Genomic DNA, 136,061 nt, shown 5'->3' with positions numbered 1-136,061 from the left:
AATCACTTACAAAACAGGAAGCTCTTCCTTGTTCCGCTCAATTTCTTGGACTTATTTGCCATGAAATGTCACCTTCTCAGATGAAAGAATGGGATTTATCACAATTAAGGGATGCCTTGACATGTCCCTTTAAGTGAACCAAAGGTGCCTTTACTTCTGAATCTGTGCAGGATTTTGTTGATGCAACACGGGTCCCTTGCAATTTATAACACTCATAAAACATGCACGTTCTCGGGAGTGGTTGCACAATTTCTGTTGCTTCCAGCAGTGCTCGCTGCCGAGATCCGGTGAGCCCTTAGCCTGTGGAAGCTAACGAAGCGTGTTTACGGTGAGTGACTGTGCACACGCTGACATCGCACTGCATACGCTGGTGGCTGGGCATCGTGTATGAGCGTGGCAGAATTGCTGGGAGGGCACGCAGTAAACTGGGGCAATAGCAAACAAGTGCGTGACAGGGTGTGTTGCTGAGTGAGTTAACCTCTGCTGGAGAGAATAAAGGGTACTGCAAGGTGCCTGGCTGCTGGCTTGTCCCTGTTCCTCCTTGGTGCTCCCCGAGAAACCCTGGTGCATGTTGATTTGAGCTGGGCTCCCGGGGTCATGCCGGCACTGCCGGCCGTTAGCTGGTCATTGCTCTCCTCAGTTCGTGCTTACATTTGGCTTCCCAGCCTGTGCTAGCTGTTTGGTAGATGTTGTTTCTCAAAATGAAAAACCAAAGCTAGCATGAGAATAAACAAAGCGTACCCACTCCGGGTGACTGTAAACTTCTGCTAGCACCCAAGGTAACAGTGACAAGCGGAGATAACATCCCTGCAGGCTGTTCCTTCAGCCTGAAATCCCTTTTTGAGGGGCTACAGGTCCACAGAGGGGCCTCGAGTAACTCCCTCGCGTTGCTGGGGCTGAGGCAGAGCGCAGTCACTGCAAAGCACCCTGGCTTGGCTCCTGCAGAACACAGTCCCCTCCCGTACCTCGCAGCGGGGAGCGAGCTTGGCTGCGCTGTGCCCTGGCGAGGATGTGGGGGGTGAAGCCTTTGGAAGGGCGTCGGGACTCGTCCCTGGGCTGTCGCTGCCTCTAGATGTGTGTTGCTGGTTGATAGTTGCATTGCTATCATATATATTTTAGAAAAAATCAAAAGGACTATTAGGAAAGAAATGGTCTGTGTCTTTCCTTAGGAATGCAGAGAGAGAACTCCTGTGCTGGCTTATTGACTGATTGAGTGTTTTCTGATGTATTTTGGTTTTTTATATTCACAACGTATAAAACATCCCCTCTATGTCCCTGGCCTCGCAGTCACCCGCTTTGCTAGAGAGCTTTTTTTGGCTGTTACGTGAGCTGCAGAGGAGGTGGGTCTGTGAAACGCAGGTTTAGCTCCCAAGCTGCTGGCCGCAGCAGTTGCAGAGCCCGGGCCCAGTGCTGGGGGTGGGCGTGGAGGTGGGCTCCCAGCTCCCCTCCACGCGGCCGCTCTGCTGCCCGTGACTAACGCCCGCGCTGCCCTGCCCTCCAGCCGTTCTCGCTCTGCAGCTCAAAGCTGCCTCGCCGGTGCCGGAGCCTCGGATCGACGCCCGAGGTGCGGCAGCAGCGTGTGTACCTGCATCTCACCGGCTGCTCTGCAGTGGTTGGTGTGCCCGTACGTTGTTCCACAGCCCGTGTCTGTGCCTGTGGCTCTGGCTGTGATGCTTTTTCTGCGCCATGCCCGGTCTCTTCAGCGATCTGAGTTGCTTCAGCAAAGGGTTATTGTATGAAACACCCTGCAAAAGTCTGTTGCGTTTGCTGTTGCCATAGCACAAGTAGGAAACCCGGAACGTGTTGCGGAAGCTGGTGAGTCACTGGGGTGAAGCGTTTGTCCCAAATCCCCCGGTCCTGGAAACCTTTCAGCGTGTGTGAGCGTCACAGAGCCAGTAGCCCTTGGTGGGAGCCAGTGGCACCAGTAAGCGTGCCTGGGCTAGGCATGCCCACCGTACTCTGGTGTTATCTGGCTCAATGTAATTTGGAAATCATCAGTGCTATGAGCAGATACGTTTTTTTATGAAATTAGAGTAGCTTGTGATTAATGGTGAACCCGTTGCTCGCTTGCTGCTGAGCCTGGCAGGGTCTGGCACCTCGCAAGGCGCAGGGCTACGCAGCAGCAGGCTTTAATGGACTGAGAATAGCTGCTTCCACTCGCCTCTGCAGGCAAACTGTTATTCCAGCACCAAGTGCAGATATCTCAGAGCTTTCCTCCTGAGGACATGGCTGTGTTTCTCAAACATTGGTTGCAAGTGCAGCTGGTGCCTTTGCTAGGCAGACACGCTGCGGTGGGGAGCAGAGGAATTTCCCTCACCCCTCAGTCCTGCCTGCACCTTTGGTGCAAGCCCCGCGGCCAGGAGGAGGGTTGGCCTGCCGGGAGATGCCTCCTGCGGGCTGTGCGTTCCCCGGGGAGCTGGGGGTGCTCAGCCCCGCCTGGTCAGCATGGTGCACGGCTCATCCCCAGCGTTCCCTTTGCAGAAGTTGTTTAATTCATATTTCCTTCGATCCTGCCCAGCAAAGGCGTTGTGTGTCTGCTTGGACTGCCAGCGCCCGCTGGTGAGGGAGCAGCGCTGGGCTCGGCACCACAGCCCTGGGCTCGGCAGCGCTGGGCTCGGCACCGAGCTTTCGCGTGGTCGCTGGGATCCTTCCCACTCGGAGGGGAGGAGTGGGGCAGCGTCAGCGTGCGAGGCCGAGGCCTCACAGCTCACCGGCGTGCTGGCTGCCGTCTGCATCCGACGCAGCCTGGAGATGTGCTGTTCATGGGACTTGTTAAATTAAGGTTTGTTTCTACTTGAGCATAAATTCCACTGTGGCAATAAAGAACCACAGCAGTGAGTAAATCCCCTGGGAGGGTGAGGTGTGTCGGTAGCCCAGCAGCGCGTGTCCCACCAGCGTACCCCTTCTCTCGGCGCTGTCTCCACCCTCTGCAGCAGCATCACGTTGCTGAGCTACAAGATCATAACAACAACCGCGGACAGACCCGCTTTGGCTTATAAGCCTCTCTCCCTCCTTACTGCTGAGCTGCTGTGGCTTCAGACGCCGAGCTGAAGCCTTTAGCGCTGCCAGACCAAAGGCAAGGCAGTAACTGCAGTAACTGCAGGTTTTAGTTAGCTGGTTATGTGATTTTTGAGCTGTTTCCACTCCAACTCGAGCAGTTCTCCAGCCACAGGAGGGCGGCACGGCCGCGGGCTCTTCCAACGCTGATCAGCTCACCCCAGCGCCTGGGTTTGTCGGAAAATAACACTGCTGGACAGGCAGAAAGGGGGGGGCCTCAGACCCCCGCCCACAGCACTCGGGATGCAGGCACAGGCTGCTCCACATGGGCCACGCTTCTGCAAGGCATCACCCAGCCCAGCTGATCCCTTCTGGCCCCACTCCCCGGCTTCGGCTGCCGCGTTCGGGGCTGCGCCGGAGCGTTTCACGGCACGGAGCCCGGTGCTGGTGCCAGGCCGGTGGCATAGGTGCTTCTCAGGTGATGCGACCATGCTCAGCTGCCTTTGGGCTGCTGCGGGGCTGTTGGTGCAGCGGCAGGGGAGCCTGCAGGGAGGGACTTAAGGGTATTCATGCACAGTGCTCCTGCTTTACGTAAAGGATATAAACGATATGAAAGCGCGCAATTGCTGGCCAGGTGCTGCTGTGCCCTGCAGCTCTCGGTACTCAGCTGATGGTTAACCTGAATTCCGGCTCAGGTGAATGGGACTTTGCCTGTGTAAGGGGTGTGTAAGGGTAAGTCCAGGCCAGTACAGATTCAGTGATGTTTTCCTCAGCTAAAGATAACTTTGGTTTGCTTAGGCAAAGCTCAGTCAGCAACAGAGCAAGGGCATTATCTTCCAAGAGGTCTTGTTTGGTTGGTTGAAATCAGAAGTTTCTGAGAAAGATCCCTGCAATATTTCAGTCATGAGGGTTACAGCAGCGTGGTGAAGAACGACCGTGCCCGTGGGAGTGTGGCCGTTGCACGAGGACAGCACCAGAGCCCCAACTGCCTCTCCCAGGGCCGGGGGCTCGCACGGGAGGCGTCTGCAGGGCCTGGGGGCTCGAGCCCATCCCTCTCTGTCCTCCATGCCCCCATGGCATAAAGCATTTGGGACTTAATAAACTGATCTAGCCAACCCTGAAAAAACAAGTACAAAATTGGAATTATTGTATTAGCTTTCCCCTGGTACTGATATCTGCGGACTTTTATCTGCAGCTGCATGGGAAGAGAGCATGCTGCAGCTATGATTCCCATAGCATGGTACTTCGAGTCGCCAGTCTAAAGGCCTGGGTTTGAACCGTTTGTGAAGAAGGACCCAAACGTGCTAATTACACAACTGATTGCAGAGAACAGTGTTGCAACAAAGATTAACATGATTAGAGAAGTGAGAGGAGCACTTGACCTAAAATAGTGCACAAAAGGATGAAATTTTTGATTTCGTAGTAAGCAAAGCCTGCTGTGCATCGCTGAAAGCAGAAGCGAGGTTAAGCCCAGCCTGTAAGGCAGCCTTCGCAGGCAGGCAACGATTTGGCACCAGGAAGCTAGTAAAATATATCAGGACACTGGTTCAAGTTCAAGTACTTTATTTTTTATAAGATATTAAAGCTGCTTATATTATTGAAAATGAAAGGGTCTCAAAAGTAACAGCGACGCTAAATTGCAATTGGTAGCGGCCGACCTCAGATCACCCCCGGGTTTTGTGCCAAAATACCCGGGGTTTCTGCGAGGCGACTCTGGACTCTGCTCTGTGGCGTGGCGGCTGCGTGTGGCTCTGGGCTTGGATTGCAGGCAAAGGGCAATAATTCCCCCTTAAAGCGAGGAAGAGGGGCTTCCTCCCCTCCCACCGGGGGACTGGGGGTCAGGCAGGAGGTGGTGGAAGGTCTCGCACGCCGGTGCTGCCGCACGCTGCCCGCCGCAGCCGGCACCCGGAGCCACTCCTCGCTGCCAGGAGTTAATGGGGCTCTTCATTTAGCTCAATTACTGGGCATCCACCTGAGAAGCTGTAAAGAATAGAACAGTAAATCTTGCAATCAAATATTAAATTATACCTAATTTATTTACTTACAGCAGACTGTAAGCCCTGCAATCAAGCGTGTAAAGGTTTCTAGCACAAGCACTCCTGGGAGCGAGGGGACGTGCCTGGCAGCACGCCGCGAGGGGTTCAGTGAGGCTGGGCCCGAGGGGGGCACGGACAGGGACGAGCTGCTGCGAGCCCGGGGTCTCCCAGCTGCAGAGACCGACACGGAGCAGCCCCTCGGCGCAGCCCGGGCAGCACTGCAGCCCCAGCCGGGCACACCGGTGGGCAGCTTGCCCCCCACTGATGCGTGCGGGAGAGATTTGCTGCCTGGGGCTTACCTGCTGCCAAGGTGGGACGGAGAGGAAGGAGCTTGTCGAGCCTCCCCTCAGCCCTCCAAAGCCGTCCCCGCGCTCGTCCCTGGCTGCTAACGGCCTGCCTACAAACCCGAGGCACTGCTATCTCTGATCGGCGGCCAGCGAAGCCGGCTGTCACCCTGCGAGAGCTCCGAGAGCCGAGTCCCGGGGCTGCGTGGTGCATGGCCACGCAAGCCTGGCCGCAGGCATGGACTCTCTGAGGCAGAATAAACCTCCTGCAGCCCGTCACCCGCACCGTGCAGGCTCCCGCATCTGCAGTGCGGCTGCTGCGCACCCGAAAGGCAGCGTGGGCTGGAGTTCCACTCCGTTCCATGCTTGCTCTTCTGTATCACGTACGTGGTTTTGCAGGGCATGTCATCTGGCTGAACATAGACCGATATGAATTGCTATAAGAAAAATATATGGGGGAAAAAATGGAAAAGGTTTAGCTTTAATGGACAAGAAATAAATGTCTCTCAGTTCATGCAGCCAGATGGAAACCAGCTGTTAAAATGTCCCAGTCTGAGTATTAATTGCTGTGATGCGTCGTGCTTCAGGAGGACACCCTTTCTGGCAGGGACGGAGGCAGTGACACACCGTGTTGCTGCAAGCGAGCGTGGTTGGGAAGGGCTGTTGGTGGGTGGTAACCAGCAACAACCGGTGAGACAGGGAGGGGGCCTGCAACGCTGCGGCGAGCAGAACTGGATCTGTGTGGGTCTGGCTGTAAGGATCTTGGGGGGGGTGGTTCAAGGTAACACAGGTCATTTTTTTTCTATCTGATCTGCAGATAATTAATTTCAGAAGCCATACAATGTTTTATCCACTTCTTTTAAAAAAGCTAGTTTATTTTTTGGCCCGTTAGCCAGGGAAAACCTGGCCCTTGACTTTGATAAATGGCTCTCCACCATTGTAAGGCATTTTTGCATACGTATTGCAGCTAAAATACCCGCTGTTTGGGAAAAGGCTTACTGTTTGAATCAGGGTGAAACCAGCATATGTTTGGCAGCACCTTCTGCAGAATATATTCAAGGTTTTTAATTCTGTACATAATCCTTCAAGTCGCCTGGATTTTTTCCATGGACTTCACTCGGGTCAAGATTTCGATATGCCTTTGAATTGTAGGTTTGTCCTTGAACTCTCTGGCAGCCCTGCAGTCATTCTGCAAATGGGCTCAGAAAGTGACACTCGAGCGAGGGTGGCTGGATGTAAATCAGCACCTCCCCAAAATTTTGGCAGAGGCAAAGGGTCTGATGGCTCACTAGCACATTTGAGAAATGACAAATTGTGTCTCGTACTTTACAGTTCAGAGAGAGGGAGAGAAAAAATGCGTCTGGTTTAGAACTTTTTTTACCATTCAGGATGGCAGGTGAATATTAAATAGAAACCCAGTTGGAGAATATGTCCAATCTGGGAAGCATAATTTGACAATTTTCTTTTTCCTTTTGATTATGCAATGTCAAAGAAGAAACGACAGCAGGTGGGGAAAGTACCTTGAACTGTGTCAAGATATGGTGAGGTGTTTATACGCCAGGTTTTTTCTACTTCCTTGAGGCGTAAAAGCACCTTTACTTTGCAAAGACAATGGAAATCCGCCTTGTCTTCTTCATGGGCATTTAAAAAAATTGAATTGTTCTCCAGTGTGGTGGAGAGCCAGAGAAACTGGGGCAGCTGCCTGGTCTGCTGACCCCCCACCCTCGGGGCAGCTCCTGGGCAGGGCTCTGCCTTGGGGGGGGCCGGCCAGGGGACCTCTCAGGCCCCACGTTCTCCCTGGAAAGCTTTGCTGCTGCATCCTCTCAGCCCCTTCCGAACACTCACACAGCTTCTTGATGCCGCGGGGAGCATTTTCCCCCCGGAGCGACGCGGGCCGGTGGGAGGCAGGCAGGAAGCCAGCAGGGCTCGGCAGGACCAGCGCCGGGGAGCTGCTCTGTGGTGTTTCCAGCCGGGTGCTTTGGGAACCGGTGGCTTCAGCGTGAGTCAGTGAGCCCCCCCGGCCCTGGGCCCGTGCCTGGTCATCCCAAGGACGCAGGTTTTCCGTGGAGGAGGATGCGGTGCTGCGTCCCATCTGTTGCTCGGTTACTGGAGCCTCTGGTCCCGCAGTGATGCTCTCTGTGCGTGGGCACCCGGAGGAGCCGAGGCCGGGAGGTGACGGCTGACTGGCTCAGCTCTGATTCACCGGCCGGACCCCCCTCCTGCCCGCCATGGGGATCATGAAAACCCCTTGGCAAGCAAGGGAGCCCACCGGCTCCGAACACCCCAGTGCCGGGAGAGCCCTCGCGAGCTCCCAGTGCAGAGCAGATAAATATCACGAAGTCACTAACCCTGTAAGAGATGGCATTTAAGTTTTGACGCTTTAGAAATGCCTCGGTACCTTGACATGCCTTGTAAGCGGTGGCTTCTGAAGTGCTCACTGTTGGATAGGGATGACTTCACCGCTTACCGACGCAGAGAACATCGTCATGCCGTGCCATGTGCACCGATTCGGTGAACAGCTCGACGGAAATATAGGTTATTTTCAGGGCTGTGTATTAAGATTCTGGTCATAGCCTGACTTTTATTCTTTAGCAAAGATATACGGCAGCTGTGCCGTCTCCTGTTGGCTGCAGTATTTTGGAGACTTTTCTTCTCATAAATAGCCTTGTCTGTCACTTCAAAGTGACAATGTAGCATCATTTTGCTGTATGAGAGGCGTTTGTGCTTTGAAACCCCAGACCACCTCTTTTCCATGAAAACCACACTAACCCAGCCATAAATCTCAGCACTTTATAGCTCTTCACTCCCATTTAGCATGCTTTGTAGCGAAGGTTTTCCTTTCGCAGCCACAGATGAAATACGCTTCATCTGTGCCTCTTCTCACGGGCCGTGGCCCTGCCCTGTGCCCCGTGACGCCGAGCCGGGTTTGCCCGCCCGGGCACCGCTGCGCTCGCACTACTCCTCGTCGGGGGGCTGGATGCTGGGGAGGCTGGACCACCTCCATCCCAGCCGCTGCGCTCCCCATGCCCTTCCAGGCTCCCCTGGGAGCGAGGGCGGGCGGTGTGCCGTGGTACCGCGCCGCAGCCGTCGGGTCCAGCACCGGCTAGGCGTCCTTCCCGCTGGCGTTTAGCTGTGTGAGAAGAAAAGTCTTTTTTCTGCCTGCTCCCCGCCTGTCGCTCCCGAGCAGAGCTGCTGCCAGCCTCGTGCGGTCGGGGCGAGTGGGCAGGCCAAGGAGGGGGCGGCTTTGCCTTGCCCTGGCCAGCAGATGCCTCGTGCTTGGGTGCTCGCCCATGGGTGCCGGCTTCCCCAGGTGCACCCAGGGCGCTGGACTGGCTGTGTGCCACGGTGAGTCTGTACCTCCGGGCGAAAGAAATGTGCAGTTCAGCTGAACGGTCAGTTTTTAACTTGCCCCGTTGCTCAACAGTGTGGAAGGGAAACTTGCCCAGAGTTGCTGCTGTTGGCTGGAGCACCCTGTCCCTCCGCACACAAACGCGCCATGCGAGGTCTGGCCCAGCTCCGCTTTGGACTCTGCTCATGCCGTGTGTACCTGATTTCACCAGAAACTGGAAGGTCACAGTACTGGGTGTTCAGATGCTGGGGAACGTCCCCACCTCCCTCTGAACACAGCGGACAGGCTGAGCTGGGCTGTTGACTCGTTCCAACCCCATCTTCCCATCACCAGGACGGCTGCAAGAGCAGCGTTTTGGAGAGATGGGGATGGCTCTTTGATGGGGATTACAGACTGCGGGACCCCTGCGCTGCCTGCTGTAACTGACCCTCCCTTTGCTCTGGGCTGTTTCTTTCTGGCACCCTTCAAGCTGCTCCCCACCTTCCCCAGTCTGTCAAACCAGAGCTCGTGTGAAAAAGGCATCTGCTGGTTTTCTGTCCCAGCTTTCCATGGCTTCTCGCCAGCTGCCTGCGATGGGGAGCCCTCCGGCACCCTCCTGGCCATGGCTCCTCGAGCTGGGGGTGCAGCCACCCCCTTCCCCTGTACTCCTACCTATGGCAAAGCATTAGAAAAGCTAGATAAAATTAGCTGTTCGGCCGCATGTTCCTCAGGATGCCGGGACAGAGGGACACCCAGTACAGCCAGTTTGACTCATGGAGAAGAATTAATGGAAACGCCCGGCTCCTGGAGGGAGGAAATACCTTGAACAGCCTTTTCCTCTGTTTGTTGGGTGGGGACGCTGACAATGGCCCTGCGTCTGGCAGGAGCGCGGCCGGGCTGTCTCATCGATGCGGCACACACACGCCGACAGACACCGAGTCTGCGGCACTGAGCGCTCAGGAAGGGCCCGGCACAATGCGGGCGACCTGCCCTCTGCGCCTCGTCGGCGCGGACCGCGGAGCACTGGGGTGTGGGGTTTGGTACCGGGGGCCAAGAGGGTGGCAAGGCTGGGACCAGCCCGCAGCTGGCCCTGGCACAGGAGGTGTCTTGTGGAAGGCTCGATGGTCCAGGGCAGGGGACAGCAGGGCGAGCAAAGCCCCGGCAGCAGAGTCAGGGAAGGCAGAAGCAGCAGGACAGCATAAAGCTCCTTTGGTACCCATGGGGGGTTCCGAGAGCATCCCCTTGCAGCAGGGTTGTCGGGGTCCTATCCCATCACATGTGCCAGAGGCAGAGGGACTTTGGCGGCTGCATCACCCCCCTGGTTTCTATTTTGAGTCTTTGTCACACAAGAAATGGCTCTGATGGGAAAACCTGCTGGAGTGGGAGGCAGACGCTGCATCCCAGCTGCCTGGGGGCAGCGCGAGGGGCGGTGCGGCGGCGTCCCGGGCTGCGGGCGGATGCTCGAGGGCCCCGCTTGGCCTTTTTTGGAAATAACCCATTTGAGGCAGTTTGTGTCACTATGGGTGGCTTTGTGGGGATGTGTCATGAGTGGGTGACACAGCTGCGGCTGAGCGTGGGACACTGCACTGGAACAGGTCGAATGCTGGAAAACTGGCAAGTACCTCTGGAGCAAATCCCGGGCGGAGGCAGATTTTTCTGAGTAAGGGCAGTTCTGAAAAGCCTTTGGAGGCCCTTTAGGAAGGCCCATCCCGCACCAGGGATGACCCCAGCTCCCTCAAGTCCTCCGGGGAGCAGGGACCACCATGCCTCCCTGCTGCCCTCCCCAGCGCGGTCTCCACAGCTGATGCTGAGCGTGGGAGTGATGGGAGCGCAGGGCCGGTGCCCGGCGGCTCTCCTGCCGCTGGCCCAGCCACTCGCCCGCCGGGCTGCAGGAAGCCTGCAGGCGCCTCTCCCACCTCCCGCTTTCGGGACGCTGGTGCTGCGGCTCATGGCCCCGCGGATGCTCGGGGGAGCGGTGCTGCTCTGAATGCCACACGTTGCATTCCCTGATCTGGCACCCCCAGGGAATGCCGGGATATGCTTCATCACGCTATAAATAATTACAATTTTCCATTCTATTAAGTAATTTAAAGGATTATTTCTAGTGTCCCTGATTTATAGGCAATTCGGATTTTTTACTGTGGCAAAAAAAAACTGTAGCTGGTCTATCATTCTTCTGAATTGTTTTATGTTTGTTGCTCTAAGCAGTCATGGAATGTTATTTTCTAAACCAGGAGGTTATTAGAGGACATACTTATAAATAACTAGTCTTGGCTATTTTTAAGTATTTTCAGCATAGTCTATCATGACAGTGTGACATAACATGCAGAAAAACTGAGTCCAGTTCCGTTGCCAAAGTGTTCATAACTCGATTCTGTTTCTTTGGGTGATGCAGAGCTAAGTCCGAGTTCTTAATCTGCTTTGCAGGAATTCCAAGAGCTCGACAAACCGCACCGCTTGCTGTGGCTCAGAACCAGTCATTTTCTAAACTGATTTTTCTGTAACACTATTGCAAAAGGTATAATTCTCTTTTATTATACGGAGGACACTAACAGCGCAGTCTGATTTACAGTTACATCTGGTGCAGGCTTTCTAGGGATGCCAGAGTCACCAGAGCGACCATGGGTCAAAGCCTGGTGCTGCTGGGCTGGTGGAGCCATGCAGGGAAGCCGGAGCTGCTGCCGGCTCTGACGACAGGCTGCCAGATCCGCACTTGGGGAATCAGGGAGAGGTGCAGCTCTGCTCTGAAAACTGAGTCAGTATGAAATGACCAAAAAAGCATAACCACCCTCCTCTAGGAGAATTGAGCATTTCAGACAAGAGAATTTATATTTACTTCATAATTTATTAAATTTCAGATTGCCATATGCAATAAATTATAGTCGATATAATAATAATAATATTGTCATAAAATATTACCATGAAGTACTTGTCTAATAGCTATTGTAATCTATACAAATAGAACTGTAGTTCGGTTATTTAGATTTTTAGTGTTAATGGGAAGTGAACAAAATATTAAGGAACTTCACAGTAAATTCAGGGAAATATGTCATTATTATTGCTTCTGTGCAAACAATTTACACTGCACACATACAGCTTCAGAAAGAAAAGGTACAGTTGCATAGTGTGTCTCTAGAGCAAATGCATTCCCTGAAGGCTGAACTTACTGCACCCATACGGTGCACTTACATGCATTTTAACAAATGCAAAGTGGTCCATGACCAGGAGCTGATCAGTCCCTAGGACCTCCCTCCCAGCCCACAGCAGCGAGGCTTCGCGAGGGCTCAGACTTTAAGGAAACAAGTTTGGAAAGGCAGAGCACGCAGGCGAAGTCAGTGAACGCCGAGGCTGTCAGCAGCTCTCGAGTCGTGCCCAGGCGTGGGGTCTCGCTGCAGCTCGGTCCCATGGCTGCCCCGAGGAGCCCGGCTGCGTCCAGCCCGGAGCTGCCCTGCCACTGCGAGCCTCTGGCTGCCACGCTGCCGTCCGCGCCGATGCTGCCGTCCGCGCCGATGCCGCCGTCGGCACCATGGTTTGGTGTGCGCGTGGTGGGGCTGGACCCTGCGGGCGGTCTGTCCGGTCCCCCGTCCCGCCAGCAGCTCCCAGGCAGCGGAGCGTGCCGTGTGTGGTAGGAGGTCACAAACAGTCCCGTCCCGAAATGTTCTCCTCCATTTCTGCTCCCTTCGCCAGTTCAGTGAACTTTGATGGAGTATTTCCGAAAGGTCAGGAACTGGAGCAGCTTGTCTTTTCGCCTCTGCTTAAGTGCCATTAGCGCTCTCGTTTTCTCCTCCACGTCCTGGTCGGTGGCGAGGATTATCTTGGCTCTTTCCTCTGCCTTCTTGTCCCCGGAGTTTCTGAAGAGTTTCTGCAGGGACTCTTCGTTGATGCTTTCGAAGATGTTGGCCACGGCTTTCTTGCGCAGGGCTGTGTCAAAGCGGTAGCCGTGGACCGAGGGGCTCACTCGCAGGGACGTGGACATGGCTGGGCTTCTGTCGCTTCTCTTTGCTTTCATCTACGTGGGGTGCTGCCGGCTCTGCCCTGGGGTCCAGTCAGAGGGGTCCGTGCTGTGCTGCTCCCAGGACCGGTATTTAAAGGCGGGCTGGAGAAAAAAACGGAGAGCTCAAGTTACAGCGATGAGATCACGCTGATGTCAGCACCGAACAGTCCCAGGCGAGTTTAACAGTGAAGTTGCCAACTTTCCTCTGCTGTGCAGCCGAGAAAAAAAGTTTTCTGTTTCTGCAGTGGGGACGGTTTTTCTCTGACCCGCTGCAGAACAGGCTTCTTGCAGCTTCGGACACCGCTGTGGGACTTTGAGCTAGCACAGCTCAGACTCTGCTCCTGGCCTCTTGTTGCATGAGGAAAAGCTCTGCATTCAGAGCACGTAGTACAGCGAACAGGTAAAACTCTGGGAGCGAGCTATGGCAATACTAGCAAGGGTGCGAGCTGCCAGCCTGTGCCTGCAGACGTGCCGTGTCTATGCTACTTCTGGGTCAGACAGAACTACAACGACTCAGGTCTGGGCGTAGGATGCTTTCTGCTGCTTCCCAGGTGAGACAGGTCATGTTTAGCACTCACAAAGCTGTGCTTTATAAGTGGCAAGTGGTTTAGCAAAGGCAGCGGGTCCGTAACGTCCCCTGATGTGACTTCCGCGGGACGTCGCAGCCCGCAGCTGCGCACAAGGCAGCGCTGGCAGCAGGCACAGTCCCTCTGCCCCTCTGTGCACGCTGCGCTGCAGCAGCAGCAGCCAGCACTTCGCTGCCCTGCTTCTGCCTCCAGTGTCCTTTTTCTTTTATTTGCAGCTCACCAGTGTGGTTCCTCTGCTCCGGCAGAGTTTGTGCTCTCCACCCCACCCTCGGCCAACGGCAGGCCCTTGGGCTGGGAGGACTCGCTCTTAGTCATAGGGATTAGTCGTAGGTAGTCCTGTGAGGAGCAGGGAGTGGGACTCGACGATCTTTATGCGTCCCTTCCAGCTCAAGATATTCCATGATTCTGTGACTCCCTCTCGCTGAGGAGGGGGGCTGGGCAGGGCTGCCCGCGAGGGGCCGGCTCTGACCACTGGAGTGTCCTGCTGGGCTGACAGATCTGGTATTATCGAGGACTACTGAATCTGGCCCAGAATGGCAGTGGGTTCAAAAGTCCCCTGAGGCCAGGGAGCCAGAGATAAGTGTATTTTGGTTAATGGCTTAAAAGCTGCCGGATGCTGCAGAGGCAGGGTTTGGAAAATTAGCGGCTTGTTTACTGGTTTGCTGCTGACCCCAGTTACTCATCCTTACTGAAGAAGTCCAGAAACAGCCTCTGTCCCCATGCTGGTTTGGCCAGTGGCCCCAGGGGGTTTTCCTTATTTACTGGAGAGCTGTGGAGTTGATCTCTGAGCACAGTGATGAGCAGATCCAAAGTGAAGTCACCCAGTTACTTGTGATTTCCCATTCCCTTTTAAAATTACTGTTCCTTCGGGCAGAGTGGAGGGATGTGCCTGAGCACAGCCCTTGCAAAGCTCCTCTCCTGTGGCCAGTGGAGCCGTGGGAGAGGTAAGGGCACCCAAAGCCCATGTGCCAGGCGTTTGTGCCGGCACAGAGCAGAGACCAGGATTAACTGTGAGCTGTTGCTCACCAGGCGATGCGCAGAGCCGGGCAGGCTGCTGCCTGGCCCCGGAGCCGCTGGCATTCCGAGCTCTATCCAGGCTCTCGTGAGCTTCCAGCCAGCTGGGGCTTTTATATTTTGTGAGGGAGTGGGCTGCATTTCAGTGTTTGAACGCTTTCCTGTCTGGGATGTAGGGAATCGTCCATCAGTGCTGGGCATGCCATGGCACAGCCCGGTGCCCGGCGTTTGCCCGCATCCCACCCGAGGAAGGGCTTCCCCATGGCTGCCCGGACTTTGCTCTGCTCCGTTGTTACCGGCACGAGCTCTCGCTGCACGTGCCTGCCTTTTTTTTCTGACAGTCCGGCATCGCTGTCGTCGTGCGCGTTACTTTTTACGAGTTTGTCGGAATTTCTCTTGTGTGTGCTAGCTGTTACGTGCTTTAGTGTGTGAACAGCTACTTCACAAAAGCTTGTGCTTCCTCTTCTGCCAGAAAGACTTAAAAACCTCTCGCTTTGCTGTAGTCTTGCGAATTTGTGAGAATTACACATCAGCCACTGTTTGCTCAACATTTGCAGGGCTGGTAAATCCACCCTGAAAACAGGATCTTTTGATGTGGCCGGCTCCTGGGTCTCTGCCTGTGAAAGAGCCTCGTGTTTGATGGGCTCCGTTAACACGAAGGCGAGGGGGGAGCAGCAGGCTGGGTACCACGCTCATCGCTGGTCCCCTCCGGCGCGGGTGGAAGAGCTGCGTGAGGGGAGAACCTGCCTGCAGGGAACACCTGCCCAGTGTTGAATGTGCTTTGCTTCCCTGGGCAGGTAATACAGTTTCAGAGCACTTTGGGCAAAAAATAGTGCCATAAGACCAGCTGTGATCTTGTAACGGTAGAAAACGCGCCCTTCTTGTGTTTCCCCTGGTCGAAAACAAAAGCGGAGGCATGTTGACATATGCCTGTTTTTCACCACTCTTCTTGCCCATGGAATCATTCTGCAGGTATTTGCAGAGACATGGCTGAGAGAATAAATTAGCAATATTTGTGGAAGATCCAAGATCAGAAAAGTATCTGCCATGGAAACCGAGAATAAAGCTGATGCTTTAGGAATAAGACATCAGAAAGCTGCCAAGATGAAGCACACGTTTTCTTGTGAGCTCATCTCGCACTGAGAAGTAACAAATGTCTTTGCCCCTTCAAGCGTCTCTGCCCACTTTGTATAAATTTAGTTACATTCAATTCTGACTGAGAGATGAAGTATGCCTCATCTGTTTTTTCCAGTAATTTTTGTTTATATTGGTCTTTTAATACTGCTTTCCCAGTAATGCCTAGGAGGAATTATTCATGTGTTGGACTGGAGTGAAACTTCAGACACGATGTGATTTCTATCACAGCTCTCCTGCTATTATTGTATAATTGCTTGGTGAAATGCAAATGCTCCGTTTCACACATTAATGGGAGGATTAACTCCTGTCCCCAATGTCTCTGCAGACCAGCTCAGCTGCACCCCTAACTGGGCTCTGCTTCTCATGACGTGAGGGGCCGGGAGCCGCGGGGGCTCTTATCCCGGGGGGGTGGGCGGGTTTGTGCCCAGCTTTAGGGTGTGGGGGGGCCTTCTGCAGAGTCTTGCCAGGTGCCCCACAGCCATCTAATCCCTGGTATTGGCCAAGAAGCTTTCGAAGCTGAAGTGCTTATGATTTATTATCGGCTAAACCGAGCCTCTGGGTCTCACAATCGGAGCGAATGGTTGCTGGAGGGAAAGGCTTGGGGAGGATAGAGACTCAGCGGCCAGGTCTGCACGGTGCCGGCAGTGCAAAGCGTGGTCAAATAGACCCGGAGGCATCTCCGGCTCGGAGCTGCGAATTGCCCAAGGATCCCACCTACCCCGGCTGCAGGGTTGTAGGAGAGGGGCAGGGGAAAGGGGAAAGCCCCCCGCCCCTGCAAAGAGCCGGCAGCCCGAGGGCAGGCGGTGGGGGGAGGCCAGGGCTGCCCATGGTGGAAGGGGTAGCTGGAGCAGCCAGTGCCTTTCCTGCAAAGTCTTGTAGAGAACTTAGTCTGCCTTTATGTAGCTGTCCCGACTCACTCCAAAGAAGGTAATCTGGGATGCCTTTGCATCGTGCTGGTGCATGTTTTGCATAGCTTTCCTTTCACTAGCCTGCTGAAGCCTGCAAGGCTTGTAGCACCGTGTTGGCGTTGCAAGATGCAGCAGTCCCCCAGGAGAGCATCGCTGCTGCAGGGGCCTTCCCAGCTGTGCATGAAATATTCAGAGATGGAGTCTTTAGAAGGGCATCCAGAAGGCTTTTGGACAGGAGAGGAAAGTGAAATTGTTGCCTTAATACGTATATATATATATATATGTGCTTTGTCCATAGCTCATTCAGCGGAAAATCTAAGAATCTGAAATGCCCAGGAGCCTCAGGTCATCTCTTCTCTTCCCAGCCTTTCCCTTGCTATGTGTGCTTGACCTCTGGCTCACAGCCTTCGCTGCTTCTGCTGGAGAAGAGTTGGAGAATCCCTGCCCTTCTTAGGAGCCAGAAATGCTGCTCCGTATGTTTGCTCTCTGCTGGGAAATGTATCTGGAGATGTAGTGCTCCGCAGCAGGCACAGCTGCGGGATGGCTGTAAGGTCAAAGAGGAACCAGTTCGTCATGTTCCTCATGGAATGCAGATTCCTGGGAATTTGTCAGACATCCAGCTCGTGCAAACAGCAGCTCCTGCCCCAGCTCTCCAACCTGCCTACAACTGCTTCCCACTGTGGCTCATGTGCCTCTCTGTACAGCACAGGCTCCACCTGGGTTTTCCTGTTTGTTTGGTCGCTGGTTGGGTTTTTCAGTGGTTGTTGCTTCTTTAACAGAGCATCTGGGAACACTTGGCCCAGATCTCAAGGCAGGACGCTGTGCCCATTGCTTACAAAACCCAAGAGCTTTACTTGGCCATGCGTGTTCCCGGGGACTTGTCCTGTGGTCCCCAGTTCAGATGTGCAGTACAGCGGGATGTATTTGAACAGCAGTTCTGCTGCAGCTCAGCTGCAGGAAAGTAAAGACATAGCTCAGCTCGGGTCCAGAGACAATCCTGCTCACACAGCCACCTGCCTAAAAAGCTGAATAAAAGCTATTGGTTTTCAGACAGGACAGTTAAGCTGGTTAAATTCCATTGGAGAAGTTTTTAATAGGGAAAAAAATTTGCATCATGTCTATTTAATACTTTTCTTTATCCTACCTATGAAAACTAAATTAGGTGCTGGCTCCTGGGCTGCGAAGACGGGCGTTGTTATGTCAGGCGTAGCCTGCGTGGCATTAGTTCTGCGCTCCAGCGGGAGTACGTTTTATTAACGCCTGTCACCCAGCTGCAGCCGGTGGCTGTCGGCAGCTCGGCGCAGGGCTCCCTCCGCCCCGTGCCTGGTCTCCTTCGCTGATAACCTGCGCATCCACCCTGTGGCACGTGGGCAAACCAGCGACAGCCGAGCCGGTCCTGCAGCTGGTGGGAGCTCGTCGTTCTGAGGGCAGCACAGGCTGCGGACGAGCAGGAGGAAAGAGCAGCGTCCGTGCTGTCGGTGAGGTAAGAGGTGGTGTGAGCTGTCAGGGGTGCAGAGTGAGCGCTCAGCCTTGCCCCTGGCTGGTCCTGCTGTGGTGTGCTGGCAGCAGTGTCCCTGCGGCACGGCCGTCCCTGGACGGTGACACCGTGGGGCTGGACCGGCTCGAGCAAGGGGACTGCGGCCTTTGGGCAGGGGCAGAGGGGCTCTCCAGGCAGGAGGAACGTGGCGAAGCTGCCTGGCTGCATGCACGCTGCCGCTCAGCCGCGGGAGCCCGGCATCGCTCTGCGCGCGGAGACCATATAAGAGTAAAGTTTGTGGTATTACTGATAATGAATTCCTCCTCATTTCTCATAAATTCTCTGCTAAGTGTACGATCACCGAGTTAATAATGCAGTGCAGGACATAATGAATAGCCAGTTACAGTAAGTAAATCATGCCTGTTAAGAAACAGAACAGAAACAGAAACTTCTGGCACTTGTAAAAGCCAGCACCCTGTTAAAGAAACCCTGCATTCAGCAAAGCTGAGCTGAGGACACATCGACTTCTGGCGTGAAACCCTTGCTGTGGCAGGGGCTGGGTGGGGAGGGGAGGCTGGCTGTGTGTGGAGGCCACGGTGGCTGCTCCCCGAGCTTCCCGAAGCCGTCTGGCAAAGGGAAACTCAAGCTGTGGTGCTCCCCACTTGTAGTGGGAGATAATTACTAGAGAGGCTGGTGGCAGATTGCCAGCCGGAGCACGGGTACAGCTGGAAGCCTTGTTAAAAAAGGAAAAGCCATGTCTAGCGGGGATGCAGGCAGGAGCAGGCAGGCGATGTGCTCGGAGCACGGGGCTGGGTAGGAGCGAGTGGGTTTGGGGGGGGCCCAGCCGGTCGCTGGAGGGGGCTGGGGTGACCCCACAGCTTCTGCAGTGGACAGCAGGGCTGGAGGTGAGGGGGTGCTGCGTGCCGGCAGGACCTGCGTCCTGAAATGGCACCTACCCATCGCGCTTGGGGCCCAGCTCCCCACCTCCTGCTATTTGCATGGGAGCCAGGGAAGTATTTTAGTGTCCTGACTCCAGCATCTTCCTCCCAGGTCAGCAAGACTGAGCGTGGCAATGAAAGTTTGCACTGTCAAGCACGAACAGCCTTTTCTTTCTCTGCTGAATTTCCTGTTTGATCTTCCTGAAGGTCCCCGAGTACCCCTGGCTAGATCAGGGTGAAGGCAGAGCCGTCTCCAGCCCGCAGACAGCTCATTGTCTGGTGCCGAGGGGACGGGCCCACGGGAAATCCTGCCCCGGGGCTGGGACGCGGAGCTGCCCCGGGTCATTGTCGCAGCCCAGCCCGCGGGCGACAGGACCAGACACACGTACGGGCGACCGAGTGCCCCCCTCATCAGGGCTGCGATCTCTGCCGGGCCGCTTCCTCCGCGGCGAAAGGGGTGGCAGACAGGATGCGTGCCTTCGTGCTGCGCCGGCTCCTGGGGGCCTGCAGAGCCCCCCACCCCGCCTGCCGCCGCGGAGCCACATCTGGAGCCAGATGTGCCAAGTGGCATGCGCAGCCTCCACGGGGCTCGGGATGCGAAAGCGGCCGGGGTGGAGGCAGAAGGGGGGCGATGCGCGGTCACCAGGCAGCGCGGGGGTCTAGGGGACGTGACACTGCTGCTCTGCGGTACCCAGTAAGGGCTGTGACGGTGCAGAGGGGCTGCTGGGCTCGGCAGTGGTCCACCGAAGGCTCGGGGCTGGTGGTCTGCCGGACGCTGTAACACGGGGGAGAGCCTGGGTGACTTCGGTGCAAGCGGAGCCAGGTCCCGGTCCAGCAAAACGGGCTGTGGTTCGAGGAAGACCCACATATGTCTGGAAGCAGCGTGCGGCCGAGGCCTGGGGACAGGCCGCTGGGTGACTCTGAGAGAAGAAAACTGATCATCAGAGCCGAGGGAAACACCCGGTCTGCGCCTGTGGAGGTTTATCAGGAAATCAAGCGATACGTAAATTGTGTGGGAGATTAGCTTGAAATTGCGGTGTTGTCAGCCTTGTAGTTCATTCCTCCAGTAACAAAAGAGTTCCTGGGAGAAAACAGATGGTGTTTGCCTCCCATCGCCCTCCTTTGTGGCCCGACAGCTTTAGCTTGGTAGCTGCTAGGAAAGCAATTTCTGCAACCCTCCTCCCGTCCCCGCTGCCATTGCCGGGGCAGCTCTGCAGCCTTCACCCTGCCCGCGGCAGCCGTGGCAGCACCCGGCTGAGTCGCAGGGGCTGGTGGCTGCAGACGGGTTCTGGGGGTGGGTTGAGCCCCGCGCAGCCTCCAGAGCCGGGCTCGGGCTGTCCCCAGGACCATTGCGGCCGTCCGTGGGGTTACGGCAGGTTGCTGAACCGCCGCCAGCAAACCGCAGTCAGCAGCACACGTCAGCTCCCGCTCGAAAGCAATAGCGGGGCTGTAAAGCGTATCTGCGGGACAGAGGTGCTCCGTGCCGGGCAGAGCCGCAGCGCGGAGACTCCTGCGATCCCTGAGTCACGGAGAGCGCAGTGGGGCACAGCCCTGCTCCCGGCGGCCGCGGGCTGGGACCCCCCCGGCTTTCTGAGCAGCAGCCCGCTGGAAGTCTCTGCTCTCAGACTTGCTTAGCTCTTCCAGTGATGCCTCCTAGATGTTTCCCAACAGTCACATTGCCTAATTGTTATAATCTAAGTGACTGATGCCTTGTTTACCAGGGAGCCTTGTCTTTGTTCTCGAGGTCTGCCCTGGAGTCCTTGTCAAGTGTCAGCGCTGGTTTATGGGTATTTCGGGCCATCTGCATCAGGTTATTTATGCAGGCAGTTCTAACAAAAAAGAACAGTTTTAGAACTGCAAGCTTATTTCAGCTCTGTGTAGGAGGGGAGGGAAGGGGAGGAAGATGATGCTGTGTGGATGTGTATAGGTATGGTAAAAAGTGCTTTGCAGCCCCTCTGACAGAAACCCGGCTGATCAGCAAACTGCTAATTGAGTGTAGGAGCTGTGACTGCTCCCATTTCGGCGCTGATCCATCAGGGGTTCGGTGTCAAGCCAGAACCCAGCCTGGTTTGCAGTTTGTGCTTTGACGTGGTCAGCATCTGCCTAGGTGAAGTCGATCAGATTTGTCTTCATGCCTGCCTTCGGGAGAGAAATCCAGCCATCTCGAGGGTCTGTCTGAGACTCACTGAGCGAAGCGGGAGCTGCCCCTCGGGCTTGGGGATGGCGTCTGGGGAGAGAAGGACCTCCGAGATGCCTGTTAGGTCTTACAAGCCTGGCCGCTTAGCTACAAATCTTCATGTAGGTTGTGCTCAATATTTAATAGGTGACATTATTGTACCTGCACTGCAGAGACGTTCCTGCAGGTCACAGAGCTGCAAAACCTGGTCCGAATCACGCAGACAAGCGCGGTGGCTGGCTTCTGGCCGGGCTGGGTGCCGGGGCTGCTCACACGGCAGCACCGGGCGCAGCCGGGGCTGCGAACTTCTCTGCGTTCAGAGCTGCTGCTTCGTGGCCTCGGCGCGTGCCGAATCAGCACACCGGGCAGGCTGCTCAGCACACAGAGTGTTTCAGGGGTGGGTGGGAGAGCCCTGGTGCTGCTTCCAGCCACGTCCCCTTTACCTCTTTTCTCTCTTACATAAGAAACCCCGAAAGGCAAATGGGTCAGAACAAGGATTTTTCAGTCTTGCTGACGTCCTGGCATCGGAGCTGTGTGTGACAGCCTTCCACAGCCCCCGCCACGGCGTCCGACAGCTACGGCGCGTAATTAATGTGCTGAAACGCCAGTGTGGAGCTGCGTGCTTTTTCCATAATACACAGAAGGGCCATTTAGATGGAGGGTGCTGGGTCAAACAGCTCTCGTGTGGGCTGTCCGCTGCTGGTCTGGATGCGCTTGAGTGCCTGCCTTGCTCCGAGCTGCTCGCTTTGCTCTGCAAAAGCATCGGGGAGGAGAAGCTGAGCAAGGCCCTGTGAGGGCGGAGGCTGGAAGGACAGTGCGCGGTGCGGCTCCGCAGGGAAAAGGGGAAAGGGAAACCCAGCGCTTCAAGGTTTGGGTGTCGCTGTGTGTGGGCGGTCGCTGCTGCTCCTGCAGACACGAGCTGCTGTACGAGTGGGGGGTGCTGACCCCGCGAGCGGCCGAGCTTCCTGCAGCTTCCCGCAGGACGGGCTGGGGAAGCCGGGGTTGCTGCGGGGCCAGGGGGGGATGAGTCAGGAGATCCGTGCATGCTGCTCTGATGTGAGGCACAAATGAAAATAAAATGCCTTGTCCATGAGTAAACAGTGCCGAGCATGACGTCAAGTTAACGAGGCCGGAGAGTTCTTCTCCAGAACCCACTCCGTGCAGAAAGCTGAGTCAGTTCCGACCACGATGAGGTTCGTGGAAGGAGCGTTTCCCAATGCTGCTTAGGGGAAACTTATGGAGAAAGTAAACAAAATCCAGCAGATATCTGGCCCCCAAGCCCTGCCCTTCCACAGGCCTCTCTCCTCACAGCGGCAGCAGCTGGGGACGAGAGGATCCCAGTGCAGCAGAGGGGAGGGGGCTTGTCCCATCGGCAAACCTCGGGGCAGCCACCTGTGGGGGACGGGAAGGGGCGGGTGGGAGCTGCCCCAAGGAAGGATGCTCGGGGGGGACCTGTGCCCTCGTGTGCCCCACCGCCCATTGCCCACGCGATGCCGTCCACCCCCGGAGCTCCCGGGTCTCATCCCCGTGAGCCAGCGTGCCCAGCCCCGGCATCGCTGCCGCCGCCGGCACGCAGCAGCAACGGCCTCGAGACACGCTCAGGCGCTGTGTTCGGCCAGCACGCGGGCAAACACCAAGTCTCTTGTTCAGCAAATTAATTGGGAAGAAAACGGATTAATAGCCTTGCTAACCGCTCCTGGCCTTGCGGGGCTCGTGTCCTGACTCGGCCCGTCTGCTCGCAGGGTGTCCCACTGCGAGCGAGCTGTGCCCCGCGGCTCCTTGGTGAAATAGTTTCCTTCTTCTCTCCCCAAGGCCATGGGGCTCCGCTCTGTTGAGGAAACTTCTTTGATCAGTAGAAATTAAACCAGGAAAATATTTTCCATTTCTGCTAGGATAAAAATGGCTCGAGCCAGGCGTGATTGATTGCCGAAAAAATTGGAGCAACCCCGGTGCTGTTTCGGAAGGCTTCCTACTGTTCTTGCGTACAGTAAACACAGAATATATTTAGCAGCAGAGCCCAGCATGAGACAGCCTCTTACTGCAAGAATAGCAGTGTCTTGTCTTTTTTTCCTTTTTTTTTCTTATTTCTAAGAAATCGGTTTGACAGAGCTCTTGGGAAGCTGCGTAGCGGTTGCTTCACGGGCTCACCGTGCCTGCCTGGAATGCCAGTGCCTTTGTTTGCCCTTGTTTACCGGGTCTAGCAACCGCCGGCCGCGGTGACTAACTCCGCAAACAGGCGCTGGGGCGGACGCGGCGCTTCCTCGGCACGGCACCAGTGACGTGCCACCACGCAGGCGGTGGCCAAACCCTGGCTCCTGGAGCAAAGGGCCACTCTAAGTGTTAGAGACATCGTTCCCAGCCCTTCGCCTGCTTTCCCCTAGATAGAGCCAGCGTGTGCTCCGCGGCCAGGGCTTGGGCCAGGCCCTTGGGGACGGCAGCTCTGCACCGCTGCCCAGCAGACATGGCAGCTTTCCACGCGGGGAAAGGTTTGCAGAAATGGGGTCTGCCCCGACAGCGTCACCCCCTCGAATCCTAAAATGCAAACCAGCGGAGCTGAAGTAAGAGGCAAGCTAAAGGCAGGGGATGTTGGTTTGTTGCAAATCTTCACGCCAGACACTCCAACCGGCATCATCACTCTCTTGATATTATGCATGCAAATAATGGCCATGATTTATTTATTGGAAAAACCCATATTTTGTAATAATGCACTTTCTTCATGGTATTTATTATTCAAATTACTCTAACTCATCATCATAAACCAGGAACCTGCTGTGCTCGTCTTCAGGTACCTACAGAAAGAGCCAGCCCCGGCCTCAGAGAGCTTGTGCTCGCAGCCTGGGGGTTTTGCCACCTCCCTCTCGCTGAGGGCTACCGGGGCTGCAGCAGCGGTGTGTGGTTACTGCGATGGTCCTGATCCTGAAAGGAGGTCAGAGACCTTTGTCAAGACCTGTCTTTGCCTTGTTTCCAAAGTGTGTTTGCTCCATACAAAGCTATTTTCATCCTAGTGCTAATGTTTCGGTCTTTGGTTCCTTTTATTTCCAAACAGCATGAACAGTGCAATGGGCTATAAACACTGGCCGTACATCAGGGACTTCAGAGCTTGAAATAAAGCCCTTTCCCAAAGGTCCCTCTGGGTATCCTTCCATCTGGCGACTCGCTTTACACCGGTGCTGTTTCCCAGCACCATCCGTCCATGGGAAAACATGACCAGTGTTTGTCTGGCGTGGGCCACGCTGTCCTCTGAGCTTCCCAGCAGGCAGAACCATAAGGTGCCAGGAGCTGCAGCCGAGTGAGCGTGTGGCTCTGTGTGACAGCCCCAGTGCCCCTGCAGCACTCACGCTGCCGCTGTAGGGATCGCACGCTGCAGCGGTGAGCCAGCCAAAGAGAGGAAAGTGTTCGGGTTCAGCGGTGGAGGCAGGTGCAGGGAGTGACGGAGAGCGTGAATGCAGCCTGCACGGATGGAGCAGAGCAGAGCGGGAGAGGGATCCTCGCGCTGCTAGCAGATGGGGTAGAGACGTTTGCCTGCCTTGTCTAAAACAGATCTAAAGCTGGTCTAAAGCGAAACCACAGGAGAAACACTGAGATTTGCTGAAGGTCTCACAGGGAGCATAAACAAATCCATCCCTTCCCTGACAGAGGGATCCTCTGAGGCTTGGGGTGGCAGGTTCCAGGGACGTCTGGGCAAAGAGCATGATAAATTGCGTGATGTAGCCGGTAGAACAGGATGATGCAAACAGCAGAACAAAAACAATGTTGGCAAGACATCTGTGGCTGTGTCTGGTGTGTCCCCAGCACAGCAGTGCCAGTGGCCCGGGGCTGGGACAGCCCCGTGTTCATCGTCTCTGCAGCGATGGCTTTTCGATCTTCCTAAGTCCCCTTCCATACTAGGGGTAATTTGGCAGCTCCTTTCTCCTCCTTCTGTGCTGTAATTAGCACTTTTTGGCTTGAGTCACATCCTTTAATCATATCTAGACTGCAGTCCCTCCCGCCAAGGTGAGTAATTCCCTGGGCAGAGATAAAGCCTTCTGCGTTTCTTGTGCTGCTGCCAGATGGAGTGTACAGAGGGGTACAGTGCTCAGGGCACGGACCCCGTGCAACTTCAGGGCTCAGGCAAGTGGCAGCGCCAGAAAGAAGGTGAAGGCAATTATTTTCTGTGCCCTCCCGTCCCTCCCAAGGGGGAACTGCAAAGCAAACTTGGTTGTTATTAATAAATTGCTTTGAGACCTGTGGCCGAGCTGTGCAGGAGAGGAGATCCCACCTGGGAGACGAGTACTGTCTGTAGCAGTACTACGTGGCGGCGGGGGGGGGGGGGGAATGACAGGACAGTGCTCTGCGAAAAGCATGCCAGCAGATAGAGAAACACGGGGATAAAAATGAGCAATCCTGGCACAGAGTGGGAACACGTGGAGAGGAATGGCAGTCATGCTTCGGGCTGGAGCTGGCGGTGGTTGCGACGGGACCTTCAGGGTTGTGACAGCAGCCAGGGGATCCTGGGATGGGGCTGCAGACCTCCCAGGCGCTTAAGGAAGGTTGATCATGAAGCATTTTATAGCTTATGAGGAGCTCGTAAGGCAGCCAGGACCCAGATAATGGCAGATTTTAATTACTTGGATATTGACGGACGTAATAAGTGTGGAGCAAACCACAAAGGGAAACCTGTGGCTAGAGGGGAGAGTGAGATTGATCTATGCACAGCATGTTAAATAACTTAAATCGTTCAGAGCCTCTCCTGGCCCCAGTTCCAGGAGCAGAGCCAAGTATGATAAATAAGGTCGGGGTTGGGAAGTGTCTAGAATCCAAATGTTTGTATTCTTGTTCGATTTCAAATATTCACGAGGACAAAAGCAGTAGCAGGAGTCGCAGCAAAGCACTTGGCTGCGTCTGCCTGGGGGCTGCGAGGGGCCCTGGGGAGCGGGGCCGGCAGCCCGGATGCCGGGGAAGCGGCTGCTGGTGCCCAGAGGCATCTCAGGAACTGCTGCACAGTGGTGGAAGGTGACCTGGGAGAGACCCGGGAAGGCGAGGAGGGAGCCAGGGGCTGAAGCAATCGAGGAGCAGGACGGAAAGTCTGAGCAAGCAGCGTGGGTGGGATGGCGGCGGCCGGGCTGGGCACGGCACGGGGAGCGACAGCCGGGTGCGGGCAGGCTGGGGACCGCGCCGGGGTGGGGAGGGGTGGCAGCGGGCGGTGTGGGGTGATGGGTGCTGCTGGGGAGTCTGCAGCGAGGGGCCCTTCCTTGGGTGCTGTTGAGAGCTCCAGCCGAGAGCTGGGAAACACCGCATGCACCAACAGGCCCCGCACTGCCCGCCCCGGGGCCACGGAAGGTTCTGGCTGCGAGGGCAGGGCAGAAGCTGAGCTGGGTCTGGGGGCAGCCCAGGACCATGCAGAGGTTGCTGCTGATATCTCCCCTTGCCCCGGGGAGGCAACCGGGCTGGGGAGTGTTTGCCATGCGTGCCCTGAAACGGGGTGGTGGGCACCCGGCAGACCTCGCTGCAGGGCAGCCAGGCGCCCTTCCTCCTTTCACCCTGCCACTGAGCTGCCACGGGGCTCTCAGAAAGGAAAGCGGCGTCCTCTCAGGCGGAGTAGGAAGAGGATTTTGTGATAAGGTGTGAGTGAGGCCCCGGCTTGCCTGGGCTGCAGAGGAAAGGGATGCGGCGCTCGGACGGGTCTTTGTGTTGATGCATCAGCAGCCGGGTGCAGCCGACCAGGGCTCTCCTGAGAGTTGGTGGCATCGAAAGTGTGCCCAGGCAGGGTCTCCTCCCACCCCCTCCAGCCTGCGCTGGGCTCCCTTCTCCATCACATGTGTTGGACCATCAGATTCCATGGAGAAAATGTTATAAAAGGGGTAATGAGGTGTCAAGAAGGTGGACACCCTGGAACAGGGCTGGGAGTGCCGTGCCGGGGCTGGCAGGCAGCTCCCGAGCTGCAGATTCGCAATGGAAATGTGTGCATCAGCGCTGCAGGGGCAGGGCTCTGTTTGCAGTGATAACACAGTTTTCTGTGTGGGTGGTGCTAATTTGGGTCTGTAGCTGCTGTTCGGGTGGTGGCCGGGGGCTGCGGCAACCCTCGGTTTTGCATCAGCTCCCTGGTCGGACCCAGCAGACGCTGCCGGCTTCGGGGAGGTGATGCCAAAATCCCATCCTCGTTCGTGTGGAGCCCGGGCAGAAATGAGCTGAACTCTGCCCATCCCACCGCAGGCAGCCTTGCAGGGTGTCCCAGGGGTCTGGGCTCTGACTGGCGCACAGCTCTCTTTCCGAATTCCCTTTGCTCTTCGTGGCCCTCGGTGGCAGAAGGGCCATCCCCCCCATGCGTCCCTGGCTCCCCCCATGCCTGCCGAGTCCAAGCTTTCAGGGCAGAGCAAGACCCCCGGTCTGCAGCCCCGTCTTGCTGCGTGGCTGCGGGCAGCGCGTCGCAGTGTGGTTCCTGACGGTGGCACGCGAAACGAATGCCAAGCACCGTGTTACTCTCAAATATTGTGGCATTTTTAGATGTAGGAGTAAATTATTGAAATGCCATGTGCTTCCAGTTGTAATGCACCTGAGACCTCAGATGTCTGCGTCTTGTGATCAATATTAGACAGCAGTGGTTTGGAAACAGAGAGAAATCAAAGCTCTCGTGAAGCAGCTGTCCCAGCCTGCCAAGGGAACAGACGGGAAGGGTCTGTGCCTCGTGGTGCGTCACTGTCTGGGTGCTGCGAGTGCGGCAGCATCCTCCCTGGATCCGACTGTGCGGGAGCTGAACTGACTAATGCGTGTGCTGGCGCTGGATGCGTCTCTCACAAAGCATTTGGCAAAGTGAACTCAAACGTGGGGAGCCCTTGCTACGCAGTTTGCCGACCTGGGTACGCCATGGTCTGACTCTGTTTCTGTGCAGTTTTTAGGCACCTTCCTCATCCCCCAAAGTCCTGTGTTGAAGGTGAGCGTGCCCACTGGTGCAGGTCACCCCTGGGTTCTCCAGAGCCCTTCGGCAGCTCTCCTCTGGTTTCCCAGCTCCCCTTGTCTCTCCCAAGGAGCCACGAATCCGCCCTCCTTCCCCCTGATGTAGAGCGTTGCTGTGATCCTGCCGGCCCAGGGCACGGCAGCGGCTGCAGGGAAGGGCCCCGGGGCTTCGCGGGGGTTTGCAGCAGGGACAAAATCCCTTTGCCCCTTCATCGCTGCTGACCAGCGTGGGTTCGGGCAGGTCACAGCGTGCATGGAGCCCAGGCATCTCCCCTGCAGTGCCAGTCTGCATCGGCTCCCTGCCAGTCCTGACGGTATTTTTCATTTACCCGGAGTGATTTTTTTTTTTCCCCTCTAAGTTTGCTGTTTTCCTGAAATGGTCTGAAATGTAATAGACCAAGACAATCATCAGAATGAAATATCTCCTTCATAAAATATGCAGCAGCTATCCAGAAATGAAGATCGAGTGGAATGAGGGCTGCCAGGCAAAGATTTAAAGGTGCTGACATGTTCCCATAGGTTGTTTACTGAAGATATCTTCTCCTAAGCCCCAGTTTTAAGGCTGCCTTTCAAAAGAAGGCACAAAATAAAATTTAGCAAGGAGGTTTAATAATTCAAGCTGCCATGTGCTGAGCTTTTTGTTGCCCTTATGGGAACAAAGCCTCATTTCAAAGGACCTTGACTCTGTTCTGATAGTGCAGGAGCAGTGGCACTGCCAGAGCTATTTTTGCACCGAGACACTGATTGGGAGTGAAACCTGTCTCCGGTGGCTGTGCCAGCAAAACCTGGACAGGCACAACACGCAGGCATATGGCCCGATTTTCCGAAAGGTGCCAATTCCAAGGAATATGGGGGTGCTCTCTCGCTATAAAAGGGCACCTTGGGCACCTGGCATTAGGAAAAAGCTTTAGCACTGCTCATGGCACGAAGATCTGCCCACCCATGGCAGCACGGCAGGGCGAGGGGAGCCCAGCCCTGCAGCCTCAGGCCAGTGACGTGGGAGGACGAGGCGAAGCCCTGGCAGCTCTGCCAAGCTGCAGGGTTGTTCCCTGGTCTTGCTTCATCTGCTGCGATCTCTGTATTGCAGGAGGCTCTGTATTAGGTCCTGGGCTGAACCCGGCATCAGGCTGGGTGTTGGTGTGCTGCAGATACCTGGTGAGGACTGTGGGTTGGTCTGAGGCGTTTTTCCCTTGCCGGCCCCTCGAGCAAACCGTATGTCCCCGGATCCCCTGCCACAGCGCAATGTTGCTCATGGAGACTTCAACAAGTGAATCCTGTGTGTACCCAGACACTGCAGGCTTGCCCCTGTGTCATCAGGAACTGCAATGAAGTTGGCAATGGAGAGTAAAACCTTATGTCCTAATGCAGCATCTCCAAGCGAACACCGGCCTCGTTGACACGCCCGGCTTTCCCGACACGCTCTGCTCACTTCTCTCCTCCGCTTTCCCCTCTCCGGTGGGTTTGAGTGACCTCAGCATCCTTCCCATGACTGGAGAGTGGTGTTCGTCAGCAGAATTCCCCTGTGAGTGGTTGTGGTCCCGCTGCAGACGCAGCTGTGTGAGATCTCTGCCTGCTGTTCAGACCGGGAGCAGGCATTTCAGCAGACAGGACTTGTACAGAACGCAGTCCCGGTGAAATGCTGGGCAACCGGGTCCGACTTCCAGGCTGGACTGCTGCTGGTTGGTCTGGGTGCCAAAGGCAGCGGGACCCAGCGGGAAGCCCCGACCTACGACCCGCAGCCCCCCGCAGCCCCCAGCCCTCACCGCAGCCCCCCAAATCCCGACCGGCCCCCGCCTGTCCCGCTGTTGCCGGGGAGCCAAACGCGGGTTTCTGCCGCCACCTCGCGATGGAGCAGCGCCGGCATGTCGCGATGGGCCGGCAGGCACCCGGCTTCGCGACGGACGCGGGGCCCGGCTGGGTCTGAGAACTGCTGCTTTGTTCGTCCGTGCAGTCCCCCCCTCGGGGGGTCGCGGGGATCGAGCCTGGGGGCATGCAGCGAGCGGGGCTGGGATCCCACGGCTCGTCCCGGTGCCGTGGAAGGATGCTGTGCCCATCCTGGTGCCGTGGAAGGATGCTGTGCCTGTCCCAGTGCCGTGGAAGGATGCTGTGCCCATCCCGGTGCCGTGGAAGGACGCTGTGCCTGTCCCAGTGCCGTGGAAGGATGCTGTGCCCATCCCAGTGCCGTGGAAGGATGCTGCACTCATCCTGCTGCCGTGGAAGGATGCTGTGCTCACTGCATGCCTTTCGAGGGTATAGCAGCAACAGTGCTCTTCTCCCTCGACGGCCTGGAGCAAGCCAGCACGGTCCTTGTGTCCCAGACGTGCACGAGTGGGAAGGGGCTGCTGGGAGGAGGTTTTGGGTGAAGAGTGCTGGGGTGGGATTTTGGCTCGTGCGCTGCAGACACCCCCGCGCCGTTGGGTCTCCTGCACCCGCTCTCAGCACTGCAAACCCTCAGGCAAGTCAGGCGCGGATCAGCCCTTCCCTGGTGGTGTCCCTGACGCTCTTCAGGAAGCTGAAGATGTGGGACCCGCCGGTCCCTTTGGCCTCCAGCGTGGACGGGGGCTTCCCCACGGAGGGGCCAGCCCTGTCGCCCAGCCCTGCGCCCCTGGCCTTGGCTTTGGCTGCTGCGGTGGTGATGTACTTGGTGACGATGGTGATGTGGCAGGACCTGAAGTCTGCCAGCGCGGAGACGCACTCGTTGAAAGCTGCGCGGAGCCGCGCGTCTCCGGAGGAGAGCACGTGCTGCTTCAGGGAGGGGGCACGGCGGATCTCCTCCACGAAGGCTCTGTGGGGCGGGGGCATGTAGTCCCTCATCCTGCGCAGGAAGGCAGCTGCGAGACACCAGCAAAGGACGAAATAAGCTGGGGGCCAGTGGGTTAAAGCACCCTGATGCCATCAGGGAGCGGCCGGACTGGAGCACCGGTGCTGGTGTGGTCCCTGGGGACCACTGTGCTGGGTGGTACCCAACACCCTGCGCAGCCTCCTGCTCTCCTCCGTCCTGTCTCGGTCCCTCCAATTAATTGAGGAAGAAAACCCATATTAGATCAGTGCTCCATTAGGTTTGAGCTTCACCCGAAAAGGCAGGTTTTAGCCCTTGCTCTCAACCTGTTGGTTTTGGGTTGTTTGGGGTTCGTGGGGGTTTTTTTTGCTATTAGAGTGGTTTTGCTAATTTCTGATAAATATATTCTGTTGTGGGCCAGACTAATGTGAAGCTGTGTGACTGGATGAGCTAAATTACTGGCAGGATGCTGTCACGCTCTGCTCCCTCATCTTTGTACCCATATATAACCTCAGTAACAAGTTGACACACAAAAAGCAGTCTGTCCATCTGGGAATTTATAGCAGCGAGGAAGTGCCTGCCAGAGCCTCGTTTATAGACTTCCTCCCTAACGAGCTGGGCAGAGCCTCGTGCCAGCCGGGCTCTGCGAGGGTTTTGCAAGGGCAAGATGGGTGCGTCCCGCCGACCGGCAGATCTGGGCACAGCCGAGGGAATCGCTCTGGCTCGGTTCTTCCCCTGCCCCTTATTTGCTTAGGGAAAAGGAGAAGCGTGTGACTTACTGCTCTCCTGGCTGTGCCGAATCCCCAGGAGCTCGTCAAAAGCGTGAAGGACGGTGCTCTGTGCCGCGCTCCCTCCGGAGTACGCCATGGGCTCGTCAGACACTCCTTCGTATATCAGCCCCTCCGGCATGGCCGGGTTGTCTTTCCAGCTGTGGGGAGGACAGGGCAGTCAGGCAGGGAGCCCCGTGGGGCGGCCAATAACTGGGGGGCTGCGAGAAGGGACCCTGGCCTGGCAAGATTGAGCAAAACCTTCCTGACCCAGCCCATGGATCTCCTCCTCCTCGCTCAGCCTTGCCAGCTGTCCTCAAACGCGAGGTAAACTCAGAAATCAAACGCTGTGTCGAGGGGCACAACAAGGTCATGGGTGTAGGGACAAATCCTGAACTATCCTTCGCCCAGGAGCTAGGGATCGTTCTATGGGATTGCTGGCGCTGGCAAGCGCCGTGGCTGCTGCTCCATCTCCAGCTCGGGTCCTGGCTCCTGCATGTGCAGAGCTGCACCGGGTGTGCGAGAGGGGAGGGGTCCCCTGTCTGGGCAAAGCAAAGTACGGGCATCTAACCTGCCAGTTCCCAGTTCCCCGCGATCCCGGTGGCCCTTAGCTGGAGCTGGGCTGCCTCTGCAGTGGACAGAGTGGCCCAGATGCTCTTCTGAGCTCTTGAAGTTTGTGCTTCAGGTTCTCCTCTGTTCTCATTACTCTTGGGGTGATATCTTTAAAGACCACGCATGACAGCCTGCCTTTATTTATTTCAGCAGAGAACAAGCCTGTAATGTGATTTCCTCCCTCTCATAAAGCTGCTCGTGCTCGGCGAGCCCGGGAACCGGGCAGCGTCGGTGCCTCCCCCTGCACACCGTTAACTCACAGCCCCTGTCATCCGGCTTTGTGCGCCTGTTGTGCAAAAATGGATAAACGCTCGCTCACAAATGGGAAGAGGAGTTATAATTTCAGAGTGATAATGTGCCTGGCACAAAAACATCTCTTGACCTTCTGAAGAATGCACCATTTCATGAGGCTTTCGGTGCTGGCTGCTAAGGCTGTTTGACTGCTGGAGCAGATTTTGCACAAAATGCAGAGAAAATAGATTCATTATCAAATACCGCAGTATTTTTAGCTCTCCCAGGGATGTATTTATAGTAACCTTTACTAGTGGGAAGTTCTTAAAAGCAGAGGGAATTTAAAAGGCATGTTTTTCCAGGCTGATGACCATCAAGACAAGGTCAGCTTGGATAAAAAATGGGAGAAACCTAATCAGGATGCATGTGGCCTTTTGACTTAGAAATGCTGAGATATGCTGAAGAGAAACAAAAATAGAACCCCCCCTGAGAAGGCTGGGAGCGGAGCAGCTGGGGATGCTCGCAGCGCCGCAGGGAAGATGAGGGATGGCAAACCCGCGGTGCTGAGCTCTCTGGGCCGTGTTTCTGCCTTGCCCAACGGACTTTTTTCAGTATTTGGGGGTGACTGTTTTTTTTAATCAGTGGAACTGTAATACAGCAACAGCAAGAGCCTTGTTATAGATGTTTGCTTAACACTCAGGGGAAGAGACCCCACTGCTTTGTAGCTTTGCATGTACAGCGTGTGAAGTAAAGAGAAATCCATCTGCTCCTGTCAAAACTGTTCGGGCCAAGAGCAGGAATGATTCATTTCTGCACAGTTATGGCTCTTGCGGCGCCGAGACCATGCCAGGGGCTAAGCTGAAGTCTGGGGTGGAGAGAAGCGGGTTGGGGGCAGACTCCAGCCCTCTGCCGTGGTCCTTGCCCCATGGTTCCAGCTCTGCACGGGCGGATCAAGCGCCTGGGATCTCCCTCGCTTGAGGGGGGCAGGACCACGTTGCCCTCGGGGCCACCGCTGCCAGGCACAGTGCCGGTCCCTTCCCCACCCTGGGGGACCCCGTGCCCCGTCTGAGCTGCCCCTTCCCTGCGCATCCCCTGCTCCCCCCGGCCCCGGGAGCCGCCAACATGGTGGCTTTGGAGGGAAAGTCACTGTACTTACCCAGAGAGGAAGATCCGGATCACACCATAAAATACTGCTGGATCCACGTAGTCTAGGAGGAAATCAGATCATAGATGTTACTGCGGGCAGTTAGTTCCCTCTGCACCAGCATTTCCCATGTAGCAGTGCTCCTCGTGCCGCAGCCGAAGCGACCCGAATCCGTGCTCAGAGAAGGAGCCGGTGCTTTGCATGATGCTGGTGCCCGCTCATCATGGTGGGCTTCCTCCAGCCGGGCTCCTTGGGGCACCGCCGTGCGTGGCACAGCATCAGTGCACAGAGCTGCTCATCCTCATATCACCCCACGCTTTTACCCCGAGCCTGTTTGGGTGCTCAGACCCCACGTGTCATCCTGGGAGCACCGAGCTCCCGCCACGCTGCTCCTGCCTCCTCCTGCTCTGTCCCTCCGAGATGCTCCATGGGCCAAGCGCGAGCACGTTTACGCTAGTGCATCCGACGAGCTGAAGCGTGCACAGCGGTGTGAGGACGCGAGCTGCCCTCCGGCTGCCGTTACCGTGCATCCGTTTCAAAGCCTTGCTCATGTCCCCGATGGCCTCTGCCAGCTCCTGCAGGGCGTTGTGCAGGGCCTCCTCGTCCAGCTGCAAGACGGCACGGATGGCCTGAACGATTGCCTGCGAGAGGAGAGGAGAGGAGAGGAGAGGAGAGGAGAGGAGAGGAGAGGAGAGGAGAGGAGAGGAGAGGAGAGGAGAGGAGAGGAGAGCAGAGGAGAGGAGAGGAGAGGAGAGCAGAGGAGAGGAGAGGAGAGGAGAGGAGAGGAGAGACGGAGCACAGTGTTGAGGGGGCTGGGATGCCTGTGCACTGTGGCTCCAGACACCCGCTGCCACCCGTGCCAGCCCACCAGCAGGTGTGCAGGGGATGGGTGCACCTGGTTGCTGCACGCCTGCGGGCGCTTTCTGGGAGAGCAAAGAGCTACGGGGCACAGCAGGAGGGAAGGCACACGCACCCCTCACGCAGGCTCACGCAGCGGTACCCTACCTTAATCCCAGGCACAGCTGCCTTCTCAACCAGGAGGGTGACGAGGATGAAGCCTCGCAGGCTCTCTCCCCCGGGCAGCGAGATGATGGTGTCCAGGTTCCTGCAGGAGTGACCAGCCGAGTGTGTGGGGGCTCGGAGAGTGCTTGCTCGGGCTTTCCCCGCACACCCAAGGACATGGTGAGCCCTTGGGGCAAAACCCTCCCGGCTGCACAGCCTCTTACCTGCACCCTGGGCAGAGACGAGCTGGCACAGAGCAAAAGGAGATGGGGGCTGCTCTGGTTTAGAGGCATCTGCACCCCTCCCCACGCACTCGCTGGGCTAAAAGTCTGGCCCGTGACTAGAGCAGCCCACGGCTCAGCCACGGCCGTGGCACTCTGCTGTTACCGCAGGGGCAGCTGCGTGCCAAAGACTGAGCTGGGTTTGTTGTGCTCGTATATCAAGAGATAGGCTCAACCTAAGCAGAGCCCCGCAGTGTCGGAGTGCTGAGCCAATTCAAACAGAACTAGTACTGTTAGAAAACAAATACGCATCTTAAATACTTACTCCATTTCCAGAGGCCTGAAGGCATTTCGGGTATTGCCAACAAATGCACAAGAAAAGGAGAGAAAAGGAGAGATGGTATAAATGGTTCAGCAAGGGACTGTGGTCCATGGAAGACAAACGAGCTGCTGGCCCGTGGAAAGCCCCGTCCCCCAAGAAGATGATCCCAGAGACCCCCGGTCCCCCACCCCAGGCACCCATGGCTACAGCCCAGCAGCCCCAGAGAATGCTGCTGCTCCCTCCTGCCCGGAAAGACCCTTCCCCAGACCGTCTCCGTGAGACAGGACCCCAGTGATGGTTTTTCAATGTTTTTGGCAGAACAAAAGTGATTTGGGAACAATTTGTCCCCGTTGTGCTGGACAGGACCTGCTGGTGCTCGTCACTGCGCCCCGACCACGGAAGGAGCCGCGCTCCGTCTGCCAGCATTTGCCCATTTACCCACTGGTGTTCTTCCTCCTCCAGTTGGCCAACACGAAGTCCGCATGGCTGAGGATAGGTGGGAGGCCAAGGGCCTGCGAGACCTCCCAGAAGGGGACGGCGAGATTTCGGGGCAGGACCTGAAGGGCACAAAGCACAGAAGACTGGGACACTGTCAGGCTGGTGAAGGTGCTGGCCATGCTCCTGCTGTGGCCTCAGGAAGGGGGCTTTGCTCCCGCGGGATGGGTCCCAGGGACCAACATCAGCCCCTGGATCCCAAGGAGCGGGTGAATCTCCTCTGCATTGCTCTTACCTTCACGGTGCCCTCCTCGCCCTCCTGCCAGAGGTAGCCCATCGTGACGAAGCTGAGCACCAGGTGGGCCAAGTGCAGCTCCTCGTGCCCTCGGAGGTGCCGGGCGCTCAGCTGCGGCATCTGCCAGGGAGACCCTTGGGAGCAAGGGGCACCACAGGCGATGCCGAGAGCCCCCGCGGTGGGGGATTCCCCACCAGCCCGGGAAGACCCTGCCAGTGCCTCACCCTGCCTTCGCTGTCACCCTGCCAGCCTCCATCCCCCCCGCCCCTGTGGGATTTGCTACTGATTTGCTGTTGCTGGTTTGTGAGCATTGGCAGCAAACTGCAGGATTTTACTCAAAAAGGTGTCCCTCTCCCTTGCGCAGGGATGGACGCGAGAGCAGCTGATCCCCTGTGCTGGAGGGGTCCGAGTCCTTGCTGAGGACGCGGCTCTGCTGTTGGTTTGCTTTTTGGGGCGTCCACCAGATGCTGCTGTGTCAGAGCAAGGTTGGAGAGCGCCCAGACCAGGCGAGAGAAGACAGGTACCTGGTGAACTCGAGAGCGGAGCCGATGGCTCGCGATGAGCTGAGGGAGGTCGTGGGCAATCTCCATCCAGGGAGCATAGGGCGCCGGCAGCTCTGTCTTGGTAGAGAGAGGTGGGAGGGAGGGCTGTTGATGCCCGAGACCAGCAGCACACGGCGCAGCAAGGCTGTGCCTGCTCTGCCCCCAGTTCCCGAGCGGCTCAGGACCGAGACAGGGGGAGAGGTGCCCAGGGGTCAAACCCGGGCTCAGCAGAGCTGGCCATGGAGCCATGCGAGAAGCAGGGACAGGCGCGGGGCAGAGCGCAGCCCCCTCCCCGAAAGAGGAGGCTTCAGGCTGTGGTGGGCGGCGGGGACACGCTGCCGCTGCCATCCTCTACGAAATAGCCAGAGGTTGTGGGAAAGGGGACCCGGAGCATCCCAGCGCCGGCGGGTGGCAGCTGAGGGGGGGACAGCTCGCAGCAGCCGTGGCACTGCCAGCACCAAGACTGGGAAGAAGTCACAGGGCTTCGAGGCAGTGGGTCGGGGGAGTGCTGGGTTTGGGGGGCAGTGGGGTGGGCACATCCCCTGCACGCCCACGGGTTGGGTGCTGCGGGATGGCCACAGCGGTCCTGCACTGGGGCAGCTCTGGGGACCTCAGCAAGTCACTGAAAGGCAGACGGAGCCTGTCCGTCCTGGGGTGGGGAGGGTGCTGGGATGGGAGCAGAGGGCTCAGAGATAAGCCCAGCCCTGGGTAAACTCTTCGGAGTCGAGGCCGGCTGAAAGACATTGTCCAAACTCTGCTGCTCCGGACCCGGCTCCGGCTGCAATGCAGAAGAGCCGTAGGGTCTGGGGAGCAAAGGGGATCGGGGGACCAGTGGCAGCCGGGGGATGCACGGGGGTCCGTGACTTGCTGCTGGGGCTGGGCAGCCCCGGGACGGCTGTGCCGGACATTGCCCGGCCGGGGGCCTGGGCTCCCTTCGCCGTCCCGCTGCGCTGCGTTTGCAGGGCTTTTCCTGGGAATCTGGCGGGGCTGCGCTCGCGCCTGCGGGGAGGGGAGGGAGCGGACACCCCCCCTGCCCGGGCCCCCAGCGTCCATCCAGCCTTGCACATCCCAGCTAATGGTTTGTGTCTGGTTGCCCTCTTGTAATACCAGCCTGCACGATCACGAATTAATGGGCGACAACAAGTATCTGCCTGTCCCTGAGCGCTCCCACTGTGAAGTGAGCCCAGGCATAAATGGCATTGCTTTTCGGCACGGAGACCTGCAGCCTGGCCGCTCGCCTCCTGCTCCCTGAAACCCTGTAAAGCCAAGGCCAAAGTGTGAATCGCAAAGCTCCTTCTCCTCTCCCCTGTGCCACTCGCTGCAGCTAGCTTAATCATGTTTAAAGTGAGGGGTTTGTCCTATGAAACTGTCTGAGTCAACACAACACGTGCCTTCCTCACTGCCTTTTATAGAATCACAGAAAGTTTTGGGTTGGAAGGGACCTCCAGAGGTCATCTAGTCCAACCCCCCAGCAGCGAGCAGGGACACTGCTAACTAGATCAGGGTGCTCAGAGCCCTGTCCAACCTGGTCTTGAATGTTATAAACTGCTAGAGAGTAGCGTTACATTGCAACCCAGCCAGAAAGCCGCTCACCAACCCCTCTATTTTTCTGCTCTCTGTCTCTTGTGGCACGCAGATGCGGTGGCACAGCCGTCTCCTACCAGAGGATGGGGAAGAAGGAAGCCATACTCCTCGGAGAGCTGGAACCTGGTCAGTGCCAGAGGCAGCGGGGTCTCCTCTGTGCCGTCGCCAGCCTCCATCACTGGGCGCTGGCCGCAGGGTCCGGACGCGCTCTGGCTTGGCGGGACGCGCCGGTGCCCGCTCCCGGTATGTGCTGAGCCAGCACCGTCCGCCCGGCCGCAGCCGCGTACCTTGGCCCGGGGGGAGGCGGGGCCCGGCCGCCAGTGGCCAGAGGGTCCGAGCAAACACGGGTAAAGGTTGCGGATAAGGCATTGTCCCAGAGCAAACATCGATCCCCAGGGTGCTCGCGGCTCCCATGGGAGGCTGCCACGAGGCGGCCCAGGGTGCTTTAGGCTGGCGGCAGCGCGGGGATGCCGTCTCCGCAGCTGGGGTTCCCCAGCATCCCAGCAACACCAAACACGTCCTGTGCGCTGCGCTCAGCCTGCAGGAACCCTGCAAGAGCCCGGGACCGTCCGTCCACACCTCGCTGGAGGCTGCAGAGCCCGGGCATGCTGTGAACGCGGCATGGACCCCGCACCGCGGCACGACCCCAGCAGGGCAGACGGGTGCTGGTGGCCCTGGGAGGGCCAGGGGATACACGCAGCAGCGATACACGAGGCACGAACGGTATCCCCAGCGCCGGGCTCACGTGAGCGGCTGCTGACGTGTGCGCTAACAATCTGCCCAGCACAGCTGAAATAAATCAGCGGGAGCCACATCCAGAGCAGCTGCCGCAGAAGTGAGAGCTGCATGGCAGGGAGTGAAACTCCGTCATCCGCCTTTTGTGTCTCTTCAGGGTTTATCTGCATTTCCAGGGAACTGCCTAATCGCTGAACGTGAGCTGACGTTGCTGTTAAATCCCCAGTGCCAAACAAAGTGCGAGACCCCAGCGATGGCTCTAACTGGCAGTAGTGAACGGGGTGCTGGTGGCAGGCCGGCACCGGAGCCCCCGCCGTGCTCTGCCCGCCGCTGCAGGCACCCACTCCCAGGGAGGCAGAGCGGACAGTGATGCGCAGAGGGCAATTAGTCCTCTTCACGATGAGGGTCCGCGGGCTGCTGACTGCATAGCGGTGCACAGGAGCAGAACTCCCTGCCTGCGGGTGGTCAGTGCTGGCGAGGCTCGTGCTGCCGTCTGGCTGGAGAAGAGACGGGGCTGAACGGGACCTCGTGGCAGAGGCTGCTGCTGCCCTGCGTTTCAGCGCGGTGCTGCCTTCGTGCCCCCGGCAGCCCGGTCCCCTCCCTGCGACAGCTGCCGCCGCCATCGCGGCACGGGGAAGCGCAGGGCCGCAGCGACGCGGTGCTGGCGCCGATTGCTCTCCGCACCTCGGAGACCAAGAGGCCCCAGGGTGGGGGCACAACCGTGCGGGTCTCTCTCGTGGAAAGGCTGGAGGGGCATCGTTTCCTGGGGTGTGCTGGAGCTGGGCAGGGCACCCCGAGCCCACCCAAGGGCGAGTGCCACCGTCCGCCTGTCCGGGGCTGCAACCGGAGCGGGGAGGGGGCCATCGGCACGGGGGGATTTCCTGGCATGGCGCCGGCTCTGATGAGCCCGGCTTCCTCTGCCGCCCCAGCCCACCCTCCCGCCGGCCCCACGCCAGTGGGAAGGAGCCTGCGGCCACGGCGAGGACCGAGCATCCGCCCCGCGCTCTTCCTGTGCGTCGGCAGCAATGGCGTCGCCGAGAGCCGCCCCAGCCGGCGCCTGGCAGGGCAGGGTCCCAGGGCTGGGGGTCACTGGAGCAGCCTGGTGGGTGCCCCCATCCGAGGGGGCTTCGCGGGACGCTCTGAGCGGGACCTGCCAAAACAGGGGTTTCCTGGGGGAAAACCGGCACCGTGAGTGCTGCCTGCGCAGAAAGCTGCCCGTGCCGAGAGCCAGCGCTGGAGGTGCCGTGGGTGCGTGGGAAGGGAAGGCTGGGGGGGCACGGACAGCAAGACGGGCATCTCTGTGGGGTGCAGGTCTGGGGGGAGAACGGGGCCTTGCAGAGCACTGCTGCAGAGGGGACGTGACCGCACGTCTCCCCCGGAGCACTGCCACAGCGGCTCTGTCCCCAGAGGTGCCGGCACGGCACGCAGGGCTGCGTGTTACCTCCACCTCTGCCAGCTCGGCCTCTGCCAGCCCCCCTCGGCCATCGGTGTAGAACCAGACAGCCTCTGGCACAAACTATGCACAGAACGGCGATGCCACCCTTGCCGTTGGCACCGCGGCCACACGCGGTGGTCACCGCACGAGGCAGTGGCCCTCCCCGCACAGCCCTGGGGTCTGCCGAGGGGCTGTGCTGCCCGCCGCCCCCCACTTACTGCTGCCACCGGCGCATGGTGGGGGGGGTCCCCTCGATGGGGGTGATGCAGGTCCGGGCGCGCTGCCCGCGGGGAGAGGGGCATTAGGGTCCGGTGGGAGCGGGAGTGGGGCTGGGCTCCCCAACCTACCTGCGGCACAGCACACGTCGCCGCCCTGCCCGGCCGCCAGCCCAGTGTGGCCAGCAGCCCCAGCACTGCCCGCAGCACCGGTAACGGCCCCGCCGGCCCCGCACACGGCGCGGACACATGGCTGCACCCAACGCCTTTATTAGTGCCCGCGGCGCAGCCCTGGCTCCATGTCTGTATCCGTTTATGGCTCCGTGTCCGGCTCCAGGTCCGGCTCTGGCTCCGTGTCCCGGCCGTCGCTCCCCTCCGGGTCCCCGCGCAGCTCCACCGCCGAGGAGTGCTGCCTCAGCCCCGCTGCCCCCGCGCTCTCCTCCCGCGCGGGCAGCGCCAGCCGCCGCTCTCCAGCCTTGCGGGGCCCGCAGCTTCTCCCACTCCTACTTCTCCCCTTTTACAGTTTGCTTTCCCCGGGAATTAGCAAATGGAAAACCGAATTCCTCTGGCTCTTGCACACAGACAATGCTCTTGCTGCCAGGAAATCCACCCTTGGTTTTGCTTCTCCTACGTTTGTGTATTTTAGACGCCTGTTTGTTAGTTTCTTCCCCTGAAGACCAACAAACAGTTCCCAGTTTACCAACAAACAGTTCCCAGTTTACCAGCAAACAGTTACTGTTTCCCAAGTGCCACTTTCCCTGCCCTGCCCAGGCTGTAAACCCCCCTCGCCAGCTCCTGGAGCAATTCCACGCTCCCTGCCCATCTCCCGCACGCAGGGCGTGGGATTTGCATTCGGTAACCAACACCAACTTACCCATCCGCCCGCGATCCCCTCCTTGCGCAGAACCTTCTCAGCCGTCTCCACTTCATCGTCACGATGGTGCCACAGACCAGGGTGAGGAGGAGGATGCCGAAGCTCAGCAGCTGCCAGTTCTTCAGCACGGCCAGGGCAGAGCCTTTGGCATTGTGATCTAGGGAGAGAACCAAAAGCCCAGCTCCGGGCATGAGCCAGGCGACGCCACGGGCCGTCCGCTCCGCTGCGAGCCCAGCGCGGCCGCCGGCGGGGCCGTGGGAGCTGCCGCTGGTACGGCCGCGGGGCAGCAGCCGCGGCGGCGGCACTCACCGGGGCCCAGCGCGCTGTCGATGCTGCCGCCCACGGCGGAGCCCCGCGCCTCGCACCGCGGGGGGCTCCAGCCCGGGGCGCAGTGGCAGTTCTTGTTGCTGTTGCACACCTGCCCGCCAACACGTTCCTCACTGTGACAGCCCTGCTGAGGAACACTGCTCCCCATCTCTCCCCATCTCTCGCTGGTAGCTGGACACTGACTAGAAAAAAAAATCTTCACTGTTAAAAATTCATTTCACTAATTCAGTCATGAGGTGTAAGAAATGCTGACTTCTCGAGTCACTAAACCCTCTGCAAGGCATCGTCATCTGCTGATGCTGTTTTCAGGGCAGAAAGCAAAAGCTGTGTATTAACACCTAGGAGAAGGCTGCAGCCTCCTGCTGACAACATCGCCTCTGGGCTGCGACCAACACTGGGGCCTTGGGACACTCACACGGGCCCGTGGCCGAAGCAGCCAGCACAGCACTGCCAACCGCCTGCACACGGGAGGAAGAAACACCCCCGCTTTCACAAATCCATCATTAAATCTTGTAGCCGTTCGCTGGTGACGCCTCTCATTAGGCACGAGGTGAGTAACGAGCCACGCGACGCCCCATCGCAAGCACTGGCACTCCTCAACGTCCCCCTTCCCCCATCTCTGTCCGTCCGGACGATGCCGGACAAAGCTTCCCGCGGGATCGCGCCCTCCTCGCGTGACGGGGACATCGGCACCGCCGCGAGAACAGGCACCGCTCACTTGGTCTCCCTGCGCCGCGTCCGCCATCTCCTCCGCTGCCGGCGCGCCTGGCCCGCTCTCGGGGGGGCCATCAGCCAAGAGGGACCCCGCCGCCTCCTCGCCGCTCACTCGGTACACAACGTGCTCGAAGGCAGGAGCATAGCCCAGGGGCTCGATCCTGTAGCTGACGTTCTCAAACTGCAGCAGGCCCCTGCCGCGGGGACAGCACCGGCCATCGGCCACCGCCATCTGCCGCCGCGGAGGCTGCCCCAGCCCCAGCCGCCCGCGGGCCAGGCTGCCGGGCACCGACGGGCACGGCGGCGCGGGGAGGGGCCCGTGGGGTACCTGAGGCCCGTGCAGGTGCTGAGGGTCACTGCCGAGCCGGGGAAGCCCTCGACGTAGCCCCGGTAGTGGCAGCCTGCCTGCATCACGACAGTGGGGAAGGAGCCCTTCCGTGGCCGGAAGGCAGCTCCCCAGCCCGGACGGGACAGCAGTGGCTCGCTGCGACGCACACCGACAGGAACCCCAACGCAGCCCGAGGTTACCTTGACACGGGGCGAACCAGAGCGCGAGGATCCCATCTCATTAGACAGGTAAACGGTGAAATCATCTGATAAAAAGACACTGCAAAAGAAAGGTGTACAGTGACGCGCTTCAAAGAAATGGTATCTCTTACCCCGTTTCTCGAGCTTATTCGAGGTGCCGCAGCCAGCCCCGCTGCCCCGGCAGATGCCGCACCCGCTGCCCTCAGGACTCACAGGCACCAGCGTCCCCCAAAGCCTCCTCCAGCCCCCGGCCACCCTTCGGCACGCAGCACACGCCACGGCTCTGGGACGCGCTGATCCCAGCATCCGCGGAGGCTGGGCAGAGCCCAAGGAGCCGCGCCAGCCACCACCCGCAGCCGAGGATGGCCCCGCAGCCCAGCACCGGCTCCCAGCCCAGCACCGTCCCCGCGCCACCGTCGGCCAGGGCCGGCCAGGCCCAACTCACTGCTGGCGCAGGCGGAGGGTGTGTGGCCTCCCCGCGATGCTGAGGACGTAGGACACGGTGTCCTGGGGCAGCCGAGAGCAGAAAGAGGGAGAGTCAGGAACAGCAGCTCCAGACACAAGCGCTGCAGGGCCGGGAGCTCGGCAGTTCCTCGCGCAGCCGGGGCCCTGCTGCCCACACCTCTCCCCCTGCCCGCAGACCCCCGGCGCCAGGTACCGGCTCTGCTGTCGCGCCGGCGGGCAGCCGCACCGGGACCGTGAGCTGGGACAGGGCCTGCCAGCCTGGGAGGGAGAGAGACCCGCATGGTGCTGAGCCCGGCCCGAGCCGGTGCTGCGGGGCAGCCCCAGGGCAGGGGCGCGGGGGTGAGGGGGTCCCGGCCCAGACTCACGCAGCAGCAGCAACGGCAGCAGCGCCCGGCCCAGCGCCATCTCCGCAGCCGGTAACGGCCACCCTACTCCCAGTAACGGCCACCCTGCCCCCAGTAACGGCCCCACCACGCCCATTGGGCCCCGCCAGCCCCCCGGGAAAGCAGAGGCGGACGCCAGCGCCTTGTACAAAACCGGCTCTTTATTGCTCGTTTGCTCTTACAAAGGGGCCGGAGCAGCCCTTTCGCGGGACCCGACAGCACCGGAGCGACGCGCGGGGACGGTTCTGCGGCGAAGGTCTGATGGCGCGTCGGGCACGGGCACCGCCGCCGCCTCCAGACCTGCTCGGGGACAGGGACCAGCGTGCGCTTTGAGAAAGAGCCAGCAGTCATTTCCACCGTTCGACACCCGCACGGTTCGAGCCATTTCCTTTGCCCAGGATCGCGTCTAAAAACCAATGCTCACGGCCCTGCACCACCCCCTGCAAATATTGCCAATGCGCGTGCTGGAAGTATAAAAACTCCGTATCTATTAAAAGGCACCGTTTTCAGCATAGTTTTAGTTCACACATACAGCTTCAAACACAGTTAATTACACCCCTCCCCCGATTCCCTCCTCTCGTCCCCCCCGGCCGCGAGCTGCCCGGAGCGGCGGTGGCGCGGGCATCGGCCTCAGTCGGCTGCACAGCTCATCCTCACGGACAGCCCAAACGGAGCAGAAGACAACAAACATTAGGAAGTGAGTAACTTGGAACAAACAGAAAACCCCCACCAATACGTCTGCTGATATTCTAGGTGACGTTTTACACATTTTAATAGTGTTATAAATCTTAGTCTAAGTTTATGGGAAACCACAGGAGTTCAAGTATTTTATTACTGCAAATGCAAACACTATATATATTCATATATATGTATTTACAGAGGAAAATATATTTTTTTGGCAATATTATTGGGGGTTTTACAGAGTTTGTACTCAGTGGCTAGCACAAAGTGAGAAAGCCAAGCACTCCTTTCAGTACTTGCTTCACTTTTAGCAAGTTTGTGCAACAGATATCCACTGGTGCCCAGCAGGATCCAGCTTCCACCCACGGCACAACAGCATCACGATTAACAGATCTCCTCGGCCAGCACACCAAGTGCAAAACACTCCTCTTCAGAAAGACTTTTAAAATCTAGTCTAGTCAGTGGTGTAGAAACGGAGAGCAGCCCAGTCTAGCGCATGGTAGCCTGTAAGCATCCTGACTGACACCAAAAAGGTTTGAGGACGGGGTGAAAAGGTTGCATTAGCCAACAGGTTCCTGTTTAAAGTGCTCAGAGAAGCTCCGGCGGTCTAGGCAGACCACCCTTGCTTGCTTCTCAGTGTTCTGCAGGGACTGCTACTCAGTCTTCAGATACAAATCAAAACCTAAGAGCACCCCCAGTTTTTAAAACCAAAATATGGCCATGTCTTTTCGTACCTTTATTTTCATTACCCATTCATGGTATTAGTGGAAATTAGTACAGGATTCTCATTTAGCAACTCACAATTACTAATTTGAAACCATCAAACTTAGTGCTCATATAGCACAGCTTAGTGTCAGTCAGCATGAAAGTAAGAATTTAAGTGCATTATTACACATCAATACACATATATACATGCATAAACATGTTTACAATGTATTTCTCTTCCTCTGAAAAAGCACACTGATAACCTTACTTCTCTTGTGCCATTAGTGTGTGAATGGGTAACATTTTCCAGTCCATGCAAAAGAATCTTAAATTGATTGGCCAGATTTCCTTGTTTTGAAAACAGTATGGGTTACTTCAATTCTTCGTTAAAGACGACAACCAATCCGACAATTTCATTATGAGGGCTCACCACAGAAACGGGGAAACCAAAAGCAACTCCCAAGTGCTGTACTTCAGAGATTATTCGACCACAGGCTGCTCCACTGCCCTGCTGCAGTTCACAAAGCCACAATGCTCGGACAGATCTAAGAACGGGTTCGATGTTTTCAGTCCCTGTAGCTTTGGTAGAGATATTTAGTTTGAAGTTTTACATTCCTCATTTCGCTATCTCATTTGCCTTACCCCAGGCTGCAGAAGGAGGGCTTTCCGGGATTACCACGGGCCACGCAAGCAAGAAGGGTAACTGCAATTTCAGCTTTGTCTCAGTGAACAGGTCAAGCTCACGTGAAGGCCCCAAAGAAGCCAAAAGCTATTTGGGAGGCAAAGGTGCCGGTCGAGAAGGAAAATACTGTCCCTGAGGTAAACACTTCTGCTGCGGCGGCGGAGGTCCCTGAGGTACACACTTCTGCTGCGGCGGCGGCGGCCTGCGGGAGGACAGAGAAGCTGCCGTCAGCCCGGTGCCTGCGTCCGACACGCACCTCCCGCTCCCCCTCGCCTGGCACCGGTGCTGCGGCCACCGCAGGGACCCCCCGGCCAGCCGTGCTGCTTCCCCACTCCCAGCTCCCCTGACCAAGACCCATTTCGCACACGCCATGGCCAGACGCTGCTTTCTGCTGCTCGAAATCCTCAGCGAACCCCAGTCTGTTAACACACCGTTTTTCCCAAAATAGTTTAAAGACCACCCCAGGCGTTTCTCACCAACACAAACGATTCTAAAGCACTCCCTCTCAATCCCTTGCACTTTCTGGATGTTTTATGGCATAGGCATTACATCTTAGAAATACAATTAAAAAGTAAAATGAAAGATAAAGGAAAACTTTCTGTTCAAAGCCAATGAGGAATGATCCTGTACTTGGCAGTAACATTCATGAATCAGCGAAATGGCAATTTTTGAGTAATTTTTTTTAAACTGCTATTTTGAGAGGCATTTTATTCACCTGTATGCAGGACTAATCTGTCCCCAGAAAAGCATTCTGAAACCTGTTAATCAAAATGTAGCCATGACAGCGTGTAAAATGAGCGCTACAGGTAACAGCACTTCAGTTCCCCAGTGTGAAATGAAGAAGAGACTTCTTTCAGTGCAAGGTCAGTCCCGCTTCCGCACAGTATGTGATGAAACGCCCTAATGCCGACAGAGATGCAGGCAATGACAATCTATGTACATCAGTGCAACTGTCAATAGTCATTTGCAGTAACTCAACTAACCTTGTCGGCAGCTTCTGCGGTTGTGGTGCCTGGTATGGCGGAGATGGGTAGTAAGACTGGTGGTAAGCCTGCTGAGGATGCTGGTTAACTGGGTAAGATGGAACAGGAAAGGTATTTGGTTCCATATCCTACGAAGAAAACAGAACGAGAACATTCACAAATTTGCACTTAGGGAACTGAAATACTTCTTTCATTAGCTGAGTGACGTTTAAGACCACTTGCAAACAAACTTGGAAACGCCAGAGTTGCTCTTTCCTTCTGAGAAACTCAGCAGAAAGAAGCAATGGCAGTCTGGACAGTACTGTACTTGGGGAAAAAACAGAAAAGCTGATCACAACAAGCGTTTGATTTGTTCTGCAAGTGTGCTTTGGCCTTATTGCCTTCAGACAGATAACTGCTCTGCAGAGTAGGGGGGCTAGGGAGCTGGCAAGGATTGCTCCCCTCCTGGGGTGGGCAGGGGGTTCCAGCGTAAGAGAAAGGGGGTAGGCGAAGCAGCTAGACTGCTTCCCAAGCCAAGCACAGCCCATAAAAAAGCTTAAACAGTGGGAACTGAGGAGTTCCCTCCTATCCCCCTTAGGAATTAATTATTCTCTTTGCCTCCTAGTAAAGAGAAAACCTAGGTTTCAGAAATGAAAAAATAAAGTAACTCTGAAGCTTTTATTAGGGCAAAAATCATATAAACTGCCTTTATCTGTTACTTCAGAGTAACAGACACTGCAAATGCAGTAATGAAAAGTGGAGCATTCCTACCATGGGAACACCTCTTGGGGCATAAGGCATGCCGTGTGAAAAGCCCCTGTGGTGGCAGTCTCTCAGTTCGGCTTCTGTCCTAGGAGGTGGTGACTGAAGTGACCTGAAAACCAATTGATACGGACTGAGTGAGCATATAACCCTGACAGAATGACTGTGCAGGCTACGAATCCAAGCACTTCGAACCCGTTAGGTGGATTTATGCTACCTTAGGACATATCAAGTGTCAGGAAGATACTATTTGCCACTTATCTAATAAACAGCATAACCCTTTTTCTGTGTAGGGCTATGACAGCTTCATTTTGCCACTTTATACCAAAGATGGGACCCCAAAATACAAAACCCATCATCAATGCACAACAACTAACATAATGGTAAAAAGAAAGTTCTCTGCTCCCTCAGTTTAAGATAAATTCATCTTTTCTGTCATTGCCCGGGGCAACCTACATGTGTCATTTGATGCAGGGGCCTTTGCCTGACATCTTGGAACTGGAACACACCTCCGTACTTTGGCATTGGCTCGTGTAAACAAATGTTTATGGACTACTTCAAAAGGGCAGAGGAGAGGTAAAAAGGAGACTATACTTACGAATGGCAGCGTGACATTAATCTTCTAGAGCATCGCTTCAGCCTGTCCCTTTTTGCAAATGCCAGAGCAGCAGCTATAAGGAGTGGGAGGACCAGGAAGAAAAATACCAGCAGCCCATCCCTCAGTGAGGTGTCTTTGATGGGGACAAAAGAACGGAGAAGGAAATAGTATTACATGGCGTTACCACCACTTGACTCATTGTAGCAGTGAATGTTTGGTAAGATTGGTTCCACAACTATTTTCCATTTTTCATAGAAGAAAAAAAAAATCTAGTAAGACAGCAAGACACATGCCCACATACATTATTTTCTGATTATCTTTTCACAGGGATTGCCTGGTCAGAGATGAAAGAACGGTGCATGCCATGATACCCTGGGCTATAACAGCATATTGAAGTACTAGATCAATACCTAATTTTTCTTCCTCTGCATTACTGTGCAGATCTTATGAGTTCAACAGAACGAGGAAAACAGAGCTTCTGCCCTTCAGTCTGATCCTAAATCTTCCCCTTCTCCTACCATTGTTTGCTGTAGGCAAAGGACTCGGGTTCTCAACAATCTCCACATTTTTACATGCAAGTTTCTCCACGACAGGCTGTACAAAAAAAGCCTTTCTCTTTTTTTGCCTGATGATTTGAGGGATCTGTCCATGCTCCGACACGATTCTCCAGTCTGTTATTGCATCAACATAGTGTCTAGCTTCCCCCCAAACACACACGATCTTACGAAAAAGTCTTCAAGATCATTCTGGCGGCTCATAGAAGGAACTACATCAATCCCCTCTGTATATACTCCATAGGGGCACTGCACAAATTTTCTCCAATTTATAGCTTCGATTTGGCTTCCTATTTCGTCTTCAAACTGTCAGTGAGGAAAGCAAGCTACACAGCCTCTTCCAGTTTGCTTTCTCACGTGCCTGAACTGTGCTCCCCTGCCCCAGGCACCGCTTCCCCACTCTTCATGTTCAAACATACATACATATATCTGCCAAGTACACAGACACATCCTCTTGCCACCTGAAACACTGACCTAGTACCTTTACTAGGGGAAAAACTGAATGAAAAAACCCACCAAATTCCCTCCCCAACCCACTTTTTCCCTCCACAAAAAAAAAGCGAACTGAAAGTCTGCCAACAATACAGTGTCACAAACCTCCCTGTTTCTTTATCCCGTACCTCTCTTCTATACTGTACGTTGTCTGGGGCAGGGACTACATTTGTATTCACTACCAAACAAAGCATGCTATCTGCACTCCAGTAACAAATATTAATAAAGCCATGGCTTCTCAACGTGCGCTGCCCTAGCCCACCTCGGCCAGACGTCAGTCCTGCCTGTGCTGCAGGTGCACATGCAGCCACCTGCACCTACCAAAACAGGGCAGCTACTCATCTCTGCCACCACTGCTAGAAGCAGTGTGACCTCTGGAGAGGCACGTTCACATCCGTGGGTTGGAACCCACATCCTCAGCCAAATTTCATGTTGTTTGGATCTAAGACTGGAAAGAGCTTCATTTCCCAGCTTGGATACAGAGAAGTCCAAGAGGATCTTGGTCCAAGGTGGCAGACATCTCCTGAAAGCACTTACAGCAGTCCAGTTTCTTTACAGATCGCCAGCATCTCAAAAGAGAGAATCACAACGCCTTGATCCCAAAGCCTTAACCAGAACTGTTTGCAAACAAAACCTGGTGAAGAGCCAAGGCCCAGCACCCCAGCCCCCAGCAGAGAGCTGCTCCAGGACAGGCCCACGGCGCTGCAGACGCCTTACGACGACTTGCCGTTGTAAGGAGGTCCGCTGTCCAGGCTTCCTCCGTAGCCCTTGGTGTCACAGTAAGGAGGGGCCCAGCCTGCTTCACAGTGACAGTTCCTGTTATTATTGCACACCTGTATTTAAACAGCACAAACGTCACAATTAAGGCTGATTTAGTAACTTAAGTTTCCATATATTTAAAAGCTGCATGCAGTAGACATGACTGTCTAATCTGTCCCTTCCGTAACACTCAGCCTGGAGAACTTTAACCAGCAAGTCCCACATCAATTCTAAATAGTCCTTGGCCACGCATCTCAAGATTTCACATGACTCAACAAGCACAGCATTGCTCAGGATGAGCTTCCAAAATACTCGCTATCCCAACGGCTTAAAGAGCACAGCTTTTACTTATGCTTTTTTTTTTTTTTGAGAGAGAGAGAGATGCAGAGTTTCAAATTACATTAGTAATACCGGAATTGGGAATTCTTATTGCCTTGCAAAAAATACCTTCTTAAGAGGTTTTGTCAAAGATTTTTTTGACACTATTATAGGCTGTCTTGTCCAGAGACATTTTATAGAGTTTTACAGTTAATTAAACAGAAAAAATAAGTTACTATCCACCATTTTAAAACTTGCTCAATCATAGAATCACAGAATGGTTTGGGTTGGAAGGGACCTTATAGACCATCTCGTTCCACCCCCCTGCCATGGGCAGGGACAGCTTCCACCAGCCCAGGGTGCTCCCAGCCCCGTCCAGCCTGGCCTTGAGCACTGCCAGGGAGGGGGCAGCCACAGCTCCTCTGGGCAGCCTGGGCCAGGGCCTCACCACCCTCATAGCAAAGAACTTCTTTCTTATGTCTAATCTCTTCCTTCTTTCAGCCACGACCCCTTGTCCTGTCAATACAGGCCCTTGTAAAAAGTCCCTCCCGCAGCTTTCTTGTAGGCCTCTTCAGGTGCTGGAGATAACTTACATAACTTTCGCCCATTTTTTGCTGTTAAAGGCTCTTTTCTCATTAGCAGTATCAAAAAGCAGCTTTTTATAGCAAAAACTATCCTCTAGAACCCCACAGAATATTTTTAATTACTGCATCTAGCATGATGCTTACTTTATTCCACATTAGTTATAGCTTTAAACATAGAAGGGTAAAAGACTTCCTAAGTGGAAAAAGTACGAGCATATAAACACTACCGATCCAGCAGAATTACAGCATACCTGGCTCAAACCGGGACCTTTCATAAAAAGAGTCTGTTTATATATTTGCACGGTCATTGGCTCTAAGAATCTAGCGTTCTGGTAACAAAGCTGGCAGAGGACCTCACGCAGAAATACTGCCCGTTACAGCAAAACTTACAGACTTCGCACTCCTTGCGAGCAGAGGCTGCTGCTCTACTCACCCCGTGCCCGTGGCACTGCCTCTCCACGTCACAGTCGTAGTTCAGAACAGAGGCACTCACGCACTGGAAGTGCCTGCAGATCTGGGGAATTAAGAGACGCACACCAATGAAGCAAGCGGGCATTTCACCGACCTACCCCTTCTTCCCCCGCCGCGTGCCCCGGCTGCCGGCTCCACCACACGGCTCCGCAGCCACCCCGGGCTCACCGACCACAAAGCAAGGCTCATGCTCATGCATGACAAGCCCTAACTCCACAGAAACACGTCTGTTCTACAAAAGGGTTCTCAGTATGGGGTCTAAACTGTCACTGGAAGTCTTTTGTCTATAGTCTGAAAGTAAGGAATCACAATGAAATGGTGCACAGCAAGGATACGTGGAATGCACATTCCTTTGCTCAGGCTAAGCTTCTAGGCTTTTTAGTTTAGTTGGATTTTAATTGAAAATTGTTTTAAAGGCATTTGTGTGCGCCTAGCTCTCCCTGCTCATAGACAGAGCAAAGATTCTGGCTCTCTACAAGCTTAATTTCTTTTGCTTCATCTATAAATGAAAGGCTGATTACATTTTTTATGCACATGCACTGCAGTACTAGGCAGTACGGGGAACCAGTGGACTTACTCAGTTTTGCATTAACTACAGGCATCAAAACAATTAACGGTCATAAATGTTCACGAAACAATGCAGCTGAAAATTTTATTCACATGAAGCCTGCTAATTATTACTTAAAGAAATCACTTTTTAATTGTTAATTACCTTTCCAGTATCACACTTGGTGCCTTCATTCACCATTCCTGGGTCTGGGACATCAGAGCCTAGCTGGAAATCTACACCCCAGCACATGGTGCCTCCAATGGGAGTAAGGATAATAGCAGGCTTAATTCCAAAAACAGGCATAGTTTTCACGTTTTCACATTGCAGCTTCCCACACATGGCATTACTACAACATCAACATATGAATACTGTAGTGACACTTGAATTTATTCTGATAAAAAGACTATCACACATTTGATATGATCTTTTCTTTCTACTGGAAGACACTACTTGAAAATAAAATTGAGACAACTCGCCAAACAAAATTGAGCAGAGCCTGATTTCAGTGCTGCAAGAGTATGGATTGCTCCCTTCTTTCTGTAAGCCGCTGGGATCTTTAACGAAAACATGACGATTTGCTACTCATTTATCTGCAGGTGAACACCTTAGGTTAAGAGCAATCAATGATGGGAGACGTGGAACATGCTCTCCTTGACATAGCCCCATGTCTCAATGTGTGATGCACAGATCCTCCAAGGCCACAGGACACGGCACACGTGGGAAACTGCAGCACCAGCCCGACAGCTTCAAGCCCAGCTACGGAAGGATTACCCGAACATTCACACTCCTTTCAACTAATACGTGCAAGAGCTTAAGCCAGACAATCCAAACCAAAAGTCAGCAAAACTTACAACTGCCTAAATGTGGGGGCTCCAAGTGCTAGTAACAGCTCCAGAAATTAGGATAAAACACATCTTTTCTAAGCTATCTCACTGTGGTTTCAGGTTATGAGATAACCTGTCTCCCCCCCGGCGCACCTGCTAGAACACCCCAAACTAATACCACAGCACCCAAATCAGGACTCTCAATGACATATTTGGGAACTTTGTGACGCACGGGGCTCAACTCACCCGCTGGAACATTTCTTGTAGTCATGGCCATGGAAACCACAGTTGCCAAATCTGTCACCCTTGGAGTTCACTTCAGTAAAACAAATGTTGGGAGCTGCTTTGGCTTCTGCAAACAACAGCCCATCCCCCAGACAGAGGAACCAAGTTAAATAGGGACGGGGACATCTCGCATCATCAGGTCTCCTGTACCCAGAGCAATTCTCCTGCTACACCTAGTATTTCCCATGCAGCACGAATAGCTTCAGAACAATCACAGCAAGAGAGGTGAAAATGTCAGCACTACCAGGTTCCGTGTTTAAAAAGCGAGAGAATAGAAGAGTCACTTAACACTGAGTCATTTATAGCATTTGATATTTCTTCATGGCCTCTTTACAGCCCTATACACCAGAAGCCCCACTGTAATAGGAATGACCAGTGCAAGAAAATTACTGCTTGAATCACCAGCACAGTGTTAAATGTAGCAAAGGAAGAATGCGTGAAGGCTAAGCCATGAACACCACTATTTCAAAACCTTTGCCAAAGTCAGCTGGTCTGTGTTACAGGAAAACACGTAAATATATATAAGCAAGCTTAGCTCATTCTTTTAGCTATGTCTCCTAGAGAAATCACTAACACCATGCTCTTCCTTACTTGAGCCAAAGATGTCCTGACACTGGGCATCGTAGTACTGGCAAATGCCATTGTAACAGTAGGCTTCCTCGTTGTGGCACGGGTGACCGTTCTGAACGGTGAAGTCTGGCTGGCAGAACTGGGATGTGCCATTGCAGTACTCTGGAAGGTCACACTCGTTGCTACTCGCCCGACACTCAGTTCCTTTAGGAAGGAGCTAAAGAGAGAGAAGAGGAGGAAACTGCATCAGAAAATAGAATCCTTACAGCAGAGACGAACACTGCACCCAAAAAATGCAATATGCCCCCCAAAATAGGGCACTGATCTGAAGCCCTTGGTGGGTGCTGTACACACGCATGACAATTCCCTCTCACAGGTGCACTGGCTAGGCTAACGCTCTCCTCTTCTCAAACACTACAGAACACTTACAAGTATCATGTTTGAGTCTCTTACCCGGCAGTTTTTACAGCAGTCGCCATAAGCACATTCAGCACCAGATCGGAGCCTGCAAGTACCTGGTTCACAGCAAGGATCGCTTTCACATTCCTGGAAACAGAAGTGCTGTGAACACCAAGAAATCACCCCCTCCGCCTTGTGCAGTCCCCTCTCCAGCGAGCAGCATGCAGGGCTACCCCGCCAGCATTTCTCAAACGCACAAGCTGCTGACCTTCGGCGAGCCGCAGTCACACTCCTCCCCGGCATCCACCAGCCTGTTCCCACAGTACGGGACGCTATAGGTTTCATCAGGCCTGGGCACGTTGAGCAGGCAGCTCCCACCTTTGTTCAGAGTTAGCTTCTCAAAGTCTTCTGCACTGCAGCTGCTGAAGTTCCTCGATCCCCTGCAACAGAGAAAACGAGCTTTTCTTTAAGTCAACTCACAAGCTTTCCCTCAGTTTGTAGAACAAGAGTAATATTTGCTTTCCCCATGCGCTGCAAGTGTGACACGACTCTTTGCAAGACTACTTTAAAGATGAAAGCAACCTGTGAAAACTAAGCGCACAGGGGAGGAGTTTTGACCCTTGGAAAATACTTTCCCTTTTGCCAGGTACTTACGATGCTCCAGAGCTCATAATGCAACTGCTCGCGCCGCAGTGACAGACACGCTCGTCATCATGGTTCATCCCCAGGTTATGTCCCAGCTCGTGAGCCATAATCGATGCAAACATCTGTATACTGATTCTTCCAAACTGCACAAAACAGAAGAAAATTAGCAGACAGCTTATAGAGAGAAGTTCAGCGTTCACTTATGTGCCAAAAAGACACTTCTACGTTAACAACATTCTCAGACCAGCTATGCCTGCCTTCCAACCAAGTGCACATCACTTGCTTAGTAATGGGAGCCCTTAGCTAAACCTATCTGGGACACTACCTAGTAACCTCTACTTTCCAGTGCAGCTGCAACGTTAATAAAAACTAGAGGTCTCCACACTAGCCCAAATCTCCTTAAATATGCAAGCTCTAATTCCAGTACTTCTGTCACTACTCCAAGAAAACAAGATTGCTGGGATTGCCAGTTATCCAAGACCAGCAATTCAGCTCACGACTGCTCTGCAATTTCTCATAAAGAGGGCACTCAACCAGCACCGCGCTAGGAGCTCACAACTGCGGACGTCAAGCAGACACCAGAGGACAGATCTGAGAACACCCACAGCTACCACAGACTCCTAAGGCAGGGGTGCTTAAGATGTCACTAGAGAAATCCTGAACTATTTTCTTGAGTGCTGCACACTGAGGAGAGGGAAGGCTGAGCAGAGGGTGCAGAAGACTACAGAAAAGTTGTGATCCAGGTATTATGGAAGTGCCAGAAATGGTTTGGGACCTCATAAAAGCCCCCACTAAGTCACTTCAGCTTTGTTCTTAAAGATTGTGCACTTCCAGGGAGACTTCTGGAGTGCAAAACTCTTTTTGATGGCGTTCACAGTATCACTAAAGGTATCTCACCACATTAATGCCTCCTGCGTGGCTCTTGGAGCACACCGTTCCCACGTAGGCCATTCCAGCTGTGCCACCAAATCCCTTCTTCCTACAGCCACGGGTAGAAAAAGGAAAGGCAATCATCCCGACTGTACAGACACACGGTATTGCCAACAGCACAGCCCCTCAACGCATCACTGCTGCTTGTGGGGCACTAAATACTGCTTTTCCAGCTTTCCAACGCTCACAGAGTAGCACTGCAAGGAGCACTACTATTGACTGCAGGTATGAATGTACCAGTTCAGCTTTATCTTTCTGTTCGTGGTTCTTTTATTCTTTGAAATTAAGAAATGAGTTTGCAGGGAAAGTTATCCTCTTCCACATCTTCCCTCTAAATACAAAGGGCTAAATAGTCCACCCTTATAATCATTTGTTTTAATTGGCTGTTAGCTGCCTTTATACTGCTGCCAAACTCCATAGATCTCTTTCCTTGTCAACTTCCTTTTCATTACTGTCTTATTATGTTTCTGCACAGTTCTTGAAGCTTAAGTGCAACAGTACAACACACCACATTTCACTTCACGCAAAACAATTTTAAAAATGAGTACTTTGTTGGCCACGCCACCCCCATCACCTGACCGGTGCCGCTCTGCCTCGGAGGAGAAGAGGCTCCTGGCTCCTGCGGCAAGGGGAGCCGCTCCTGCTCTGCGCCCGACAGCCTGGGCTGCTGCCCCGTGCGAAGCCAGCTCCCGCCTCTGCCCCTTCTGCGCCGTGGGCAGTGACTCCCTAAGGACCGCGCTATCTGCGGGAGCGGAAGGGCACAGGGGCAGGCGTCCTGGAAGCGGGGCACAGGCGTCAGCTCAGGAAGCTCTGTGCTAGTTTAAGGCAGCAGGGATGGACAGACTAACGTCACGTGTCAACCCTCAAACCACACAGCTAGCTTCTGGACAGCAACCACAGAAACAACTTTTGCTCCATTAAAACGCAACGCTCTGCACCACGTTTATGCTCATTTTCAAGTGGAAAAGGCCCTAGATTACAAGTCTTGACTAGTGCATAACCTGACAAAGGATTATCTGAATGGAAGCTTCATACAATACAACATGTAACATTGCAGGACACATGGGACAGGAAAAAAACCAGGTTATTTAGCAATATACCTGTCACAGAGGACAATGACTTCAAGGACCACAGAAACCTTCTTAAAAATGCTTAAGTTCACTTTGAATGTTTTCACAAGCACATAAAACGCAGCAGACTGCACTGGGCTCTCTGCTGAAACACAACAGCTACTTTTGATACCAGACCATGGCTGAGCAGACAGGAATAGAATAAGCTTCTTAAAAGTCAAAGCAAGGGAACTGCAACTCACAGAACAAACTGGGCACTGTCATGTCTCCGGCGCAAAACAAGATTCTTCTCTCGCCACTGTACAAAATTTGCCAGCACATCACCAGCACCTCCGTCTGTGCTAATAATGTTTTCATACTTCCAAATCTCTAGACCAACCAGCACAACGCGGATGTTCAACATGATGTACATCTGGAGAGGAAAAAAGAAAAAAAAGGAGAGATATTTCTGAATACCTTCAGATAAGAACAAGTGGTCTGGCGTTATGTATCTTATTGCAAGAATCTACTTTTTCTGTTTGGATTTGGTTTGGGGGTTTTCTTTGGTTTTGTTTTTTAATTTAGAACACAATTCAAATCACCAGAATGCATTTTCCCTGTGTTCAGGCTTCCATTAGCTACAGGATCAATGAGAAAATCCAAAACAGAAATAAAAAGAAGTCTCAATCCCAAAAAATAGCATCATCTGAAATAGTCGGGTTGAAAGACATGGTTTTTGTCTAATCTTGACAAACACTTAAGAATTGCAATAATTGCAACAACCTGTCCCGTCTCTTACTGTAGGCACCATGCACTGGAAGAGCTCCCTGAACTAATTCTCAAGTATGATGACTGCAGATGAATTTAGAGGTGGAAAAGCTTTCACAGCGATGCATTCACCAAAGCCCGCTGTCAATAAACACCACCGCCGCTTTGCAGCCCCTGCTCCTCTGGCCCTCCTTCAGCACAACGTGCAGGCGCAACCGAGTTCCATCTGTCACCAACACATGGGCTGAGGGAACAGGTCGAGCTACTGCCTTGATAAAAACTTTACTTCACTCTCACCAAAGTGGTAACAGAACAGACTCCAAGGTGGAAGTTTACACAAGTGAACAGAGCTGCAGGGCTGCTGCACACAGCATCGCTCCCACCTACACTCAGCGCAGCTTTAACTTACACTGTCAAGGAAGTTTGCCAGTTGCACCATGTGTTCTCTTACTTCTGTTTCACTCTTCCCAAAGTCTTCAAACTGCAAGACGAAGAAACTTAGTCACGAAGAGATAAATATAAGAGTCAGAAAAAGGAACAAAATATTTTAAGACTAGTAACGTGAAAAACATTTTTGCCTGGCTCTAAATCTGTCAAGAGGATGCTAATCAAGAGAGCCCCATCTTCACTGCCATTGCTCAACAGCTCAATGTTCAAGAGAAAACAGCAAGGGCAGTTTTTGCCACGTGTTTTCCTTACATGATTAGATTCCTTGCTGATAGCAAATCTCCACATCTGCCAGTTTACTCTTTTCCTGAAGAGTACTGCATAGAACATGTTTATTCAGTTTCAGGTTAGCATATTTGCATAACCTTGGCTAAAGTGTCAGTGTCTTTCAACATCCATTTGGGGGTAATGAAGACTGATGGCTTTTCAAGCCATCACCCGGGGAGAAGGAAGGGAAAGCGACATGCAGACCCTACCTTTTCTTTATCCACAACTATGAACAGCTCCACGTATCTTGTTTGATGCAGGACCGCTCTCTTTCTCTGCAGAAAAATGTTTCAGACAACTTCAATTTTAATAATTCAAGTGTAAACAAAAAAAAAAATCATGACATTGTCATGTTTCACTTGACACAACTAGTGGTTTGGGAGACACACCCAAAGCACACTGTGCCAAGACGAAAACAAGCCAAAGCCAAGAAGTGTAATCCAACGCAATGACAATTTCTCTAGAAGTGTTTTACACTAAAATTTAGCTGCACAAAGATTTCCTGTGTTTCAAAGGCAAGGACCTTTTTACTTTTCACAAAGGTTTCCTTGGACAGAAAGCACACATTTTTTTAAAGGAGCAGAAAGATACTAACAAGCAAATGCCAACAACCCTGAAGTGAAACACAATGTCTTCCATGCTCCTGCTTTTACTGCAATCTTGCTCCCGTAGAGCCACTCTTTGAATGGCCAGGGGGACCTTCACATCAAACTGTTCTTCTCATGGTTAGGAGAATGGAATAAACAACACAGTATTCTGCTGGTTCTGATGCAATACTTTGCTAGTGAGCCCCTCCAACGAGGGTAGTGTTCCTGCCCTTAAAAGCCCCCAGAAGCTCTGCCCATGAATAATCTAACCAGCCACTCGACTCTCACCGCTGTGTGCCGAAGCAGAAGGAAATTGCAACCGCTCTGTTGAAGCGACCGAGTTCTCAGCAGTGCAGAAAGCCCTCTGAATCAGAAACCTTTAGGTATGTGTTAAGCCCCAGGAAATCTGATAAGCTGCTTCCATATTCTTAGCTGAACACTGACAACACCCATTATAGGGGACTGTGGAGAAAACAGCGCAGTACTCACTCGCAGCAGCTGAGTCATACTGGGATGGTGGCCTTCCTCTGTATGTTCCCCTTCATGGTCTTCGGTGGTTACCCCACACGTCGTGGGCTCTTTCTTCACATTATCCAGCCGATATAAAATGTGTTTAGAGCCAGAAGAGGAATCTGTGGGCTCAATCCCATAGGTGATGTTCCCTATTGTCACCAAACCCCTAAAATACGGTAGTGTGTGAGAAATTCTCGCATTAAGCACAGAGGATAGTTACCTAGATTTTTGCAGTAAAACAAGGGAACAATTATTCTTCGGTAACTAAAGGCATGTCTGTATCTCAGTCCTTGAAAAACAGCATGCTTCATTTCCAGCCTGAAAGCTGTCTTTTCACCAGATACAGCCTTCACAAATACAGTAAATTAAACATTTTTGTAAGAGTCTGCAATGCCCCAGGAATTAAATCACAAGTCTTAAGCAGAAATGCTTTAATTCAAATACACTATTGCCACTCTGGTGACTGACATGGCACTGGAAAAAAATCAGTGTCCCAAAACATACGGAAATTGTCTCAAAGCAGAAAAAAATTCCAATCAAATTTGAAGTGCACAAGCTTTAGGGCCAATTTTGTAAAATTTGCAGACTAGTGCTCAACTTTGCATTTTTACATGATGTACAGTTCTTTGCAGTGACCATCTCTGCAAATTAGAAAATAAGCCAGAATTTGTGTCAAAGAACAATGTACTCTGATAACAAACAGCATTGATCAACTTCTTTAATGGTATTGCAAATATCTGCTAAACTATGTGAATAAAAGGTACCACCGAGGGACTGCACAAAGGCAGCTCTGCTGCAGCTCGGCCCCAGGGCAACGAATCCCTGCCTGGCTGAACAGCAGTTAAAAACAGAGCAAGAATTTTGTTTCAGGTTCAGCAAGCCGCGAGTCTCACGTGACAACAGGGACACAAAAGATGAGCTGTGCTACCTGAGCCCCAAGCAAGTGCTGACAGCAACCACAGAATCCAGGGTCCCCTCCACGTATCCCTGGTAATGGCAGTGATCCTACACAGGAAACAAGGGTGCATCACACACATATTCCACACGTATCCGCACACCCAGCGTGACCTCCGATCGTGTAATTTCTATGCCTGCCGCTGACCGGCAGCAGTTACAACCTGACAACATAATGTGCTTTAAGTTAAATTTACCACATGCCCCTCATCTACAGTCTATAGCTTCAAACCTGCCTCTAGCTCTACCACAGTCTAACTGTGTTTCCTTCACTAACATGCACCTAAACATTTCCTCACTTGCTTATCGCCACAAGGACTTACACATACAAATGCTAATCCAGATGCCAGGGGCACGGCACTCCAGCTGGATCCCCACCTCCCTATTCGGGAAAGCAGATGCTCTTCACAACTCGACGGGGCCAGCAGTTCATTACACATTTCAGTTTAAAATCCCACTCGCCCACTCAGCGACTCTACTTGAAGCCAGATTCAGAGCCAGCGCTGCTGACGTGATAAACACCAGGCGAGCAGGGCTCAGAAGCATTATCCAGCAACCGGATTTCTTAACTTGACCGTAAGCCATCCGACTCTTCACTTCTGTCCTCCACCCTGCCTCAAGTATTTCAAGGCCAGCCCCTCCCTACCCATTTTGGCCAAATCACCATTCAGCCTTCTAGAAACTGTCCTGCAGACAGAATGCTTGACTTGTATGTAACCTCTCTCCAGTGAGAAGAGGGCTGACACCTGCAAGCCTCGCCAACAGGCGCTGCGGGAACTTCTCGGTTGCGCAGTACATCCCTCATCAGCCCTGACGAGACAGAATACTTCCATGTTGTCCGCTGCATATACACATTTTAGAAACTAGACAAAGTGGTAGTATGGGGCACATATCCTCCATTTTCTCTGGCAAGTGCATTTTGAACATTATTATGGGGGTCAGACAGACTACGTCGCCTGTTGTTTCAGCAATGAATGCAGAAAGCACTGAAGGTATGTGCTAATCCTTCAGGGCTGCTGTGACTTTCATGACCTTGTGCAGAAAAAGCAGTTTTCCTCTTAGTCAATCACATTTAACTAGGAACTGAATACTCAGTTGACTCAGGTGCTCTATTTTCAAAAACAAGATCCTGTGAATCATATATGACTAACACCTCCCTTTCAAAGCAACAACATTGATACATAAGAAGAGTGAAGCCATCAGAAAAACCCTCATGCTTTTTACTCTTATTCTACAGAAGTAATTAAATTTCCAAAGGCAATCTATCAGGCAGCCTGCTTGTACAAAAAACGAGGGCTGCAACTGCTTTTTCAGTGGAGTAACTCCAATGCTAGGCAGATAACATCCTTCTCAAAGGTCCTCCAGACTTGATCTCGTCCACCCCTTCTAGTAGTTCCCAAATTTCTGGACTAACAGATAGTCTGTCAGCCCTCAAAAGCTCTTAGAGTCACTAACAGCCAGCCTCACAGAACTGAAAAGATGGGTCAGCAGCTGACCATTCATTTTGACTTGTGGACCTATCTGGAAGACCACTGTGTGTAAAAGTAAAAACTATATATTCAGTCCCTAGACCACCCTGGTTCTGCTCCGTGTGTTCTGGCCCCCATGAGAAGCAAGGGCTGTCCAGAAGCAATACCAATTCCGCACTGTGCCGTAGGACAAGGGCAGCACCACCCTCAGATAACAAGACGTCTGACAGCTAAGAGCAGCATTTCCTTTTTACAGAAGAGTAGCTTTTAACAGGCAGAGATCACCTCCACATCAGAAAACACAGGTCTATTACAAAGTCCAGGCGGGAGCCTCACCCAAAATCAAGGATTCTCTCCAGGAAGAGTGCAGTGCGTGCACAGGATTAGGAAGTGGCCCAGCAAAAAATACAACTATCGCTTTTCAAAACATGACTGCCTCATCCTGCAGGCACTTGGTGTTCAAGTCACCTTCAGTAAGAGTATAAAAAGAAAGAAATCCTACCTGGACATCTGGATATTCAGACTGCAACTTCCCCTCCTCATTATAGGTATAAACTGTGAAATCTTTGGGCAGCAGTTCTCTATAAGGAAAGAGGAGAAGGAATCTGGAATTTCATGAACTTGCTATGACACTACAGTAGGACAGTAAGATGATCCCCATCAAAATGCTGACAAATAAATAAACTGTAATCAAATAAGAAAACAGTCAAAAGGAAAGCACCCCAAAATTAACTACGAAATTGTGCTTTCCACAGCAAAATCCAAGATATCACAATGGCAGAACAATTAATGAAACCAAATTAATCACCTCACCCCGTGTAAGTAAAACAAGCATCAAAACCCATTAAATCGTGCTGAAAGCTTGCTTTCAGGCAGACCAAAAAAAAAATCACAGCATCCAGCCTGCCACATAGGATTTCTCTTCCCCAGTTTTGGAAGGAAGTGCACTGGGAAAGTCTCCCACGATTCAGACTGCTGACCCACACTGGTAAATCCATTGATGTGGTGCAGCTGCATTCCCATGTTTCTGAGGGTCAGGGGCTTGGCAAGTGGCAGCTAGAGATCCCCAGGGGCTTGTACATCTAAACAGCTACGTCTCTTTTGTCTATTACGAAGGCAGCTTTAAGAAGCAATAGTCTGATAAATGGTAACTTGCTGTTGCTGCAAGTAGCCCTTTAAAAATTAAACTCCAGACAGACAGCACCTACACTGTCTGTAAGCTATGGCTATCAGGGCCTTAGATACAAAGTCACTTTCCTTTTTTATTAGTGTCCATGTGCTACAGAGACAGGAACAAACCCCCTGAAACAATAAACAAAACCCAGAAGAAAGCGAAAATATGGACTTGAAATATAGTTCAGTTTATTTATTTTTAGATGTGAACGGAGAGAGTCATTTCAACAATTCCACAGATGCCCTCTGAGCAAACTACTGCTTCCTTTCCTGACCAGGATCACCAGGGCTGCCGGAGCTCCACACGATTTCTGGCCGACAGCCACGACGCTGTGATGGAATCCACTTCTGCCGTCTTTCTCTGCAGATGTCACGGACCTAGCATGTAACTGCACTTCTCAGAGCAAACCTGAAGGACCACAACTCGCACGCTACCTGCCAGCTTGTTATTTGTACACAATAGATGGAGTTTAATAAAGAAATTACTTACTTGTTCTTCTCTAGATGAATCGTGTATTCTTTTCCCTCTATCTCAAGAGCATACGACACCTTGTCCTAAATATAAGAACAGTTGCATTTTACTCATGTTAATGAATAAAACAAAAGTTCGGCAGAAAGCAGTCTCTGCAAGCTTCATTACTGCTACGACTGTAACATTCAAATCACTCCTGTCACCTCCTGTAACTCAGACTGGTCTGTACTCCCAGCCTTTTCACATACAGCTCAGACGCTGCTGGAGACGCAGCCGATACCAACAGAACTTAAACCACCCCGCAGAGGGACGCAGAACTCTGTTGATCTGAGCTGCCTCTCCCACCATGCTTCTTGCTGCTGCCCCAGAGCTGGCCAGGGGAGCGGCTGTTCCTTTGGCTCCCAGCGGACTTCGCTGTGCCCACGAGACTTCACAATGAGAAGGTGACCACAACCATCAGGATCTGCTCTGGTTCCCTGACACCCAGCAGACAGAACGACTGCCGTGTCCACACACTGAAATGGCCAGATACTGAGCTAATGAACCTTCCTTCTTAAATCCTGCTAGTTGCACCAGACCAGGAACAACCACATGTGGGTGAGCCTATTTTATAATTGTCCCTACCTCCGGAACCTGGTATCCCTTCCTGTGTAACTGGGGAAAAGTCACATGAAGGAAGCTATTTCAGAATAGCTTTGTGGTTTTCTTATTCCTTGTTTCTAAGACTTCCACAGAAAAACTCTTAGTTACAGCTGGAAAAGGAAAATACAGTTTTATTACTCACAGCAAGCCAGTACCTCCACAGCCTTGCATTAGCCCAGTGCTACACACAGCAGCTGGGGTCCTTCAGTATTAAGCAGATAAGCTGCATCAGCTGACCACTACATTAACTACCACAGCAGGAGGACCAGTCAATGACTGCAGTAAATGGTAAGGCATTTTTGTTGATATTCAATTCTGTCAATGCTTATAAGATCTGTGACTAAGCACAGTTGGTCTAGTGCAAATACTTTAAAGTGTGCAGTCTTTAGTTACGTGGCTACAGCAGAATACTACAGGCTGGAGAGTACTGGTGGAGGCTGTCTGACCCGACCCCCTGCTCAAAGCAGGGCCAGCTACAGGGCTGGGCCAGGCTGCCCAGGGCCTCCTCCAATCGCATTTTGAGCGTCTCCCAGGATAATGATTCCATCACCTCTCCAAAAGTCCTTCCAGTGCTTAACAAGTCCCACGATGCAACTTTTACACCCAGATCAAAAATCCATTGTGGCAACTTGTAACCTCTGGAGCAGGAGGTATTTACTGGAAGGCAGCTAAAGGCAACGCTAGATGTAATACCTTTTGTAAGGATGGATGCTTGTTTGCTGCTAGATGAATCCAACAGTCTTTTGTGAGAATTTCAGTCAATTTTGGGTGGACTTTGTTAGGAAATAGATATTAAACTGAAGGCATTTTTAAGACTGCCGAGTACCTGTACTGAGGAGACATTGGACGCCTCTCGCCGTTCTCTTCCTAACCTCTGTGGGACTACAACTTCGTAGGAAGACAACAGAGAAACCTGCTGGAAACCTAGAAAGCAGAACAGAAACACTGGCTAAAGAGACAAAGCAGTCAGAAGGATAAGGCACAAGGAAGAAAATGACATTTCAGGAAAGGCCCCTTCAGTCGGAAGGAGGCAGCCGGCGGTTTCCGTTCAGGTCTCCAGCGTATCGGAGCCCTGGAACCGGGCTGCTCCGTGTGGGTCGGCAGCACTGGGCAGATCCCTCGGCCACTGGACCGGCATCGTTTCTTATTGCATACTTACAAGCTCTACGTTTAAGAAACAACATAGCACCACATGGCCAAGGCACCACACGCGTTTAGAGAGCTGTAACCCCAACAGAAAAAGCCAAGGGCCACAATGCACGCAGGAAAGCGCAGAGCTAATCTTGGAGCAAGGCACACGTGGATTGCCTCGTAAAAGGCCAGAGAAGACAACATACAAACAGCAGACACCAAATTTACCAGAAGGTTTCACACCAAAAGCTTCGCATTCCAGTTACTGTCTTACAAGTACACAGCTCCACACCAGCACCTTTCATGAGCAGAATCAGAGCAGTTAACAAAGCAGGTCAGCACAGAGGGAACTCGTTCAAGGACACACGGAAAGACAGTGTGAGAACCAGGTGTCCTGCGCTGCAAGCTGCCGAACCGCAGCAGCTCGACCACGCAGCCTCTCCAGGTCAGCTACGGGGGCTCCAGCAGCTCCTGCGCTGCCTGACGGCACAGCGGCACAAAACCGGCAGAGCTCAGCATTACGCCCTCGCCCCGCACATCACAGCCAAACTCCTGATACAAGACCAGTACTACTCATTGTGTTCTTAGAGAGTTCTTCAGGACCTTATAAAAACAAGTGAGGTGAAACAAACGCACGCAACAAAGCGGCCTTTTGCAGACTGCTTCATAAATGATTTGCATATGCAACATCAGACAGATTCTCTGAACCAAACAAAAGTCTATGGTCCAAGTTCCCTCTATAAGGCGCCAGTTTTTGCAAGCAACTGTTCTATATCGGCTGTTTAAACAATAATACATTGCATGTGTAAATGACTTCTCCCACCAATGGCCGCCGTCTGCCTGTGCCTGGCTCGGGAGCTGCTCCCCCGGGGAGCGGGAGGCTGGTCGCTCGGGATTACAAGTAACAGTTTTACTAGCTCACGGCAATGGAATCAGTGAGCTCACCAGATGAGCCAGAGCTTCCTGACCCAAAGGCAGGGGGAAGGGAACAGTTGCCCTCCTCATCACCGTTTATCTCCAGGATCAATTGCCACCCATCGGGGGGGCAGTGAGAGGGTGTTTCATTTCCAAGATCCTCCAGAAACTCTCTTGAGTGGGACCACGATGCTGCATTCATTGAAAAACCAGCCACTCCGAGCACATCGAAACACACGCTGGCGGCTGTGGCTTGTCCCGTCGCAGGAAGGCACCGCGTGCTCGAAACCTCCGCGGGAGCCCTGCTCCATCGACTGGGAATCGGGCAGGAGCCCCCACACAGGCTTGAAATGCTGGGGGTTCCCCAAAAGCCTCCTGAGCCATTCAGGGTCCTGCAGATGCTTTCCAGCCCCTCTTCCTGTCCCCAGCAGTCCGCTGCGCAACCTCGACACTACCAGCATCACCTCGGGCCAGCGTTTCAAACGGGCATCCCCGACCGCCACGGCTGCCCAAGAGAAACGCACGTCCACTTCTCCGCACTCTTTCCACCAACACCCCCAAAGGGGAAGCAAAAGCAGTTCGATTGCTTCCCACTTCTCTCCATTACAGCACATCCCTCCATCCGCCCGGAGAACACAGATGCACTGCAGTGCACCTATTTGTGACACAGCATTTTTGTCACACAGGCATAGGCAGAGTTGTTTTGTTTTTCAAGAAATAACATAGTACACGTACTGCAGTAGAAGCTTCATTAATTACAGTGACTGTTGGAAAACAGGTATAAAAAATGAAAAAAAGCAGAGATAAACTTCCTGAAAACAGCCCTTACGCTCACAGGCTACAGAAAGTACAGTGCCGAAACCTCCTTGGCCCGAAAACAGGGGAGGGAAGGGCTGCTTCCTTCCCTGGAATGAACCACCAACAGCACACACTCCGGCAACTCTCTTCTCTACATTTGTCATTTCCAACCACACATTTCACGTGTACCCACACCCGAGCTCTCTCACGTCGCTGCTCTGTGCTTGTCGCTTCCCCGCTGCCGCCCAGCAGTGCCCTGACTAGCGGGAGACGCGGCACTGGGACATTCGGCCAGAGGCCTGCAGACTCTCCTCGGGCACACGCCACAGGAGCGTCAGGGCACGCGCAGCCTTCGCAGCGCTCAGAAAGCAGCGTGCCTCCCCAAAAGCAGCCTGGCAGCAGAGGACCAAGGAGTGAATCATCACACAAAGCTAACAAAATCGGGAGGGATTTCTGGGAAGAGTGCAACTCCGAGAGGCTTCCTCTTACAGAAGCGGCACTGAACGAGTACCATTTTCAACTCTCCGAATAATCTGGCAGTTCTCCCCCCGCTTTCCGCTCTCCTTCCCTCCCTTCGCTACCCCCACTTTGGGAGCTGATTTCAGGTGCAATGCCTTACTCTTCCTTCGTTGTGGGCACAATTCAGAGGAGGGCATGTTTGTCTCGATTAACACAGTGCTTCCTAGCTAAAATACAAGGGCAGGAAGGCACCACCTTGCTTTCTAGTGGAACTAAAAAGAGAAAAGCAGCCTTCACATTAAAAGTTCAAACTTGATGCAAATAGCTTTCCATTTACTTTCAGTTCCGTGCTTCAGCACAGATCAAATTGACGACGAGCCCGCTGACGCACAGGAGAGACAAGAGCTTGTTCTGTGGGATCCCCACCAGGACATGACGGTTCCGCAGCGGCTGAACACGCAGCACCCCCTTCACTGGCACCCCCAGAACAAAAACATCCCTTACGGTGGGTACCGCCATTGCATCGACCCTCGCTTTTTAAAGAGCCTATTTCCATGCTGACCGCCCCTGCAACACTTCACGCATCGCTAGCGACCCCCAAAGAGGGCACCAGACTGGTTAATTAAAAACCTAATCAAAGGGACAAGTGCAACGAAGCAGAAATTAGAACACGCAAAAAGACAACCCTGCCCCTAAGCCTTCCTCCGACAAAGGCTGCTACTAGGGGACGGGCCTTCTTCCTTCCCAGAAACACAAATCTTGGAAGAGATGTCCTTAATCAAATAACTCACTGACCACCTCAAGGCCCACCTAGCACCCAATGCTCCTTCTGGTGACAGACACAGTCAGACCTTACTTTACCCAGGGAAGAAAAATGTACTCAGCCTGTCCTAATTAGCACAAGGCGAAATTCTCGCAGGGACGAGGCAGCTTGCGGCTCCCGCAGCAGTCAGATAAATGCTAGGTTCCAGCATGCTGCCAAGGCGCTATCAGCCATGTTACTGCAACCACCTCGGCACTAAGCTGCCCCCCTCCAGCCCAGAGGTTACCGTCCACGAGAATTCATCCGTACCTTGCAGTGCAAAGTGAAGGTGCTTCAATTCATACCAACCAAGGAAAGGCAGAAGTGCCAGCAAACACCAAACCCAGATACTCGGCCATTTTCCGCATAAGATGTTTGAAGATACTTATGTCCCGTTTTCCTAAGACACACTATTTTTTGGTAACCTTTTCTCCACCCCCTTTTGCAAAACTTCATTACAATACAGCAAGTACAGTTCTCAAGCACAGCAGTTTGCAATGAACTTCCCAGTAACGTGCAGGACTTCTTGCACTCAGATGCTGCCGGCCACCGGCCGAGGCTCTGTCCGAGCTGTGCCACACATCGCCGCTGAGCACGCGCTTCTTACCGTCCATCCTTGGGTGTGACACTGCTTGAGATTGTACTTCCAAGGAGAAAAAAAACAACTGCATCCACTACATTTATCTTGTCTCATTAAAGACTGCCTTTAATTACCAAGCATCGGAGGCAACTAGGAAGATGTGAATCATCTTCCCCTCCCCGCCCCAAATCCACAGTAGGAATTTTGTGCACGATCCACGGCGTGCGGGAGCTTGAAAGCCATCGAAACATGTCACAGCCGTTACGGCTCTGCAGACGCTGAGGTAAGCTGGCGGGGTGTTCACTCCCCAGCAGGTAAGATCCACATTCCACAAAAGCCAGGCTGCACCCCCTGCCTCCCTAGGCCCCGGGATGCCCGCAGATGGCTGGCTCGGTCACAGAAATACAGCGCGCCGCTGCACCCACCCGCCCTACACGGTTCACCCCAATTATCACCTACCTTTTACTGTAACTCTTCCCCAAGCTTACTAAAGTGAGGTCAAAAATTCACTCTTCAGTGGAAGCAAAAAGAAAAAAAGAAATAAGAAAGTTTATGAAATGAGTTCGTTTTGTGGTGTAATTGGCTACAGTCTAAAAACAAGCTCATCAGCACGTGACCAGCTCAGCAGCTCGGGCTGCAGAGAGACGCTAGTGGGGAGCGTGCAGAAAACCAGCCTTCCCACACCGGGCAGGACGGGAGCTTTGGCGACGAGGCTCAGAACCCCTGGGACTGCCAGCAACGGCTGCGGGGCTCGACTTCTGCTCCAACCACCCTTTCGGATTCCCCACTGCTTTCAGCATCACCAGCGATACCCAAGAGCATCATTCCGTACAATAAGCAAATCACTAAAATTCCTCTGATGCTACCCAAATTTGTTCATAGCTGTCTATCAGTGAAACTCAGAGGACACCCAGTATGACCATTTACTTGTATTCACCTGCTTCAATTTACTGAATAAGAGTAGGAAGTTTCCTGTTGAGCCGGAAAAAAAACAAGAATCAGCACCACGCAGCAGTAAGTCACTGCTAACGCTCTCTTCAGATTTATCCGGTACCTGCATCCGCCCCGGCAACCTGCAGCCGTTTTACTCTAAACGTAAAGGCTTGACCAAAACCGTGTTACACCTAGAGCAGCAGTTAGCAGCAACGAGATTTAATCTCCTATTAGCTGTGTGCATGCCTGAGTCAAAGGATGCACATTGCTAAAGCATTAAATACACACACTCATTAAATTAACTATTGTTATAATCGATTACATTTAATAGATGAGGTCAGCTGCACCGGCCATTCCACACTTCGGCAGCACGCTCCTCACTAGAAGCAGTGCCAGAAGCTTCACGCAGCCACCTAGTCCATCCTCGGGTCCCTGGGTAGGATCAGTTCCACACACGGCATCTCCAGCAAGCATCCCTCCTGTCCAGCGGATTTCCCGCGTTGTCTTTTAAGCCGTATCTCCAACCCCAAAGGAGGTGGACTGTTTACTCCCCTTCTGTCTGGCTGCAAATTTTTAGATTTTCAAAGTCTGCTGTCACGTTCCCCTCGCCTTTCCTTCAACTAAGTAACAGCCAATATTCAACAGTTCCTTGTGGAACCCATTTCACAGAATCACAGAATAGTAGGGGTTGGAAGGGACCTCTGTGGGTCATCTAGTCCAACCCCCCTGCCCAAGCAGGGTCACCCAGAGCAGGCTGCACAGGACCTTGTCCAGGCAGGTCTGGAATATCTCCAGAGAAGGAGACTCCACAGCCTCCCTGGGCAGCCTGTTCCAGTGCTCCGTCACCCTCAGAGGGAAGAAGTTCTTCCTCATGTTCAGACAGAACTTCCTGTGCCTCAGTTTGTGCCCATTGCCCCTTGTCCTGTCGCTGGGCACCACTGAAAAGAGCTTGGCCCCATCCTCCTGACACCCACCCTTCAGATATTTATACGCATTTATTAGGTCCCCTCTCAGCCTTCTCTTCTTCAGGCTGAACAAGCCCAGCTCCCTCAGCCTCTCCTCGTAGGGGAGATGTTCCAGTCCCCTCACCATCCTTGTAGCCCTCCGCTGGACTCTCTCCAGTAGCTCTTCATCTTTCTTGAACTGGGGAGTCCAGAACTGGACACAGTACTCCAGATGAGGCCTCACCAGGGCAGTGCAGAGGGGAAGGAGAACCTCCCTCGTCCTGCTGGCCACACTCTTCTTGATGCACCCCAGGATCCCATTGGCCTTCTTGGCAGCCAGGGCACACTGCTGGCTCATGGTTAACCTGTCATCCACGAGGACACCCAGGTCCCTCTCCACAGGGCTGCTCTCCAGCAGGTCCACCCCAAACCTGTACTGATGCATGGGGTTGTTCCTCCCCAGGTGCAGGACCCTGCATTTGCGTTTGTTGAAGCTCATCAGGTTCCTCTCTGCCCAGCTTTCCAGCCTATCCAGGTCACGCTGAATGGCAGCACAGCCTTCTGGTGTGTCTACCACACCTCCCAGTTTGGTGTCATCAGCAAACTTCTTAGATCTCTGACCACTCACATTAGGCTCTACTCTCCAGTTAGACCGTACCTACCCTGAAAAGGATCCAAAACAGGACACAACAGCCCAGCGAGGCCTCAGAAGTATCAAAGTTCACACACTTTGTGTGGTTTTGTATCTCCACAAGTTAATCTTTCTTCCACAACAGACAGCACTTGTTATTTCACACACTCCAACAATCATTTCCCTTCCTGCCAACACGCTCCTGCACCCCATTTTTCATCTTCTCGTACCTGCACAGACAATTATTTCCACCTCAGCAGAACACTTTGTACCCATCCTTTCAAAGCCACATCTGTCTGCCAGATATTTCTCCCGTGTCCACATTACTGGGATTGCTAACCCTTTCTTTCTGGAGCCTGAACCCTACCTGACTGGAAGGGCATCAGCCACAGACTCAGCCCGCATTCTCTGCGTCCCAGTATGAAAATCATAAAGGACTTTGCCAAGTGGAATCTGTTTGAGGAGAAACCTCTGTGAACTGGCTTACAGATGTCCTCCCAGAATGACGTGTAACCACCGATTACCTCGCTGGTGTGTTTCTTCAACCGATTACATACTGGGAGAAGTATGTTTAAGTGCAGTTGAGCTTTCCACTAAGATGACAGTGGTAGGAAGGTTTACTCTTCAGATTAACGGAAGCAAAAATCTCCTTCACTTTCACTATGTAAATATTATCCAAGTCCACTTAAAAATATTGAGAGATTTATACAAAACACCAAGCTCAAATCTGCTGCTAAAAGTAGGAACATTTCCTATGAAGCCAGCAGTTTCCATTCTTCCCATACCTCGAAGGATAAAGAGTGCCTTGGTGGTGCTCCATCTCCAAAGCACCCGGGAACATCAGGCCAGCTTTGCTTCTACAGGGTGGTACTCCTCGTGGCTTCTCTTTCTGTCTCCTCCCTCCCTCGCTCTAAATCTTCAGCCCAAGAGGGTCCCCATGTGTCACCGTGTCTTTTTAGAAGGTAGGAAAAGATGACCAGCTATCATGGCAAGAGAAGCAAATTCATCTACTCGATTTATTCCTCACCTGCAATATTTGTTTAACTTCAAAGTTGGCAAGAACAGTTAATGTCATTTTTCTTAGTACTTCACTGAGCTTGTTGGAAGTTAATGAGGATATTGAGCTCTTCCACAGCAATATTTCCTAGAATATTCTTACCCCCCTTCTTGCTGAAATCCTGACCTATGCTGTAAGTGTTTCCTGTCTAGACTCTCGCTATTCCTTCTGCCCTTTCTAAAGCCACGCTCATTTGTCTGCAAGACAACAGCTACGCTTGTTCCACAAAAAGGACCGCTGCTCCTCTTCTCTGGTACTGCCACAACATCCACTGCACCTCGGAACCTTCTTGTAAGGAGGAACAGAGCAAAGCCACACCACCCTCTGGCACAAGATGATTAATCTCACCGGGACACCCTTCCTCCTGGGTCAAGGGCCCTGCAGTCTCTGCCTTCGACCCGTGACAGCCTTGCCCACGGAGAGGAGCTCCTCGCACAGAGCCCACTCGCTTCCTCCATGTCTCAGCTGTAGAGATGTCAGCTCGCTTCACAGAGGGGAGGTTCGTGGGAACGCTTCTCTCTGGAGAGGTCACTGTCTTTAAATGTGGCCACCAAAGGAAACCACACAATACAAATTCAATCACAGAACTTGGTAGAGTTAAGCAAATAACTTTTTTTGTTTTTTAATTTTAGCTTAAGAAATTAAAATGGTTGAGACATGCAAAAACTATAAAGTCATGTTTCAAACTTCCTTTTTCTGAAAACAAAGCACTACAAGAGGTAACATCAGCTACACTGAAACTACTTTCCTCTTTTTATTCTTCGCAGGGAGGAAATAACCACAAAACCCCTCTTTACTCTGCTGAATGATTGTCCCAGATTTGTTGAAACAGGGGTGAGGCAGCGCTGTGTTTTTCACGAGCTGAACAAAGGAATTATCTTCACCAAACATTGCATCTCCCCAGAAATTCAAACCAAAGTAGACACTTTAAGAATGCCTTTAAAAACTGGTAAAGCGTGGCTGGGGCATCTCAGCACGTGGATGACACCGAGTATCAGGGAAGAGACCAAGCAGCGAAACCCACAGTCCCTGCCTACGGCAGTGCCAGACGGTTTCTTTGTGGATGTATACAGCCAAACTCTGAGGCCTGCTACGGACACAAACAGGAGGGGAAAATCTACACTACGCAAATCCCATAAGACTACACACCACTACATGATGATGTTCACTCAGGAACTCTCAGTCAGTAGTTTCTGGTAACACCCCATTTCTGCCTCATATCCCTATTTATTGGGGAGTGACCAAAGCACTTGAATTCCAACCCAAAAGTTGGAAGTTCCTGGATAAAATGAAGCAGGTGACTCGTCTCTCCCCTCTCCCTCACGCTCAGACCTGACACACAGAAGATCCATTAACTTTTGTTGCAGATTTGGCACTGTTAGCTGGGACAGAGACTTCCGAAGGCAGAGAGAAACACTGCCATCCACCACTGGTAACTCGGGGACCCGCGTTCCCTCCCACCCACAGCTGGGAACTAAAACCTCACTCCTCAAAACACCGGCCAGTCCAGTGGACACACAAGCATCCAATATCCCGGAGCCGCGTCACATTAAGATGCTCCAGAAAGGCAGTTTCCAGCACGCCGTGCCACCTCCACCACAAGCCCGCAGCCACCCTTCCGAGCTCGGCTGCCATCTGGCATGCAGCTCACCACCACCGGTAACACCACGCCAAGTGAGAGCCAAGAGATTCGCAGCGCAGAACCCCTCAGAGAGAGACACCCACCCCACGAGCACTATTTCTCAGCATGAGGGATCAATATCAGTTTTAGAGAAGATTCCTCAACTGGGGAGCCGCGACTATAAAGCTATGCATTAAGGATAAACACAGAAGTTTATCGCAGCACACGCATCCCGCCAGGAGGAGCAGAACAGCGACAGAGGAGACATTTCTGCCCATCATGTATACATAGCACCAGAACCAGCACCATAAGCGCTCATCAAGAGAACAGTTTCAATTCATGAGCAGCCCATAAAGACAGCACCGCGTCCCCTCACGGGAAGCCCGTCCGCGGAGCACGGTGCCCGCTCCCCGTCGCTAGCGACGGCACCGCGCTGTGCCCGAGCTCTCGCCCCGAGTCGCGGCCTCCGTCCTCCTCGGGGCAGCGCAGCGGGCCGGGGTCCCGCCGGGGCCTGGCGCGGCCATCGCAGGCGCTGCCGGGGTGCTCGGTCACCGCAGCACAGAACCGCAGCCTCCTCCGGGCAGGGAACCGCGCCGGCTCTGCCCAGGCGGGTTCCTGGGAGACCCCCGAGCAGGCCAACGGCCCCCGCCCGGGGACTGCCGCCCGCCCGGCGCCGCGGAGCGGGAGTCCAGAGTCCGGCCGGTGCGAGGGGCCCAGCCGCGGGCCCGCTGCCCTCGGGGAGAGCTCGGGGGGCTCACGGGGACGGCCGGGCAGGGACCCCCGGCGGAGGGAACGGGGGGGCTCTCCCATCGCACCTGCCGGGCCCCGGCAGCCCCGGGGCGGGGAGCAGCGGGCCCGGCGCTCGCGGAGGGGCCGGGCCGGAGGCCGCCCGCCCGCCGGCCCGGGGGAGGGAAGGATGGAGGGAGGGGGGCAGGCCCCGGCCCGTCCCGGCGCACTCACCCGCGCGGCCCGGCTGCCCGGGCGCGGCCAGCAGCAGCAGGCAGAGGCAGCTCCGCGCCGCCCGGCTGCGGGCCCAGGCCATGGCGCTCGGCGGCCGCATCGCCGCTCCCGGCTGGGCGCTGGGTCCGGCCGGCGGCCGCGGCCTTATGGAGCCGGCCCGGGGCCTGCGCCGCACCGCCCCCCGCCGCCCCGGGGCGGGGCCGCTCCGCCCGCCCGCCTGCCCGGACGCGGGGTGGCCCCCGGCTGCGGGCCCCCTCCCGCGCGGCCACCTCAGCGGCCGCAGCCCGGGCCCCCCGGTAACGCTCCCGGTGCTTCCTAGAGAGAAGCCAGCCGAGTCCCGGGAGCGGGCCCCAAAGCAAGCGCCTGCCGAGGGGAACCGGCGCCGGCACGGGCCCCAGCCGCCGCCACTCCTCGGCCCTTCGCCGCCACAAGCCGGCGTGACAGACCCGCGGCGCGGGGAAACGCAGCCTCACGCCAGCGCTCCCCGGAACGAACCGCGGCCTCAGGCCGCGCTGCCCCGCGCCCCACGCGCGCTGCCCTGCCCACCGCCAGCCCGCGAAACCCCTCCCGCGGCCCTGCGCCGGGCACCGCGTCCTCCCCGGGAGACGAGGAACCACCGACGCGCGACACGCCAGCCACGCCACGGAGCAGGTGATGGAGCAGCTCCCTCCGGCCAGCGATCACCAGCGCACAGGAGCCCAGACAAACAGCATCCAGGGTCACCAACAGCTTCCCACAGACCGATGACCTCTCCTGGCTTCCCAGGTGTGGAACTTCACGGGTCTTCTTGAGTCTCCGTGTTCTTCTCCGTAGTAGGTCGCTGCTCTTGAACACAACAGACGCAGCGAGAGACCTCACTGCAGATCCAGAGCCAGACCCACACCGAAGGCCACACGCACCTCATCAGCACGGACAGCTGATGAGGAGACGCGCGTGCCCTCCGAGCGCTGTCAGCCAGAAGCATCCACACGCACCCAAGGTCGCACTCACAGGGGTCTGACTGACATCTGTGATGTTTCAGACATTGCTTTTGAACACACATAATTCAAAAGATGCCATTAATAAACACACAGCAGGCTGAGCCGTTGGCGCAAGTCTTCCCTCCCTCAACGATGAGTTCTTGGAAGAGTTTACAAGAGGTTTACACCGCTGTTGCTACAGCGAACACTTTAATAAGAGAGAGTCATTTGGCCCTCTGCATTCCAAAATTCTGCATCCATTCTCGCAGGAGCTGTAGGAGGATGATCTGCGACTCAGGTTTCCCCCTCGCAGCCTCCAGCAACCAGAAAACCTCCCGTTCCTGTTGGAAGGAGGTGACAACTCGACTTTATGAGGCCACTTTCACATATCCTAACAGCCCAAACCACAAAGCTACACAGGAAGCCGGCACCCTAAACTGTGTAATACTGCAAGGTGAGACAGAGGATTTCGTTCCCGCCCGGTGCTACAGACAGCGCAGAGGTTGTACCTCTCCAGCCCTTGCGGAAGCTGTGCATAGCTTTTGAGCCAGGTCATACCCTGTGCTCCTCACAGGCTGGGCGCGACCCATGACACAGGAGGCTTCCCATGGGTTGTGGTAATACCACGGATCAAACACGGATACCACTGCGCACTGTACGAATAACACACAAACATGAATCATCCCCTGGTTCCTGCCTGAGGGGCACGAGATTCCCAGGTCCGTATTTAGCAAGAGCAATATCCACCTCCCGTGACTCCTCTCTGTCACTCACTACCACTGCTGCAGCCTTGCAAGGCGAGGAATTGAAGACAGCACACCCTGAAGCTCCAGAAACGTGTAGGAAAGCTAGGACAGCTCCTGAACACAGGCTCTGGGTCAAACACAAACCTGCCAACTTCACAAACAAAAAACCTGCTGAACTGCTCACCTTATCAGCCAGCTGAAACACCCAAAACGCCCACATCAGCAGAACTATCGCTCAGACACGGTGGAAGATGCTTTTGGAGAAGAACCAGGTGAAACGAACCAATAAGTCCTGGAGCTCTGCAACGTCCGAAGTCACAAATGAAACCTCAAAGGCAAGCACTGGGATTCAGGCTGTTGCTTGTCTTCAGCATGGACTTTATGATTAGAATAAGGCAAAACGAGAAAACCCATTGCAGACAAGAGTCTTAGAGATTACTTCACATTAAAATTAGGATATTTCCATTCTTTCAAAGGCTTTTAAATAGGAGTGATACTCTTTTAAATAGGCATAAAAGGCAGCAACAGGAAATACCTCAAAGAAGTGAACTTACTAAGAAAAAACGTACACAAATGGAAACCAAGTACGTGTGCTGGACATCTCATTTCCCCAGGAGCAAGCCATGCAGTACGGCAGGCAGTCCAGCTGAAATCACTCGCTGATGCGGCTGCTGAGCCAAAAAGATGCAAACCCAACTATTTACACCAAAGGCAAAGCAGTATCCAGTCTGATAACAAAGCTTATGTGGTAGATGCCGAAAAGGACGTCATTCGATGTCTGAGGAAGGGAGGGGAATTTGGCATTTTTCAAGGAAAAGCATTCCGTCATCTTTTGGCAGTGCAGGGACACAGTCCTCCTGCCGCCGGTTGATGGTGGGACCACATGAGAGCAGCCCCATCCCTAAGGAACGCAGCGAAGGCGACGGTGCAGGGTCTGAGATGTAACGACCAGCAAGTAACTGGGAGCTCTGCATCTCCTCTGCAGTGGTAAGGAAAGCCCACGGAAAGAGGCATTTCCTCCTGTCTGTTTGGTCACTGCCAATCCGCTCTGGAGGCTTTACAGGGTTTTGAGAGTGGTTTCCAAAGGAAGCAAGGCTGCTGCACAGCATGAGCGGCAGTACAGTCCGCTGTATCAGGGCATAAGTCTCGTACACGTGGGACCCAGCGGAGTTCACTGCCCCTTTGTGAGCTGGTGACAGACATTGCCGGGCTGTGGTGCAGCGAGCCAGACCGCGCTCGGGCAGACAGCGAGGCCAGGGGAGAGGATACAGAATGAATTCCCCAAACGACATCTGCTGTTTGTCAGTTATTTTCACAATTCTTTGTAACAAAGCTGTAGAACCAGCAAGAAAAGAAGTTTCTCAGGCATCCTCACGCTAGCGCTGGCCATGACACTCCCTCTCCCAGTGAATGCCAAGCGGGTACCTTTGCCAGGCTGCAGGGTATCAGGACTCCAGCTAAACTGGCTGAACATCTAACGGTGGTTTTAAATAGCAAAGTCAGACGTGTCTTGTTCTCCCTCCAACCTTAGTCCTGCTGGCTCCCACGTCCTCTCCGCATACCATGTGCATGTGTTTGCTCATAAGCACTGTAAATAAAACAGACTAAGGATTTTGGATGCAGCCAGGACTTCACTGACATCACCAGCAACAGCCCAGCTGGCTTAGGAAGCACACTCATTAACACCACACCAGTGACTGCTGGCTGACAGGCACCTACCAGTCCTGGTAATGGCTCCTTCCCAAACACATTCTTATCAAATTACATGTTTTGCCTGGCTTCCAGCTGGAGTTAATGAATGCCACGTACCTGCCTCAAACCACGCTTGGCACTTCCAATCTAATGGCCTCAAGACGCTGTGGGGGGGATGAAATGAGGTAGCAAAAAACGAGGCAGAAGAAAGCTGATGGAAACAGGCAGCAGCTTGTTCAGGTTTAGAGGGTCAGCAGCAGGATCCCGGTCTCCAGCCCTCCACCTCTATCTAGCCGAGTGCGCCGTTCTCTTCAATTTGTCACCAAGCCTCATCCAGAAAGCACTCAGTTCTACCGGATCTCAGAGCAAACAGAGCCGGGCCAAGGCTGGGCAAGGGGGCTCCCAATTTGTACAAGGGATAGGGCAGTTCTGCTAGTTGACTGAGCAGGACTAGTTCCTCCCCTGGGCAGGGAGATGGTCTAGACAACCTTCAAGATCCCTTCCCTGTTTTCCCATTAACGAGGAGTTTGCTCAAGGGGTTGAGCCCCATTTATTTTCAGCAGACGTCCAGAGTCATGCTTCGGGGAGCTCAAGGCACCGGAGGCGGATTCACCCCTCCTGGCTCCAGGCCTCCTCCAGCAGCCCGCGGCCGTGCAGCTCCCTTGGGAGCGCGACCCGCTGCCGCCCAGGCCGGCATTCCCTTCCTGCCGCCTCCGACAGCATTCCCAGCCCCTTCGGACACAACCTCTCCCCCAGCAATCCACGTGGTGAGGGCCGAACCACCGGGCCCTCAAGCACCGGTTCCACTGACGCCCACTTCAGAGATGCTTGGCAGGGACAGCGCGGTGGGACGCCCCGGTAAGGCGCACACTCAGCGTGACCTTCCCACGGCACCCGGCAGCCTCCGAGCCGCTGAAGCGGGGCTTGGCGGGCCGGCTGCCCACCGCAGCCAGCGGCCGAGCCCGCCGGCCCCGACAGCAGCACCGCGCAGCCCGGCAGCCACCGGCGGCACCCCCCGCCCGGCACACGAGACCCCCGCCCGCGGACTGGGGGCCTGGCTCGGCCGAAACCCTCGCCCCGCCCCTGGCAGCTCTCCGCGCCGGGGCCGAGCAGCCCCAGCGCGGCCCAGCGAGCCCCAGCTGCCCGGGGAGCCTCTCCTCTCCCCCTGCGGGCAGCGTACCAGCGCGGCGGGGCCCGAGGCGAGGCCTGCCCCGGTGCTCCCGCAGGCGCCCCCGGGGCCGGGCGGCCCGGCACTGCGGGGGGCAGCGAGGCCTGGCCGTGGGGCCCGGGGCCGCCCCCCTCTGCGCCCCACCAACTCACGCCGAGCACGGCGCATCCCGGGACCACGGGCTGCTGCAAGCGCCTCACGGAGGAGCCGCGGGCCGGGAGGTGCCCCGCCCCCTGCCCTCGCCTATAGGCCGGCAGGCCTCCCTGGCAGCCAATCGGCCGCTCGCCTGCCGCGCACTTCCGCCTGACTTCGTCGCAGCCCCCCGTAGCCCCTTCCGCCTCCGCTCTAACTGGCTGCGGGCGCCTTCTCCCCGCCCCCAGGGGCGTGGCGGCGGGCGCCCATTGGCCGGCGGCGGCGGCGCGCCCCGGAGGCCGGGTCGGCCGCGGCGTTCCCTAGCAGCGGGTGCCGCCATGGCGCCGCGGCGCGGCGGGCCGGTGGGGTACGCGCTGCTGCTCGGGCAGGCCGCGCTGCTGCTCGGCAACCTGCTGCTGCTGCAGGGCGCCTCGCGCGGCCCCGCCCCCAACGGCACCGCGCCGGGGCCGCCCGCCTGGGCCTACGGCGACCCGCGCGCGCCGCTGGTGCTCTGCGCCTACCTGTGAGCGCCGGGCGGGGGGGGGGGAGCGGCCCTGACCGCCCCGACCGCCCTCACCGCCCCCCCGCGCCTTCCCGCAGCCCCGAGGAGTTCGTGGAGTGCGAGGAGCCGGTGGACCACGGCGGGAACGCGACGGCGCAGCAGGAGCTGGGCCACGGCTGCGTGAAGGTGCGGGGCGGCGGGGCCGGGCGGGGCGGGGCGCGCTGCCCGCGGCTGAGCGCCCGCCGTGCCCGCAGTTCGGCGGACAGGCCTACGGCGAGGTGGACCGGACGCGGGTGCAGTGCCGGGCGCTGGACGGCATCGAGTGCGCCGAGCCGCGGGCCTTCCTGCGGGGCAGCCGGCCCTGCCTCAAGTAGGACGCGTTCCGCGGGCCCCTCCCCTCCGGCGGCCCCGGCGCCGCGCCCGGCCCCCGCGGGAGGGAGCCCCGCCGCCGGCCGCCGGCCCAGCCCGCCGGGGAGCCTCCCCGGGGGGCACCGGGGGCGGCCCCGGCCTCGCCCGACCCCCCTCCGGCCGCTCCCCCCCCCCAGGTACACCGGGCACTACTTCATAACCACCCTGCTCTACTCCTTCTTCCTGGGCTGCTTCGGCGTGGACCGGTTCTGCCTGGGCCACACCGGGACGGCCGTGGGGAAGCTGCTGACGCTGGGGGGCCTGGGGATCTGGTGGTTCGTGGACCTGATCCTGCTCATCACCGGCGGGCTGATGCCCAGCGACGGCAGCAACTGGTGCACCGTGTACTGAGGGCAGCGGCCCTGGCCCCCCGAGGGACCGACGGCGCGTCCCCAGGGCTGGAGATAGAATGGTAAGGGTTGGAAGGGACCTTAAAGATTATCTGGTTCCAACCCCCCTGCCATGAGCAGGGACATCTTCCACCTGCCCAGGTTGCTCAGAGCTCCATCCAACCTGGCCTTGAACCCTGCCAGGGAGGGGGCAGCCACAGCTTCTCTGGGCAACCTGGGCCAGGGCCTCACCACCCTCACGGTGAAGAATTTCTTCCTAATATCCAATCTAAATCTGCCCTCTTGTAGTTTAGACTGCCGTCTTGCACGAACGTGGACTGACGAAGCTAGCTGTGACTTCCCATGCAGAGCAGTTACTCTTGTTAGCTCCTCTGTACAAACCTGGGACACAAAATTGGCCGGTAGCTGTTTTGCTTGCTTAAAATAATCTGGATTCCCGCCCCAAGCGGCAACAGTTTAAGAAATCAGACCTTGCAAACACAGGTGGTCAAACAAATCTTAATAAAGTCTGGGAGGCGCTGACTGCGTGCGCTCTCAGTGTTAGCGGAGTGCAGACAGACGCAGGCCACGAGCGTGTGGTTTTGCGTTACCAGACTCTGCAAACGCTTCAGGCTGAGTAACCCAACGCGATGTTACAGAGAGTGTGGCAAAGTGGTGAGCTCTGATTCCACGGCATTTGTCTAAAGCCACGTTCACTGGCTGCAGGGGACACTGGGTTAGGGTCAGTAGAAACTGCACCCTTTGGAGAACGTTAGTAAAGCAAATAAAGTTACTGTTCAGGCCTCTCAGAAGAAGCACTTGTGTCTGTTGATGTAACTCTCCCTGCCATGCTCCTGTTACAGAAACATCATCTACAGGACACTGCAACCAGCACGTGTTGTTTTAAAATTACCTGTTTCTCCTCCTGTCCCCTGCCCTTCACAGTAAGCAGGTGTGCTTTTCAAGACATACTCCGCCGTGCTGCCCATGGCAGCAGGCTGCATGCCCTTTCCCTGCTGCCGGACAGTTGTATTCTTTAAAACCACAACCGTTTGTTGGTAACCATTTGTGTTTACAAAACTGCTAAACACCAGCCTTGCCTCATGAGTGACGGAAGGCTCGCTTCCACCCGGAGCTGCAGGAACAGACGGGAGCCGTCAGAGAGCTGGGAAGGGGTCGGAGATGCCGAGGGGCAGCTCCCGTCCACGTGCTGGTCACCCCCTGGCTCCAGCCCCCGGCACGGGGCGCGTGCGGTACCGAAATGAGTGGGAACTTCAGGCAACCACGCACGCAGAAGCGGAAGCCCCGCCAGATGCAGTCTGAATAAAAACGGGAAAAGGAAGCTGCAGTAAGTCACAGCCAGGACCAGACACAAAATCCGTATCTGCAAAAGTCCGGTCACGTTTGACGTACGCTCTCCATTCTCACACGGTTCTGCAAACCGCGGACCCTGCAGCCGTTTGTGTTTGGCTGATTCCTGCCTGCGTTACTGCTGTCTCCAGCGGAGCTGCGTCGGGGTTCAGTCTGGCCGGGAATTCTGCCTAGTCCAGTTTTCGTTTGTGGTTTATTGCAACAACTCCTCCTCTCCGGGGAACGGGGTTAATATCCCATTTAGGTCACGAGTAATCTGAATTTGGCAGCTTTGAATAGGTCTCAGGGCCCTGGGGTGGGGGAGGCTTCATCACGAAGCTACCACATTCTTCCGACCGGTGGAACAACGGGGCTGACAAGCCCATGGGGGAAGGGGGGGTGGAATTACACAGCGAGCCAGAAAGAAAAAAAATAGTGATTCCCATGTACAAAAGCCCATCGTCATTCACATCTCCCCGTGCCCTCAGCCCGGCAGCTGGCAGCTAACCGCGGGACCTCGAATTCCTTCCGCGTACGGGGCTGCCAGGGACGGCGCTGAGGAACACCAGGGGTACTGGGCCGACAGCTTTCCTCCCGCCCGCACATTTGGACAGGCAAGGGCAGTTGTGGCTTCCCCACCGCCGCCACCACGCACTTGGCCCCTCTCACACCCAGAACCTACCCGCGTGCCGCAGCAGCGCCGGTGCCCGCTTCACGCCTGTCCGCAAGAAGCGTGCTCAGGCAGTTCTCCCAGGAAAACTGAGGTTGGAAGGGAAAAAAATACAAAAGTAACAAAGAGCTTAAACCAAGCGTTTTATTGGGACACACTTACCTGTGGACAGCTGGAGCTGTCTTAACATCGTCAGCAATAAAACCAGACCCGTACCGCAGGCCGGGGGAACACGCGGCGCCTGGAGACGGACGGCTTCCCCTCCCATGCCGTGTTCCTCGCCCCGCACAGCCCTGGCGGCACGGCATGCTTCTCGCCTCGTGAGGCTCTGTCCCCTCGTTTTCTAGCAGTGACAAACCAAATCACAAACCCTTCGCCCTCCACTCAGTGCTTTCCCCGGTGCAGCTGGCCGGAGTGCCGTGGGGTGGGCAGCCCAGCCAGCTGCAGCTCTGCAGCAGGGGCTTCCGAGGGGCTCTGGCCGTACACATGGCACAAGGGACCCCCAACAGCTCCGTGCAGCACCCCCAGCAGACGATCGCTGCTCCCCTCGCATGGGGGCAAGCACCTGCCCGTGGGCCCCCCACGCTGCTGCACCCTGTCCCCCCACCCCAGTGGGGATGGCGTTCAACACCCCCCAGCAATCGTTACCCAAATTACACAATGCCAACAGACAGCCTGGAAAAGCAACTGGGATTTCCTTCTTTATTTAAAAACACGGAGGGGAAAGGGCGTTCCATCTCCTGCAGCCAGCATTTACAGGCGAGGGGTGGGAGGCGGGTAACCGACACCACGGAGTCACGGAGCATCGCCCGCGCGAGGCACCCCGGCCCTAAGAGCACTTGAGACCCACAGCCAGCACTCGCAGAAACACCTGAAACCGCTGGGGAGCTTTCACAGAAAAGAGCAAACCCGTCTCTCGCACCACTCTCCCCACATAAGATGCCTGGAGCCTGCACGCATCCCTGGAACAGCGGGGAACCCCACCGCACACACTTCGCTTTCAAGGGGAGCGGCCACGGGGCGACGCGTTCATCCCCACGCAGGAGAGCCGGGAGGCAAACACATGGCGCAGGGGAGACCAGTCTGCTTTAGAACAACACTGCAAAGCTCCACATGCCTGGTCCTTGGGGATGGCAGGGAAATTCCTCCCCGCAACCACCTGCATCACGGGCGCGTCTGGAGCTCGTTCCCCTCCGACGTTCGGCCTTCTGGCGGGTGCGGGGAGGGTGGGAATGAGAAACAGGAATGTTGCAATAGCGCTGGAGCCACTGGTAGTTTCTCCTCCTGGATGATTAACCCTAATTGTGCAACAAGCTTCTGCTTTACCATCCCAGGCCCGAGGAAACTTGGCAATTACCAAGCAGCAGAAACACTCGGTACTCCGTGGTTTTGAAGCCCTGCAGAAAGTAACCATCGCCCCTCTGCATCTGGTGTTCTCCAGAGGCGAGGTCAGAGCGCTGTCACCAAGTGCTGTGACTCTACGATTGATAGGCTTACCAAATCAGTAAAACATTTTTGAAACACCAGGTTATGAGCCAAACAGCAAGTCAGCCTAAAAAAAAAATATAATTTCAAACACTAGTGCAAATAAAGCAAAAAGGAGAAGAAAAAGGAACAGCATAAGCCAGGTTTCTACAATTAAATAACACATATTAACACTCACCCTGTACCGTTTCCATAGTTTCGGTGTTCTCCAGCACCTCCACATCCCCCGCTGAGCCACCCTTACCCCTGAATTCGGGTGCCCCATCACACCCCCGCCCCAGTCCCGCACCAAGGGACCTTCAGCTGTGCCTGCCCCGGCACCGCGCAGCTGGAGGAGCGGCCCCTCTGACACTGCAGGGATCGATGCAGGAAGACACAATTTTAATCTTGTTAAGACCTCACCAATTTTAGGCTAATCAAGGCCTCGGAGCTCAACTGATAAAGCTCTGCTCAGTCCCAGGCTGAGCCCGAGCTAGGCTGAAGCACAGCTGCCGAGCAGCTGCAGACCTGGAAAGGGCAGGGACAAACCAGATTTTTTGCTCCCGAGGAGCACGTTAAGCTGATTTTGCAGAGCAGAGAGCACGTAATGCCAAAAAGATAAGAGAAAGGGAAGAAAAAGAGGAAAGGTAACTAGCCCACAGTAAAGGGAAGCCTTGGTACCTCCAGGCCACTCCACGTGCTGCCACGCTCGCAATGCGGCTCCCGCTCCGGCCACCCGGATTTATCGGCTGGCACGCAGCCGAGATGGCAGAGGCCACGCTGGTGTCCGACGCGGGACACGGCAGCGCAGCTGGGACACGGCAGGCGCATTTCGGATCCCTGTGCCCGTCGGCACGGCCCAGGCCCCTCCGCAGCCATGCCTGGAGCCTGCTCCCTTCAGCTTAATGCGACTCCAGGCTAAAGCTTTCCTACCCAAGCACCGCAGCCAACGCTGCTCGCTCTGCCACGCTGGGTCTGGGTAAGCCAGGCCTGAACGACAGCCCTCAGACCCAGGCAGAAGCAGCACCTACAGCAGGGTGGGCTGGCTGCCGCTCTCACGCCATCACCCCAACACAGCCTGCCCTCGCTCGGAACCCAGACCACGCACGCATCTTGCGGCGAAGACAGCAGACCACCCCACTGCCTAGGGCATACCCGAGTCTTCTGCAGGCTGTTTGTCACAGCTCCTACAGGAGCTGACTGGGTTCTGTGCACAACGAGTTCACACTGCATCGAGAACATCGGCTCGTGCTCGTTTCGAGGCAGGCAGCAGGCGAGTTGGCCGGACAAGTCTTCCCAGTTTCACTCACACGCTCGGCTTTCGTTGCTTTATGCTAAAAGCACTTCACCACCCGGGCACGGCTTTCTGGTGCCCAGACATACGCAGCGCAGAACCGACACCGTAGCTGGGACCCTCCCGTGCCGGGAGCCCCGCCGCCCCGGCTGCCTGCCCAGGTCTGCGCTCGGGAAGTGGCAGTGAGCCCTTCGGAGGGGCTGCGCGGGGAGCCGGCCAGTGCCGGGGTCCAACGGTGGCCATGGGTGTAAAGAGACGTCATGACAAGCCCAGGGATCTGTCGATACGTCACTAGTCAGGCAGCGTAACGAGCTGGTCTCCTGGGAAACAGCCGTCAAAGCGCGCAGGGGCAGCACGTTCCTCAGGCAGGCAGCTGCGGGCTGGCGTCTCCCTGGCGCTGCCCGGGGAAGGCTGAGCAGCAGGAAAGGGGAGAAAAATGTTTCTCTGAGCACAAGAATGGCCACACTCCCCTCCACGCCTCCGAGACCTCCTGCCGCTGCCTCCAGGCTTGGTTTTTGGGGGAAATCACGCAGTTGCAGAAGAGGCAGCCCCCTCGTCCGGGCTGTGCTGGGTCCGGCGCTTCCCGCTCTGCGTAGCGAGCGATGGCAGCTCCCGGAGCGCGGAGCCACGCGGGGAAAGGCAGGAGCAGGCAGGGCCCCGCTCCCCGGCAGAGCTGGGTGCCGGGACACGGGGCGGCCGGGTCCTGTGCTGGTGCCAGGGCAGAGCTCGGTCCGGGGCGCGGAGAGCAGCCACCCCACGCGGACCCCGGCAGCGGGGAGGCAGCCCGCAGAGCTGGGGGTGGCTCGGCGCCCACTCACACATCGGAGGTCCGGATGCTTTCATCGTCCAGGTCGAAGGCGAACGGCTTCTCCTTGAGATGCTGCGGCTCCGACTTGTGCCGCACGCGCATGCCCGGCACGGCTCCAGCGTCGTGCTCGGCGAAGGCCGCCATGAAGAGCGAGTCTCTCAGCGACGCGGGCACCTCCTCCAGCGCCGGCTGCTTCCCCTCGGCCGGCGGCACCGGCGTCCAGGGCTGCCAGGAGGAGGTGGAGGGGGCTCTGCAGAGCGCTCTCCTCTCCTCCGCCTGCCGCTGCTGGGAGGGGGCCGAGGGGCCCCCGGGCCTGCCCATGGACGTGGATCTCACGAAGGACATTTCCTGCAAGGACAGACACGGCTGGGGTCCGGTGTTCGCGTGTGCAACCGCTGCCAGCAACCTGCAGAACCCTGGGGACCGGGACCGGGCCCTTTACACGCTCTACAGAAAGCGAAGAAAACCCCAAGCGAAGTCAAAGTCTGAATTAAATGGCCCTTCGCCGTCGGCCAGGCTCTCGCTCGTGCCTCGGAGCAGAGCAGGGTTCATGCAGGCTCAGTTCGACGACTGAACCTCACTTCTCAATCTTTTTCAAGGAAACTTTTCCCGTGACTGGCAAACAGACCCAGAGCGGGCAGGGATCTCGCCCTGGAAACGGGCTAACCAAGCACTTACACAATCTACTAAACAAATACCTGGTACGTTGGCACGACCTTCATTTGATGCTAAATATGAAGCAGCAAGGACGTGACCTACCCTCGGGCGGGTTTTCAGGGCCTGGACTGCGGCTGCGATGGCTCGGATCCAGCTGTGCATCTCCTCGGGGCTGTCAGCCTGCGAAACGCACCACGAGCCCTGGTGAGACCTCGCTGCCGCAAGCCCCCAGCGCAGCCCGAGCTGACCCCGCCGCAGCGACGCACGCACACGCAGACGGACGGGTCCCATGGTTCCCAGTAGATTTGCTATTAATTTACACTTTCTTAAAAATCACTGCACCGCCCCATCCTCCCCCGCAGAAGGGGAGCTACTCTCCAGACACCGCATTTTTATAACAGGAATAGATAAAGAATTTAAGGAAAAATGAAGCTGCCGGGGTGTGACCAGCCGTGCCCCTGCAGCGGCAGAGCCCCGGGGTCTGCGCCCTGCCACGAGCCTGCCTGGGCAGCAGGGTCGGGGCTTTCGCCCGTGCGCGTGGGCACGAGCACCCACGGCATGGCACGGCACGGCGCGCTGGCTGCTCCGGGGGCTCGCAAGCACCAAGGGCTGTCGCCAATGCCAAGAGCACCACGCACAGCATCTCCCACCCGCTGCTGCCCAGCCCAGCCGCAGCGGGGAGACCAACTGCATCCCCCTGCCCGGGGCAGGGAGGGCTGCCCAAATCTGCGGCGCCGGGGAGGTGCAGACAGCCCCGCGCCCGCGCAATGCTCATCGGATCGCCCTGTGCTTTTGTCTCTGCTTGTTCCTGCTCCCACAAATAGCCGCTATTATAAATAAGCCCACGGGGAGAAGTGAAACCGCGCGGCAGTTCTCCCTCGCTGCCCGTGCCCGGCGCCGGGAGAAGCTGCCGCAGACTCCTCCGCCCGTGTTCGCTGGCCGCGAGGCTGCTGGGGAACAGCCCGTTTCCATGAGCCGTCGAGAGCTGAAGTTACTGCCCAGAAAAGCAAACCGGCCTCGGCTGCCTCACCTGGATGTAGAAGGTCCTGGAGCCCGTTATGATCTCAAAGAGGTTGTCCCGCATCAGGAGGTCACTAGAAACAGCGAGAAAGAGACGGTCACTACCCAGCAGTCATCATGGATGGAAAAATTCCATGTTTACCCTCATCTCTAGTGTGTGCTGGGGAAAAACATACTCAAGGCAACCCTTGGATCTCACTGGGACTTTGAGAAGACAACTCCAGCTCCCCAGAGACCTTCAGCTACAAACACTCCAGCTTCTGCTGCCTGCAGGCAACCGCCCACCCCCAACCTGAATTCATCTGATCTACAGTTCATTTTAAACGTGAACTACTACTTATTAAAAATAAACAATTCAAAGATATATCAATAAATCATATTTGTACTCTAGCTAAAGAGGTTTGTTTTCTTAATTAATTTTTCATTGCAAATCTTCAAGTTACTTTGGTTTTATCAACGTTAGCTGCAATAAATTGTTCCCAAGACACTGTGTAGCCACTTGTGCTAGCGTAAGGAAAAGGCCTATACACGGCTTTGGGCTGCTCCACAAACACCTTTGCTCCTCTGCCACCTGACGCTATTTACTGCGCAGGGCCTCGTACTCCTCAATCCGCGGAGACAGGAGAGCTGAGGGAGCACGCCCGCCCCGCAGAGCTGGCTGTCAGCACCAGGACAGTATCCTGCATCCAGCCACACTCCCTGACCCGCTCATGGAGCGGAAGGGGAAGAAATTTCTTAAAAGCAAAACAAAGCGGCGATGTTCAGGTTATGGGACTGAAACAAAAGCGAGCGGCAGCCCAGCTCAGCCCGGCTCCAGCTCACAGCAGCAGCCGCTGTTCGGGGCCCTCTGTGCTCCCCGAAGGAGGGAGCCGAGTTTCCCTCCTGCCTTCCTCCGGTCCCGCTCCTCGGGAGCTGCTTCCCCACCAGCACCCGGAGCAGCCGGAGCTCCTGTCCGCTGCTCCGGCCCCAGCACCACGCGGGGCTACGGCAGGGAAACGCGGACCAGAGCATTACCCAGACTTGACCAGGCACTCGTGGGTCTTGCAGACGTCCCGCAGGAGAATCGAACGCAAGGGCTCCTTGTCCTGCAGAGACAGAGGGGACAACGCTGGGCTCGGCTGGTCCCTGGGGCTGCCAGCGCTGGGATGTGCCTCCCGCCGAGCCCCCGCGCTGGCACGGCCGCGGCCCAGACCTGCGCCGGGGAGCAGCCGGTCCCAGGCAAGGGCTGCTCACCTGCTCACACTTGTAGTAACTGATGGAAAATTCATCCAGAACGAAGTACCGCCGCTTCCAGCTCTTCCTCTGGAAGAGAGAGCAGGAAACCGCTCAGTGCTGGGCTCCGGCGCTCTCCCCACGCTGTCATGGTCCAGCACCCAGAGCACCCCTGGAGCATCCCGGACCCACAGGGCAGCGGCCAGCCCCAGCTGCCCCACTGCCCGCGGCACGGGGGTCCCTGGCACTCACCACGTTCCCCTGCTTCACGCAGTAGCCGCTCTTGAGGACGGGGGGCCCGGCGGGCAGCTTGGCGGCCGAGGTGGGGATGTAGCTCTGCGAGCGCCGCAGGAGCGGGTGGGCGGCCACGTCGCTGCCCTCCCCTCCGTCCCCGCCGTTCTGCAACCGGAGAGCACAGAGTTACGGGGGAGCAGGGGGAGAGCAGGGAGAGGGATTCCCTGCCGGAAGGCAGGACACCTGAGCTGGAGGGAGAAGCAGCCCGAAGCAAGCCCCGAGAACAGCACTGCGTGTCAAGTGCCAACTGCAACGCCTGGACACGAGCAGGGGAATGAACCAGCGTCGAGAGCTGACTTCTCTCATTGCATGAAGCTTTCCAGATGGCTGCCCGAGTACTATGCACCCTTTTGGCACCCACGTGCTAAAAAACAACGCTAAGAAACTGGAAAGGCTACAGAAAAGCAATTGGAGTGCTGAGGAAAACCCCTTGCAGCAGGGGAGCTGAAGGACCTCATCTGCCTGGCTTCCGCAACACCAGAGGTGACTGGGCTGCACCGCAGACCTTCCCGGGCGACAGGCGAGGCCCGAGGAGCCCTCTCGTCTGGCAGAGGGAGGCAGAACAAAAACCGCCAGCTGGAAGCTGGAGCCAGACAAACCCAAGCCAGAAAGCAGCGATGCTTTCCAGCCGGAGCAGGCAATATATCATGGGAACGAACTACTCGGAAAAGCTGCGAAGTCTCCGCTCTGCATTTTCACGGCCAAATTCTCCCGAAAGAAACTGCAATGTTTGGAGTTCAGGTAGAAAAATCCCCCTTCCCCTGACCCCAGGCTGTCTCTCCCCACGCGCAATGCTTGCTGCTGTGAGCAGGGATGGGCTGCGCACGTGGCCGTGCGCCCAGCACCCATCCCTGGCTCACCCCGAGCACCTCCCAGCGCACCCCAGGGGCCGCACCCCCTCCCGCCGCAGCGTCACCCCCTCTCCCCGCGCCGCCCCGTCCCCGGCAGCACCCTCCCTTCCCCCTTGGCACCGCAGAGGATGGCTGAGGTGAAACATCTGCGCTCATCTCCTTCCCCCGTCCCTCCAACCCCTTCCTCCAGCTCCGCGCTGAGGTTTGAGAATTGCCATGGCAGCCGGGGTGGCTCTCGCTGCCGCCAGCCTTATATGGCACCCGCGCCGCTGCGACTGCCGGTGCGGTTAACCAGCGACCTGCCCGCGCTGCTCCTTCCAGCACCTTCGAGAGGCTGCTCTGGTTCACCAGGACAGAGGCCGTCGGCCATCTGGCTGGCCCCGGGCTGCTGCCCAGCACCTCGGGAGAGCAGCGGAGCAGGGCCCCAGCCCTGCGCAGAGGAAACCACCGGCTCCCCTGGGCCGGGCTGCGCCGAGCGTTACAGACGGACGTGTCCACAACAGCGACGGGGATGCTGCTGCAGCTGGGAGCGTTAGGCCCAGGGGCCGGGGCCACGCTGCCGGCTGGGCTGGGGGTGCAGCCGGAGCGTGGGGGTCCCCGCTGGGGTCCCCGAGTAGCTGCAGGGCAGCGCCAGCCGGCCGGGGCACAGCCAGGAAACCACGGACGCGCCCAGGAAGCTGCAGCGGAGGAATAGCCATTTCACACGGGGCAAGCAGCAAGAGAGCGGAAAACAGTCCGGCGGCCGGCGCACCACCTCTGAAACCCCCCCAGTGAAAGCAAGGAATCGGGCGAGGGCTGCGGAGGGAGCTGGCGGCTCTCTGGAGCGGTGGCAGGGGAGGAGAGGGAGGCAGGCTCAGAGTCGGGAGGAAAGAGCAGCTTCAACTCCCTGAAACAGCAAAGAAAGAGCTCACAGGGCTGGCGGCTGCCGCTGGTCCGCAAGCAGGCAGCCATGCCGCCGGCCGCACGGCACGCGGGGCAGCGGGGAGGGGGCACAGCCTGCCCTGCCCTTCCCCACCCCACGCACGGCGCCGAGGGTCCGGCAGCACCGGGACCGGATGGCCGGCAGCCCGGGTGATCCCGCGTGCCCCCGCACCCCGCACACCTCCGCTCCCCGGGAAGCGTTAAAAGCGCCCGCCAGCAAAACACCGCTGCAGCGACCTGTCTCTCTGCTCTGTTTTCAGCGCGGCCACCGACGAGAGCTGAAGCGAGACCCAGCGCCAGAGCAGACGCCGAGGGCCACGTGCCGAGGGACGGGGTGCACGGCTGCGGCACACGGTGCCGGCCTTGGCACGGGTCAGCCCCTTCGGCTGCTCCGGGGGGAGCAGCAACGGGGGGCCCGGGCACCCCGATGGGGGATTTGGACCCAGGACGGGCGGGTGGATGGTGCGGGATGGCCGGAAGGCAAGCGGAATCGTACCCTCCTCCTCCTCACGCCCCCTCATCTCATCACGCTTCAGAGCGAGACAAAGCAGAGGTGCTGCCGGCTGCGAAGCGCAGCTATTTATACCCCCCGAGTGGGAAGGGTTTGCAGGCACCGAGCTGGTTTCCAGAAATGAAAGCGCAAACCAGCCTCCCCGACAGCCCAAACCAGCAAAGGGCTGGACCTCCCCGGACCCCCGCCCCGGGCCAGGGGACCCCCGGCCACAAGTCCTGCTGCTGACACGGGGTTAGGGAGCGCCGGAGCCCATCGCCGCTGCGCGTTCACAGCATCGCTCGGCGCTGCGGGGCACAGCGGGGTGCTGCAGGAACACCAGCACCCCGACACTCGCCTTCCCCGTGCCCTCCTTCCTAAAGCAGAAACCTGAGCAGCGTGTGGACCACGCGACCTGCCGACGCAGCCACCCCCGCCGCGCTCGGCTCCGACGGCGGCACAGCCGCGCTGGCAGGGCAGCAGCAGCCAGACACCAGCCCCAGCGGCAGGGACCTCCCAAAGCCCGGCTCCCGCGCCGAAGGGCCCCCGGCAGCGAGGTGTGGGGACATCAAAGCGGGGTGTGGTGGGAATGCCCTCGCCCAGCTACGCATGGAGAAAGCTGCCACCTTTTCTGCTCATCCCAATTAGGAGCTGCTCTTAAAACACGGGGAACAGACAGAGCAAAGCGGGGTGCTGACGTCGCAGGGATTTTACCCCTGGGATCTGGGTCGGTGCACGGATCCTGCCAGCTCACCTGGTTGATGGAGATGGGCGTGTGGACCACCACCCCCCCGATGATCTCGGTTTTGTAGGCCACCTGGGGCTTCCTCTCCTGGGCCTGGGGCAGCACTGGGGGCTTCGCGATCTCCGTGGCTGGTGGGACGCTGCCGCCCTTCGGCACCTACGGGAGAAGGAAAGGGGTGAAGGGCACAGGCACGACCGTGCTGGGCAGCCCCACGCCTGCACCAGGCACCTTCGTCTCCATCCTCCCAGCCTAACGCAGCAGCGTCCCTTTCAAAAAATAATAAACGAACAAGGCACCCCAATTAAGGAGGGTGTGGGCCCCACCCAGGCAGTTTTCAGGAGGTGCTGAGATGGGAGATGAGAGGTGGTGAATAATTAAGCATCACCTCACAGGAGCCTGCGACTCGCCTCTGCGGCCCGATGCCTTTGTGGGACACTTGCTCCTTTAATTGTCCCCGCTCTACTTACAGCTAGAGCTGAATGACGAGTTTTCATCTGCCTAACGAGGCTGAGCTGCACCGCAGCAGTCGGCCGGGCACTATTTCACACGCTGAACGCCCGCGCGTCCTGCGTCAACGCCCGGCCGGGCAGAGGCTGCGCCGTGGGGACCCGGCTCGCAGCGCCGGCATCCTCCCTCCCCCCTCCCAGCTCCCTCCCTCGGACAGCAAGGCACGTTTCCAAGTTTTCCTTCCCAAGTCTGCACTTCCACTTCTCTAATGCCATTCACCGGGGTCTCGGGCCCCAACCCACCCTCCTGCGTCCCTCCCGACGGCGCAGGGAGCGACGCGCGGTCCTCTCCGAGCAGCCGCACCGCGCGTCGGCTGCGGGCTGGGCAGCGCAGGGCTCGCGGCCGCTCGGAGGTCCCCCGAGGCTGGACTCACGTCCAGGCTGAAGCCTGGCGGGGCAGAGGTCTGTGCTCCGACCTCACAAACCCGCGGGCAGGAGAGGAGCACGGGCCAGGAGCGCTGCGCCAGGACGAGATCCCGGTGACCCCACGGCCACGCCGCCTGTGCGGAGCTCCGGACCCAGGCAAGCACGAGGCGGGAGCACGGCGAGGCTGGGACGCCGGCACGGGACGCCCGGCCGGAGGAAACGGTTTCACAAGGCAGACACAGCGACGTTGCAGGCGCGGGCAGAGGGAAGGAGCTGCTTCTCTGCAGGCAGCGTGCACGGGGGAAGGAGCCGCTCGGCAGCCTCACCCCAGCCTCCTCTTGCAGAGCTGAGCAGAGTCCCTCGCCACGGCCACACCAGCCCACCACACACCTACAGAGACAGCGTGCAGGGTGAGGAAACGCAGGAACCGATTTGCCAAGAGCAGAGGAGAAGTCTCTGTGAGAAGCGGAAGCTGAACCTGGATCTCTGCGCCAGAAGCAACCCCCGAACCGCTGCCTGTCCTTCCTGTGCCCCCGCAGCGGGTGGCTCGGCCGGCGGCAGCGGGCACTGAACACACACTGCATGTAGGTGTGCTTGGTGGGATGCACCCCGCCCCCCGAGCCCGGCAGAGCCCGAGCAGATGGAGACCCTCGAAGGCCAGAGGCTGGTCAGGGTCCAAACCCCACCGAAAGCTGGAACATCTCCCCATGCCCCTCCATGCCTCTCCACCCACGCCAAGGCGATGAAGCCGCTGCAACTTGGAGCACCTGAAGGAAATCAAGGGGCAAAGGGAGACCTAGGGGAAGGTGCGGAGTGGGGTGAGGGATAGGGAAATCACCGTGGTTTGCTGCAGAAGCAGAAGACGCATCCCTTCCTACCGTTGCACCGGCTCCCGCCTCAGCCAGCCGGCAGATCAGCGACACGGGCTGCCTGCGCGCCGTCACCCTGGAGGGACACCCAGGCCAGCGTCGCTGGCAGCGCTGGTTACCACCCCTGCCCAGTCTGCGGTGGGTTTTTTGCAGCTGGTACAACCTGAACCCATAGAAGCGAAGGTACAAGCCAGAGCCCGCGCAGTCAGCTTGGTGGCTTCAGGCGCAGAGGTTGGCACATTTAATGTATTTGCAGATAAAAAAAGAAAATACAAGCCAAGTCTGGTCTTGCAGAGGAGTTTCCCACAGGGACTAGAACAGAGCACTCCAGTGATTTTAAACAAAGAAATCAAAGAAAAAAGCTATTTGATAGGCCCTATTCCTAAACCGTTCGTCATGATTTTTCCTTCTATTTAGTTTACAAACCACAAACAACACGCACCCGCGCACGATCCAGCAAAGCCCTGCTAGCATGGAACACTGGCAACACTGCCAATGCCAGGGACAGAGACACCCGCAGTGCCCCCGACCCTTTCACGGGGACCCCCCATCCATCCCGGGGCCGGGAAGCAGCCGCCCTGCGAGCCCCTAACCCGGCAGCCCCAGCGCTGCCCAGCGAGCCCCAACGCAGCGCAAGCAGCCGGTGCTCCTGCTCGCGCCGCACGAGCGAGGGAGCAGACAGCAGCCCTCATCGCCAGGAGCACCGGGCAGCCGAGGGACGCCGCGAGGGCTGGGTCAGCGGCCATCAGTTTACGGTTAGATGAACACACCAGTAAATGAGAGGAGATGGCGGGCACAACCCGCCCCGCGATGCCCTGCAGTGCACGGCATTCCTACGCCTCGTCACAAGCCCCAGCGTTCCACGAAGAACAAAAATTGAGTAAACTGAAGCACAAGAAAGACGCCCTTTGACTGCTGCTGCGAGGAGTCGGTTAGGGGCATCCCAGCCCGCAGGAGCGACAGGCGGGACACGGCCCCGAAGCAGGCGGGGATGGGGATGGTGCCCGCAGGACCTCCCCAGGGTGCAGCCGCCGTGGCCCCAGCAGCTGGGCCGGGAGGGCAAAGGTGCACGAGCAACGAGCAGCAAAGCAAATCCGACCCGGGATCCCCGGGGATGGCGGAGGGAACACCCCCCGCCTGAAGCCAGACCCCAGGGACGGGTCACCACGCAGCTCCAGCCTTGCAAAGGGACACGGTGCAGACACCCAGCTCCGCACGCTAAAAGGCTGCGCCGCCGGCACGTCCTCCTCTGCTCGCAGCACCTATCCCTCGGATCCAAACCCGCCCGGCCCCGTGCGCTGGCAGAACCGCACGCCGTCCCCGGGGTGTCTGTGCACGGGCTCTGCTCTCGCGGGGCCGCCCGGGGGACTGGGACACGCTGCCCTGGGAACAAGGGGCTTTCGGGAGCTGCAGCTCCCTATCGCAGCCGCTGCAGCCAGCAGCGGAACGAGGCGTGCGTCGAAAGCAGAGCTGGCTCCAGGAGCCACCAGCCGAGCGCTGCGCTTCCCCGTGCAGCCTCGGCACCAACCCACAAGCAAGGCTGGCAAGCCTGGCATGGACCTGGCCCGGGGCTGGGGACAGCCCGGCCACCACCACGGCTGCTCCTCGGGTGGGACCGGGGAGGCAGCGGAGGAGCAGAGCACAGCAAGGAGGAAAAGCACAGCTCCTCCGGGCGCTCATCGAGGGGCCCAAGGCAGGACGCAGCAACACCAGAGACGAGCATCACGCCACCCACCGTGATCTTACTGGCCCGGTTCAGCGCCTCCACCCAGTCCTGCAGGTCCTTCTGATCGCTGGCTTGCAAGAAATAGCGCTGAGATAAAGCATTGATAACTGTCAAAGGAGGGAACACAAAGAAGAGTTAGGGAACCCCATTCAGTGCTTTGCGTTATTAAAATAAATCAAACAATAAAAGAACAAGACAACATCTCCCACCTCCCAGCCCCAGAGCCATTTCCAGATATCGGTCTCGTAACCTCTCACATGGAAAAGCGGCCGAGGGGCGCGGATGGGGGGCCCGGGCAGTGGGGTGCATCCCCACACCGGAGCGTCGGGAGGGCAGGGCTGAGCCAGGCTTAAGCCAAGGCTGTGGCACGGCCCAAACTAGGACTTGCAGTGCTGAAGCCAGCGCCTTGCACAGGGGTTTGAGGGCCCCTGGGACCTCCTGTGCTCCGCACTTGGGTTTTACCCCTCACCCGAAACGCTGGTGCAGACCCCGGCGCGGGGATGTGCCGTGCGCTCGGGTCTTTGTCTGGGCTACACCCCTTGTACCAAAGCACCGCAAAGGCAACGCCGTTCCCTTGGCACAAGCACGTGCTTGTGCTGCCATTTCTGCCGCTTCAAACCCGCGTTCGTGGTGCACACACGAGGCGTTGCTGCAGCCTGGGTCGAGCTGAGGCCATCGAGGGGGGGGAGCTGGGTACAGAACACCCCTTCCTTCCACCAAGAGCAGCTCATGCTGGCGTTAAACAGGAAAAAGAACCTGTACTGCACAGCACAGCGCAGCACAACGGGACACACGGGAAGGATGCAGGTCCCACGCGCTCACTCACCAAAGCAGAACGGGGTTTTCGGCTTCTGCTTCGGGGTGGCAATGCTAACCTGCCACAGAGAAAAGGAAAGACAAAATTAGAGATGCTGGCATATGCTACTGGCACGCACAAGAGCTGGAAGTATCCACCCACACAGGCACGGCGGAGGGCAAGCTGGTGCTCCCCGGCTCCCACCCAGCCCACGCTCCCTGTGCACCCGAGCCCCCGCCCCGCGCCGACGCTGCAGCGCGTGCAGAGCAGCGTGCGCCCGGCTGCCGGCACACCGCAGGCTGCAGCCCCATCCCGCTGCGCCCAGCAGCCACCCCGGCGAGAGCGGAGGCATCGCCTGCCCTTCCCCAGCCCCGCGGCAGCGCGGTGAGCCCCGGCACAGCCACAGGCACCGGGCAGCACAGCCACGCACGGCGCGAGCCCCGCGGCCGCGGCGCAGCTGCCCCAGCTCTGGGGAAGCGGCCTGTGTCGGGCGCAACGCAGACCACGCGCGGCAACGGGCGCGCAGTCCCCGGGGAAGGTCAGCGCGGAGACGGGGCTTTCATCCGCCGCTGTCCCCCCCAGCGCTGGCTGCACTGCAAAGCAACGAGCGGAAAGCTTTCAAAGGCCTCGAAAACGCGCGTTTCTGCTGGGCTAACACAGTCGCTCTTGTCAGCAATTAAGAAAATTGAAGGAAAATAGCAGTGGTTTCTCCCTAAAGAGTAGGAATCGTTTATATAAGGATAATATTCCCCGGGGCTCCAGGCACAGCATTCATGGAGTATTTATTCTGACAGGCTTCCTCCTTTGGAGCCAGTCTATAATGCTTTAAATATGTTTTCTCAAGCAAACCTCCATTTTTCTGGCATATTTACAGTTGGTAGTTACAGCCGCTGGCATAACCCAGTCCTGCAGTTTGTGACCAAATGCTGTCCTACAGCAATTTTCATTCAGACTAAAACATGTATAATTTATAAGTGAGGCTCTTTCTGAAATGGGGAAGGCTCAGCCTCCCGGCATTGCTTCATCTGTGCTTAATTTATAAATCATGATTCAGCAGGAACAGAGAGATCTGTCCAATTCTCCATCCGGCTCCAGGACGGAGCTGAGCCCGGCCAGCCGCGAGCTCCCCAGGGGCAGCTCCGCTTTCCACGGCCGTGCTCGCAGCCATGGCCCCACGCGTGCCAGTCCCCAGCCCTGCGATGGCTGTCATTTATTGCACTGTTTTCGCCTTCCCGTGGAAGCCGGGTAATGCCATCAAGACACACAAGAGACTGAGCCTCAGTTCCTCTTCCTCCCACACCCCGACCACCAGCTCATCCCGTGCTGGTCCGTGGCGAAGGCGAACACCGGTCCCAGCGCCGGGATCGGCCGTGCCGCAGGGATGCTCCCCCCGTCCCGCAGACCCGCTCAGGCTCCCATCCAGGGAGGACGACACGGGCTGGGCGGGACCTTGCTGCCGGGATGAGCCATCCCTCTCCCGGGAAGGCTGCACGGATCAGGGGACAACAGGGAGCCTTCATCTTCCCTCCGCCCCACCCCGACATTACCTTGGAGATATAGGTCAGCTGCAGCGATCCGACAGCACCCGCACCGATAGCCAGGTTCTGCAAAACGAGCAGTGGGAGTTTAATGACAGGGAGAACGCAGAAGAGGCGAGTCAGGCTGTCACTTAGTGTCACTGGGGTCAGGCAGCAAAGCACCAGCCGCGCTGCCGGCCTCGGCCGCTTCCCTTCTCCGTGCACCTGGTTCACCTCACACCCTGCACGCAGCTGGGACCGGCCACGCTGTGCTGCACCCGAGCACCGTGCCCTCCCCGACCCCCCTCCGAGCCGCCTGTCCAGCTCACGGCCCCGTGCAGCGCCCGGCTCCCGCCTCGCACGGTCCCCGGGGCAGGAGTTCGGCAAACACCGGCCAGGAGGCTGCGGGCGGGCGGCCGGGCGCTTCCTCTTCCCCTTTGAACACAGCAGTGAAGAATCTGCTGCGAGATGCTCTTCAGGAAGGCAGGTGCCTGCCCAGCCTACAAGCCAGGCTCGAGCACCGTGGGGTTTCCAGGAGGGTCTTCCTAGAGCTCGGCTTTGGCTCTCGCTCTTTTGAGCTCGACTGCAAGTGCTGGGGCAGCTCCCAGAGACATTGGGCATGACATGCACAAACTCTGTCTCTCCCCCACCGCCCAGCTCCCGGTCCAAGCGCTTTTGCTGCCTGATGCTACTTCCAAGATAAGTACTTCCAGGATAACCCCTCGTCCTTGTTGTTATCACTGTCTCTGTGCTAAGGCACAGGGGAGATGCAACATCTCGCACTGGCACAGCATTTCTGCAGGCTCCTCCAGGGTATCGGTGGTCCCCGTGGCGTAAGCTGCTCTGGGGTGGCCCGGGAAGCCACAGAAGCTGCAGCGGGGCTGCTCTGATGGAGCTTGGTTGTGGCCCCACTCAGCCATGGCACACACGGACAGACAGCCGACACAGCAGACAGCATCGTCCTTCGGGGACTGGAGATGCCGGCAGCAGGGCCGCGCAGGACACACCGCACGCCTGGCGACCAGCGTCCACGGACGTGCCCAGCACGGAGCCGGGAGCAGCGCGGGAGCCTACCTGGGGGTTGTCCATGTACCACAGGAGGCAGTTGGCCTGGGTGTCCAGGATGAAATACCTCCGCAGAAACCTGCCGCAGGTCTCATTTTCCTCAATGTCCAGGAACCCGCAGATACGGTTCTGCCGATCCACGTACGGCATGCCGGGCTCCTTCTCGCATCACCCTGCAGAGGAGGGACAGGCAGGGAGAGGTGGGTGCTCTGCTCCCGCAGCCCCAGCTCTCCGGGGAGCTGCTCCTGCACCCACAGCCATCTGCACCCATCAATGCCAGACATGCTGGGGTGCCAGCACAGCTGCTCAGTCCCCATCTGAGGTCACACAAGGGAGAGGGAAGGGACAAGCTGCAATGGGATGACCCAAACGAGCATGTTAGCTGCCTCCCCTTGCTGAAAAAATGAGGCGCTGCACACCTCCGTGACAATAATGGGTGCCAGCTTGCCGGCCCCGGGTGCAGGGTGGGTCAGACCAGCGAGCAGGACCAAGGCAGCTCAGCGAGGAACTGCACGGCGTCGGCAGCCTGGGAACTGCAGACGGACCCAGCCACCGCACGCTGCCGAGCAAACGCTCGCCAGCCCGGCCCCGAGACTGCTCACGGCACAGGGCTGCACCACGGCCACGGCACGTCCCGGGCAGCGACGGACCGATGCCGAGTGCCAGCCCTGGGCCCCAGACTGCCCCTGTGACAGCGGCGGTCGCGTCCATTGAGCTGCCCTCCGGAGAGCTCAGCAGTGTGGGCAGCCCCGTGCCACAGCCCGGCTCACCGGGAGAGGACAACGCAGCTGCAGAGAGTTTGGCGTGAGGCACCAGGTCCCTGGGAACCGTAACAAAAAATAATCCCGAAGCAGACTGCGCGCTAGAGAGAGCCCGAGCACACTCCCAGGAAATGGAAAACAATCTGCAACTCCAGCAGAAAATCTGTGCAGCCAGGACGCCAAGTCAGCAGGGAAAACAACGACCCATCGCTGCGGGGCCAAGCCGTGTCACCAGGTCTGCCAGGGGTGCGGACCCCCCGGTGCTGCCCCCCGGCCGGGCGAGCCAGGAGCCGTCCCCGAGCCCACCTCGGCTGGGGCAGCTGCAGAGGAGCGGAGCTGGGCTCAACGCCAGCGTCCCAGGCCGCCGCAGCGCAAACCCTCTTGCAGAAGCAGGGAGAAACGCGGTGCCGAGCCTGCCGCAACACGGGCACGACGGCGGGGCAGCCAGCCCGGGGAGCCCGGCCGCCGCGGGGCCCGTAGGCGGCTTTGCTGGTGTCCCCCGTGGGCACCGGACGCCCGAGCATCGCCCTCCATCACCTCGCAGGAGCAGCGGCTGTCCGAGTCGCAGAGCGGGTGCACGTTGCCACCATCTTCACCCGCCCTGCGCGGCAGAGCTGGCTGCAGGGCCACGGCGAGGGCAGCCCCCCGGCACCCCTGCAGCAGACCGGGTCGCGCACCGTCACTTCCAGCCCCGCGCCGGCAGCGAACGCGGCACCACGAGCCGCGGGCGGGCTGGGCACGTCCCCCTGCCCGGGCAGAGCCCCTCGCCACGGCTCGTGGTGGGCGGGCAGGGATGGAGGCAGCGGTTACCCGAAGGATGCGAGCTGAACCTGCTGCGGTTTGTCCGGCAGAAGAGGGACGACTCGTGCAGGTGCCAGAAGCGGCGGCAGCACAAATAAAAGATCTCATGCAGAAAAGGAGGAAATACTATTTTTGAGCTGAATAGCTGCAGTGGAGCGGGGCCCCGAGAGGCAAGTGTTGTGCAAGAGCTGCGGTGCAGCTGCAAAGGTAGAGGTGGCAGAAAACAAGTCAACCTGTCGCCAGGATCTCGGAGCTCATCGCCAGCGTTTCAGAGATGGGTAGCGGGGGTTTGCTCAGAGGGAAATCAGACTGCTTCAGTAGCAGAGGTCGTTTTAAAAGGACACGTTTGCCCTGATGTAAGGGTTACGTGGGCACTTCACATTTTACTGCTTTTTTGTGGGGTTATTTTTGTGGGCGGGGGGAAGCACACTCTCTGTGATTCCCAAGTGCCTTCAACCGTACCAACACGCTCGGACCAGGCCTCCTCAGTGATCTCTTTCTCCCGCTGCCAAGCACAGTCCAGAGATTTCTGCTTATGGGGGGGAAGAGAAGGAGCCGAGGTGTGCTGCAGGCAGCCCAGGGACAAGCCCCCAGCCCCTCAGGGCTGCGGTGCCGGACCCACGGGACAGCCCCTGGGACTCCCTCTATTCTCCCCTGCCACCCTTCATTAACACGGGCTCGGCTGAAAGCCCACAAACCAGCTCAGCTCTTCTGCGTGAGCTGACCTCGGATTGCACTTGGATCTGCAAAAATCTCTGGGCAGAGGAGACTGCAACTGCTCCAAACGGTGCCGTGCAGACGCGCTCCTCCTCAGCGGCGAGCGAGCTGCGACGCGCCCCGTCCCCTCCGCGGGGTCCGTCCCAGCCCTGCAGCTCGGGCTGCCCAGCACCAGGCTCCCTGGCCCCGCACGCCCCACCGCCAGCACCGCGCGAGCCCCCTGGCCCCTCGCAGCCACGGAGAGCTGCACTTCTCCACAGGAAAAGGATAAAAGTAGCATCTCCGGTTCCACCAGCACGTGGGTATTTGGTCCCGCTGCTCAGGAACTCCGGGAGGGCCAGAAAACCTCAGTTTGCACTAACGTTTACTATTTATACAGCACTTGGTAAACTCCAAGCCATAAATATTTCTGTGTGAGATCCAAACTTGTGTTTGCTGTAGAGAGAACAGAAGGCTGAACCTGAAGGGGAGAATAAGAGGGATCTCACAGAAAATCAGCATCATCTAAAAGTGCGGATGAGTCCCTGAAGGCCTCACAGCGAGGAGTAATCCAGCTTCAGAGGACATCCTTTGTGGAAACCTGACGGACATCACGCTGGCACTGGGCACGGGAAGCTATGATTTATGGACAACACCCCTGCCCGATTCATGGAGGCTAATCCGCAGTCCAACAACTTGAGCTCCCCGAGCATCACTGAATCAGGCCCTCCGGATCTCGTCACCAGATCCCCTTTACAAATTTACGCCATTTCGCAGTGAAGCACATCGGAGGCTGCCAGGACTCTTCCCCACCACTGAAGCAATGCCCTTCTCAGCTTTTTCAGTCGTGATATCCCACCGAAAACAACAACAGTTTTCTGGCTCAGTTAATGAGACGACAGGAGCAATTAGGCTACAGAAGAAGGTTTACAGGAAAAACACCCTCTCACCCGCCTGCCGAGACACAGGTCAGCGCTTCCCAGGAGGACGCAGACAGTGCAGGGCACCCTGCAAACAGCACCCAAGCCCTCGCTGCGGTCACTACTGCCTCAAAGGCCTCGTGTGCAGCCGCACAGCCAGACTTTCCGGGAAGCACGCTGGGACGCCAGCGCTTCGCCGCACCCCCACGGCCGCCCGTGCCCTGCTCTGTCCTGCTCCCGGCTCTCCCCACACAGCTGCAGCCACGGGAGCGCAGCCCACAGAAACCCGCAGCAGACGAAGCCCGGGCAGCGGGAGACCCCACACCCAGAGCATCGCGGCAGCGCTGGCTGGAGCCATCTCCTCGGCACCTCGCTCCCCAGCACGGCCATGGCACCTGCGGGCAGCCATGGCGTCCTCCTCCTCTTCTCTCACGCCTGCCTGCAGGAGCTGCCCCGCTGCGGCGCGGGGCACGGGCAGCCACCCCCGTCCCACGAGGGCTCCGGGCTGCGACGCTCGCGGCCCCCACGCAGCCCCGCGACGGCCCCGGCCACGCGGGCGAGGGCTGCGAGCCGCAGCGGTTGCAGCACGACTTCCTTTTACCTGGTCCGGCAAAGGAGTCTCCAGAGCTGCCCTGCCAGCGTCTCCCCGGCGGCCGAGCCCCGCGACGGGCGGTGCGGGCCGAGCCCCGCGACGGGCGGTGCGGGCCGAGCCCGGCAGCCGCCTCCTGCTAACCCAGACGCTTCCCTTCGTGAAATAACTCACCTGCTGAAGGGCAGGCTGGGAGCGGCCAGGACGCGTTTCTTCACCTCCCCACGGAAAAACTCTCGGGGGAACGCACTCCGCGGGGCTGCGGACCCCCAGCCCTCCGCGCACATCTGCTAGCAACCCCCCGACCCAAAGCCGCGAGCAGCGCCTGCAGCACCCCCGCACCTCCCCCGGGACCCCGCTTCCACCCCCCGCCGCCCCCCGCACCCTTCCCGCCGGCCGAGGCTCGGGTGCTCCCGGCCCCGTCCCCGCACCGGCCCCGCCGCGGCCGCTCCCCCCGGGCCGGACCCCGCAGCCACGCAGGCACCGCTTCCCCATCTCGCGCCCGGCCCGGGGAAGCCCCTTCTCGGGGAAGAGGGGTCCTGCCGGGCAGCCCCCGCGGGTGGGCAGCGAGGGGTCCCCCGGCCCGCCCCGCGCTGGGGGGGGCTGCCCGGGTGCGGGACGGCGGCTCCGCGGACACGCGTGACCCCGGGCACTCACCCCGCGGCGTCCCTGGGCTGCGCATGGCCGGCGGAGGGGGCGGGGGGCTGCGGGCGGGGGGCTGCGGGGCGCCCGCCGAGCGCGGAGGAGCGGAGGGAGGGGAGGGGAGGGCCGCGCCGAGGGGGTGTGCCCCTGCCTCCGCTTTTTTCCGGGTTAATTACGTCTCCCATTAGCAAACCCGGCCCCGGATGTGAGTGCGGGGCGCCGGGAGGCTGCGTGGGGCGGAGGGGGGGTCCCCGTGGGGCGGGGGGGTCCGTGTCCGCCCCCCCGCACCTGCAGCGGTCCGCGCCGTCGGGTCGCGGTCCCGCCCGGTGCCGAGCTTTGCGCCCTGGCCGGGGGTCGGGGAGCTCCTCCGGGAGCCCCCACCCTGCCCCGGGCTCGGGCCCTTCCCGGCCAGGCCCCCCCGAACCCCCCAGACGGCTGCTCAGGGAAGCAACGTCCCCCAAAGGGCTCCTGCCCTGGCACCGGGCGGCGGAGAGCGGGGCCCGCGGGGACGGCCGGACCCCCGCCGCGGCCAGCTGCCTCCCCGAGACCCGCGACCCTGCCGGGGCCAGAGCCGGAGCGCGGCTCGCTTGGATGCGGGTTCACGCCCGAGGAGCCCTCGCGGGTGGGCACGCCTCAGCGGCCCCGCCGGCAGCTCGCCCTCCCGTTGCCACCAAGTCCCACGGCTTCCAAACCGCGCAGGGCATCGTCACCGCCCCACGAGGCCTCTCCCCACGCCCGCGGCCTTGCCCTGGCGCGTGGTGCCCAACGCCGCAGCGCGTCAGCGGACCCCGGCCAGCGGGCGCGAGCAGCAAGGGGCTCGCGGGCTGCCTGGTCACCCAGAAAACCTCACGGCTGCGTCCGTCACTCGTTCGTTACTCGACCGGCTGAGCCCATCACCCCCACCTGAGAGGTCCCTGCCTGGCTCGGCCGCTGGTTCTCCCCCTCCCCACGGGATCGGCTCTGCAGAGTCCCCGTCCAGAGACGTCACCAGCTCCGCTCCCTCCCAGGCAACGCAAACGACCCCAGCCACCCATGCCGTGCCCCTCGCTGCCGGTGTATCGGGGGTCTTCCCTTCCGTCGTTGTAAGGCAAGGCTCTAATCTCGCTGACCCAGCGCTGTGCATCTGAAGGTCATTTCTTCTGTCCCCGAGGAACTGCCCGCTGTCCAGCCTTTGCTGCGCAGTGGTGTTCAGTGCCCACACCGCCTCAGCCCCCCGCGTTTCCTATGCCCTGGGTCATTTTTAGCACAACGTGGTTTTTTTTTTTCCCCTTCCATATTGCAGAAGCTTGCCCAAACAGCGTTACTGAAACCACGTGTGCTCAGTTCCGAGTGACGCCGCCCCGGGCCCGCGTCCCCGCCCCAGCGCAGCCGAAGCCGCCGTCTGTCACAGCAGCGAGCGGCCGCCGGCCCGGCGCGGCTTCGGGACGCAGGAGCGCGGCAGGCGAGGGCCCGCTCTCCCCCAGCTCTGGAGCGGGGCTGCAGCCTGGAACGGCGACGGGCTGCCCGGCTTGGGTCGCCGTCCCCGCGGCAGCATCGCTTGGGAAAGCACTGCCGAAGCTCAGGGTGGGTTTGGGGGTAGGACATGCTCGCTGCCCCCTCACCCTGCTGCCCAGGGCAGCGTGGGCTCCTGCGGCTGCGCCCTCGGGAAGTCCCCGCTTTCTCTCCGGAGCGGCACCTGGCCCCGAAGCACTTTCTCCCAGCGCGGGTGAAACCGAGCCTGGTGCTGCCGGCGCAGCGAGGCACGCAGGGAGCCGGGCTCTCGCAGACGCCGTGCGAGTGGTGCTTTCCTGCTGTTTCACACAAGAGGCGATGTTTTTCCAGAAGTTTCCTGTTGGACCTGCCCGGGCTGCTCGCCCCGTCTATCCTCGTGCAGAGGCATTAAATAAGCGCAGCGCCCAGCATCGCAGCCGCTGCCCTCGCTGCTGCCAGCCAGCCGCGTGCCGGAGGAGCAGCTTCCCTCCGCGCGCTCCCCGTTGGGGGACAGTCCGGCCGCACGCCCTGCCAGAAGCCGCAGCCCAAAATGCGTCATTTAATAATCACATCAGGAGGAAAGCAGCGACGACGTCCCCCCGCCGCCTCCTCCCACCAAGGCTCCCGCAGAGCCCCGACGGGACCGTGTGTCATCGCAAGCCGAGCCCCCCGGGCTGACTCCAGCCTGGGTGCCGCGTTGCTGTGCGCGACAGAGCAGGCGTTTGGCACTGCCCCTCGCGTACCTCCTGCGGAAGGACCATCCCTCAGGGCAGCCGGTGCCTCGTCCCTCGCGCTGCCCATCAGCCCGCGCACGCCGGCAGCCCCAGAGCCCACAGCCCATCCTCATCCGGCCGCAGACCCTGATGGAGCCGGAGCCTGGAAGCGCCGAGTACTCACTGCAGAGCTGCTGAAGGTGCTGTAAGGGAACCAAAACCTGAAGCATGAAAAACCACCAGTTATGGAAATGAAGGCCACAGCAATTGGGTTATACTTAGAACAGGAGAAACAGCAAACAAAGAAAGAGAGAACAAGGAGGCTGGAAGAGCAGCTCTCCTGCCTCCGAGCAGGGCTGGCCGCTCCGCTGGGCGAAGGCAGGACCGTGTCCAGGCGAGCCCCGGAGATGGTGGAGGTGGAGACCCACGAGCCCGCTGCAGCGCTTGCCCTCCGACACCCACGCTTGCGCCCGTGCTGGGCGGGCTCGGTGTTCGCAGCGCACCCCGAGGGGCAGGGCTGGCAGCAGGGCAAGGTGCGGAGCGGGATTTCAGCACGGCCTCACGCACACCCCTCGTCCCTCCCGTGCGTGTCCTCCCCATCCCGCTGCTCGCCGCGCTGCCTGCCGGCATTTCTCACCGGCGCTCTGGCTGGCCTGGCCCTGCCAGCCGCCGGCTTTTCCCCCCTCCCCACCCCTGCCTGCGTTGTGAAGACTAAACTGTTCCACAGGGTATTTTTACACCAGGGCATCTCTTGCAGCCCTTGTGACTCGCGCCGGAGCCGGGGCCTGAAGCAGCTCCGTTGTCTACGGGCACGGTCACACGGCAGCTGGTCACACTGCTGCTCTTCCTTTATTTGCAGAGCCTTTCAGTTCTCCTCCTGTATTTTTTCGATACACTTTGCTGCTGTAGCCTGTGTGGGGGTGCGAGCAGCCCCGTGAACTCGCAGACACCCCATTAGCAGGCGTAGGGGTGCGAGGGGATTCCCAGGGCAGGGCGCATCTCTGCCCCAGGGCCTTTGGGGGTCCCACCAACACCCAGGGTCCCCCACAGAAAAACATCCTTCGTGTACCCAGGGGAGGAGCAGGGCCCGCAGCAGGCACAGAATGATCTGCTGTCTGGTCATCTTCCCTCTCGTGGCAGCAGCCAAGAATCCGTCTCGGTTGGTGCTAACCCTCACAAGACTCGATACCCATGTTCTCCAGCACTTCTGAGCCTCCAGCCCCCACCGAGGTCTCTGCTTCAGCAGCATCCTGCAGCAGGGAGTTCCACGGCTGGATCCAAGCATGCTGAATTGCTTCTTTTCTTCTGTTCGACCTTGCTCTTTTCAGTTTCAGTACCTGTTCCCTTTTTTCTTGTGTTATGACTCAGGGAAACTCCCAGCAGATTGCTTGGCTGGAGGAGCAGCAGCTGGGCTGTCAGCCAGCAGTTTGCTGCCTTGCCCTGCGATACATTTCTTGCAGTCCTATTCCCACTCTCCTCTCCACGCTCCCAGGCATCCTTCTCTCTCTTCCCTTCATCGTCCTCCTGTCTTTCTTCCTCGTTCTCCTTCCCTCACTTTTACCATTCTCCCTACAGAACCGAGCAGCACCGAGCACTGCTGGGGGGTTTTCTGGCAGAGCTTTGAGCTGCCTGAATGCCAGCCCTCCTGGACCACACCAGCACTCCCCTCCAGAAACCCCGGGGCCGGTGGGATTCACCGGGACCCCTGCCCCGAGGAGCCCCGTGCACGGGGCAGCCCCAGACGCTGGTGGCCGGGCAGTGCTGAGCAGCACGGGGGGCGAGGACCCTCCCCACGCCCAGCCCATCGCTCCTTTGGCTTTTCCCCAGTGCTGTTGGTCCCCCAGCAAGCGGAGCGCTGGTGCTTGCTTGGCTCGGGGCAGCCACTTGCACATTTGTAAGCAGCAGATATCGAAAATGGCCAGGAAGGTGGCTGGCTTGCCTGCTGCCCAGCCCCGAGCCCCCAGTGCCTCCAGTGCTGCCCACCCTCTGCCAGCTCCATCCTTACCCTGACACGCAGCAGCCGAGTGTGCCGTGCAGCTCTGCCCTGGTCCCCCTCGTCCTGCCTCCTCCCCAGCCACCCCCACATCTCAACTCCTCCTTACCTCAGCCAGGCGCTGCTTTTCTTCTCCTCAGAGTGCAAAACCCTCCCGGGCCAGGCGCTGCACCTGCATCAGAGCAGCCCCGAGGGTTCTCCGGGCTGCAGGAGGACTCCTACATATAATCACCATTTAGCAGGTAGTAGCGAGGGGCACCTGCGTGGCACAGCCCGTCGTGAGGGTTCAGAGGGGAGAGGAGAAGCAGAATCTCACGGTGGTGGTGGTGGTGACAGCCAGGGGATGAATTTGTCACCCAGAAGGTTGCTGTCTCTGTGACGGTGGCCATGCAGCACTGCTCGTCTGCGGACAAACCCACCCCACCATGCAGCGTGCCCGGGGCTCCCTGCAGAGGCGAGGGGTCCCCATGGATGGTTTCCTCCAGCCAAGCAGCGCAAGGAGCTGCACCGAGCAGACTCAGCCAACATCTCACACCCAACGTATCTGCAGCCTGGCCAGACCCGTGTCTGTGCAGCGACAGGAGGAGAGAAACCTCTCCCCACAGCCGCGAATCGCCAGTTCGCACAAAGCAGCCCAAAAGCACGTCCCTGGGGCAGCGTGCTGGGGGGGGAACTCTGCCCCGGGCCCCCCAGGCTCTGCGTGGCGAAGCTCCCCAGGGTGGCTGCGCTCTCGTGAGCTCCCGTTCCCACAGGGAGCACCGGGGAGCCAAACCAGTCTGGTTCGGGCCATTCCCTTGCGCGTTCATGGTCTTCCCGTAAATGAGAAGCGGTGGCTGCGAACACGACTTTCAGCTGCAGCGTTTATTGGACCAGTGGCGGCTCGGCCTCGGGGCTCCGAGCAGAGCAGCCCCACCGGCCGCCCACCCGCGTGCGTCCCTAGGCTACGGCAGCAGCAGCTGCTGCCCGGCGGGGGCTCAGAGCCAGCCCAGCAGCAGGGTCCCCGCCAGCGCGGCGGCCAGCAGGCTGGGGGGGGGCCGGGCCGTGCCCCCCGCCCCGCTCCCCGGGCCCCGCGACGGCCCGTTGCAGTCGTCGCTGAAGCAGCATCGCAGGGTGGCCCCGCCAGAGCCGCCGCGCCGGGCTTGGTCGCAGAAGGACTTGTAGGAGCAAGACTTAATGACGCTGTCTGCAAGGGAAGGCACGCGCAACGCGGGGCTCAGGCCGGGGGCTTCGCTGCTCCCCTGCTGCGGGGGGAAGCAGAGCCGTGCCCCAGCCCATCGCGGTACCGGTGTGGGGTAAAGGGTCTCCATCCTGCCCGCGGGGCTGCCGGGAGAGCTGAGCAGCGGGCCGGTGCCAAGGGACGTCCCCACGCTCGCACTGCCCCAAGGCACCGCGGAGCACGTTGCACAGCCCCACTGCGGAACATGCTTACAGCCACGTGTGAAAACACGCGTGGCCCAGGTTGCGGAGTCAGCCCGAGGTGGGAGGGTTTGGTCTCGGGAACCGTCTCTGTCCGACTCGCCGGCCACAGCACCGCCCTGCAGCCGCAGCGTTGCACTGAGCGGCGCGGGGCGTTGCTGCAGCACGGGAGCAGCTGCCCCGAAGAAGGGCTTTCCTTACGCCAGGAAGGGGCTGTGGGCTAGCTCGGACCGAAAGCCTGTTTCTGAGGACTGAGAACTTGGAAAAATCCAGGCAGCTCATCCCTGCTTCACGGGGACAAGAGGCAGCCAGCTCCTGGTCTGCATCGGCATGTCCTCTGCTTCTCCTTGCCCTCTGGTCCCCCCCAGGTCCTCCAATCCCCCCCCAGACTCACCAATCCCCCCCAGCCCCTCCGATCCCCCCCCCCAAAACTCTCCAATCCCCTGCAGCCCCTCTGGTTCCCCCCCAGACTCTCCAGTCCCCCCCAGCCCCTCCGGTCCCCCCAGGTGCCCCCAGCCAAGGGACTCACTGGGCGCAGTGATGGTGGAGCAGGCGTCGGCGTACTGGGGGCAGCTGTGGGAGCCCTGCTTGTTGCAGTCGTTCTCGTTGGCCGCCACGCATTTGTGGCATTTCAGCGCTGCGCCTGCACGAAGACGGGGGGACGAGGAGTGAGAGCGGCAGCGACGCGCTGCCCCGGAGCCCCGAGTGCCGCCTGCGGTCTGCGAGTCTGTGCAGCCCTGGGTGACCCCAGCCCGGGGGCAGGGGGCCACAGGTGAGGGTTTGCTGGTCAGAGCCCAGCAGCTGAGCTGGCCAGGAGCCGGCCAGGCCACGGCGCGCGGCAGGCTGCGGGGTCGGGGCTCTCCTGCCCATGAAATTCCTGCGAAACTCTTCCAAGTGTGACTCCAGAGGGTGAGGGCTACGCTGGGCAGGCCAGCTCTTCCCAGTCCTCCCCTGCAAAACCGGGCTGAAACTGAGCCCCGTAATACCCTTCCCAGTAAAAACAGGTAGGCATAGTATTTCAAAAAGCACCCTAGATCTTTGTCTTCTTGTGCACAATCTCATTTAACGAGCGTTTTTGGGGGAAGGGAGGATTTGCCTAGCCCATGGAAGCAGGCTCTGTGCCCCTGTGTGCCTGCGAGCTGCAGCAGCTCCCCGTTTGGCACAGCAACTGCTCCCCAAAGGCGCTGCCCGGGGCTGGGGCCGGTGACCGCGGCACAGAGCTGGCACAGAGCCTGCAGCCCATGTGCCGGGAAGGATGGGTCGGCCCCGAATGGTCCCCAGAGGAGGCCACGGGCAGCCGGGCAGCAGCCAGCCCCTCGCCCCCGGCACCGTGCGTCGGAGCTGGCAGCAGGCATAGGAGCTGTCTGACTTTGGGAGAGGAAAATGCACAACTGCCCGACGTCCCAGCCCGGCTTCAGAACCAGCTGAGCAAATGTGAAAGCATCACTATCAGTTTATGACCGTGAGAGACTTTAAATAGCAGCACTGTTTTAAATGTCCTCCCCCAAAAACCCCAGACCTGAGGATCCTGCCCCTGCCCGAAATTACCAACGCTCGATAGCGATGGTGACGGCTGAATCCCGCGGATGTTGGCTCAGAATCTGCGTCGGCTTTGCCGGCTGAGCAGAGCCCTCTCGTGGCAAGCGGGCCCCGCTCCTGGTCACAGGGGGGTCTTGCGGGAGGCCAGAGCTCCCACCTTCATCTGGTGGGGAAGGAGAAAACTGGTGGCTGCGGGAAACTGGGATTCCATGGGGCCAAATGCTGGTAAACGCCTGCCGTGAACCCGCACTGACGCCAGCTTCCACAGTGGGATTGCTCGCCTCGTGCTTCTCCTTTGCGGTTCTTCGCAGCACGGTACAACCGCTCGGTTACCGCCCGCTGACAGCTCATGCTCCATCTTCTCCTGGTGCAAAGATCCTGAGACCGTCCCAACCCGGCCACGCTTCGCGGCATCGCTCTGAGCAGCACGACCACTTTCCTGCCTTTTAAGGCGGCTTTCTGTCATTCTGCCCTTGAGGAACCAAGTTTTAGCTGGGAAATCCCGCTCCAGCCATGAGAAGCTGCTGTTCCTTGGCTCGGGTGCCTCCTCGGCCCCGTCTGAGCTGGAAACCGGGAGGCTCCGTGGTCCCCGCTGGGCACCGCACGCCTGCGCGTCGTGCAAGCGGCAGAGGGCGAGGGGCAGGGTGCTCCTCTGGCTGCTCCTTGGAGAAGGCCACTGTCCCCCCCAGAACACCACGTTTCTGCAGGGATGGGAGCAGCGTCGGGCAGGGGCACAGCGGGCACACGCAAGCCTGCGGGCAGGCGGCGGGGACGGGGACAGGCAGCAAGCAGAAGAGCAGCTACAGCGATTTACCCCACCTAGCACTGCCTCGAGCTACGGGACACTTACTTTCTCCGGCCAGCGATGTGACGATGGCCAGGGCCAGGAGGGTCTTCAGGGAGGACATTTTCAGCAGTGCGCAGCATGGGGCGCGTAGCCTCTGTTTTGTCTTAAGGTCTTACAGCTAATCTGCTTGGGCGATTGGACCGCTGGGCTGGGGATGACACACTTACTGCAGCCCCTGACTAATGCCATCTTAGCCAGGGAGGAGGACACGGCTCCCCAAGGGCATGGGCCGGGGCACGGGAGCGGGGCAGAGCACCAGTGCTGGTGGCAGTGCCTGGACCTGCCCACGCTTGCCGGGCTGGCCTCTGCTCCGCGTCCCGCGGGTGCCTGCTGCGGGAACCGTCTCCATCTCCGGACACGTTGCCTTGGTTGGCTCTCAAAGATCTTGTCCAAGCCCACCTGCTCCACGCAGAGAGTAACCCCTTTCTTGCTGCCTGCAGCCGCCCAGTTGGGGAAAAACCCTCCAAAGTTTCCAGCCCACCACCAGAGAAGTGCAAGAGAGCGACCGCAACCCCGCACGGGGCGGGGAGCCCAGCGGAACCGTCCCTGGGCTCCCCAGCCCTCAGCCGGGCCCCGTCCTCGCAGAGGGATTTACCTGAGGCCACGAAGGCATCGGGGTCAGCGCCGGGATTAAGCCAACTCTCACCACGCTTACTCGAAACCAACTGCACTGCAAACCACGCTAACGAACCCGAGGCAGAACATGGCCCATGCTGGAAGACACCGCCAACTTCTCCAAAAACCCTTCAGCGACCTCACAAACACTAAGAGCTTTCAAGAGTGATAAACACAGTTTTTATTCAGGCAATGAAACATGGAAAAAATATATTAGTAATCATTATAATAATCTCATTTGTGTGAGTATAACTCTTACAAATATTTACCTGACATACAAAAGGGAAATTATCGTACATATAAAATCGATGGCGATGGCAGTTACACACGTGGTACAAAGCGATCGGGGTAGTAGTCAATGCGGAGAGCGCTCCTGCCTCTGGGGGACACGCTGGGGGTCGGGTGGCAGCGGTCTGCAGTGGGGGGGGGGTCTCGTTGGCACTTCGTTGCAGACAGAGACCTGCTGGCACACGCACGCTTGCAAACAGCCACGCTAGCGGCTCGCGGGCCGGCACCCGCCGCTGTCAGAAAGGGAAGCGTAAATTCTACTGCAAGAAAAAGATGACAAACACACCCAGGCTGTGCTCCCGCTGCCCGGGTATCTGCAGGGTTCCCTGCGCTGGTCACCCGTGGCCGGGACAGCGGGGCGGCGTTCGGGTGTCGGAGAGCGGCACGCGAGATGCAACAGCCCTGCCCGTTCACACGCCTTCTATTATATATGACTATAACCATTATCTATATATTTATATGTATGTAACTATAACCATATTATAGTTAATAAATCATTCCTTAGGAATCTTCTTTGCCCAGCTGGAAGCGCACGCTGACAGCGCCGGAACGCGGCAGCGCTGGGGTGAGGGGCCCGGGCGGATTATTGCCTGAGAGCCGCTCTGCGCAGGCGGCCTGGCCTTCAGGCAGCTCCTCTTCGCCGAGCAAAGGCTGCAGCACCGACTGCGCCGAGCGCACGCTGGGCTTCTGGGGAAGCGCCGGGTGCAGAAATCCAAACTTCCGCAATTATCAGCTGCCCCCGGGGCCAGAACAACTCCCCTGGAGAGACCGAGCTCCAACACGCGTGGGGCAGGCTCCCAGCGAGCCCGACGCCCCGAGCCCGCTGCCGGGCTCCTCGGGGCTGACCCCCCGGACCAGCAAACCCGGCCCAGGCCACGGCAAACACTGAAACCGAGATTCATCCCTCCAGGTGGAGCGGGACGCAAAGGACTGCCCAGACGGATGCACACCCCGCGCAGAGCCAAACCAGGCACCAGCCCCAAACCAACCCTTCACGAGCTCGTGCTCCGCGGATTCCGAATCCCTTTGATTTCTGACCAGTTGCAAAGAGAAAAACTCAACTTCCTAAGAAATCCCTGGGTCTCAAGGGCTGTCATTTACCGGTACCGACCCTCAGCAGGTGCCAGGGTGCAGCACCCCCAGGGTCTCTCCCCGTGGCCCAGGTCCCTGCTGCAGCCCAGCTCCCTGCAGCCAGGAACGGGGCACGCGTCCAGCCAGGAAAGCTGTTCTGCAGCGGGACACGCGAGGAGAGCGGTGCTATCGTCTGCGAAACCCCAAACGCCGAGGAAACGGAAGGATGGGGAGTCAGGCTCCAGTGTGCTGGGGCTGGCGTTTTGGCTCCCCAAACAGAAACAGCCTCTGTAGATCATCTGACAGAGGCTCTTCCACCAGCCCACGAGAGGGATGTGTAGGGAGGACACAGGGGTGGGGAAAAACAACCACAAAAAAAAGAGGAATAAAAGGGGTTTCCCTTCTGTCAGTTGTGCAAAGGGGTGAATATTCAGCACACAGCCGCGGGTGCACAGCTCCGAGCAGCACCAGCCATCGGCTTCCCAACCACAGCCACCAGCCCGTTCACTGGGACAACTGGGAGTGCAGCGAAGAGGCCCGGACTCTGCCTGCTAGGGCAGGCTGCTGGCATCTTTGTCTGCTTCAGTGTACAATAAATTCTCTCTATACATAATATAACTAACAAAATATATATCAGGGGTATGCCTCTGATCTAAACAGACGTTTGCACTGCACACTCAACACAGGGACTTAGAAAATAGAAGGAAAACAGCTCAACTCTTTTACAAAAAGGTAGCAGCAAAAAGGTTTGCGGAAGTCTTAGGTAGGCTGGGTAGGAAACAGTCCAAACAGCAAATATTTCCCTTATTTGACACTTTACGACCATCTGCTCAAGGCAACAGTAGAGACCCTCCACCCCCGCGGCCATCGCCCGATCGCACCCGCGTGCTCTCGGCAGGGCAGGACGGTTCCGCGCCGAGCGAGCGCCACGACCGCCTCGCCGAGCCCCCGCTTCCCCGCACGGCGCCAGGGCAACCCCCGCAGCTCTGCCGGAGCCTGGCGTGTCCGGAAGAGTGAACACCTCTGAAACAGAGCCGGCAGCCTGCCCGCACGGAAAGCCGGGGTTTGGGCCGCATCCAGACAGATCTGAGCGTGTTACCGCTGTCTGGACCGGCCCTTGCCTCTGAAGGCTGGCTTTGTCTGGCTCTCCTCACACTCACTGCTGTGAGGGCATTTCTGCCAGCAGCACCAGACCCAGGGCAGCACCGCACTCCTCCTCGCCCTGCTCTACTGACTGGGGCAAAGCGCCGTCAGCCAGCAGAATCGTGGAGCAGCTCAGGGCTTGCTTCCTTCCTCCTGCACCACCCGAAGCGGGGAACTGACCTCTCGACGGCCTGGGGAGCCTTGGCTCGGTGCCTTTTCAAGCGGGCTGGAAACCCCACGGTAACAAGGCTCTGGAGGTGCCGGGGCTGCGGGCAGGGCGGACGGACACGTCCCAGCTCTCCGGAACCAACCTCTCCCCGTTTTCTCAAACACCTCTCGGTGCAGAAGCCTCCCTGCCCTCCTTGGCCAGGCTCTCCTTCCAAAGGACTGAAGTTACTCCTGGGTGAGCGGCCGCACCCGTGCTCCCGGGGGAACAAGACGTGTAGCAGGACCGTGCCCGACTGGGAGAAGTGAGCAGAGAGCCCCAGTGCTCATAAATGCCAATAAAGTGCACGAATGCGGAGACGTCGGCTGCCTTCCCCAAGGCTGCGGCAGCAGCCAGGGACAAGGATGCGTTGTGCTGCGTTTCACCCATGTCCCAGAGACTGGGACCAGCCCCTTGCATACCGCTGCCTCCCCCAAAACCCATCGATCTACCGGGAGGCTGCCGCAGGCAGGGGATCCTGCAGCCCCGAACCACCCGTGGCGGGTGCCGGGGGGTCCCCAAGCCCCTTCGCTGCCTCCCCACCCACGCACCCACCTGCCAGGTCCCCTTCCCCAGGGCAAGAGGCGGCAGCTCCAACCCCAGCATCACCCATGGCCCGGGGCAGGACCTACCACGCCGTTGGACCTGTGAAGAACGTGAGGACAGCAAGGGACAGAGCACGCAGGGACACGGCTGATCCCACCCCGGCCGAGGGGCATGGAGTGCGGGCTGTCACCTCCCAGCTAAGCGGTGGCACCCGTGCAGCCGGACGGCGTGGGCTGTCCCCAGGAGGGACCCGCACACTCAGCCTGCCCGCGGGGAACCCGGCCCCAGCGCCCTGGGGACACAGGGACAGCGCGGGGCTCGGCTCTGCACGGGGCCGTGGGGCCGGCAGCCAAGCGGAGCAGGCGGCTGGACGCGTGTGCTTCTCTGCCGGGGGTCCGGGGCGGTAAGGCGAGGTGCTCGACGTTACGAGGAAAGCGGCCAAGTGCAGAGTGCTGGACGAGGGGCGGTGAGGCTCAGTCTGCCTTTCCCAGCTTCGCTATCAGCTCGTCGCAGATCTTGGTCAGCTCCTCGATCTCCTGGTTCTGGAAGAAGAGCAGACCTTGAGGCCCCCCGCAGCGGCACAGATGGGGGATAACGCCCGGGCCCATCTGCCACGAGCCAAGGCACGAAGGGGCAGCCGGCTCCTGCGCTTGCCCCTGCGAACGCTCCTCCGTGCAGCACACAGGCGCTGTGCAGACCCCTGGGCTGGGCCCTCCACGTCCCGACAGAGCCCGGTGCTGCGCAGGGACCCGCAGCTGCCCGGCCACAGCCCACCGCGCGCTGCCCAGCCCGCGGGCACACGTGAGCAAGCTCTGCCCGTGCTCCGGACAGCCGCACGCGTCCCAGCCCTGAAGCGGCAGCCACATCGCTGCACAGAATCACAGAACGACAGAATGGCAGGGGTTGGAAGGGACCTCTGTGGGTCACCTAGTCCAACCCTCGCGCCGAAGCTGTGCCTAGGCCTGGGCAGAGCTCGCATCTCCTTCCCTGCGAGAGGACGCAGCCGTACATTTAAATAAACAAACAAAAAAACCCCCCACAAAACAAGCAAACAAAAAGTATCAAAAAAATCAAACCCACGAAACACTTTCTGGGCCCAAAACCTGACGCACAGCCCCAGCACCGCCAGGCTGCTCAGGGCAGCCAAAGGGAGAGGCAGAGCGCAGCCCGCGGGCTGGCAGGCGCAGGCAGGGCAGGCGCGCTACCTTCTGCTGCAGGGCTCTCTCCAGGGACTCGACCTTCATCTGCTCCTTGCGCAGCCCGGCGTGCAGCGCCGCGCTCTCCGCTTTGGCCTTCGTGCGCACCTGGGCGATCTCCTCGTTGGCTCTGCGGCGGGGTGTGGAGAGAGGGGACGGCGGTCAGGTCCGGGCGCAGGCAGGAGCGCCGCGCTGCCGGACCACGCAGCAGAGCCTGGCTCCCGCTTGCCTGCATGCGCCAGAGCTGGTTTCCCATATGGCAAACCTGCATGAAACTGGATTCACCCAGCTCCTCCAAACTCCTGTATGGAAACTCTGCTTTCTCAGAGAGAAGCTCAGCCAGCTCCTCACCCACCTCGCTCGGGGCTACCGTGGGTGGGCGAGCTGCTGCTCATCAGCTGAGCCTTGGCAGCTGCACAACCCCTTCGCACACCACGAACACGAGCCCTCCGAAACCGGGGAACTCGCCAAGTGACTGTAAATAGACCGGGTACCTCAGTTTCTCCATTAAAAAACACTAAGCAGAGACCAGAGAATCCATCCAGGGATTGGTGCTGGCTAGCCTTAAGTCACTCGAGCCTGAGGTTGTAAAAGGCAGCTTTTCACATCAGCCTTCCAACCTCAGGAAAGCCAAACGGAGACACTGCCCTACAAGGTCTGTAAGCACCCACAGAGCTCCTCCGCACACCCAGCAATCTTGTGCATGACCTTACTTGTCTAATTTTTCTTCTGCATGGACTTTCAGGGCCTGATACCGCTGCTCCTCTTGCTTGACCCGGGTTAAATAATCCTGAGCACACTTCTTCAGAGCTTCTTCATTCTGGAAAAAACAAATAAGTACATCCATCTGCATTGGGACTGAGCACAGAGATGTTGCTCTGATGGGGTGATACATCCTGTTGTGAGTGTAAAAGAAAAAGGCTTTAAATAGACCCAGCTTCGCCCTTATGCAGCTCAGCAGCATGGAAAAACCAGTGTGCTGCTGGGAGAGAGCTGCCCCGGCCCCTGGGCTGCAGCTCTGCCCCGGCCTGGACACGATGCTCTGCGGGGAGGAGTGCGGAGAAGAGCCGGAGAACCGGGCTCCCCGCGACGGGCTCCCCTGGCATTCGCAAGGCTCTCTGCTCGTTTGCCAGACAGCGGCAGAGCAAAGGGAGCGAGCAGGCTCTGAGCAAGGGCCGGGGCGTTTGCAGCAGTGCTGCGTGGGACAGGAGAGCCACGGTGCTGCTGCACGGGCCAAGGCCGGGGCAACGCTGCACGGGAGCTCTGCACCCAGGGACCAGGGCTGCAGGGAGACAGGAAACCAAGGCAAGGACCTTCTTAAAGCCTTCCAGGACGCCCTTCAGGTTTTCGTATCTCCTGAAGAGATCCGACAGGGACCTCTCCACTGAGTTTAGGTCTGCCAGAGCCTGGTCCTTTTCCATTGTGAGCTGCTGCAGGTTCTTCTGAGATGTCATGTTTGTCCTCTGCTCGTCCTCTGTGATGGAGATTAAACAGCAGGGACACGGTGACTGAGCGGGGGTGGCTGTGGCAGCCAGCTCCCTCCCTGCACACCCGGCCAGGCGACGGCACCGTACCTATCATCTGGGCAATGGTCTTCTCATACTCAGCCACGATTTTCCTAGAAGAGCATGTGAAAAAAAGCAGGTAAGAGGCAGGAGCTTTTTGCACACCTACAGCTCTGCTGCCAGTGAACTGCCCCGCAGCCGCCCCTTGCCCACGCCGCGACGGCAGCCGAAGCAGCAGAGCAGCCTGTCTGCAGACCCCAGCTGTCTGTGCTCCAAAGCCCACCACCGCTGCCCGACACTAACACCTCCCTCCAGCCGCAGCCGCTTGGGCCAGCGCAGCTAACGGGATTTTATTCCTGCAGCAAAGACAGGGTCAGGCTCCGCGCAGCGCCGGCACAGAGCATACGTGTCTCCCAACACGTCCCGGCGTGACGATGCCGAGCCGCGTCACCCCACCACGGCCCCGCTGACCCACCTGCCAGCGGGGAGCACGCGGAGCAGGCAGGCGAGCGTGCCAGGAGAAGGCTTTTACCTCATCTCTAAGACTTCCTGGCGGCTCTCTTCATATTTCTTCTTCCACTCGTTTGCTTCGATCTCCTTTGTGATGATCTAGGTTGCAGCAGACACAGGACCCTTGGGACGCGCTCCGGGGGGTTTCCCTTGCTGCCCCACGCCTCCGATGCGCAGGGGACCAGACCCCCTGGGAGAGCAGAGCTGCCCCAGCTCCCCCCGCAGCAGCAGCCACCGGGGGTCCGGCGAGGGAGGGGGGTCCCCGGCTGTTACCTCCTCTCTGATGAGCGTGAGCACGGCCGTCTTCTCGGACTCACTGAGGCAGATGCTGTCCAGGGGACTCTCGCTCCTGCCCACGCTGGTGACAGCGGCGGGGGCCTTGTCCACGGAGCACAGCCCGGGATTGCCCTGGGGGGAACGACCCAGGTGGGATGCTGCGTGGGGTTCCTTTTCACCCCGCCTCCCCTGTTTGGGGTGATCTCCCCCATTTTCTGAGCCTCTCTTCAGGCACCGAACCTCCCTGCCGGCGCACACCGACAGCTCGGAGCCCACACGGGGGTTTCCGTGCGCTTTCTGCCCAGTCCCGTGCTGGGAGCCGGGGCTGCGCTGCAGAACACCACGGGCTGCGCCAGGGCTGGGCACCCAACGGGCAGACCCAGCTCTGTGCAGCAGCGTGCGCACGCCTGACGTCCCTTTGCTCTCCCCATGGCTGGTTTTAAACTGTCTCCACCCCACGGTGGCCCAGCTGCCCGGGAGAGCTCCGAAATGGGAGATGCTCACGCAGGGCTCCCGGCATCCTCCTGTTCCCATCACAGGTGCTCCTACGAGGGCCGAGGTGGTGGTACCCCCATCGCTCACCGCTCTCTCCCCGCAGAGCCCAGCGCCTTTGCACCAGTGCTGCAGCTGCGGGGACCAAACTGGGGGGAGAGCTCAGCCCGGTGACACGGGCGCCAAGTCCTGCCTGGACGCCAGCCCCGTCCCTTCCCCGGGGGTCCTGCAGCCTGAGAGGCCTCCAGAGCAGCATTCCTTCAAACCCAGGCTGACAGCACCGCCTGTTCCTCCTTTCATCATCCCAGCGGCGGTGACAGCCCCGTGCAGCCATCTCCTTGGGAACCGGCTGCCAGGCCATAAATAGAGCAGCGCTTCGGAGGAGGCAGCCTGCTTTTGCTGTGTTTTGGAAACGAGAGCACTACAGCACTTCTCTCCCTGCTCCCTCCCCCGCGCTTTGACCGCTGCCCAGGGTGAAGCACGACCAAGCCCTTCATGGCCCTCTCAGCCCTGCTGCCCGCAGGAGCCCCCCCAGAGCCCCCCGGGCGCCGTCTGGGTCCGGGCAGCCTAACACCGGGGAGGTTCAGCCCCGTGGGGTCTTGGCAGCAGGCTCCCGCAGCATCTCCCAAAAGCAGGCGTGCAGCTGAACACCCGCAAGCACCTCTGCCCACTGCCTGCCCCGCAGCAGATCCTCCCGCACCGCGGTGTTGGGGTGAGCCCGGCTCGGCCGCAGGAGCAGGGTCTGCCCGCGCCCTCCCCAGCACCAAACAAAAGGGTTCACTTTGCCTAATGTCCTTGGGGGGCTTAGCGTAGTTAAATCTGTCTCAGAGAAGATAATTTTGCTGATGTTGCTAATCTCGTTGTCATCTGCTTGCCACCTGGAGCAGCTTTGGCCAGAGGCAGCTAAGCTGACACGGGGTCTCCCTGCACCGAGGGGTCTCCCTGCACCGAGGGGTCTCGGGGCCACTCCCGCGGCTCCTCGGGGCCCATAGGGGTGCCAGGTCACTGCTGGCTGCCGAGCCAGGGCTGTTTTCGTTAACCCCCGTCTCTGCTGTCGGCTGCCTCCCTGGAAGCAGCGTTTGGGCATCCCTCGCAGAAGGCACAGGAACGAGCCGGCCGTCGGAGCCAGCCCTGGACTCCTCCACGTGAGACACAGCCCCTGTGCTGCGGCTCGTCCCTTCCCCGTGACCTCCTCTGCCCTTTCCCTGTCATTCAGCCACGGCCAAACGCAGCGGTCGCTCTCTTGGCTCCTCACCAGCCCTGCTCCGTCCCCAGCACCTCTCCCTCCCCCCCACGAGCAGCAGTGCCCGCCCGAGGGGAGCCGTCCTCTGCCAGGAAATCACCGCTGTTTTTATCAAGTCCCTGCGTGGGCTTCTCAAGAATTCTAGCTCCCAAAAAAACTCATTTCAGAGAGGTTTCAGTAACCCTTCTGGGATTAGCAGCGATGTTTGCTGCAGCGTCCCCAGCCCTCTGCGCGGCGGGGCCGGCAGCACTGCAGAGCAGGGGGACCAGCCCTCAGCAGCCCCACCGCCCCGCCGAGCCCCCCGCCAGCTCCGGCACAGCCGCCCCCCGCCCCCCTGCCCGCCAGCGGGGAGCAAGCAAGAGGCACTCACGGGGAAGATGCCAGGCCCATCCTTTTCCTTCTGCTTGGAGATCTCCTTTTCAAAGCCTAAAGACGAGGAAACACAACCTTTCAGCTACCTGGAAACAAGGCCCTGGCAGCACACGCAGACGTGCCGGGATGCAGAGGGTGCCCCCGAGTCCCGACACCCCCTGGGCTTCCCCTCCCAAAAGGCTTCTTTGCTCCCAGCTCTTGCCCTTGCAGGGAGGTTGCATCTGCATCCCTGCCTCGGCTCCCCCCTCACAGGGGACGCATCCTGCACCCCTGGCCCCTGGCTCCCACCCTTGCAGGGGGATGGATCCTGCACCCTGCCTCAGCTCTCCCCTTGCAGGGGACGCATCCTGCACCCCTGGTCCCTGGCTCCCACCCTTGCAGGGGGATGGATCCTGCACCCTGCCTTGGCTCCCACCCTCGCAGGGGACGCATCCTGCACCCTGCCAGCCTCCTCCCGCGCTCCCCGAGGTGAACCCAGCACTCCCCTCTGGTGGCAGCTCTGCCTGTCCCTGTGGCCCCCAGCTGCCCCCCACCCCAGCCAGGTCGAGGAGCAGGAATGAAGCTGCAGGGGTCATTTTGCACTCTGCTGGCCGGCGCGGGCGGGATGCACCCCTGGGGTGAAGCCCAGCTGCTTGGGCCGCTCCAAATAGCACAAGCCAACTGGCCCCAGCGCGCTCCAAAGGCGCTGCCACATGGCCCCTGCTATTCTTAACAGCAGCGGAGAGAAGATAAAAGCCGTCTCCTCGCGACTGCACTGTGCGGGACAGCCTGCCATCTCGCACAGCGCGGGGGATATTCCCAAACCTCACTCAAACAACTGCCGACATGAGCGGTATTCACGCGTTAACCGGGCAGAGAGAACACGCATTGCTAGAGCCCAGCTAGGAGAGGAAGGAGGCAACAGAACACCTGCGACTGCAGATTTCCCAGTGTTTCCCCCTTTTGTCCCTGTGCTGGTCAGTGGCTGCCTGCCCCAGCTCACAGCACCATCCCCGCAGCCAGCCCGAGCCTGTGCACCCCTGCCCAGCCCTCCAACACCAGCACCAACAAATAAAACCTCCCAGCCTCTCTGCCAACTGTTCTTCCTCCCTTTAGAGACAAAGGACTGCTCTCCTCTCCCGAGAGCCTGCAGCTCCGCACAGCGCTCAGGAGAAATGACGAACGGGCACCCGCACAGCGAGAGCTGCAGCCCTTCCGTGCGGCGATTTCTCCTACTTCCACCTTTGCTATTGATTAAATGTCACGTTGCTTGGCCTTTAATTATTTTCTAATGGATTGGTCAGAGAGGCTAATTACATAGGAGGCTGACAGCAAAATGCCACCAGGAGCATTCGCCGACACGGAGATCTCCATCACCCACAGCCCTGTGCTGGGACACTGCGTCCCAGCAGCTCTGCTCCTGGCACAAGGATGGAGCCGGACACCCTGCGACCCGGGCGGCGGGGCACCCGTCGGGAGCACCCCAGCCGAACGGCACGCGATTGCTGGGCTCAGCCCTCGCCCTGGCTCGCCGGTGAACACCGGCTTCAGGAGGGCACTGGCAGCACGGCCGCGGGGCAGCGTGTGCCGCGGGCAGGGAGCCTCACCCGCCCAAGCCACGTCCTGCCGCAGCACCGCGGGGAGAGCGCTCCGCACCCAGAGCCTCGGGACCGCCGGTACCACGACTTTTCTATAACAGAAACAGTGCAGATAAGCAGCTGGAGGTTTCACTACAACCTGCCCTGTCACTGTAAATAAACAGTCACGAAGCTGCGTTGCCTCAGCAGCACCAGTTCATTGCCAGAGGCTGTAGAGACTGCCCGGGTGCTCGCACGGCACATCTCCAGAGCCAGAGGCAGCGGGGACGCTCCTTACCTGCCTCCGTGCCGTGCTTCGCCGCCGGCACGGGAACGTTCGAGCACTCGAAGTACTCCAGGTCATCTTCTGGCTCGCCCTTCTTCTCCAGCCCAGCCGGTTTCTGCACAGAGGTGGTGGAGGCCAGCTTCTCCTCATCAGTGGCATGTCCATCCCGATTTGCAATATCTGGGATTTCTGAGATCAACACTCCTTCATCCTGCAGGATCAAGGCATGCGGTTAAGCAGGACTGAGGTGATCCGCGGGGATCGGGCAGCCAGGTTGCTGGACAGCCCGTGGAAAGCACGGGAGGTTTAGCATCCACGACAAGCTGCTCCCCGCCAGCTCCTCGGCAGGTTTTGGCAGAAGGAAACACATGGTGCCGGGGACAGAAGTGATTAACACGCAAACCCATTAACCCAACCGCTGAGCTCGGAGCTTTGCTCCGGCCCACGCCCTCCCAACCGCCCGCCGAGCATCCCTGCGCCCAGGCAGCAGCTCGGGGCCGACCCCACGTACCTGAGCGCAAGCGTCCAGGACCAGGGACTGCGTCTCGTACTGCTTCACCTTGCAGCCGCTCCTGGGGGAGAGAGAAGCAGCGGGCTGAGGGGGGCTGCGGGGCTGCGTGGGGAGGGGACGCGTGCGAGACAGCCCAAGCAAGGGGAGGCAGCCCCAGCGCTAGCATTGCACCCGCCGCGTGCCAGCAGCCCCACTCACCAGTGAAACACCGAGGCAGAGCAAGATCTGGAACGAACAGAAGGAACAAGCAAACAAAACACAGGACTACAAAGCAATCGGGTTTGTCTTGGAGGTGTTTATTCCTGCTGAAGGTACGGAGAGAGGACCCCGAGGTGCTGAGGGCGAGAGCGGCAATTGCCAAGGAGCTGGCAAAGAAAGATTCCCCTTGCTGCACCCTTGCCCTGTGCATCCAGCGCGATGGCATCCTGAGGTCTGAGTGCCCACTGATTTTCTGCAGGGAAGAACCATTTCCAGGCTGTCCCACGCCCTGTCCCTGCAGCTGGAACTTTGTCTGGGACATCTCTGTGGCATCCACGCGTCTCCCACGTGAGTCAGACCCGTTAGAGAGCTCTGCTTTGCTTGCAGGAGAGCAGCAGGGCCATCTGCCGTGCCTTGAACGCTCCCTCCGCTGGGTGCAAACGCTGTCCCACGCAGAAGGGCCTGGCGGATGGGAGAAGGTTCAGCTCAGGTTGCTCTTGCAGGTGGTCCCGTGGCTGGATGCCCTCCAGCGAGGCAGCTCTCCCTGGGGCTTTGTCTGGTGTTCCTCGAAGTGCCCCATCCCGGAGCTGGGCTGCGCAGGACTGCAGGCACAGCCGCACCCCAACACACCGGGCATCAGCACCTGAATCGGCTCGAGGCAGCGGAGGGACGGCTGTGCGCCAGCCCCAGCAGCACTGGGTCCCCGTCACCGCAGCCCACAGGGGCTGAGGCAGTCAGTGACGAGGTGACCGGCACCACGGCACTCGCCTTCAGCACGCAACGGCGAGCACGAGCTCTCCTCCCGCATCTCACCGCCCTCTCACGCCACGCTCAGCAATCTCCCCCGGCTCGCTGCCATGGCCGAACCCCCAGCAGACGGACATTCACTGAGCTGGAGCGTGACAGCCCACTACGGGTACGTGGGGAGGGATCCCCCCCTCCAGGCCCAGCGCTCCCCGCCCCGGGGGACGCGGGCAGAGGCCCGAGCAGGTTTGCAGTGAGCTGCACCACGGCTCTGGCATCGCCCAGCCTCCCCGCCCCCCGCACACGAGCGACCACGACGAGCAGTGTGGCACGGCTCAGGGAGACGGCGTTCGCACGCGAGCACGCACACCTGGGTCAGACTGAGAAACCGCTCGTGACTGCTCTCCTCCATCTCGCCCTCACGCGAGCGGCTCAGCTGCGGCTCGCTGCGTCCTTACCCACCCCTCCGCTCTGCACCGTCTCCCGGGGCCGGTGCCGCCACGCCGTCGGCAGCTGGGTCAATCTCCCCCCAGCAGCAGGGTAAGAGCTCCGTGACCCGAGGGGATGGCGAAACGGGGAGTAGGCAGCCCGGGCAGCCGGCGCCGGCTCTGCGCCGCAGCCGGGACACGGCAGCCGCCGGTGCACGGGTTCCAGCGCTTGCAGCTGGATAAACCCGAAGGCGGGCAGCGCTGCCCCCGCTGCGGGTCCTGCCTGGGCAGACAGGCAGGCACTGCCCACCACCGCGCCGTGAGAAGGCGATCAGTCCTCGGCCGAGACACCGATGCCAGCGCTTGAGCCCAGCGCTGATTCTGTCTGTGCATGGCAGGCGGCACGGAGCGGACACGAAGGGCTTTGGGACGGATGACACAAGATCACGAACTAAGCCCCGCACGCTCCTTCCTCCCACTCCCCTCACACGAGAGCAGAGCCCAGACGAGCGCAGAGGGTCCCGGGGGGCTGACAAGCTGCCAGAGACACCGAGCACCGCTGGGAGACTAACGGGGGGTCACCCCGGTCCCTCCTGCATGCCCCCCCATGGGATGGAAGCGCAGGGCAGCAGCTGCCGGGGCACTCGGTGTTTCACCTTTCACTGGTGTCCCGCGCCGGGGGCACAGCACGGCCCCGCTGCAGCAGCGCAGGTCGCAGGGCAGCGAACGCAGGCTGCTTTATTCGAGCCGCGCTTTCTAACCCGTGCAGGGTCTCGCAGGCCAGCTCCATCGCCCCAGGTCTGGGCACAGGAGGGACGCTTCAGGGCAGAGCCACAAGCAAGTCGTCTCCAGCAGCCACCAAAGCTCTGAAGAGAGCCCTGTTTGGAGCCGGCTGCGATGGCAAAGCTCCCCCGGGACTGACGCAGCCCCGGGCCCGAGGAGGTAGCCCCTGACTCCCTCGCCTCCCAGCTGACGCCTTCCACCCTGCCCCTCTGCAGCAGCTGCCTTTGCATGGGAGGGGGTAAAAGACACCCCCGTCTTCATGGCTGAAATCCACCCATCTTTGCAGGGACCAGGACTGCACAGAAACCTGCTCCTGCTCGTTAGCCGATGCACTGGTTCCAAGGACCAGCACATCATTAAAGGGGGTTGCGAGTCGCCATGCTGCGAGAGCAAGCACAGGCGCACGTCTCCGGCGCAGCTCCCGCTCCCCCCGGCCCCGGGAGCGGCTGAGAGGTGCGGGACACAGACCAGAGAGCGGGGAGCACGAGTTGAAGGGCAGGAAGGAGCCTGCATGCCATGGAGAGGAGTGGGGAGGGCACACACCCAGAGAGAGAGGACAAAAACCAGCAAAGGAAAAGGAGAAAGAAATACAGAAGCGAGTACTTACAACAGAAAACAGAGAAATTTCACTTGTTCAGTAGTCCTGATGCACCAAAGCACGGACAGGGAGAGAGACAGACAGATGGAGAGAAGAAGAGCGTGTGAAAAGACCCCGATATTAACTCTCCTCTGGAGAAGAGCAGCGAGTTGCCCCGCTCTGTCTTTTCGGAAGATAAAAGATGCTCTGGTTCTGCACTTGCTATTCCTGGCAGCAGGATGAGATTCAAGCACAAATCCCGCTGCCAGGGAGGCGAATGCCCGGAGCAGCCCAGGCTCCTTTACCTCAGCCCTGCCGAGGCACGGGCGGGAGACGTCTGCGATACAGCAGGTGAAATACCAAGAAAGCAGCAAGGTTTAGCCACTCAGCCTGTCCCAGAGGAGGAGGTAACCTGCCTGCATTCCCAGGACGCACTACGAAATTTACAGGGGGTTTTACATAGCACGGTTCAGGACCTAAATATGCATTTAAATAGTTCAGCAAGGGCCAAGCAGCTGCCTACCGCTGCACAGATGTGGTAAAAGCAACAAACAATCCACCTGTTTGACCTCTATTCTCTTGCCCTGTTATAAAAAATACAATTCGGTGGCAGCTCACAAGACGTCCCAGCAGCACCCGACCAACCAGCCCCGTGTCCGCACGCTCCAGGAGACCCACGGACCCTCCGGAGCGCTTGGCAAGCCCGGCGGGCTCACGCCTCCGGCACAGCTTTGCTCTGACGCCACGAGCCTGCAGCACCTGCACCCCCACCCCACGGGCTGGGGCCCCGAGGGGATTTCCAAGGGGCGACCCTGCGACGCAGGGCCCGATCCAGCCCTCCCTGCTCCGCCTGGGACCCGGGCACCGGCACCGTGCTGGGACACCCGTCCCTCTCCTCCGAAACACCAGCAGGGAGCGGGGAGCTGCTCCTCCGCCGGGACACGGGGCGGATAAAACTGGGGCAGCAGCAGAACCCAGGGTACACACTGGTGTTTTGGGCTCGCTCAGAAGGCACAGGGCAGGAGCACCATCACCACCATCACCACCATCACCACCATCAACGACACCACCGCTGCTCGGCTTGCGGGGGAGCGGAGGGGCTGCCAGCCCTGCACCGGCCGCCCGCTCCGCATGCACCGTCACTCACGTTATCAGGCGCGACTTGAGCTTCTTCGGGGAGTCTCTGCCTTCGAGGAGACCATCCTGCACCTCCAGCGTCTGAGACTCCAGGATTTCGTTGAGGCTGTTATCGGCAGTGGGGCAGGAGTCGGTGGCAGAGCTGGTGAGGGTCTTGGTGGGCTTAAATGGATCCACGGACTCAAAGTTATTGGGGTCAAACTGGTAAGAGCCCTTGGGGAGAGCTGGCGAGTTCTGCAGCGCTGAGCTGCCACTGAAGGTGTTGAGACCCGGGCTGTCCCAGACCGGGGCACCCAGCCGGGGGGAGCCCCGGGGAGGTGGCAGCTCTGTGGGACCCCAATCCCCGTCCTCGGCTGGTTTCTTGGGGGGCTCTCGGTGTCTCTTCGGCGTCAGCTTGCTGGCCGGGATCCTGCTGCCCTTCCTGGGTGCAGCTCTCCTGCCCTCCGTGCTCTCTCCCTCCTCCGTAACACTGACCTCGGGTTTCAGGACCTGCCCTTGGGGCTCGGGGGCCAGGTCCCCCCCCAGCTCATCGGGGCTGCTGCCAGGCGGGGGGAGGCGGTGCGGGGTTGCCGGGGGGGAGCTCTGCAGCCAGCAGCCCCCTGCCACAAAGGGCTTTATGCTCTCATCGTACTGCTCGGGGTCGAACTGGTAGGATGCTTGGGGCACCGAGGTCTCCTCTGTGGTTTCTTCCATTTTCCTCCCCAGTGAAGGTGTTTCCCCTTTCCCAAGCTGGCCCTGGCTGGGTGAGCACTCCCGCGCCAGGGCATCAGCCTTCAGCTCCACCAGCCCCACGCCGGCATCCACCGTGTCCTCTCCCAACATGACCCGCTCCCAGGTGGCCCTGTCTGCATGGGGCACCGGGGCCGGCTCCACAGGGAGCACAGCGGCACAGCCAGCGTCAGCCCCGCTTCCCAGCGCGGCCAGGGGCCGGGTTCCAGCCGGCGGCCGTGTCAGGGACGAGTCTTCGGGGTCGGTTTCCCCTTTAGCATCCGAGCTGCCTTCAGTGGCTCCGGTCTCCGGCTGAGCCTCATCGTTGCGGTGCTTCCCAGGCGAGGGGTCCCGGCGCACATCCCCTACCAGCAGGTCACCATGGCCACTTGGCTCTGAAAAGATAAAAGGAGCCAGTTAAACCCCCCCCTACTGTGCACCCCCTTCCAGAGGGGCTTCTCTCCCCTCCTCACGGCAGGGTCAGATGTTGAGGGGGAGGCACTGACCCAAAGCCCAGCCTCCCCACTGCAGAATGACTGGGCCTAACGAACACGCGTGGAACAGGCTGCAGAGGGGACGTGGGGGTCAGGAGCCACACGGCCGTCAGGAGGGTCCCCGTTAACCGTGAGCCCAGGTACAGCAGCCGCACGTGGCCGATGTTCTTGCTCACAGACTGTCGCTGCGACGCATCGTGAGGAGCGAAGCACAAACCCTGCGTGCATTGGGTAGCGGGGTGGGAGGGAAGAGGGGCACAGCAGAGCAGTGAGACCCCCAAAGAGCAGCGAGCCCGGAGGAAAGGGCCTGCCGGCAGCGGGGCGTGGGGGCTGGGAGCCGCTCTGCTCAGCCCCGCGCCCGCCCCGGTTCCCATCCTGCCTGCCGGAGCTCGGCCACACGCTGCCGGCGCCGCTGCCTGCACAAATCCTGCCTGCACGCTTACGCCAGGCTCGCCGCACTGCTGTCAGGGTTCTTAATCACAAATCCTGATCCATGACTTAATCACTATTACTCCAATCCCCTCCCCTAAGTCCTTTTACTGTTTAATCTCTTCTTTGCTGTCCAGGGATGGGGAAGCTCCTGACCTGCCGAGGCATCCCGAAAGCTACACCCCCCTTGCCCCTCGAGCCGGGCCCTCGGCACGGGCGTGCAAAGGCACGAGAGGAAAACTCCCGGTGCCACCTCCGCCTGGCTCGCCGCACCTCTTCTCCCGCATCTCAACCAGGACAACTGCACAGGCTCCCGGGATAAGGCCGAACAGGATCCTGGGGTGCTCAGCACCCATCAGGGAGCATGCAGGACCCGCAGCCCTCGCTGGCATCTTTCTGGGGAGTCGCGGCCCAGCCAGGTCCTCCAACAGCAGAACAAAACCAGTGCTCGCCCCAGGCCCGAACTGGTTTGCAACCTGCCTGGGAACAGTGGCACGGGTGATGCAGAGCTTGTGCCAGGGAAGCCTGCGTGTCCCCCTGCCCCGGTCCCCCCCCGTGACGGCCGCGGAGGGGAGTCACGCCGAGCGTGCCCTCCTTTTGCAGGGAGCTGGTCTGGCCGGGGGACAGCACGGACAAGCTCCCACAGCCCAGCGCGTCTCCCTGGAAAGGCTGTTCCTATCGTGGGGCATCTGCAACCAGCTCATGTTTGCTGGCGACCGAGCGAGTCACGGGCTGGCAGAAGAAACGCGAATCGGGCAAATATCTGGTCCCCAGGCTAATCCAGGACACCGAGCCAACAACCCTGACTCAGCTGATGGCTCGTGCTCTGCATAGCTGATCTCCAGGATGCTAAAAGCCACGCAAATGAATCATGAGGGGCTGTGTGCTCCCTGAGACTGCAAAAAAGCTCCCTCCAAATAGACGTTGCCTTGCTGCCCCAGAAAACGCACCAGTAAACACAAATCCAGTGGAAACGTACTTGGAGTGCAGCCAGAAAACACTCCGAGGCAGCGCCTGCCAGGCCCTTCCACCACCAGGAACCAGGAAAACCTCCTCAACAGACCCCAAGGAAACTTTATTCCACTTGCTGTGTTGCTCAGATGTTTTAAACCTCGCTGAGACAGCACTGAGCAGAAGAGCAGACTTCAAAGTCAGGGCAAAAGGCACCTTTCAAACGCACTTTAACATTCCCACCGGAAGGTTCTGCAGCCGCCGTTCTCACAGACATAAGCCCATGCTGGTTCCTAACCCAAGCAGTGAGTAATTACTTCTTGAATAACAAGCAGTCAGCACGCAAACCACCTCTGCTCCTTGCCGCGGCTGCCTGCAGGGCGGGGAGGGAAGCAGGGATGGTGCACGTGACCGTCACTCAGGACAACCACTTCTTCACAAAAATTGCAACCACCACTCGCCCAGGTCTTCCAATTCTGTGATTCACTCGTTTTCTGCACTCCATACAGCTCAGCAGCTCTGCTCCCCGCTGCCTGCAGCACAGCCTGCCTGCTCAGCCAGTCTGAGAGGCTGCGGAACTGGGATATACTGGGAGACAGAAGGCGCGGGTGAGGGACCGCTCAGGAGCTCACCAGCGATTTCGGCAAATTTTGGAGCGTCCCCCGCAAGCTCTGGGGGGTTTTTCGCCCCTCCCTGGCTACGAGCCAGGTATTAACCACTCGTGCGAGTTCACAGCCACGCTCAGCACCGCGTCTGAGCAACAGCCCACGGGAACCGCGAGGAAGGGGCGAGAGCTGCAGGGGCGGCAAGGAGCCTGCCCACCCCCGCTGCAAGAACCCCACCCCTGCCCTCCCCAAACACGCACGCGACGCCCCAGAGTCCCGCTCTCCCAGCCCTGCTTGGGCCGAGCTGTTCACCCCCCCGGGGTCCACAGGGGAGGCCGCCTGGGACGGGCTGGCGTTGGCACCGGGTTCGAGCCGTACAGAGGACAAAGGCAGGCAGAGCCACGAGGTCAGCGAGTCCTCTGGAGAGCGCGGGCAGGGTGAGGAGCGTGACGGGTTGTGGGGCAGAGCCCTCGCCACGGGGACCGGCCGGGACCACGGGCACTCCCCGGGCACCGTCCAGCGCTTCAGCTGCTCCTCGCAGGGACGGAGAGCCAGCCCCTGCCCCTCCAGCCTGCTGATGAGAGCAGGACAAAAACCTTCCTGTAAAGCTGTCCCAAAGGCGATGGCATCCCGGCAAACCCACCCCACACTGGCTCTCCTGCCCAGCCAGGGCTGGGGGGGAGAGCCTGGCCCCAAGCCCCCCCCCCGGCCCCAACTGTTCCTCCCTCCGTGCGTTTCCCCTGCCTCCATCGCAGCCTCCCATCGGCTGCCAAACAACCGGAGTGTGCGTTCCTGTGGGAACAATGACACAGGATGCAGAAACCAGTGACCCGAAGGGCTCAGGACGCTCGGGAAGAGCCCTGGTTCTGCAGCCCGGCCCCCCGGCTCTGCTGGGTCCGAGCATCGTGGTAACCTCGGTGCCGCACTGCTGACTGGACCAGCTCCTCGCGCAGGCATCCCAGCAGATGCCTTCCAGCAGCACCCCGAAACGGTGACCCCGCGCTCTGCCGCTGCCCCTCCGACACCGTGGCCGGCAGCTGGGGATGCTGCCAGCAGCAAGGCGTGCTCGGTGACGCCAGCACCCACGCCAAGCACAGATCCAGCCAAAGGCACGCCGGATCCCCGAAAGCAGCAGCTGCACCGGCTGCGCACAGAGCGCGAACCTGCTTCTGCCCGGCCGGCGTACGTGGAGGGGATCTTACAAAGCGAAAATGGAGATGTTGTACTCCCTGAAGAAAAACGTGCAGACAGGACGGTGTGGCCCCGCAGCAACAGGCACTCTGTGTGTGCGTGCATTATAACCGTTCTGCTTCTCTTCCTTAGGCTGAAATTAAACACAAACACCGACGAAACCGCTCTCCTACATGCCACCCCTGGCTCCTTTAAATGAATCAGAAAAACTTGGCAGGAGCAGCGCTGCGATGCAAAGGCTCCGCGCCCTTTTCATCCCACATACAGCAACCAAGTGGAGCAGCAATGATGGCCTGCACAGCCCCGCATGCCAAACGCCGAGAACAACCCCTGCGCTGTCTGCCCTCCGAGCCGGCTCCGGCCCCGGGCACAGCGTGAGTCACGCACCGCTCCCCTTCCCGCCAGCACAGGATATCTGGCCCATGCACTCAGCTTGGCCTTACGCAGCTAACGGCTTTTTTCCTCTTTTGGCTTTCCGCTTTTGTTTAACAGACCGTTGATCTATTTTTAAATCTATTCTGTTAAGAATTAGCATACCGGCAAACGATGCTGCCAGTCACGCACCGGAAAGCACGTGCCCTGCATCAGGGTAACAGAAGAAAAAGCCAATGAGCCCGCTCCCTTCACTGACGGTTCCATATTTGCTGCTTCTGCTCATTTCCTCGCACAGAATATCTTCCTCCGGCAGACGACTGAAGATCAGCAAGCGTGGGGCAGAACGACAGCCTCCACCGCCCGAAACCGCCCGAGCGGTGCCGAACGGGCGTGAAGCCTAACCGCAGCCCCCTCCCCGCGGCGACGGGACCGGCTGAGTTGTTGTCCCCGAGAACAGGGTTCAAAGCATCCAGGCCACCTCTCAGCTGCGCGCAGAGCCGCCAGCCCCGGCGCTGCAGCTTCTGTCTTACGAGCTTCCTAACCCCATTTATTCTCAGGTAAGGGCAAGGCTGCAGCTGCAAGGCAGACGAGTGCCGGCTCCTGCCCGCAGGCCCGGGCTCCGGCGGCGGCTGCTCCCCAGCGACCCTCGCCGCGCACGCCGGCTCGGCTGTTTCGGCGCTGACGAGCAGCCATTACGCCGGATCGCCTCCCGCTCGCAGCGTCCACGGCCGCTGCTGCTCCTGAGCTGCAGCCAGACGGAAGGGCACGTGCTGCTGCAAAACAGCACGGCGAGGATGGGGGCTTAATGTACAGATTACCTCAGGCAGGGCGATTTAGCATCCCCGGATGCCTTCTGCGCACCGCAAACTCCCAGCTGCGCCCAGGTAATCCCTCCCTCCCCTCCACCATTTCAGAGACACTGAAGAGATGCACCCGAAGCCGCGGGCAGGGAAGGGGGGCAGCTGGGTGCTGCTGCGAGTTTGTCCCTGCCATCTCCAACGTCCCGCTCTCCACCAGCCAGCACGGAAAAACAGCTTTCGCCGGAGATCATCCCCTCGGCCCCGCAACACTGCGACCTTTGTGTGCGGGGTGCTGGGAGCAGCCGGCTCCCTCGCTGCTGCGCCGGGCTGGCCCCCAGCAACTGCTCGTCCCAGGATGCAGGGCACAGGCAAGCGCTGGGGACAGTGACTCCCCGAATCTCTGAGCGGAAGCTTTGGCAGAAATGATCCTCATACCTGCAAGGCAAGCCTTTATCTCCCCTCTCCCTCACCCCAGACCTTATCTCCCAACGCAAAGATCCCTTGATCATCCCTTCTTAAAAGGGAAGGATTAATCCAAGACCTGCGATTATCGGAAGCACGAACCAAGCCTCTCTCCATCCAGGCAAACAGACCCGTGTACTTCACAGGGATGGACGCGCACCCAGATCCATCCCAACACTGCAGGAGACGGGCAGCCACAGCGCCCGGCTACTGCCAAGGTCACGCAGCACTTGGGCTCCTGCACGGGGAGGACCCAGCGTCTGGTTTGAGCGAGCACGCTCTGAAACCCGCCCGAGCAGCCAGCTACCAGCCTGCCACCGCCAGCACTCCAGAACAGCACAATCCTGCAAGTCCCAGAGCAGGGGCCCTGCAGCAGCGAGAGGCAGTTGGGCAAGAGAGGGCAGAGGATGCTCAGGATGGCCCATCCGGGAGCTCCCGGCCCCCCGCGCGCTGCCCCGCGCCCGGAGAGGCTGCTGCCCTCCTGCAGACCCCCCGGGGGCTCACGGACCTCCAGACATCGCCCAGTCACCCAGCTCTGCTGAGAGAGCAGATGAAAGGGGCGGTCTCCTCCCTGCCCCTGCCCCGATAACCTCCTGCGGTTGTTGCAAGGGTGCCAGAGCTTCAAAGCTTCCTCCCGGCAGCACGAAAACAGACATAAACACCAAGCTCAGCCACGGGCACCAACCACAATTCCTCCTGGAGAGGAGGGGACGATGACAGGGGGGAGCTGGTCCCCAAAAGGTTGATGGGGAGCCGCGCTCAGAGGAGGAGCAGCCATCATGAGACACAAGGACAAACCAGCAACAGCACACGGGTCCCCACCGGCAAAGGAAACCCCCCGCGTTTTCAGCAGATCCCTCACAATTTCTCCAGAAAGGGGGTTTAGCAGTGCTGAGCTTTTGCATCTTCAACAGCAGCTCCACAGCAAAGACTCCTGGCTGCCAACGCCAGGGAAAAGAGAGCCGTGCAATGCAACCTCCACCACCAACGGGCTGGGGCGAGGCCAGAAACCCAGCACCACGTCGGCTCCCGCGCAAGGGCCAAGGGCGAGCGGTGTGCGGGGCAGCTCCCCGCAGCCGGCAGCGACCGGAGGCAGCCCCGAGCCCCGCACGGTCGGCGGGGCAAGCGGCAGAGGGCAGTTTAACTGACTAAATGATTCAGCAACATCCTCGGTTCCTCTGGGTTGACGCCTCGCAGCCGTCCCGGCCGCAGGCTCTGCAGCCCTGGGCCCGGCCCCAGCCCAGCTCGGCAGCTCGCAGAACGCGGCGTGCGGAGCTCTGCCTCCGGCAGCCTCTCACCCTCACCCGCCGGGCTCGGGGATGGCAGGAGCCTGCGACCGGTGGGTGCAAAACAGCACAATGATAATTTTGTACTGCGTAGGCACGAGCCAAGGGGGGCAAACCGACTTTTCTGAGCCTGCAGTGCAGCCCGCTCCCTCCACAGCGGTTCGATGGAACCCACGTCTCACTCGAGCGAGAGAAAAGCCCTTAGCGCAGCACACAGCCCTGCGCGCTGGCATTTGAACCACCCCGGCCATCAACCACGGAAGCTGTGGCAGGCATTACTCAAAACAAGCGACTTCTCCTCCTTGACCCCACCCTGATTTTCCACATCCGGAGCCGAGAAGGTGCATGCTGGCTCTTTACCTCGGGTCCTGGCCTCGGGCTCCGGCGATCCCGGCGGCGGCTCGCAGAACTCCTTGAGCGGCGAGCGGGTCGGCGTTTCTGCTTCGGGGGTCTCAAAATTACCTTCGGAGTCCGAGCTGCCGAGGGGGGAGAAGAGTGAGGGATTACCGCTCTCAAGGCCAGCTCTGCGGTCCTCCACGCTGCCGGGCAGAGCGGCGGGCGGGCCGGCCGTGGGCATCCCACAGCGGACACGCCAGCAAACGGAGAGGGGAGCGCAGGTGACAGCAGGCGCTGAGGACCCCCCTGCGCGCCCCCAGCCCCGCTGCGGGGTTGCTTCTGCCTGCTCTGGCCCGGGCCGACGAGCATCCACCGCCCACCTCCGAGGACATGGCAGCCTGGCTCGCATCTCCCGGCGGGACCTCGGTGCCCGGCCCCGGGCCCACCGGCGACCCCCGCAGAGCAGCAGCCCCCCCCCCCCCCCCCAGCTCCCGAGGCGCGGTGCGGGCTGCGGCCCCCTGGCAGCCAAGCGAGCGGGCAGCGGGGGGGGGGGGGGGGGTACGGGGGCAGCCGGCCCCGCAGACGGCGCAGGCAGGGCGCAGCCCCGCACGCCACGCGTCTCCGTGGGGCCGCGGTCACTTGCCTGAAGCCCAGGGCCGAGCCCTCCGCCGCCGCCGCCTCCTCCTCCGCCGCGTCCTCCCCGCCGGGGCCGCTCGCGCCCCGCACCGCCGACCACGTCCACCGGGCCCACTGCACCGGGGAGAGGATCTGCCAGGCGCTGAACGCCATCGCAGCCCCGCACCGCGCCCCGCCGCTCCCCGCCGGGTGCCGCGGCCGAGGGCCCGCCCGGACTGCGCTGCCGCCGGGGGGGGGAGCGACCGGACCGCCCCCCCCCCGCCCCCGGCGCCGCCCGCCCAGCAGGGACCGGCCCCCCGCACCCCCCGCACCCCCCGCCCGCTGCTGCGCTGGACGCGCCCGGCGAGGGGGGAGATGCGAGGGGATGCGGGGGCGATGCGCTCCCCAGCCCCGCCCCGCCCCGCCCCTGCTCTGCACCCTCCCCACGCAAACTCCGAAATCCACCGGTTCCTGCCCAAAAGCGGGGCGGGGGCTTCCGCACGGCGCTCCCCGCGCCCGCCCAGGCGAACCCCCCGCCCCGGGGGAGACCCCCACGCCAGGGCAGGGGCTGGGAAACCAGATTCCTCCCCCTCCCCCCCCCCCCCCGCCAATTTACCCCGCATCTCTCGGGCTGCACCTGCGCGGGACACAGCCGGCGGGATTCCTCCCACCGCCACGCCAGCAGCACCCCCCCCCGGGAGCTGCCCCCCGGGGGAGCCCTGCTCGGGGCTGGGGGCTCTGGCCGGGGCCCGGCGGGTGGCTCCGAGGAGCCGGACGCAGAGGGACCGAGGGAGGGAAGCACCTGCCCCGTCCGACTTCCG

The 136,061-nt window shown here is 58.3% G+C and overlaps 7 protein-coding genes across 16 annotated transcripts; 1 reads left to right on the top strand and 6 right to left on the bottom strand.

Moving 5' to 3' along the window:
- Positions 1–11,470: 11,470 nt before the first annotated feature.
- On the bottom strand, positions 11,471–12,715 carry TCIM (transcriptional and immune response regulator). The gene has a single exon (XM_075444675.1). The coding sequence runs from the start codon at positions 12,652–12,654 to the stop codon at positions 12,334–12,336; it is 321 nt and encodes a 106-aa protein (XP_075300790.1). The 5' UTR covers positions 12,655–12,715; the 3' UTR covers positions 11,471–12,333.
- Positions 12,716–29,565: 16,850 nt separating this feature from the next.
- LOC104333237 (indoleamine 2,3-dioxygenase 2) lies at positions 29,566–38,129 on the bottom strand. Of its 3 annotated transcripts, none has more exons than XM_075444665.1 (10): positions 37,821–38,129; positions 36,142–36,237; positions 35,618–35,737; positions 35,326–35,444; positions 34,891–34,905; positions 34,348–34,447; positions 33,866–33,983; positions 33,355–33,406; positions 31,368–31,516; positions 29,566–30,640 (listed from the first exon to the last, which is right to left on the bottom strand). In XM_075444665.1, the coding sequence occupies exons 1-10, from the start codon at positions 38,127–38,129 to the stop codon at positions 30,270–30,272; spliced, it is 1,449 nt and encodes a 482-aa protein (XP_075300780.1). In that variant the 3' UTR covers positions 29,566–30,269. The 3 variants fall into 3 exon arrangements, with proteins under 3 accessions (XP_075300780.1, XP_009937014.2, XP_075300781.1); XM_009938712.2 differs by having other exon boundaries at positions 36,142–36,233; XM_075444666.1 differs by lacking the exon at positions 29,566–30,640 and adding an exon at positions 30,648–30,819.
- A 5,433-nt stretch (positions 38,130–43,562) lies between these two features.
- Positions 43,563–79,149, bottom strand: LOC104333239 (disintegrin and metalloproteinase domain-containing protein 9). Of its 2 annotated transcripts, none has more exons than XM_075444657.1 (22): positions 79,080–79,149; positions 64,358–64,455; positions 62,908–62,972; positions 61,747–61,825; positions 59,750–59,826; positions 58,798–58,987; positions 57,931–57,996; positions 57,417–57,488; positions 56,503–56,672; positions 55,158–55,239; positions 54,270–54,403; positions 53,884–54,055; positions 53,670–53,762; positions 53,238–53,433; positions 52,608–52,713; positions 51,700–51,883; positions 50,950–51,030; positions 49,583–49,688; positions 47,810–47,942; positions 47,221–47,323; positions 46,471–46,598; positions 43,563–45,689 (listed from the first exon to the last, which is right to left on the bottom strand). In XM_075444657.1, exons 1-22 carry the CDS (start codon positions 79,093–79,095, stop codon positions 45,575–45,577), a joined length of 2,466 nt encoding a protein of 821 aa, XP_075300772.1. In that variant the 5' UTR covers positions 79,096–79,149; the 3' UTR covers positions 43,563–45,574. The 2 variants fall into 2 exon arrangements, with proteins under 2 accessions (XP_075300772.1, XP_075300771.1); XM_075444656.1 differs by lacking the exon at positions 79,080–79,149 and adding an exon at positions 74,363–74,464.
- Positions 79,150–79,379: 230 nt separating this feature from the next.
- Positions 79,380–81,113, top strand: TM2D2 (TM2 domain containing 2). Of its 2 annotated transcripts, XR_012766326.1 has the most exons (5): positions 79,380–79,582; positions 79,660–79,747; positions 79,816–79,931; positions 80,107–80,381; positions 80,608–81,113. XR_012766326.1 is itself a non-coding variant. In XM_075444674.1 (4 exons), exons 1-4 carry the CDS (start codon positions 79,398–79,400, stop codon positions 80,318–80,320), a joined length of 603 nt encoding a protein of 200 aa, XP_075300789.1. In that variant the 5' UTR covers positions 79,380–79,397; the 3' UTR covers positions 80,321–81,113. The 2 variants fall into 2 exon arrangements, 1 of the variants encoding a protein (XP_075300789.1); XM_075444674.1 differs by having other exon boundaries at positions 80,107–81,113.
- Positions 81,114–83,011: 1,898 nt separating this feature from the next.
- PLEKHA2 (pleckstrin homology domain containing A2) lies at positions 83,012–103,525 on the bottom strand. Of its 3 annotated transcripts, XR_012766323.1 has the most exons (13): positions 103,344–103,525; positions 98,929–99,092; positions 97,885–97,941; positions 96,368–96,416; positions 95,551–95,648; positions 92,084–92,230; positions 89,026–89,172; positions 88,795–88,863; positions 88,576–88,646; positions 87,572–87,635; positions 86,644–86,721; positions 84,938–86,232; positions 83,012–83,870 (listed from the first exon to the last, which is right to left on the bottom strand). XR_012766323.1 is itself a non-coding variant. In XM_075444668.1 (12 exons), exons 2-12 carry the CDS (start codon positions 99,067–99,069, stop codon positions 85,891–85,893), a joined length of 1,263 nt encoding a protein of 420 aa, XP_075300783.1. In that variant the 5' UTR covers positions 99,070–99,092; positions 103,344–103,525; the 3' UTR covers positions 83,012–85,890. The 3 variants fall into 3 exon arrangements, 2 of the variants coding, with proteins under 2 accessions (XP_075300783.1, XP_075300784.1); XM_075444668.1 differs by having other exon boundaries at positions 83,012–86,232; XM_075444669.1 differs by lacking the exon at positions 103,344–103,525 and adding an exon at positions 100,218–100,278 and having other exon boundaries at positions 83,012–86,232.
- A 5,110-nt stretch (positions 103,526–108,635) lies between these two features.
- LOC142364672 (uncharacterized) lies at positions 108,636–112,039 on the bottom strand. 3 transcript variants are annotated; one of them, XR_012766325.1, is made up of 4 exons: positions 111,310–112,039; positions 110,469–111,160; positions 109,450–109,563; positions 108,636–108,687 (listed from the first exon to the last, which is right to left on the bottom strand). XR_012766325.1 is itself a non-coding variant. In XM_075444673.1 (2 exons), exons 1-2 carry the CDS (start codon positions 111,384–111,386, stop codon positions 110,581–110,583), a joined length of 657 nt encoding a protein of 218 aa, XP_075300788.1. In that variant the 5' UTR covers positions 111,387–112,039; the 3' UTR covers positions 110,409–110,580. The 3 variants fall into 3 exon arrangements, 1 of the variants encoding a protein (XP_075300788.1); XR_012766324.1 differs by having other exon boundaries at positions 108,646–109,039; XM_075444673.1 differs by lacking the exons at positions 108,636–108,687; positions 109,450–109,563 and having other exon boundaries at positions 110,409–111,160.
- Positions 112,040–112,078: 39 nt separating this feature from the next.
- TACC1 (transforming acidic coiled-coil containing protein 1) lies at positions 112,079–135,478 on the bottom strand. 2 transcript variants are annotated; one of them, XM_075444663.1, is made up of 14 exons: positions 135,269–135,478; positions 134,650–134,765; positions 126,999–128,091; positions 125,882–125,917; positions 123,122–123,182; positions 122,623–122,821; positions 120,767–120,822; positions 118,659–118,793; positions 118,408–118,484; positions 117,945–117,988; positions 117,684–117,844; positions 117,084–117,190; positions 116,380–116,500; positions 112,079–115,716 (listed from the first exon to the last, which is right to left on the bottom strand). In XM_075444663.1, the coding sequence occupies exons 1-14, from the start codon at positions 135,412–135,414 to the stop codon at positions 115,648–115,650; spliced, it is 2,421 nt and encodes an 806-aa protein (XP_075300778.1). In that variant the 5' UTR covers positions 135,415–135,478; the 3' UTR covers positions 112,079–115,647. The 2 variants fall into 2 exon arrangements, with proteins under 2 accessions (XP_075300778.1, XP_075300779.1); XM_075444664.1 differs by lacking the exon at positions 125,882–125,917.
- Positions 135,479–136,061: the final 583 nt, after the last annotated feature.

The sequence above is a fragment of the Opisthocomus hoazin genome, chromosome 28, assembly GCF_030867145.1.
Source record: "Opisthocomus hoazin isolate bOpiHoa1 chromosome 28, bOpiHoa1.hap1, whole genome shotgun sequence".
NCBI classification, from domain to species: domain Eukaryota; kingdom Metazoa; phylum Chordata; class Aves; order Opisthocomiformes; family Opisthocomidae; genus Opisthocomus; species Opisthocomus hoazin.
The sequence above is the reverse complement of the archived record's forward strand: the minus strand, read 5'-3'. Positions and strand labels throughout refer to the sequence as shown.

Bases quoted from the DNA above. Each gene is read 5' to 3' on its own strand.
- LOC142364672 (XM_075444673.1), bottom strand. From the start codon at position 111,386: ATGCTGCGCACTGCTGAAAATGTCCTCCCTGAAGACCCTCCTGGCCCT. The intron at 111,161-111,309 runs GTAAGTGTCCCG...CCATCCCTGCAG, and splicing joins CACATCGCTGGCCGGAGAAA to AAACGTGGTGTTCTGGGGGG.
- LOC104333239 (XM_075444656.1), bottom strand. From the start codon at position 74,462: ATGCGGCCGCCGAGCGCCATGGCCTGGGCCCGCAGCCGGGCGGCGCGG. The intron at 59,827-61,746 runs GTAGGATTTCTT...TTTCCTGTGTAG, and splicing joins CTGAATATCCAGATGTCCAG to GATCACTGCCATTACCAGGG. The intron at 49,689-50,949 runs GTGAGTAGAGCA...GTTTAAATACAG, and splicing joins GGCAGTGCCACGGGCACGGG to GTGTGCAATAATAACAGGAA.
- TM2D2 (XM_075444674.1), top strand. From the start codon at position 79,398: ATGGCGCCGCGGCGCGGCGGGCCGGTGGGGTACGCGCTGCTGCTCGGG. The intron at 79,748-79,815 runs GTGCGGGGCGGC...CCGTGCCCGCAG, and splicing joins TGGGCCACGGCTGCGTGAAG to TTCGGCGGACAGGCCTACGG. The intron at 79,932-80,106 runs GTAGGACGCGTT...CCCCCCCCCCAG, and splicing joins GGCAGCCGGCCCTGCCTCAA to GTACACCGGGCACTACTTCA.
- TACC1 (XM_075444663.1), bottom strand. From the start codon at position 135,414: ATGGCGTTCAGCGCCTGGCAGATCCTCTCCCCGGTGCAGTGGGCCCGG. The intron at 118,485-118,658 runs GTAACAGCCGGG...GCTGCAACCTAG, and splicing joins TCACGCTCATCAGAGAGGAG to ATCATCACAAAGGAGATCGA. The intron at 117,989-118,407 runs GTAAAAGCCTTC...ATGCTCTTCTAG, and splicing joins CAGGAAGTCTTAGAGATGAG to GAAAATCGTGGCTGAGTATG.
- TCIM (XM_075444675.1), bottom strand. From the start codon at position 12,654: ATGAAAGCAAAGAGAAGCGACAGAAGCCCAGCCATGTCCACGTCCCTG.
- PLEKHA2 (XM_075444668.1), bottom strand. From the start codon at position 99,069: ATGCCGTACGTGGATCGGCAGAACCGTATCTGCGGGTTCCTGGACATT. The intron at 86,722-87,571 runs GTGAGGCAGCCG...TGCGTTTCGCAG, and splicing joins CCAGGACCTTCTACATCCAG to GCTGACAGCCCCGAGGAGAT. The intron at 86,233-86,643 runs GTAGGTCACGTC...CTGTCCTTGCAG, and splicing joins CCCTGAAAACCCGCCCGAGG to GAAATGTCCTTCGTGAGATC.
- LOC104333237 (XM_075444665.1), bottom strand. From the start codon at position 38,129: ATGTTTGCTCTGGGACAATGCCTTATCCGCAACCTTTACCCGTGTTTG. The intron at 35,445-35,617 runs GTAAGAGCAATG...TGTGCCCTTCAG, and splicing joins GCGAGGAGGGCACCGTGAAG to GTCCTGCCCCGAAATCTCGC. The intron at 33,984-34,347 runs GTAGGGTACCGC...CTCCTCTCGCAG, and splicing joins CAGCTGTGCCTGGGATTAAG to GCAATCGTTCAGGCCATCCG.